The sequence below is a fragment of the Trachypithecus francoisi genome, unplaced genomic scaffold (genome assembly GCF_009764315.1).
Source record: "Trachypithecus francoisi isolate TF-2019V2 unplaced genomic scaffold, Tfra_2.0 Lachesis_group7, whole genome shotgun sequence".
Taxonomy (NCBI): domain Eukaryota; kingdom Metazoa; phylum Chordata; class Mammalia; order Primates; family Cercopithecidae; genus Trachypithecus; species Trachypithecus francoisi.
This window is the reverse complement of record NW_022681472.1, coordinates 64,566,767-64,710,945: the sequence shown is the minus strand read 5'-3', so window position 1 is coordinate 64,710,945 and position 144,179 is coordinate 64,566,767. Positions and strand designations below refer to the sequence as shown.

The window sequence follows — 144,179 nt, the reverse complement described above, 5'->3', positions numbered from 1 at the left end:
AACCACAACAACCCTGTGCAGTATGTATTATCATTATTATCCCATTATAACCAATGAGGACCTGAAGCTCAGAGATAAAATGCCATGCTAATCATCGTGAAGTGAGAAGCCACAGCCAGCACCTTCACCAGTCCCTGTCTTCACCAGTTGTGCTCTTCTCCCTGTAAAATGCCTGAAAGATTCAATGGAGCAGTTGACACAAAAATAAAATCACTTCTCCATTAGAAGTAAATTGTAATTACAGATTTCAAGTCCTGATTTTTGATAGACAGTGGAATGATGTAAATGTCCTTAAGGCAGTAGTGGTCCTTAATTGTACTCACTAATACAATGAGAAGATTGGCCTAGAAAATGTCTAACTTTTTTTATATCTAACCCATTTTGTGGTGTTCCCTTCCCAAAGGATATTCTCCTTTCCTACTGTCATCTAGGACATCTCAGGCTGGGTGACTTCCCAGTACCCAGCCTTTAGAGGGTGTCTTGTTCAGTAACAGACCTTGCTTTGTTTCAGAACCAAATAAAACAACCCCCTACTGCCTTTACCTTACCAGGAAATCTTCCCCAAACTGCCTGGTTTAATTTACTTCATGGTTTCTGAAATGTCTCCAACTATTGATTTTTTTGGGTAATAATGAAGACATTCTGGAAGTAATAAGAAGGCTTATTCATACTTAAGTGTGAATTAGTTCAGACAACACGCTGTTCTCTTAAAACCCATGTGAAATTGCTCTGTGAGGAGAAAGTAGGGGTAGCATTATTAAAAGGGAAGAGATACTATTTGAGAATATTGTGAAAGTAGAAGCCAGCATAACCGGGATATTATGCAGCTGAAGAGCAATTTAAAGTGCTATCCCTCTAGAATTGGAATGGAGACGATGTCAGAAGATGAAAAAATAGAGTAACAAACAAGTAGATGAGAGGTGCAAAGGCAGAAGGTATGTTTTACCTCCACGCCAACTCTACCTATCCAACCATCTAAGAACTTGGGATTCTCCATGCAGATGTTCAGAGTTCGATTGCCTGCTTCTCACAAGTCAGCCCTTTGCAGAGTCATATCTGCAAACCAAAACACAATTCCTAGCCTCTTCCTGCCTAGCTAAGTGGAATTCTGTGCACTCATAGTGTAAAGTAACTGTTTCAGAGAACTGTGGCTTCTATGCTATCTCATGAGAAAATGAAAGAAATTGCACTCAAATTGCAGCACATTTGAAGCAGGTAAGCTGTAAGAAAGAATTATTGATGACTAGATCTTCACTTCTGTGGTTCTGTATCTCTAGTTTGTGTGGTTGGGTGGAGAGGTTTCTGTTTCGTATATTTTACTAGAAGCATATTATTAAAGGGAGTTTTCATATGATTGTGGATTCAGAGTTGAGTTTTTATGTTATGTGTGTGTGTAAATGAAAGAGAAGAAAAATAAGAAAAAGAGATGGAGTAAGTGTTTCCCCAAACTACTGAAGTCTTTGCAAATTCTTCCAGAGTCTTTGCAAGTGGGTAACAGTTTAATCCTTACCTTTTCCCTCTCTGGTTACTAAGAAGTAACAGAAGATGGAAACCTATTTGAATGTGGAGACTGTGCAGTGGTGTGTTCATTAGCATTCTCATGTAAGTTTCTAATAAATGTGTGTGGTTACACAGAGATGATATAATCAGTTTGTGGGGAGTGCTGCTCTGCACACATTGCACCTGGCTTACTCCCAGCAGTGTACTATGCTACCTCTAAGAAGTATCAGGCTCCGAATAGCCTGAGGATTTTTAACCCTCATGAGTCTGCTGGCACAAAGGAAAAGAGCAAGACTTTGCCTCAGAATTTTTTTGGTTTTGGTAGTGCTTATACCCCAAAGAGAGATAAAAGCACATAGGATGATAGTGGTAAAAACAATATCCTAGGGATTTTTATATCAAAATTAAATAAATGAGTTTACTTTAGAGAAGTAGACAGAATGTTTGCAATATCTGGGAAGAAAATGCTACAAAACTCAGACCTTGATCATTGTGACAGCCAGAGGCAAAACCAAGTACAATTTCCAGTTTTTTTTTCTTTAAACAAAACAAAACACAACAAACTTTTATTTTAGATTCAGAGGTATATGTGCGGTTTGTTACGTAGGTAAACTGCGTGTCATGGGGGTTTGGTGTACACATAATTTTGTCACGTAGTATACCATAGTTACTTTTTTCTGATCCTCTCCCTCCTCCTAACCTTCACCCTCTGAGAGGCCCCAGTGTCTGTTGTTCCCCAGTTCATGTTCATGAGTTCTCATCATTTAGCTCCCACTTACAAGTGAGAACATGTGGTATCTGGCTTTCTGTTCCTGCATTAGCTTGTTAACGATAATGACCTCCAACTCGATCCATGTTGCTGCAAAGGACATGATTTCATTCTTTTCTTATGGCTACATAGTATTCCATGGTGTATATGTACCATATTTTCATTATTCAGTCTACCGTTGATGGGCATTTAGGCCTTTGTTATTGTGAATAGTGCTGCAATAAACGTATGTGTGCATGTGTCTTTATGATGGAAGAATTTATATTGCTTTGATTATATAACCAGTAATGGGATTGCTGGGTCAAACAGTAGTTCTGTTTTTAGCTCTTTGAGGAATCACCACACTGCTTTCTACAATGACTGAACTAATTCATACTCCCACCAACAATGTATAAGTGTTCCTTTTTCTCTGTAATCTCACCAACATCTGTTATTTTTTGACTTTTTAACAGTAGCCATTTTTACTTGTGTGAGATGGTATCTCATTGTGGTTTTGATTTGCATTTCTCTACTGATCAGATATTGAGTTTTCTTTTTATACGGTCTTTGGCTACATGTGTGTATTACTTTGAAAAATGTCTGTTCATGTCTTTTTCTCCTTTTTTGAGAAGGTTATTTGTTTTTTCTTGTAAATCTGTTTAAGTTTCTTATAGATGCTGGATATTAGGTCTTTGTCAGATATATAGTTTGCAAATACTTTCTGTCATTATACAGGATTTCTGTTTACTCTGTTGATACTTTCTTTTGCTTGGCAGAAGCTCTTTAGTTTAATTATATCCCATTTGCCAATTTTTTCTTTCGTTGCAATTGCTTTTTATGTCTGCCTCATGAAATCTTTGCCAATTCCTATATCCAGAATGGTATTGCCCAGGTTGTCTTCCAGGGTTTTTTATAGTTTTGGGTTTTACATTTAAGTCTTTAATCCATCTTGAATTGATTTTTGTATATGGTATAAGGAAGAGGTCCAATTTCGATCTTCTGCATATTGCTAACCAGCTATCCCAGGACCATTAATTAAATGGGGAATCCTTTCTCCATTGCTTGTTTTTGTCAGCTTAGTCAAAAATCAGTTGGCTATAGGTGTGAAGCCTTGTTTCTAGGCTCTCTGTTCTGTTTCATTGATTTATGTGGCTGTTTTTGTACCAATACCATGCGGTTTTGGTTACTGTAGCACTGAGTATAGTTTGAAGTCAGGTAGTATGATACCTCCAGCTTTGTTCTTTTTGCTTGGCTATTTGGGCTCTGTTTTGGTTCAATATGAATTTTAAAATAGTTTTTTGTCTAATTCTGTAAAGAATATCATTGTTAGTTTGATAGGAATAGCATTGGATCTATAAATTGCTTTGGGCAGTATGGCCGTTTTAATGATATTGATTCTTCTGATCCATGAGCATGGAATGTTTTTTCCATGCTTGTGTCTTCTTTGATTTCTTTGAGCAGTGTTTTATAATTCTCATTATAATCTTTCACCTCCCTGGTTAGGTACATTCCTAGGTATTTTGTTCTTTCTGTAGCAATTGTGAATGGGATTGCCTTCCTGATTTGGCTCCTGGCTTGACTGTTGGTGGCATATAGGAAAGCTAGTGATTTTTGTACATTGATTTTGTGTCCTAAAACTTTGCCGATGTTGTTCATCAGCCGAAGGATCTTTTGGGCTGAAATTATAGGGTTTTCTAGAAACACAATCACATTGTCTGCAAACCGGGATAGTTTGACTTCCTCTTTTCCTATTTGGATGTACTTTCTTTCTTTCTCTTTCCTGATGACCATGGCAGCACTTCCAATACTATGCTGCACTGGAGTGGCAAGAGAGGGCATCTTTGACTTGTATCAGTTTTCAAGGGGAATGCTTCCATCTTTTGCTCATTCAGTATGATGTTGGCTGTGGGCTTGTCATGGATGGGTGTTATTGTTTTGAGGTATCTTCCTTGAATACTTAGTTTATTGAGAGTTTTTAACATGAAGTTTTAACATGTTGAATTTCACCAAAAGCCTTTTCTGCATCTGTTGAGGTAATTGTGTTGTTTTTGTCTTTAGTTCTGTTTATGTGACGAACCACGTTTATTGATTTGCATGTTAAACCAACATTGCATCTCAGGAATAAAGCCTACTTGATCATAGTGGATTAGTTTTTTGATGTGCTGCTAGATTTAGTTTGTTGGTATTTTATTGAAGATTTTTACATCAATGTTCATCAGGGATATTGGCCTGAATTTTTCTCTTGTTGTGTCTCTGCCAGGTTTTAATATCAGTACGATGCTGGCCTCACAGAATTAGTTGGAGGAGTCTCTTCTCCATTTTTTGAAACAGTTTCAGTAGAAATGGCACCAGCTCTTCTTTGTATATGCGGTAGAATTCAACTGTGAATTCATCTGGTCCTGGGTTTTTTTTTTTTTTACAATTTCCATTTCACATTCAAAGCAAACTAAATAGTTTGCCTTCTGTTTGTGGAGACCAAGTAACCGTGAGATTTTACTTCAGAAGCAAAGGTCCAGAATAGCTCTTCACATGTTTGTAACAGAGTTTGGATGCCTTATTACTAAGGCTTAGACTGTGCCCTCTTTGGGATTCAATGCTTCATGTGTTTGCTGGAATGTAACAGCTCTGTCATGAGTCCTACTCTTTTTTCTTCTGCCTACTTTTTTGGAAATCCACACAGAAGCCGTGTTTGTTTGCAGAATCTGCAAATGAGAGGATTAGCAGGAAGCAGATAATTTGTGGGATGGGCAATAGAAACAACTCACTCAATGAGATCCAAACAATCTTCCAGTCTCTGCTACTGTGATACAATTTAGGAGGGATATTGTAGCTGTGCAGAGCCAAACCTTTAGGAGGGACTCTTCCAGGAAATCTGGGTCTCATGCATAAGAATAAAACCTCAGGACACTCTGTCTTCATTGCTAAAAATCTCCTTTACTTTCATACTTCAGCAGGGTGGTCTTCTTGGCCTCATTTATGCCTCGTTTTTACCTCACTGTTGAGGAAACAGTTCTTGTCATGCAGTTATTACATTTACTGAATTGTAGATTACTATGAGATGTAAACTCTTCCAACTTGTACGAAGTTCCAGTGAGTTGAACAATAGTTGTAATTCCTATAAAAGAAAACAGAGAGGCGTGGCACAGAATTAGTTAATTATGGAAAACAGAGCCCAAGAACCTCTTATGGCCTCCAATTGGCATTGAAAAACTTTTAGTAAACATAGACTAAACCCTCTGTATTTCAGAGTTAATGAAGTAAAATAGCATTTCTGCTACTCATTCCAGGATGAAAATAACACCCTAGTAACAGCTGCAGATATACAAATCCCAGACTTCCATAAAGCCTTAAGCCATGCTTATGAAAGCTTGGCTAAACTTGATGGAATAAATCTATTGCATCTTTATATTCAAAGTATCTCATCTATAAACTTCCAGAAATATCAGTCCTGATTCACAACTAACAAAGTATCTGCAGAAATCTAGGCTTAGAGTCACACATTTGAATCACTCATGTATAATGAATAAACAAATAAATGCTTAGTGAACTCACATAACATATTCAGTAGTGTGGGCCAGGGGAAAAAAGAATCAGTGATGCATTATATGCACTCACCTAGTTGGAAAGACATATAGAACTACTATAAAGGGTACCATACTTGTATAGAAGGAGCCATGGATACTATAAAGATCAACACTGTAGCAAGTTTCCCAGGAAAAGAGAAAGGAACTGAGTTGAGCCTTGAAGAATACACAGAAGAAGACCCTATGTTATCAGTGAGAGGAAAAATAAAGGCAAGTACAGGCAAAACTGAATTGAATTCAATTATTATAAAATATGTACTGACCACCATTATGGCCAAGCATTATGGGAGTATGAAGCAGGGAGAACAATCTATTCTTTTTTAATCCTAAGAGTTTGTCAGAGGAAGCCAATGCTCAATCCCTTCTTGATGACTTTCACATTTAAACATGCAACTCTTATTTAAACTATGTGTTCTACTATACCATCTTGGTATACAAAAAGAGTGCATAGCTGAAATGCTGATTATTAGATTCAATGGCAAGAATAAAAAGTTAATTCAAAATATTCAGAAAGATTTTGTTTTAACTCTTCCATCTGAGCCAACAGTCTCATTGGAATAAGATAAATATCCTGATTCTGGAGTAGGCAGTGAAATGTTACTAAATTTTGTACATGAATCTCTCCTATATATAGGGAAAGGGGAAGACAGCAAAAATAACTCATGATTTTTAAGCTGAGTTTTTAAGAAATCCAAGAGTCCATGGGCAGATTTCCCAGTTTCTGTAAATGTTTAAATAGAACTTAATTTCATAAATATAATTTAAATAACTTTTTAAATTATAGTAAAAATCCATTGATTGTATGCCAGATTTTGAAACACCAGAGTCCAGCAATCCTAAACATGTTGGACCAAATGTTATCCAAGGTAGAATTCTTTCATAGGCCTTTTTTTTTTTCTCATGGAAAGAGTTTTTACTCAATGATTTATTCTATACAATCTTTCATTGTAGCAGCTAACATTTATGGTATGTTTAGTGAGTGCAAGATTCTTGAGCTAAGCATTTTACATGAGATGATTTAATGCTCACAACAAATCAATAAAATAGACACTAATAGCCCCATTTTGTGATGGGGTACATGAAGCTGAAGAGAAAACAGGCAATGGCCTAAAGCAAATGGTGAAGCCAGGGTTGGCACCTAGAGAGGCTAACAGTGGGGGTTAGGACCTTATCCACTACCCCAGGATGCACTAAAAATATCTACATGACAAAATTTAGCACAGACTAAATGACTATGATACATTCTTGCAGTTAGTAATAATAGTACAATGTCCTTTCTCCCTAACAATCTACCTGTACCTAGATTGGCTAAAGAACTTTGGTATTTTTCACATAACAAATCACTTTTTATCCTCAGAGATGCTCAGAGCACTTTGCCTCTCATACATAATGCATGATTATGAAGAGAGTACAGGAATTATTTTAAGGTGTAATTCTTCATTCTTTAGTTAAAAATCATTAACGTTCATGATATTTATGCTCAAGGTTATTTTCTCCTCATTGCTGAAAACATGAGCCATTTTAAAATTATACCCAACTGCAAGTTCTCCAATAAGAAATATTCATGATGTAATTACAAGGTGGAAATTATATTTTTAAAAATAAAATAACACTATGTCTTTTAGGCTGCCTAGGCTAATGAAAAATGCCTTGATTTTAGTCCAGCCAGGATATATCACTGGCAGCTCCAGAATTAGTTTACCTTTTTCCTTAGAAGCTTTAACTTATCACCTTCTGCAATCTACTGTCTGGGAAGTCAAGAATGCAAACTGCATTTCATATCCTTTACACCTCGAGTTTATCTCTCCCCCCATTTAGATGATGTGATATTCTGCCAAAATTGCAGGATTTAAATGCAGTCAGCAGCCTCAGTTCAAGTAGCTAATTTTCTCTAAGAAGTTTTTTTTTTTTCTTTTTCTTTTACATCAGGCATCAGCAGGATATCACTGTATAAACATAAACTGTTAAAGAGAGTTTTCAGATTTCAATGACATCATTTTTATGCCCCACTTAGGAGGTTTTATTTATTTTAAAAAATCATTTTATTTTTATTCTAATAACCAATCACATGGTTTTAAGTGCCCATTTCGGAGTCTAAAATGGACAATACTTATTAAAGATTTTAGTCACATAAAACTAAATCTTTGAAGTATTTATTTGTCTATGAATAGAATTCCTTTGTGTCCTTACCTTGAAAAGGTGGTAAGAACATATCTAAAAGTCCTGGTTTTCATTTACTTTGATTCCACAAACCTTCCAGAAACCAGAAACATCAAAATATGATCTTTCAATAATATTAACCTGTAGTAGAAAGAAATATGGTTTGAATAGACAAAAGGCCTATCAAAGTGAAGCCATTGTAGAACTAGGAATTTATGTCCCCTAAAAACTGAACACAACTAAAAATTACATGAACCTAACTTTAGGGCTGGTGGTGGTGTTTTAACTTCAACATCAGGTCATCACATCAAGACCAATACTTATTAGATGCCCTAACCATTTCTTTCCTGTACTCCTCTCTCTCTCTCTCTCTCTCTCTCTCTCTTCTCCCTGTTTTCTGATTCCTCATCTGGCAGTGGATTTCAGATCTCTTCTTCTGCAAAGAATTCCCTTAGTATATGGTACTTACCTCAGACAGCTGGTCCCACCATGTGTTTCTGATGCTTGGTAACAGATAAAGTATAGTCCTTTGATTCAAATGAGAAAGGTGTAAGCTTTCAGCAAATGACTTTCCCTTCCAAACTCATTTCAAGAAGTTTAAAAATAATATAATGTTAACAAGAAAATGTGTTTTAATGCTCAGTGAGTAAGGAAACTCAGATTCAGTTAGGGTGGGATGAAACCCCATTGACCTTTTCTCTATCTCTCCCCCCACCAAGGGGTCCTATTGTAGGTGCATTTATGACAAGTGGGAAGCAAAGCAGGTTAAATAAAGTTCCATCATCCTAGCCAGAAGACCAACTGTGGGAACATCAGGAAACTAGAAAGTGCTAGGAACAGGAAGGATCTTGGGAAAGTAACCTCATAACATTATCTGTGAACTCCTAGGCTTTCTCTCAAGTTGTATATGCATTGATTAGATCCGAAACAGCTTAACAAACACTATGAGAACTGAACTAAGAGATAGGTCCCAGAACGGCCATCGGGTGGTGTGTACATTGGACAGATCAGAAAAGCACTTACAAAGGGCTTTGAGAATGAAGCTTACATTGGAACTGCAAGGGCCGATTGCCTGCTAAAACAAAAAATATTAACATTCTCCATAGGATTTAAACAAAACCGAGAGTTGCATAATGTAACATTCAAAATATCCAGGGTATAATACAAAATTATTTGTCATATAAAGAACTAGGCAATCTCAATCTGTATGGAAAAAGACCACCAATAGACAGCAACACTGAAGTGACACAGATGTTGAAATTATCTTACAAAGACCTTATAATAAATAAAGGAGTGCACTCTAGGAATGAAAAAAAATGGGAGAAAGATAACAGAGCCTCATTTTATAGTAATATGTCAAAAGATCTAATACTTGTGCCATTAGAATACCAAAGAAGAAAAAGAGTCCAGTGCTAAATTTTTTTTGTAGGCATGATGGCTGTAACTTTGGAAATATGGTGAAATATGTAGATGTACACATTCAAGAAGCTCAGGAATCCCAAACAAGAGAAACTCAAAGAAATCTATCATAATTAAACCGCTAAAAATTAAGACAAAAATTTGAAAGTAAGCAGAGTAAATGACATATTATACATAAGAAAACACTTCAGATTAATTGTAAACCATGGAGGTCAGACGCAGTTGAATACATTTTAAAGAACTGAAAAGCACTGTTAACCCAGAATGCTCTACTGTGTGCAGTGAAATAGCCTTCAGAAATAAAGGTGAAGAAAATACTTTCCCAACAGAAGAAAAATTAAGAGAATACATTATCAGCATATCTGTTCTGAAATAATTGATAACAGATATTTCGCTGACAGAAAGTGAAATGATAGCAGAAGGAAATTTTGAACATCAGGAATAAAGGAAGAGCAACAGAAATGATAACTATGTATGCAAATATATTATTATATGTGAATATGTTATTTTTTTCCTCTCATGTTCTTTACATTATTATTGTAGGCAGCCTTCTTAAGTGGCTCCCAATGTGATCCATCCTTCCTGGTATTCATGCCCTTGTGTAGATCCCTTTCCTTGAGTGTGGACTAAACCTAATAACTTGATTCTAACCAACACAGCTAGAGCATCCCTAATCTGAAAATTCAAAATCTGAAATGTTTCAAAATTTGAAATTTTGAGTGCCAACATGATGCCACAAGTGGAAAATTCCACACCTGATGTGATAGGTTGCAGTCAAAACTTTGTTTCATGAACAAAATTATTTCGTGTTTAGACTCGGGTGCCATCTCCATAATATCTCATTATGTATAGGCAAATATTCCAAAATCAAAAAATATACTGAAATTTGAAACACTTCTGATCCCAAACATTTTAGATAAGGGATGCTCAACTTGTAGAGCATGGCAAAATGAAGAAATTCACTTCCATGATTAAGTTAACAAAGATTGTAACTCTGGGAGTGGTGGTGCATGCTTGCCATCCCAGATACTTGGAAGGATAAGGTGGGAGGATTGCTTGAGCCCAGTAATTTGAAACCAGCCTGAGCAACATAGCAAGACCTTGTCTCAAAAAGAATTTTAAAGGCTGGAGGCAGTGGCTCATGCCTGTAATTCCATCGCTTTGAGAGGTTGAGGCAGGAGGATCACTTGAGTCCAAGAGTTTGAGGCTTCAGTGATCTATGATTGCACCACTGCACTCCAGCCTGAGCAACCGAGCAAGACCTTGTCTCCATAATTAATTGAATTGAGATTCCCTTTTTTTTCACCCAGCTGTGTCATTTTGTATTCTCACAATATATGAGAGTTCTGGTTGCTCCACATCTTTGTCAACACTTGAAATTGTCAGCATTTTAATTGTAGCCATTATCATATCAATGTATATCTCATTTTAATTTTAAAACAAAGATACAAAGTATAGCTGCTCAGGAAAAGTTGACAGTATTTTATAAAATTAAACACACACTTAGAATAAGGTCTGGAAATTCTACTCCTATTTGCTTTAGAGAAAGGAAACTTATGTTCATGCAAAAACCTGTACACAAATGTTTATAGTTGCTAAAATTGGAAACAACTGTGGTCCTTGAACAAGTGAATGGGTAAACAAATTGTGGTACATTTATAAAGTGGAATATTATTCAGCAATAAAAGGAATGAATTATTTATATATGCAATGACATGAATGAATGTTAAAGGTGCTAGTCTCAGTAAAAGAAGCCAGTCTCTTTAAAAAGTTACATACTCTATGATTCCACTTTCTAAAATTTTTAATTATTGTGGGTACCTACTAGTTATATATACTTAGGGAGTACTGGTGATATTTTGATACAGGCATACAATGTGTAATGATCAAATCAGGATAATTGAGGTATCCATCACCTTAAGCCTTTATCACTTCTTTGTGTTAGGAATATTCCAATTCTACTCTTTTGGTTATTAAAAAATATACAGAGAATTAATATTAGCTATAGTCACTTTAGTGTGCTACCAAATACTAGATCTTATTCATTCATCTAACTGTGTTTTTGTACTCATTAACCACACCACCATATCCCTCTCTCCCTGCCACCTTTCTCAGTTTCTGGCAACCATCATTCCACTATCTCCACAAGTTTAGTTTCTTTAGTTCCCACATATGAATCAGAACATGCAATATCTGTCTTTCTGCACCTGGTTAATTTCATTTAACATAATGTCCTCCGGTTCCATCCATGTTATTGCAAATGACAGAATTTTATTCTTTTTTATGGCCAAATAGTACTCCATTATGTACATGTACCACATTTTCTTTACCCATTCATCTGTTGATGGATACTTAAGTTGCTTTCCCATCCTAGCTATTGTGAATCCTTCTGTAATAAACATAAGAGTGCAGTTATCTCTTTGATATACTGACTTCCTTTCTTTTGGACATATACCCAGCAGTAGGATTTCTAGATCTTATGGTAGTTTTTTTGTTTTTTTGAGGAATCTCCATACTGTTCTCCATAGTAGCTGAGGCAATCTCAAAAGGATAAAACTATAGTGTCAGAGAATAGATCAATAGTTACGATGGTGGGAAGAGGTTACAACTGGCTTGAGGAAGATTTTTGGGATTATAGAATGATTTTGTACTCTGGTTGCAGTGATAGCTTAAGAATCTATGCATGTGTTAAACCTCATAGACTTACATACCAAAAGAAAGCCAACATTACTGTATGTTAAGTTTCAAAATATAATTTTTAAGAATTGAGAATAAAATTATGGGCAGGCAAGGTGGTTCATGCCTGTAATCTCAGCATTTTGGGAGGCTGAGGTGAACAGATCACTTGAGTCCAGGAATTTGAGACTAGCCCGGGCAACATAGCAAGACCTACATCTCTACAAATAAAAAATTAGCCAGGTGTGGTGGTACATGCCTGTGGTCCCAGCTACTCAGGAGGCTGAGGTAGGAGGATCACCTGAGCCTCGGAGTTTGAGATTGAAATGAGCCATGATAGCTCAAGCCTGTAATCCCAGCACTTTGGGAGGCCGAGACGGGCGGATCACGAGGTCAGGAGATCGAGTCCATCCTGGCTAATACGGTGAAACCCCGTCTCTACTAAAAAAAAAAAAAATACAAAAAACTAGCCGGGCGATGTGGCGGGCGCCTGTAGTCCCAGCTACGTGGGAGGCTGAGGCAGGAGAATGGCGTGAACCCAGGAGGCGGAGCTTGCAGTGAGCTGAGATCCGGCCACTACACTCCAGCCTGGGTGACAGAGCGAGACTCCGTCTCAAAAAAAAAAAAAAAAAAAAAAAAAAAGAAATGAGCCATGATCATACCACTGCACTCATCCTGGGAGACACAGTGACATTCTGTATCCAAAGGGAAAAAAAAAGAATAAGCTCTTTCACCTCAAAAAGCTTATGGGCAGAAATATGTTGAAGAGTAACCAAAACACTGGTAACATGCTTTCTACCAAGTTGGTACTCAAAAACTAATCAAGGAGAAACATATTATACATGTATTTGACTCAAACAAAATTACTTATTCTCACTCTGCTAAGAAATAGAATTTTTATGCTGCTCTGTTTTGTACCAGGGATTTTTCTCCTCTGGTTTGGGAACATCAAGAACTCAAGCTCTGACAATGAGGGAATTTCTAGGGTAGTTTAGCTAAACTGGATTTTTATCTCATCCAACTAGAATACCCACCACCAGCATAACTGTGCCCTGTTGCCTGTCTGCCCCTCCTCAAGTAAGAAGGTTCCTCTGTATTGGCCTGGAATAGATCCACATTCCACACTTTAGTTCCCAATCTCTAGGTGGAAGAATCAGCCTACTTTAAAAAGTTATGAATATTTTCCCTTGGCTTGAAATTTCTCTCTCTCTCTCTTTTTCCTTTTCCTTTTTTTTTTTTTTTTTTTTTTTAGGGTACAAGAAAGAAGTTGACCTAAGAAAAAGAAAGCCTTTCCTGGGTTCTAAGAGCCCAACTAAACTTCTCAAAATGTTTTTTGTTTGGTTGGTTGGTTGGGTTTTTTCTGTACATCGTTTCAAATCTTTATCTACTGTTTACTCCTCTAACCTCTAAAATTCCTTCATCACTTCACCAAAAGAGCTTTTGCTAAGGTCACTAATTCATTCCATGTTACAAAATCTATGAACATGTTCCAGTCCTCATCTACTGTCACATGTCTTAATCATCTCTTTTGCAGTACTTCTCACCCCAGTCACTTGGTTTTTGCTTCTCTATCTCTGATCCTCTGTTTCCTCTGCAGATTCATCCTCATCCAACCAACATCACAGGATTGGACTTCCACAAGCCTAGTTGATAGAAAATCTTTCTGTCTCATGCTCTATGCTTTTTTGAGAAAATAACATCCATGTCTGTAGCTTCCGTCACCATACATACACTATGGTCACCCTCCCAAAGGCACGTCTCTAGCCAGAACTATTCTCTGAGCTTTACATCTTTATTTTCAATGTCCTATCCTACATCTTCATTTGGAAGTCTCAAACTCAGCGTATGCAAACTCAGCCTATTCAAATTGATCATATGCAAAAACTAGTGTATTGATCTATCCCCTAAAATGTGATTCTACTTCCATTTCCCCTATCTCAGTAAACCTTGCAGAACCTTCCTAACTTCACCATGCGTACTCAGTACATCACAAAGTCTCACTAATTAACCTTTAACTCAAATCCATTAACTTCTCATCCTCTTATTTCTGGTCTACTCTAAGAATAACAATTCTTTACCTGGACTATGACAATAGCCTCCTAATCTATCTCCCCATGTTCATCTTTCTGGCCTTTCTCTAATCTGTTCTTTGTGCTGCAGTTTATGTGATTTTTTTCAAAATGCAAATGTAATTCTTTCCAATCCACCATTCCCAGCTACCTTCATCCCATCTAGATGAGCCCAAGATTGCCAATAGACACAAACTGGTCTAGGTGACTGTGACTGCATGCCTATGTGGGAGGGAGGACAAAGGAGAGACCTACATGCACTAGTCTGAGAACGTGTCTGATTATGTGTCTCTATTATGTTCCAAAGCCCCTTACAAAGTTTCTAGCCTTGTTCACTATTTGAAATCATCTTTGCCTTTTCACAGAAAATGTCATTTGTATGATAGAAATCTCATCACTTCCCATTCTTATTTTTATCTCTGTATAGTCCACAGAAGTCATGAACTACAGGGGACTTCACCTTTTGAGAACAGTATGGTAGAGCAAGAAGAGCTCAGATTAAGGAGTCATACCAATGTGTAATGAAATCACAGGCCTGCAATTAATATTATTATTGTTTTAGTCTCACTTTATTTTAAAATGAAGACATCTCATAAATTTATTTTGAGAATTTAATGAACTTTATGCAGAGTCTAGCATATCATCTGACATACAGCAAGTAGCCAATGAATGTTTTTTTTCTTCCTACCTATATGGGGATGCCAAAGTATTCTATACCAAAGAAAACCCCAAGATCATTTGTAAATTTAGCCATGTTTAAGTTTGTTTCACAGACACTTCGAAGTGAGTGTTGAGTGAAAATTTTATTTTGTTGCTTCTTCTTAGCTAACATGTAGGTAGCAATTCCTATCCATTAGCTTCATGCTATGAATTTACATTCATTATTTAATCACTGCAAATTCTCTATTATACTATCCCATTTTACAGCTAAATACTGCTAGAGCTCAGGTTTTGAACACAGGTCAACTGACTCCAGAGCTTGTAATTTTATCTATAGATTTTGATCTCTCTCATTTGAGAGACCCAATCCAGAAAGTGCACATGAGAAATGCTGCCTTTGATCATCTAAATTTCGTCAGGAGCCTATAGAACACTACTTCAGTTTGCTAAAATCCAGAGCCGGGAAACTTGACAATATGAACTTCTTTTCACATTACATGGCAATTCTAATTTTAGGGACCCAAAATGTACTTATTTTTTCAGTTTGATATTGTCCAAATAATCTTTCTGAAATTACAGCATTTTATACCTCTTTCTAACAGTATTAAATACCATTACCCTAAAGGATTATTCATGCAGTGTTAAAGATTGGGAATTTGGCAAGAAGAAAGGCTTTTAGCTGTGGTCTTTATAAAATCAAGTATAGTTTAGGGACTGGATTTTGACCACATTATATAAGAAAGTATGTAAACCTCTATCTCTGACAAAACTGAATAGAGTTTCAAACAAACTATCTCTGAATGGAAAGTCTGAACCTGTGAGAATATTCAAAATATACAGGCACTGTGCACCCAGAATAGTTATGCAATGTGATATGCACTGATTTCATATACTGGGAAACATTTATTTTTCTCCAAGGCTAAGGGCTGAAATTTATCCCATAAGGGAGTTCTACGGCAGTACCCAAAGAAAAACACACGTTTGTCTGACATCCCACAAAGAAATTCATCTGAAATTATGAAAGATGTGTCTGGAACATCAGTTTACAAATCTGACTGCAGTTTATAGTATCAGTAAATGTTTGGATTCACGAATCAATATAAAAACTACAGGATAGCTATAGTTAAATAGAGCCACTGCTTCGCTTTGTTGGTCCTTGCTAACCCTGGCCTGCAGCTCTGTGAAATCTAAGAATATGGGCGGAATCTACTAATGTTTTGTGTAAGCATATCCTAGAGTAATCTGAAGGCAGTGATTTTGCTGGCTGACAAGTCTCAACTTTCCTTTAACCATATCATTTTATCATTTAAAATAGGAGGATGTACTAAAATACACTTAATAAGCTTGTACAATGCTGAATATATGGCAGGTCCTTAATGAAATTGAGTCAATTGACCAACATCTCTTGGAGGGCTAATGATGCTTTTAAGAGGGCAGAGTTTAGCTAATAAACTTCTCTGTTTCTCTGCTTTATATTTTCAAATGATCAGCTAACTTTCATATTTAAAACAACCTACAGCTAATATATCATCAAATCAATTTTTTAAAAGACAAGAGCACAATTAAATGTCAAGATAGATATCTTGATAAATGTCAAGACCTTGAAGAACAGAGCAATCATTTAAGAAGATAACAGTTATGCTGAAACTTTTTAATAAACAAATACCTCTGTATATAACTTTGAAATAACTTGAGATTGTGAAGGGAATTAGATAGAGCTGCTGAATTCCTACACAATAAAGAGGACCACTTTCATAGGATAAAACACTATAACCTTGCATTGTTGTGGCAGACATATCCTAAGGTGATCCCCAGTCAGTCCTTTCCCCTATAGGGTGGAAGGAACCTGTGACTTGCTTCCCATGGACAGAATATGACAAATTCTCTCTTGATTTGGTTACTGTTTTCTGTGAAAGGTAATAGAATGTTATTCTCATGATTGCATTACATTATTACATCAGGTTCCTCAGGCTGCTGAAACAAAGTTAACACAGATTTAGCCTCTTAAAACAATACAAATTTACTCTCTCACAGTTCTGGAGCACAAAACCTCAAGTCAAAGTGCATATAGGCCCTACGCTCTTCCTGAAGGGTCTAGGGAAAGAATCCTTCCTTGCCTCTTCCAGCTTTTGGTGGTTGCCAACAATCCTTAGTGTTCCTTGGTTTATACCAGTGTAACTCCAATCTCTGCCTCCATTGTCATATGGCCATCTTCCCTCTGTGTGTCTGTGTGTATCTGTTTTCTTTTATAAGGACATCAGTCACTGGATCAAGCCTATGTACTCCAGTATAACCTCATCTTACCTTAACCAATTATATCTGCAAAGACCTTATTTCCAAATATAATCACATTGTGAGGTTCCAGGTGGACATGAATTTGGGGAGACAGTATTAAACCCAGGACAGTTATATAAGGCTCTATCTTAACAGACAGAGGAAGAGACTATCTATTGTTGAGCTTGAAAAAGTAAATATCTTGACTTTGAGAGAAGGTCTGTGAGGGGGCTACACAGCAAGAAATTGCAGGCAACCCCTAAGAGCTGAACACTGTCTGCTGACAGCTAACAGTGTCATGACAGCTAACAACAACAACAACAAAAAAAAAAAAAAAAAAAAAAAAAAAACAGGGACCTCCATTCTACAACCACAAAACGATGCATTCTGCCATTGACCTGAGCTTGGAAAAAACCAAGCTCCAGAAATAAATTCAGTCCACTGACACCTTGTGTACTAGTCTGTTCTCATGCTGCTAATAAAAACATACCCAAGACTGGGTAATTTATAAAGGAAAGAGGTTTAATTGACTCACAGTTCCACATCGCTGGGGAGGCCTCACAATCGTGGTGGAATGAGGAGCAAAGTCACATCTTACATGGCAACAGGCAACAGAGCTTGTGCAGGAGAACTCGCATTTATAAAACCATCAGATCTTATAAGACGTATTCACTACCACAGGAACAGTATGGGGGAACCACCCCCCATGATTCAATTATCTCCACCTGGCCCTGCCCTTGACATGTGGGGTTATTACAAGTCAAGGTGAGATTTGGGTAGGGACATAGCCAAGTCATATCACTTTCATTGTACCCTTGCAAGACCCTGAATAGAGGACCAATCTAAACCACGGATGGGAGATAACAAAGGTGTAATGTTTTAAGATACAAAATGAGTGGTAATTTGCTCTAAGCAGTAAAAAACTAATATAATAGGTATCGTGTTTTAGAAGTTTCATTCCCTGTACTTCATTTATACTTTCCAACGCCAAATCTGAAGGCATTTCGTCAGCTCTGAATTATATACACCCCCAGCATTTCAGTTTACTCATATGGATTTTGGGGAATGAAAAAGTTGAGTGTGTTTAGTAAAATCATAGAATTGTAGTACTCAGAAGAATCTCAGAGGTTGTATATTCCAAGTCCTTTCATTATACAAATAAAGAAACTGAGCCACAGATATAGAAACTGACTCTTTTGACCACAGAGATAGCAAGTGGAAGAGGCAAACACAGGTCTCCTGGGATCTGGTCCAACATTTTTTCAATATTGCAGATCCTCACCAACACACTGGGATTTTCTGAGATCCTTAATGAAAAATTACAGAAAGGCTGAAAATAAATCACTGACTTTTAGAAAATACAAATATACAGCTTTAATAAATGTCAATAATCATAATTTACATTAATTCATTCCTATAAATGTGCTGGTCACATTTTATTTACCAAATAAACATTTGATCAATAAAAAATTAATACCATGTTTTCACATATAATCACCGTTACAAAATATAAATGATCTGAAGGCAGTGCAGTCCTGTAGGTAAAAGCCATGGCTGTGAAGTGAGACCCACCTGACTTTGAATGCAAGCACTAACATTTATTCACTTGTAAACTTGGAAGATCTCCTAAAACTCTCAACCTTCAGTTTCCTCCTCTGCAAACTGAAGGGCATAAAATTGAGCTCCCAGTGTTATATTTAGGTTCAAACAAAGTAATAGATGTAAAATGCCTGGCATTTACATGGTGCTTAATAAATGTTAGTCTATTTCCATTTGATGATGAATTTGTTTTTAAGTAGAGAACAGTTTTTCGACTATTCAGGTGTTTCTCTGAATTATAACCTGTGTTAGGGGCATTTAATGCAAATATACATTTAGTTCTATGTAAAGTGAAATTTCTTTGAAAACGAATTTCTTTTGCAAGGATTTACTCTTCCTTGGTTCCAGCTACTTATCCTTTATCCCCTCAACAAGCTTGGGAGAAAATAAAGGCCTAAAAAGTCTAGGGAAGAAAAAAAAAGTGTGTTTTACTAGGGCTGAATTTATTAACACTTAAGAACCACACACACACACACACACACACACACAAACCAGCAGCTCTAAGACTCTTAAATTAATCATTGATTAGGAGTTTACATAATTTAGAGGTAGTAATCCAAAACCTGTTTCAAATCAGATGAGAGCAGAAAAGTGATGTGGAAGTAGTTACTGTTAAGCTGAAATTCTTCTGATTGCACTATTTATCAGGTAGTATTTCAGATAATTAAATAGAACTATGAGTAACAAGAAAGATTATAGTTATGGTTCACTTTTGCATGGGTCTGCTGAGACTTAGCAATAATGTTCAGGCAGAGTTGGAAAAATTCCAACATGGACCATACTGAATTAGGCAACAGCTGGTGAAGAAGGTTTAGTTTATAGGAACTGTCCTGACAGCTGGAGAAAAGTGATATGTGGTTCTTACTAAATGTCACATTAAAAATTAGCAGTAAAATAATTACAAGTTAATTAGAAATTTGCTGTCTTGATTTCAGATCTTAAACAATCTTTCTTGGCCATTTTAAGGCCATTGTAAAGTTATTTAATCTCTGCTCAGGAAAATTTATTTTCTAGCAGGTGTGCCTTAAAGCTAAAAAGTAGACATGACTTAAAATCATTTCCATGAGTTTCAAGCATTTCCACATGTTTTAGAAAATAGTAATTTCAATATTGCTCGAAACCAGGGAAAGGTCATGAGGAGAGGAAGCTGTGAAAACCTTAATCCTGCAAATCTCATGACACATGGCATGATGCAATAGGGTCTAAAGCCAGAAGGTTTGGGTTCAAGCCTCTGCTCTGCTAATTACTAACTACGAGGTTTAGGGTAGAACGCATGCCCCCTTTCAAACTTTAGTTTCCACGTCCAACTTGAAAATCGTAGCACCTACCTTCCAAACTGTTGTTAAGAAGTAGGTGATTTATATATAGTACCTAGGCCAACAGATGTATGCTTCCCAAACCATGCACTGAAGCACCCGAAGGCACTGCAGCATGCTTACATGGGAGCCATGGGATATTTCACAGTGTTGAGGAAAATACTGCAATACTCAAATCCTGTCAGCCACTGTGTGAACTACTAGCTCAAGGTAGTGTACAGTTTCAACATTAGATCATACTACATTTCTTTCATTGATGTCATATCTCTGCTGAGCTAAGTTGTGATGGTGGCTGGATAAAAAGCCAGTAAACATGAAAATCAATTCGGAACAGGAAATGAAGGTGGTGGGATCTAGTATGATTCCAAGGTCTGAGAGGTGCACAGTGTCCAAGAAACCCACACATCTCATTAGTGAATAAGTATCTGTGGTTAAGGCTGAAATAAAAATTATTATCTTTCTTTCAATGTATGTGTATTATTTTCAAATGGCTACTAAGTTAGTGTATAAATACATTTTAAGTTGTTTGGACCTAATCATTCAATCCATGGCACTGTTAGTTATTTCAGCCGAGGAATCAATTCAAAAACATACTGAGATATTTAATGCCTTAAATAAAAAAGGGTTGGGAACTTCTGCAGTAAGCTACCCAATAAATGTTAGTTTCCTCTTAGAGTTCGCGTTCTTTCTCATGATTAACCCTCCTCCTCAAAATTTAGACAAATCTAGCTATGTTCTCACTGGCAATACTGACTACTATTCTTAGCCTTTGCAATTTGGTGGGGACTTATAAGCTCTGACCAGTAGGATTTGAAGGTTATGAACCCTCCATTCACTCTATTCTTCTACCAAGGTGTCTTACTGTTGTGAAGAGACAGTGAAACCACAGGACCCAAGTAGCCTCAATGGTCAAGTTAATATATGGAAGAAACTTTCCTAGAGAGTCACCTGGGCCCACTGAGTTAAGCCAAAGAGATCTGGAGGTTTGTTTGCTGTGAAGCATAGGCTTGTTCTATCTTGAGTAATACTCAAACTTGTTTCTGTCTTCTCCACCACTCCCCTAAATATGGTTTTCTTACTCTTTTTATGTCTAGCTCTAAAAGGTAATTGGATAATAGCTGGTATTGTAGAGAAGTTGATCTGAATAATAAAGCCTGAATGGTGGAAAGCTCAAAGAACAGTTAACAGCATCAACTAAACCAGTCCAATCAATAATTATTAACAGCATCAACTAAAACATAGTGTGATTCTCCATATCACAAATTAGACAAGAACACATTCATTCAGTCAATGCCAAGCTGGGGTTTATATCTTAAGTGTTTAAAAGACAATTACAAATGTTTTAACAGTACAATTTCATTTAGGTACAAGGATATGTACAATATGATAAAGCCACTTTTATATAAAATGTTATAACTACAGATGTTCAATAACAAAATATTTTCTATATTCATGAAAATTTTGCCATACATCAAAAATAAGAAAGCAATACAAACAGGCACACATTTCCATGGTGGGGACATTTCTGACTAGGCTAGAGCAAGTAGAGGAAGTCATCTCTTCCATTGGTTATAGAGTGAGACTACAATGAGGACGGTTTTTAACAGTAGATGTGCTTTAAAAGGGAAATTTTTAAAAATTCCTTTACACTTCAGATATTAGAAAGAAGATGAGGCTGACTGGAAGGAAGTCAGGAAAAGGAAAACTGCATTCATTAAGTTCTCAATGTTAACTGAATACTGTCACGTGCATTCTAGAAATGCTACCAGGTAATTGGAAACTGGTATGTGTTGAGCAAGTGGCATCTGTTGCCTATTATCAAGAGTAGAAATCCAAGCACTTCTGCCCACTGTGTCTTGGTATTGCAGTTGCCAAGCACTGGATGGAATACTACTTTCCTTCCACAGAGATGAAACAGAGCAAGATCAGCTTTAGTAGTGGGTGTCAGTGTCCTATGGCCAGCTGGTCCTTCCTAGCAGCTGATGCAAAGCAATTGGCCTGATGCACCCCTCTTGTGCTATTGCAGAAGGACCTCATCCCCTTCCCACAGTGGACAGATACATACTTGTGGGGTTGGCGAGGTGCCATACGACACACATACTTAAGCAGAACAAAGGAATGCACATGAAGTCTGAAACAGGAAGGTTATTCCTCCACAAGATGACAAGACCAGCACAGGTTGTGAAAACTCTTTATCTCTTGGTAAAATAGTGTTCTAGGTCCAAGATCTGTTCTTATTGAAGCAAGAAGGGGTTGAAAGATTGCCCTCAGGATGGTAGAGCATATCTTAGCAGAATGTATAATACATCTGAATAGTTGAAGTAAAGAATACCTTTTAAAGAATGAAGTAGTGTGAGGTGGAGGCAGTGAGGACGGGTATGGAGAAGGGGTATCATAGAATTAAGTTGGAATTAGATCATTGAATAAACAAAACAATATAGAGTATTAGTCATTGTTCACCAATATTTACCCAACCTCAGCCTTTTGGTAGGTATTCATTATTTTAATTGAATGAATGAAAGAAGGAAAGATTTGCTTGTAAGCATAGGAAGCTATCATAATTTTCAATAAAGAGGCGTTTAACGAACATATCCAGCAGCAGTGACAAAACTCTACTGTTGAAAGAGAACAATGTAGGTACTCTGCCTACGGTTAGTAGACTCTTATAGTAAGACAGGTTAGGGGAAGTGAAAGTCTAAAAAACTAAAAGATGAGCACTGAAGATTGAGAGAAACTGTTAAACAAATTTAGAAGGACCAACAAAATAATCTAGTGGTCAACTGGATGTAGAAGTGGGAGTTCAAGGATAAATATGAATTATCTAGCAGTTTTGGGAGAGTTGTTGAACAAATGGTGATGCCACCAATTGAGTTAGAATATGCAAAAGAAGACAAAAATAGGAGATAATGAGCTTGATGCTGAGTTTGTTTCATTTACATCTTAAAAGGATACAAATGGCAATGTTCAGGAGCTCCAGGGAGAGGGTAGGCTATCAGCAAGTAGTGGGCATTGAGAGAAGAGCTAAAGACAAGAGAGTGAAAGAAATCACTCAAGGAGAAACTCTAGGACAAAATGAGAAGAGACTTGCCAATATATGGGAAGTACCCACATGCCATGTGGGAAGAAGAGAAAAAGTTAATGAACGTGCTTGGAAACAAATAAATTGGAAGAGGGGGAAAGGGAACTAAGAGAATGATATGCTGAAATGAAAAAAAAATTCAAAAGGGAAAGTCATTAGCAAGGAGTTGTTAAACTGGATGGGAACTAAAAAGTACCCATTGGATTTGGCCTTTGGGACATCACAAATCTCAAGAAAACAGTGTGATCAGAAGGCAGATCACAGAAAAAAAGCCAGCTTCTTCTTTATTTAGGAGAGAAAGGAGAATAGTAGATACAAAAGGCAGATTATGAAAAAAAAAAAAACTTTTAAAATTTTGAAAAAAAGGACAGACAATGTCAATCAACTTGACATCAGCTTATCAGGTATGATTTGAGAAATGCTGGAAAAACACTGCCAGCGGTAAAAAGAACTTTCCACATGGCACCCATAGTTTATTATCTAAAATTCCTCCTGCTATATACAATGCTATTTTAAGTCATAAAGTTATTTGTTTCTTTTCAAGGATCTTCTTAATAAAATGCAATTATTCCTGAAAATAGTAATATCTTAAACTCTCCCTCTGAAGTGTTAGTTGACAATGATTTAACACAGAAAATGTTGTCTAATGAGACACCAAAGGCGTCTTGGTGCTTGGCAAGTAGGAAAAAGGAAAGGGCCTATTAAATGAGGATCTCTGAAGCCTCAAAGAAATAAGCCTCCAGGTGGGCGCAGTAACTCAAACCTGTAATCCCAGAACCTACTATATATCTAGTATTTAACAGAATAGTGTTTGAAGTTAGAAAAAAGAAGAATCAGAGTTAGGTATTATTTTAATTGAAAAGTAAGTTTGTGGCATGTAAACATGTAACAAGTAATTGTATTAAACACAAATTATTTTCTTTCGAGTCTGCCATATGTTCATCTTATTAGAAACATAAATGCCACAGTGAGAATAAAAATTCTCTAGTAGCCAATACACTGAAAATCTTTTCTCCATCAGGGCAAATTCTCATGAATATTGACTAGGGAAAAGAAAGAAAAGTGTAATAAACATATCATCTGTTTTGCTTATGGTTTCTTTTTTTTGTTTTGTTTTGTTTTGTTTCGTTTTGTTTTGTTTTGTTTTTTGAGATGGAATCTCACTGTATTGCCCAGGCTGGAGTGCAGTGGCACAATCTCGGCTCACCGCAACCTCTGCCCCCCAGGCTCAAGCAATTCTTCTGCCTCAGCCTCCCAAGTAGCTGGGACTACCGGCGCCCACCACCACGCCTGGCTAACTTTTGTATTTTTAGTAGAGATGGGGCTTTACCATGTTGGCCAGGCTGGTCCCAAACTCTTGACCTCAGGTGATCCGCCTGCCTCAGCCTCCCAAAATGCTGGGATTACAGACGTGAGCCACTGCGTCCAGCCGCTTATGTTTTATCTTAAATTTGTCATTGGACCTAAATAAGTTCATCTACCTTCACCATGTTTGTGGCTACTACAAAATAATAGTTCCTTATTGTAGATACTTCCAATTATTAACCAATTATAATATTACCTTATCAAAAGTTTAAAGAAAAATATTTTTTCACTTCAAAAGTACGTATCTATTTATGTCCCTGATTTTTTTTTATAATTATAAAATGCCTGCATTATGCTATGAAACCAAAACTGCTCTTTAAAAGTCTATTTTTTTAATGCTTACAGGCAGGGATTATATTTATTCATAGCTAGAAAATGTATTTGTTGGAGATGGATAGATAAACTTTTACCTATTCTATCACATTATTAATTAGTTGGAGAATCTGATAAGTCTAGATCTACCACTGATTTAAAAAATAGGTTTTTAATTCAAATTTTACAATTCGTTTCCAATTCCAAATTTTAACTTTAATATCTGGTACAAGAGAATTAACTGGTGTATTGAATATTTAAAGGGTACATCACATAATAAGAATCACAACTAACACATGCAGTGTGGAGATCTTGCATACAACTCACATGCAGCCTCTTGGGTATCAGCTCTTGGGTACAACTCACACGCAGCCTCTTGGGTACTGCCAAAGGAACTTGAATTGCTGCCATGTGTTATACAATGTGGCAATGCCCAGCAAATTTAAGACTTTTGATTGCTCTTTGTCCCAGAAATTTTATTTCTAGAAGTTATTCCAATGAAATAATCATGAATATAGGCAAGATATATTTACAATGATAGTCATTACAGTGGTGTCTATTGAAAAATTAAAAATTTCAATATCCATCAATAGGGGATGATTCAATAAATTATGATGCTCTCGCATGAGGAAATAATATTTCTACATCATAACATAGAAAAAAATGATGAAAATGTTCAAAAAAATTGTTAAGTTAAAAAATTCAAAGTTTAATATATATGGTATAACAAATTTTCTTTTAAAAATATAGCTTAGAAAAGAGTAGATATAGATAATGAGTAGAACAAAGACTTGAAGGAGCAACCCATTCAAAGTTTTCATTCATCTGAAGTATGTAATTTCCTCCTAACTGTGTTAACCTCCTAACTAGTCTTCATCTACTCCTGACGGATTGTTTGTGTGTTTGTTGGTTTGTTTGTTTGAGATAGGATCTCGCTCTCTGCCCAGGCTGGATGGAGGGAAGTGGCGTCATCTCAGCTCACTGCAACCTCAACCTCCTGGGCTCAAGCAATCTTCCCACCTCAGTGTCCTGAGTAGCTGGGACCACAGGTGCACACCATCACACCTGGCTTACTTTTGTATTTTTTGGTAGAGACAGGGTTGTGCCATGCTGGCCAGACTGGTCTTGAACTCCTGTGTTCAAGTGATCCACCCGCCTCAGCCTCCCAAAGTGCTGGGATTACAGGCATGAGTCACCATACCCAACCTACTCTTGAAGAATCCTTCTTCTAGACTGCAGCCACATAGTTCCAAAATGTAAATCCTATCATGTATTTGTTCCTAGTTAGAAGTGCTTAAAAACGTTTCTTCTACTTTTATGATAAAGAACAATCTCCTTCTTGTGGTACTTTTTCCCTGTCTGGTTCTCTCTCTCTCTACCCCCCGACTCCCACCCCTTCTTGTCACTCTTCTCCAGATCTCTTAACTTCATTATCTGCATTCCTAACAACTGCATCCTAAAATTCAGTTCAAGTAGACCAGGTGAGGTATTCTTATCCTCTTGGAAATAGGCATTGTTTTTGTCCTCCCTAACTCTGTACAGTGCAAGAGGTTCCAAAACTCCATCCCTAAAGAGGAATTTGTATTTCCTATCACATCTAGAAGCAGGAAAAAGGCTTTTCAATCAACCCTGAAGCAAGGTCTTGGCTAAAGAATAAACAGAAATGCACAGAGGTAGCTGGTCTCACTGAATGGTTTCTTTGGTAGGCTGTTTGGCTTACCAGAACAAAAGCAGGGTTGCCACCATTTGGGTATAGAAAGTAGAGGATCTACCTTTTCCTATCTGTCTCCGAATCATGGTCATAAAAGAATGCTGATATATTAGCAACATTCACAGCCTTTTCCCAACACCTCTACCACTCACATCATCTGTGTGTTTTGGGGAAAATCCTTTAACCTCTCAGTACCTCAGTTTTCTATACTGTAAAATAGAAGTTGAACTCAGTCATATGTCGATTTCAACATTTCTTTCTGATAGTTGTACTCTAAAACTTGCTGCCCTTTAGTGTTCACCTTGACTTGCTTTCACCTTTGTACAAAATTGGAAATGCTGGACACACCCTAGTTTTTCCTGGTCCTATAAAAGCGGTGGGAATTGATTTGACCAAGAGATGCCAAGAGAAAAAAAATTTGTGAGAAGTAGACAGCACATGGCATTGACAGATCAAGCAAAGCAGTTAGCCAGTTACATACAAATCCACAGGCCAGATCTAGGCAGCTCAAATGTTTCATGAATTTCAGAGGCTGGATGAAACTCTGAACTTGTAAGGGCTGTGTGTATGTACGTGTGTGCATAAACTTGCGAAGGAAACCTCCGAAAATGCAGACAATCCCTCTTGTCCCAAGGCCTAGACTGATCATGGCTACAGTAAGAGAAATTCGACAAGCTGTGGGACAGGGCACCTCCGGAGGGTGATAGACTAATAGACCCTAATCCTCACAATAACCCACATTAAAATTCCATTGAATAGACACTCATAAAAGGGAAATGACACGTCCTGCAGGGAAAAACCAAGGTAGACAGTGCACTCTTTCCCTGATAAGTTTTCTTACCAGTCTTTCTGATTTTACAACATGATATGTTCTGAGCCTTTTAGAGAAATGGAGGTTTCTTATTTCAGGCTAACTGCTGCTAATCTGTTCCAAATGTTAACGTCACAAGTAAGATCTGGTAACCATCGCTGTATTGAATAGATAATAGGAAGAGAGCTGACCACCATCTGGTTTGGTTCACAATACAACTTGCTGCCTAATATTGCAGAATTTGAGTTGGAAGTCCCCTGCATTTCATGAATACCACCAAAAAAGAATTTAAACAAACAGTGCTCCCCAATAGGCATGTGTCCTTATTTATAGTGCTCTATAAGTTTGCGAAATATCAGATTACTAATTTTGGCAAAGTCCAGGGTACATAAACAGGCCAAAACCTCTTAACATAAATTATGCCAGAGCTGCCTAATAATGATTTTGAAAATTCATGGTGCTGGTTTTCCAGAGTTATGACAGAAAACCATTCTGGAAATCAGAAACAAAATTTGAAATTGGGTTTAGTTGCATACCTCCCTTACCAAAGCTGCTGTTGTAGATCTATGAAAATATACTATATTCTACCACATTATGAATAACTTGGAAAATCTGATTTATCTAGAATTACCAGTCATTTTAAAATGTATTTTTGACTCAAAAGGAAACATTCACTGGTCCTTTCCAATTCCCAAATTTTCTATTGTGTTACAATAATTCTGAAAACAGTTTAGCTTTTTACAGAGGGAACTTCTTCTAATTATGTTAAATTATTACTGGATTGTCTAAAGAGCTTAGGAGTTCAGATAATAAATATTTAGTGACAAGGACAATGTCTATCATATTCTCATAGTATTCTTTTTTTTTTTTTTCAAGATGGAGTTTCGTGCTTGTTGCCCAAGCACCACAACCTTTGCCTCCCCGATTCAAGCAATTCTCCTACCTCAGACTCCTGAGTAGCTGGTATTACAGGTGTGAGGCACCGTGCCCGGCCTTCTCATTGTATTCTTAATACTTTGAATTATGACTGGCACATACTAGGTGTTTACTTAATGAATGGAACCCAAGAGACCCATATGGAAGTAACAATTTCCTATTTGCTTGCACTTTAACCAGGGGCATTTAGAAACCATAACCAGAGAATGTAAAGGCTTCATAAACATTGTAGTAGCATGCAATGCCTCTTTAAGTATAACATCTATACTTATGTATAACATCTATACTTGGCAGAAGACCCAAGTTTCGTGAAGATTAGTTGCTCATTTATTTAGGGATGCGAGCCCAAAATACAAAAGCAAGGCAGAGGCATAATAAGGAACATAGCCCTCATTGGCAGACTTTTTTCTTTATATGTAGGTGTCAAGTACAGAATATCTCAAGGTACCCCCTCTACTGCAAAGAAATAAGATTATTTAGGTATGCTTATATCAATTAACAAACCCTTCACGAATTTCTTTCTAAAACTTCCATCCTAGGAATCCAATTTTTAAACATGTTAATAATTGTGAAATTTTATTTTACAAGGCAGACTTTCTAATGTTTTTCCACTAAATATTTGTAAATATCTAAAGGCCAGTTCCTTTGGGCTAAAACGAGCTTGTCCAACCTTTGGCCTATGGACCACATGTGGATCAGCATGGTTTTGAATGCAGCCCAACACAAATTTGTAAACTTTCTTAAAACACATTATATTTTATTGCAATTTTATTTTTAGCTCATCAGTTATCGATAGTGTTAGTGTAATTTATTTGTGGCCTAAGACAACTCTTCTTTCAGTGTGGTCCAGGGAAGCCAAAAGATTAGACACCCCTAGGCTAAACGATATGAATGTAAGCATAGATTTGCAGAGCTGGAGTATAAGTTATCTAATCTAGTTCTCTGCATCCATTTGTAGGCAGAAACATGTGAAAAAGTGTCAAAGAATATACAAATTTATCACTCCTATTTTTAAAGGCCTCCCAAATAGATTTTAAGGACATTTACTGAAGGAACTTCCAAGAATCCTCTTAGAATCAAGCAGTTCTTGAAGCTTCATTTTCTATACCTTATGGCCTACCTGTCTGCTAAAAGAGCAGCCCTCATCTCCTAGCCAAAAAGCTAATGTCTATGAACTATAAACTGCTTTTTCTTTTTTACAATATGATTTCATTATAAGAGCATGACTGAGGTAAAAGAGCAAATTTATCTCCCTTCTTTTTCAGGCTCTGTACATCGTATCTCAGAAGCCTATTGTGTGTTTGCCCTGTCACCTATCCTACAGAACTCTGCAAAGAGAAGAAAGGTGCCTCTGTGGCACACTGTAACTTGTGCCGGCAAATCCCCACAGTATCAAGAACATTTCTTTGTACTGTGATGAAGGCGCCTTCCCACAGCCAAGAAAGGAAACACCAATCCACATGTGTGTACCTTAAAAGAAACTTCATACTTTTTCCTTTCCTTCTGACAGCCCTGCAATCTGGAAAGCTAAGCAGAATTGGATCTGCTTCATGCTTGGACAGGAGACAGTTTGAGAATACCCAGTACTCTAGGCTTTCTCTCCTCCCACCCTCATTACCCTCACCTCACCTGCCCAGAGCAGTGGGGTAGTAGAGAAAGCATATTGGATTCCAGAACTTTCTATCAATTGCATACCCTCACTGTGCCCAAATTCTCAGGACAGAGTTTTTTTTAAGTCTCTAAAAATCTAAAATAAATTTTCATAATAAAATCTTTTTGTTCATAATGGTTGGAAGTGGGTTACTAAATTTGAAGATGTTAAATATATGCAACATTGAAAATACTCTGCTTACCATTCTGCTTTTTATCCCTACATTATTTTGCTCTGCTACTCCATGACCAAGTATTTTCTCTCTACTTTGTCTATGAAATTTCCTCAGGACCTAACTCAAATTTAACATTCTGCTTGAAGTCTACTTACTAGTACCTCCATTAAACTATCCTCTGAATATTATACCCATAGTCTCTACTGTACCATTTTGGGTTTAATTATTCTCTATTTTTAAAATGTATTAGTCATCCTCCCACCCAGATTGTCAACTCCTTGAAAAACGTCAAACTGTGAGAAAAAAAAAAAAATTACTTTTATTTTCCAAACTTTCTAAACTTTCCAAACTGTGGTACAACTACTTCCTTCATCTTTTACTACTTGTGTGATCTTGAGCATGTTCTTGAAATGTACTGCACCAGCGTTCTCTCCTCTCTAAAACAGAGCTAAACATACCAAGTTTACTTGGTTGTTGGGACATCATAGATGATCAATAAGTACTTGCTAGTAGCTCATTCTTTTCTTAGTGATTTGGAAAGTATTTTCTAAGTACTTCAAGAATGTCATTACAAAAATAAGTTTCCACCAGAAATATATGTCAGTCTTCTCTCCCAGACTTGGAGCTCCCTGAACTTCAATACTGTATCTCTGGTGACTAACACAGGATTTTCTGAATGAATTCTCTGAACCCTGCAATATGTTTGGTTGTTCTTTCTATGTGTTTCTTAATAAGTGGATGTACTTACACTCATTGAAGTCTTTACTTCTGTATAGTCTAGTTGCCTGTTTACATGTCTGTTCCTCCCAGTCAACTGTAAGCTTTTTGAGAGCTGGCTTTATCCTTTTGCATATGCCCAGCACTTAAAGTACTCAATAAATAAATTGTAAATAAATATTAATAAATAAACATTGCTTTTTTACAAGAGGAGATAGCAAAAAAATGTAAGGCAGAGTATCTTTTCTTAAAGAATATATAATTTTATTGAAAATATATTTCCCTCCTCATCCTTCCACCCCAATATATTCCAATTTCATTAATGGCCTGTTTAAATACTGTAGTTACAATCTTAGCATGGCATATAACTGAAGTGAATCATTTTTAAACCATTAATCTCACTTTGAGAAATGTATATCAGATAATTAATCCACCATATACAAAATGCTACTGTCATACAATTTTTTACTACAGCATTATGTACACTAGAAAAAGAGGAAAAATGGTAGACGGGAATATACAACAATAAATTTCAAATTGTTCAATACTCACGTGAAGATGTAAGTAGCTTTTTAAAACAATGGCTATAAATGCTCCATAAAAGCATATGAAGTACTTAAAACATAATGGTTTTTTAAAAAAGCATAACAAAAAATTAAATATGTACTGGAACTATAGCTATGCAAATGTACAGTTAAACTATTAAAAGAAAAACACCAAAAAATAATAGAAATTCTGTGCCGACTGCATGATTGTGGGTGAATTTTTACTTTTATTTTCCAAACTTTCTAAGGTACTGCTAAATTAGTAATGTGCTGTCAATTTACTATTTTTTAAATTATCCTTGAGAAAGACCTTCAGCTGTCTATATTTTCAGGTAACTAGTTCAAGGTGAACAGAGCTTAAAACTAGGATAGAAATGGAAGTATTTACATTTTCTTTCATTCAACACTTTGTTAGGTACTGAGGATATAAGGATGGACCAGATATGGTCTCAACCTTTGAGGGTGTATACAATGTATAAGGGAAAGAGCCTTTTCAAACATACAGCTATGTTACAGTGTTATGAACCCAATTGTTAGTATGAATATGCAAGGGGAAATTCAGAAGAAACAGTGATTAAGTAAGTCAGTTCAGCCAAGGAAACCTTCACTGAAAAAGTGGCATTTAAGTAGGACTTTGAAAACAAGTAAACAAGTGTATCAGATAGAGAAAGGGAAACACAGGAAGACTGATGAAATATGGAAAACTCATAGCATGTTAGGCAATAGGAATGGTGGATGAAATGGTAGAAAACAAAAATGAAAGCTAACTTATTAAGTGTATGCTACATGTTGAGCACTTTAAGTGGATTATAGCTCCTTTAATCCCTAAGTAAATTCTAGGAAATGGAAATTTTTATTGCTCTCATCATTACCACTTTGTGGATATGGAAACTAGTCTTACTAAAGTTAGGAAATCTGCCTAAGTTACACAGGAAGTCCCGAAAATGGAATTTTCATCCAGGTTTGTGTGCTTTAAAGCCCTACCCTTGGCCACCAACAATATCAATACTGAGGCTAGAAAGAACATTAATTGCTCTATTAATAGAGTTAATGCCATAACAAGTGCAAAATAATCAAAGTTCTTAATGCAAAATAATCAAAGTTACTGCAAGGCACATTGAGAAGCTAGAGAGAGTAGAAGACCAATTAGGAGCATAATACAATAGGCTAGTAAAGCTCTGAATCAAGAAAATGAAAAATGAATGGAGAAAGGAAATTCAAGAGGCTTTTCAGAGAGAGAATTGTAGAACTCATGACCATGAAGGAGATAAAATAGTCCAAGGTTTATACTTTGGTGACTAAAAGACTAGTAAATCAATTAACCAAGAAACAGAACACAGATATGACGGAAAAAAATGATGAATTTAATCAGGAAGCTGGAATGGCTAAACTTGTATCAGACAAAACAGACTTTCAGTCAAAAACTTTTACAAGAGAAAAAGAAGGACGTTATATTATGGTAAAAGGATCAATTCATCAGGATTATATATAAATTATAAATATATATGCACCAATATTGGAGTACATAAATGTATGAGGCCAACACTGACATAACTGAAGGAGAAATAGACAGCAATACAATAATAGTAGGAGGCTTCAAAACCCTACTGTCAATAACAGGTAGAACAGCCAGACAGCAAATCAATAAGCAAATAACGGACCTGAATAATACTATAGACCAAATGGATATAAAGGGCATGTACATAGTATTTCAGCCAACAGCAGCAGAATACACATGCTTATCAGACGCACATGGAACATGTTCCAGGATAGATCACATGTTAGATTAGGAAACAAGTCTGAACAAATTTTTTAAAGTGAAATCATATCATGTATCTTTTCCAACCACAAAGTAATGAACTAGAAAAAGAAGAACAAACTAAGCCCAAAGTTAGCAAGTTAGCAGAGCAAGAAAATAATAGATTAGAGCAGAAATAAGTTAGAGAATATTTTTAAAAACTAATAAAACTGAGTTTGTTTTTTGAAAAGATAAGCAAAACTGATAAACCTTCAGCTAGGTTAACCAAAAAAGGAGATAAGACTCATATAAATAAAATTAGAAATGAAGGGGAAAATTATAACTAAAGCCAAGAAATACAAAGAACCGTAAGAGACTATTACGAGCCATTATATGCCAACAAATTGTAAAACCTACAAGAAACGAAGAAATTCCTAGAAATATACAACCTACCAAGACTGAATCATGAAGAAATAGAAAATTTGAACAAATAACAACTAAGGAAATTAAATCAGTGATCACAAATCTCCCAAAAAAGAAAAGTCCAGAACCAAATGGCTTCACTGGTGAAGTCTGCCAAATATATAAAGAATGAATGCCAATCCTTCTCAAACTCTTACCAAAAACTGAAGAGAAAGGAACAGTTTCAACTCATTTATGAAGTCAGCATTACCCTGATACCAAAGTTAAAGACATTACAACTAAAAAAAACACAGTCCAATACTCTTGATGCACATAGATTCAAAAATTCTCAGTAAAATACCAGAAAACTGAATTCAACGGGATGTTAAAAGGATCATACACCATGAACAAATGGGATTTATCTTTGATATGTCAAGGATGACTCAGTATATGCAAATCAATAAATGTGATAGACCACATTAAAAGAAATTAGGGTAAAAATCACATATTAATCTCAGTAGTTAGAAAATGAAATGAATAAAATTCAACAGCCTTTCATGATTTAAAAAAAAACACTCTCAAAGAACTAGGTATAGAAGGAATTTACTTCAAAATAATAAAAGCTGCATATGATAAGTTTACAGCTTCATATTCAAAAGTGAAAAACTGAAAGCTTTTCTTGTAAGATCAGGAATAAGACAAAGGTGCTCTTTCTTACCACTTCTATTGAATATAGTACTGGAAGTCCTAGCCAGAGCAATTAGGCAAGAAAAAGAAATAAAAGGCATTCAAATCAGGAAAGATGAAGTAAAACTATCTCTGTTTGCCAATGACATGATCTTATATGTAGAAAACCGTAAAAACTACACACATACACACACACACACACACACACACACACACACACGAGAATCACCAAACTGCTAAAACTAATAAGTGAATTCAGTAAAGTTGCCGGACATAAAATCAACACGTAAAAATTGTTACTTTTTTTTTTTTTTTTGGAGACAAGGTCTCACTCCGTCACTCAGGCTGGAGTGGCATGATCATGGCTCACTGCAGCCTTGACCTTCAGGCTCAAGCGACCTTCCCAACTCAGCCTCCCAAGTAGCTGAGACCACAAGCATGTGCAAGCATGCCTGGCTAGTTTTTAAACTTTTTTTGAGACAAGGTCTCCCTATGTTGCCCAGGCTGGTCTTGATTTCCTAGGCTCAATTGATCCTCTCACCGCAGCCTCCCAAAGTGTTGGGATTACAAATGTGAACCACTGCACCCGACCCTAGTTGCATTTTTATATGTGAACAACAAACTATGTAAAAAGGAAATTAAGAAACAATATCCCATTTATAATAGTATCAAAAAGAATTATTTGCTTAGGAATTAAACCTAACCAAGGAGGTAAAAGACTTGCACACCGAAAACCACAAAGCATTGATGAAATAAATTAAAGAAGACATAAATAAACGGAAAGACACCCCACATTAATGAATTGGAAGTTTTAATGTTGTTAAAATGTCTATACTACCCCCAAATGATCTATGAATTCAATGCTATCCCAATCAAAATTCCAAAGACTTTTTTTTCCAGAAATAGGATAAACAATCCTAAAATTCATATGGAACTACAAAAGACCTTGATAGTCAAAGTCTTGAGAAAGCAGAACAAAGTTGAAGGCATCACATGTTTTGATTTCAAAGTATATTACAAAGCTACAATAATTAAAACGGTATAGTACCAGCATAAAGACAGATGTACAGACCAGTGGGACATAATGGAGAGTGATGAAATAAACTCATACGTATATGGTCAACTAATCTTTGACAATGGTGCCAAGAATACACAATGGGGAAACAATAACTTCTTCAACAAATGGTGGTGAGAAAACTGGATATCTAAATGCAAAGGAATGATTTGGACCTACTTTTTACACCACACACACAAATAAACTAATAAACTCAAAATGGATTTAAAGGCTTAAATCTAAGACCCAAAACTGTAAAACCCCTAGAAGAAAACATAAAGGAAAAGCTTCTTGACATTGGTCTTGGAAATGACATCTTGGATATGACACCTAAAGCACAGGCAACAAAAGGAAAAATAGACAAGTGGGACTACATCAAATGAAAAAGCTTTCTGTGCAGCAAATAAAGCAACAGAATAAAAAGGCTCCCTATGGAATGAAGAAAGTATTTGGAAACCATATATCAGATAGAGAGTTAATATCCAAAATACATAAGGAACTCACAAAAACAAATCAAATTTAAAAACAATTATCCCAATTAACAACTGGGCAAAGGACTTGAATAATCATTTATTTAAAGAAGACATACAAATTACCGATAGGCATGCTCAACATCACTAATCATCAGGGAAAAATCAAAACCCTTTTACACTGTTGGTGGGAATATAAAACAGTGTAGCTACTATGGAAAACAATATGGAAATGCCTCAAAAAATTAAAAATTGAACTGCTATATGATCCAGAAATTTCCACTACTAGTTATATGCACATACAAAGTCAGGATCTCAGATTATCTGCACTCCTATGTTCACTACATCATTATTCACAATAGCATACATGTGGAAACAACCTAAATGTAAATTGATAGATGAATGGATAAAGAAAATATGGCATATAAAATACCATGTGTTCTCACTTGTAAGTGGCAGCTAAATGATGAGAATATATGGACACATAGAGGAGAACAACGCACATTGAGGCCCACCAGAGGGTGGAGGTTGGGAGGAGGGGGAGGATCAGGAAAAATAACTAATGTTTACTAGGCTTAATACCTGGGTGATGAAATAATCTGTAAACAAACCCCCATGACACAAGTTTATCTATGTAACAAACCTGCACATGTACTGCTGAACTTAAAACATTTAAAAAATATTAAAAAAGAAATTGTGGTATATATTTAATATATACAATGGAATACAATTCAGCCTTTAAAAAGAAGGAAATCTGCCACATGCAACAAATTTAGATAACTTTGAGGACACTATGATAAGTGAAAGAAGTCAGCCATGGAAGGACAAATACTATCTGATTCCACTTATGTAAGGTTTCTAAAATAATCAATCTCAAAGAAAAAGAGTAGAATGGTAGTTGACAGGGGATGGGGTAAGGGGGAATTTGGGAGTTGTCAATGGGTATGAAGTTTCAGTTATGCAAGATGAATAAGTTATAGAGATGTGCTCTACAACATAGTGCCTACGACTAACAATACTGTGTTGTGCACGTAAAAATTTTGTTAACAGGGTAGATCACAGGTTATGTGTGCTTACTACACAAACAAACAAGAGCATAGGGAAACTTTTGGAGGTGATGGGTATGATAATTACTTTGACTGTGGTGATGGTTTCAAGCATTTGTCCAAACTCATTAAATTGTGTACATTAAATATGTGCAGTTTTTTTGTGTATCACTTATATCTCAATAAAGTAGTTTAAAAACAGGCAGTTGTAACCACAGCCTATGAACAGAATTTTATTCCAGAGTGTTTTCTGATGTTTTCATCCATCAGTTAAAATTCTACATTTTAGCAGAATCTCTTCCTTTTTTATCTTGAATGTGGGTACAGTTAATACTTTAAAAATAAATATTTTTAAATACTGAAATTTCACTGTGTTGATACATTATTTTAATTAGCAAAACTTTTAAATAATCCATATTTAAAGTAATTGTTTTAAATTTTAAAATAAACACATAATGCTAATTTTAAAATAAACACATATTTCCCCAATTATATCTGAATTTGAAACAACAACAATAAAAATTAGCTAAACTAGGAAAGGGAGAGATTTAGTTTTACTCCATGTGCCATGATGGTACTTTTTCACTTGAGATTTCCAAGAAGTCTAAAGTAATAGAAACATCTTTTATCTGACTTTAAATTCCTTCTGAGCATGTGAAGGAAATGAAAATGACAAATGATTCACCAGAAATCCCTGCATGTAAAGCACTATTAGTGGTAAGAACAGCCTCATTAAGTGTTGTTCATTTGTAACTATTTGGGACTCCAATTCTGCCGAGGGAGGTTTTGTTGTTGTTGTTGTTGTTGCTGGCTAAAGGTTTCTTTTCTACCACCCCTGCATCTACCTGCTTTATTTTATTTTTTCCAAAACTCCCATAAAGCAAAATTTTGAAAAAGACTTCTTGGAGAAAACGTGCTGAGAAGGGAAGAAGGGATGAGTAGAAAAATAGCATCATCACCATGTAGCATTTAAGAATAAAAACTATTTATTTCCAAAAACCATATATATTACTGGAAGATTGAGTTTCTGCCTTTATGTATTCACCTAAAATGTAGACCAATTAATATGTTATTTAAGTGTCTGTAATTCATAGTACTGGATTAACCCATGTTGCTGGACATGAAAAAAATATTCAGAAAGAAAATTTTGAAAGCAGTTACTTCAGATGGCATTTTATAGGCCTGGGAAGTCACTGAAGAGATAATAATAATAAATATGAAATAGTTTAATAAAGCCAAGTATGTAATAAATTAAGTCATATAGTTATATGCTTTGATATAAAGTATTATCAAAACTAATTACATAGGACTTAAGTTGTCTCTGAGGCAGAACAGAGAAGACGAGGAAAGGCATCCTAAGTCTTTCAAATAGTAGGCCAAGATAAACAGACAAGGGAATTCTCATGCAAAATTTTAAAATGGACATTGAAAATCTTTACCTCTTTCGTTTGATCAGAAGTCACTGGAAACCCCTAAGGAAATTCATTATGAGAACCCAAATGGTTATAGCAGTAGTAATAGTAGTGGCAGTGATTATTTAAGCCATGTGTATGCATAATTTGATAAAACTGAAAAATGAACAGTCATAATTTATAGACCATGGTGATTTTTTTTTTTTTTTTTTTTTTTTTTTTTTTTTTTTGAGATGGAGTCTCGCTCTGTTTCCCAGGCTAGAGTGCAGTGGTGCGATCTCAGCTCACAGCAAGCTTCGGCTCACTGCAAGCTCCACCTGCCGTGTTCACCCCATTCTCCTGCCTCAGCCTCCTGAGTAGCTGAGACTACAGGCGCCCGCCACCACGGCCGGCTAATTTTTTGCATTTTTCAGTAGAGACGGGGTTTCACTGTGTTAGGCAGGATGGTCTCGATCTCCTGACCTCGTGATTCGCCCGCCTCGGCCTCCTAGAGTACTGGGATTACAGGCTTGAGCCACCGCGCCCGGCCCATGGTGAATTTTTGAATAGAAGAATGCTTGCTCCAACTGTGTTAAAAAACAAAAGCTTTCTGTTGGCACTGCAAAAAGAACAAATAATGAAGGAAGGAGAGGGAAATCAATTAGAACTGTATTTCCCTAGGCTAAAGGGAGTATGTATCCTGAAGATTTGAACCAAGTTAGTGTCAGTGGAACTAGAAGAAAAAGGGACAATTGAGAAAACATTTCAGATACAGAATCACCAAAACATGGAGATGAATGGCTATAGGCATGCAAAGGAAGATGTTTAAGAGAATTTAGAAGGATGTTTAAGATAATTTGGAGGTTTTTTTCACCTGAGTTAGTAGGTGGAGCTGCTCTCTGGAAGAAGATAAGAAGTTCAGTTTGAAATAAGTTGAATTTGTCCATTTTTCTGTTTTAATTCATAACAAAAAGCATGTTACATATGATTATATAACATTTTTATGAATTATATATATTATGTGCATATATACATTATATATATCAAATATGTATATATTCATTGTGGAGAGACACTAATACCTTGGTTATATATATTGCAAGTTATATATATTACATTTATGTATAATTATAGATTTTATGTATGTATATATTATATACATTATATATATATTCTAGAGAGATACTAATTACTTGTTGGTTATATAGATTGCAAGTATCATCTCCCAGTGGTTTTTCACTTTATGGTGATTTTTGATGAAGGGAATTTCTTAATCTTAGAGTTTATTTGGCTTTCTTTTTCTTTTTTTTTTGGATACAGGGTCTTGTTCTCTCACCTAGGCTGGAGTGCAGTGGCACAATCATAGCTCACTGTAACCTTGAACTCCCAAGCTCCAGGAATCCTCCTGCCTCAGCTTCCCATATAGCTAGAACTACAGGTGCATGTCACCACACCTGGCCATTATTTAGCTTTCTTGATCTGAAGACTAATGTTTTTCAACAATTTAGGGGGTTCTTTCTGAATTCTACTCCCTCTTCCCTATTGGTTCTATAGTTTCCTTTTAGAACTCTAACTAGAAGTATTTTAGACCTTCTCCCACCATTCTCCACAACTATTAACTTCTGTATCATAGTCTTCATTTGTTTCTCTGGACTGTGTTTTTTACATTTTCTTCAGAAATTACTTCACCACTTCTGTCTTCTGCCACATCTAGTCTTCTGGTTAATCTTCCCATAGAGTTTTGAATTTTAATTATTAAATTAATAGTTTCTATAAGTTCTACTTAGAATAGTTATTTTTAAAATCATTAACTGTGTTTTCAAGGTCCTATTTTATTCCTTTAATCACATTAAATATGGTTGTATATTCTGTCTGATAATCCCAATGTTTATGGTTTTGGGGTCTACTGCTTTCTTACACCTTGGGTGTTCTTTGATTTTTGACTGCAAATGTTCATCTTCCTTGGAATTATATCTGTAGATAGAATGTGGTTGAGGCCTAGATGGAAACTAAATTCCTTGTTTCTGCCAGTTGCTGGGGTGTTCAATTAGCCAGGAACATTCTAGGCTAAATTCTCAAGTGTTTTTCAGACCCACTGAGGGCCAACTTGTGCTTATATATTTTCAAGGAAGTTTTTACTTTTTTCTGCCACTTATCTAGCTTTACTGTTACATTTTCAAGGAAGTTTTTACCTTCTTCCACCACTTATCTAGCATTGCTGCTATTTTTTAAATTTTTATTTATTTAGAGACAGGCTGTCTGTCACCCAGGCTGTAGTGCAGTGGCACAATCACAGCAGCCTTGACCTCCCTGGCTCAAGTCATCCTCCCGCCTCAGCAGGCCTCCTTCCAAGTAGCTGGGACTATAGGTGCACACCACCATGCCCTGCTAATTTTTGCATTTTTTGTAGAGGTAAGGTTACACCATATTGCCCAGGCTGGCCTAACACTCCTGGGTTTAATTGATCAGCTCACCTTGGCCTCCCAAAGTGCTGGAATTACAGACATGAGCCACTGTACCCGGCCTTATCTAGCATTATTGTTAATGCAGGTAAATTTCCCCGGTGTTGCCTTCTTTGTTTCACCCTTACACATTCTCAGCTTTGCGTGGGGGTATCCTGTTAGGCTTCCTACCATGGATGGACCCTGAGTTTTCATTAGTATTCTCCATGTCCCAAGAAGCTGTCAAAATGCAAACCCAGTATTTCAGGATTCAGCAGAAATTCTCAGAACAAAAAGTACATATGACATTATCTTTTATGGTTCCTCCTTTCTTTTTAGAATGGCTCCTTTTTTTTTTCCAACTCATCAATGCCATTTAAAAATATGTAAATGTTTTATTTTATGTAGCATATTTAAAATCCATTTTAAAGGATAACTTTGGGTACCTAATCTCCAAAAATATACATCCCGATGTCCACCTTTCTTTAGTTGTCAACTCAATTTTCTTTCTTCCCATATTGTACAATACCTCCTTGTTTTAACTCTGTTATACTGCTCACGGGTCTCTGATGTAGAGTCTCCAGTTCTCTACTGTGCTTCTTTTCTACAGTGAAAGGAAAAACTTATTTCATTAAATACATATAGCTAAACTAGACCTACATGGCTAATCTGACTTTTCATGTGTACAGGAGTATTGTTTCAGGTTTCTGGAAAAAGAATTCAGTAAAAATACAGTAAAAAACCTCTAAGAAACCAAGCGTTGCTATATCTAGTGTGGAACAAAAGAACTTTCAGGAACCTTTGAATTATACAATGCCTTTCATTATTTCCTGAGACAGCGTTTATTCAGATGCTCGATGTTGTTAGAAGGCTGGTTTGGGATTAAAAAAAACAACATTGCACATAAATAATTTCAAAAACTGGGGTTCTGTATATAGTTATCCTAAAATAGCTTCTTTATTTGAAAACAGTTGCATCAGTTTAATAATAACTGATGTTCGTCAGTAAATACACCTATATATGTCCAAAGGGATGTGTCAATTTCTGATGACTGTTATTTCACTAAAGGAACTAAGTTCAGTCAACAAACATATTTTTAATTCTTATAATTAAGGCAAGGTTACAGATTAGGAGGGATATACATCTGGAAGGGAATTAAAAATTGGAAAGAGGAAAAGTAAGAGACACCTGCCACTTGAGAAGAGAAATATGATGTGGTTCTTCACACCAAAAGCAGCAGTAATTCACCTAGAGTGTGGTAATAACTCTATCAACATGGGTATGGAGAAGCTTTATTTTTCACACAGAGTAAGGTGGGACGATTTTCCCAGATATGGAGTAAAGAATTACTTTAAAAATCCAGCTAGCTAATAAATAGGTCTCCTCACTCATACTGTGAGATAAATAAAATAGTAGTGTGGAATTAGGGAATAACTTTTTTTTATGTTCAATCTACAGAAACATGAGCTAACAGCTCTGATCAACTGCCTGAGAAGTAAAAGAATACACTTTTGTTGAGTAGCTGAGGTTTTACAAAGGAAAACTTACTACTACTTATATACCACATTCACAGTAAAATTAGATTTGACACAAGCTAGTAAATTCATGGGTGTTAAAGAAATGAAGTAGCAATGCAATTGAAGCAAGAACTCAGCCTCTACTGAAAATATTGGAGAGACTGATGGATTTACTACACTCAAATTTCTCTACTTTCTGAACATAATAAGATACTATTATTTTGCTCATCTTAGAGCTACACAAACACAGACTTGTGCACCGTAGTACCACTAAGCTTTATCTTCTGCAAAAACTTTGGATTAGGCCGTAACTTTCTTCCCCCTGAATAAATTTTTCTCCCTGAGTTAATATTAAAAAGAAAATGTAGAGCTAGCTAGATGCTTCAATAATGAAGAAAATTGTTTTGGTGTTATCCAAAGAGGAAAAAAGCCAGGAGATTTGGAAACCTCAGGTCATTTTAGACCACACCCAGTCTGCTGCACATAGGCTGTGTGACCCCTTTTTGGTAACTTCCCAATCAGCTATATGCACTACGCAGGTTCAGCACTTCAGTCTTAAACATGTGCGGCCTGAGTTGGCTTCCACCAGCTGACTATCTTATTTCATGCAATCCAAATCATCCCTAACATTAAACATCCTTCTAACTAAATCATACTCAGTACTAAACTGCCAGGCAAGCAAGTGGCAGAAGAACAGGATTTTTAGCTTCACAGATGCAAGAACTAGTTACTGACTCATTTCAAAGAAAAAACTGACTGGATTTGTAACAAGGCTCCACTTGATTAAAGGGAAGCTGAATAATACTAAGAATTCAGTAAACACCATAGCTAATCGGAGATGTACTTAGTGATTTAGGAAGAGGAAATGATCAGTAACACTTAAAACACTTGGTAAGCTAAGGAGGTCATCTTTCACCATAGGTACAAATCAGATTCTACTTCATATCTCAGGTTGAAAGAATTTTGGAACCCTGAAGAATTTTAGGAGGAAAAGAATTTTGGAATTCCTTTTCTACTAATATCTTTGTTCATTGGGAATTAACATTATTAAAATTATAATGCTTTGTGGTATAGAATATTTTCTATAAGCACTACAATTTCTGTTACAGAACAATATATTTTATTTTGCCATATGGGAAAGTGAGGTTGTGCATAATTTCAGTGTTTTACTTTATTTCATTTACTCTGCTATTCTAACTTACAAAAGTTTTCTGCCCTGTTGCTTATGAAAAACATGAGGCTCTTGGTTTACGTAAAAGTGGAAGGCAAGTATTTTGGAACATCTAATATGTAACTCGGGTCCTAAAAGACATTTATCTGTTCCAGACTCCCTTAGATGCAATTTGTTCCTTTAGTCTACCTGTATTTTAATGTGAAAAGAATCAGTCTAAAGTATTAAGAGAAGACACATGCAAAGGGGGCACTAGCTCCTACTCCCACTCTATAAAAATACAGATCTTATGTTATCCTTTGTTCTTTAGAAATGACGGTCTCATAATATTTTATATAGTAATATATTGACTCCTTTTATTCATTTTCAAAAGCAAGGCTCTGATTAAACAAAGTGTTTCTAATTTTTTTCCTTACCCTGCATATAATCAGCTTTGTATTTTCCAAATTATATTTCGTTTCAGAGTTTTGTTGCAATGCTAATAATCTTATTCATTTCCTTGTTACCAGGATTCAATAATTTACTTTGGCCATATTAAGTATTGCATCTAAAAGCTAAAATGAAATGAAACTGTTTATTAAGCTTGTAATAGAATGTCATCATTTACAGATATGACACTGGTATTGCACATTGGTGTTGTTGCCTACCTTTTATTCAGTCTAATCTATTTGATAGTATTCTAAATGAAGTTAAATGGGAATATTCACAGATAGAATTTCTATCAATTACCTTCCTATCGACTCTGAGTAAGCAGCAGTGCCAAAGTAGAAGACATCAATCACTTTTCAGCATATATTTTCATGTTATTAAATGGAGTTTTCAAAATGTTTTACATAGTTTTCTGAAAGAGCATTTCCATATGCCACAAAAACTAAATGTTAGAACGTTTTTACATAGGATAACATTTACATATCTGAAATGAGCTTCTTTATTAGAATCTCTAAATTTAAAACTGTGTTTACTAATACAAAATGGAAATGTTCAATGGGATATGTACCCCTTCTAAGTTATCTAAGTAAAATATAAATAAATATTTTTCTTATTTTAGACACCAATTGGAACTTAATACAATGGCTAGAGCCATACAATAACTGTATTTTTTAACCACATTTAAGGAAAATATTTTACCATGTCTATTATTCCTATAGATAATTAATCAACGCTCACTCTCTCGAGCTATTTTTTACATTGTCTCCAAATTTTATTTTGTGATTTCAGTTTGGAGGATGGATGACATTCCATATACAACTAATTGACTAATACAAAACTTCTTAACTCCACGTAGCACCAATTTGAAAAACAAATACATTTTCACTTTTTTTTTTTTTTTTTTAAATCAAGTGCAGTGGCTCACACCTGTAATCCCAGCACTTTGGGAGTCTGAGTTAGATGGACCACTTGAGCTCAGGAGTTGAGACCAAGACTAGCCCGGGCAACATGGCAAAACTCCACACACACACGCACACACACACACACGCACACACGCACGCGCGCGCGCGCCAGGCATGGTGGCACTGCGCTACTCAGGAGGCCAAGGTGGGAGGACTGCTTGAGCCTGGGAGGACGAGGCTGCAGCGAACTATGACTGTGCCCCTGCACTCCAGCCTGTGTGACAGAAAGAGACATGATCATAGCTCACTGCAGCCTCAACCTCCAAAGTCAAGTGATCCTCCTATCCGAGCCGCCACACCTGGCTCATTTTTTATTTTTATTTTTTGTAGAGATGGAGGTCTCACTGTGTTGCCCAGGCTGGTATCAAACTCCTAGGCTCAAGTTCTCTCACCTTGGCCTCCCAAAGTGCTGGGATTACAGGCATGAGCCACCACACCTGGCCCAGAATTTATTTTTTAAAGTAGTTTTTGAAGCTCAATTTCAAAAACTTGTAGTAGATCCATGTGCTATCTCATGTTTATTTCCTATCAAACTTTGTGTCATCGAGGCAGTCACATGAGAGAGAAAAACAAAATTTTTACTAGACTCCATGCTCTCTCTTATCTAACACATCTAGTTCATCATCAAGTCTTAGTCCTAATATTTCTTAAATCTGCTCCTTTTCTTTTCTCTTCTCTCTTTATCCTCACCATAGTTTCATTTTTTTCTCCCTTGGGCAAGTCTGTTTTAGGTACATCAACTACAATGCTAGTAAGATAATGGGTTCAATGTAGACAGCACTTTAGCAGACTTCCCTCATCTATGGAATAAAATCCTAGCTCTATAGTGTAATATACAAAGTTGTTGGTAACCTGGCTACGTTCTGTTTCTCCATTTCAATTCTTACCACAGGCTAATTATTATTTAAAAAAATATTTATTGAACTGCATTTGCCAGATATCTTCTTCTATGGATTATGCATTCATATACTTTGCCCATTTTTATTGATCTTTTGAAATTCATAAATGTGCACTGAATTACCTTAAAAGACTTTTTCTTCATTGAAAAAAATGCCGGAATAAGCACATTTTATACAATAAATTCTTTAAGATTAATAAGATGTCATCAATTTAAGATAAACCAAAATTTCTGTGACCCCACTTAGTCTAAAATTGTGTTTTTCAATGGCATTACTGACCCACATGGCTACAATAGGAAGAGCCAGAGTAAGGGAGAGGTAGAAGGAATAATATTCTTCTTGGACTCCAGAGGCCAATCCAAATGGTTTATTTTCCATCCAACTTTATTTTTCATTATTTAACATCCATGTTGTCTTTAGTTACTAACATCTTCAAATCATCTATCCTTCTGTGAATCACTCCCAGAGTTCCATCATCCTTTGAATGTTCAATACCCATCAAGATCTTAAACTGGTCATTTCAAGTCTTTTTTGATCTGTAATCATCAATAGTCATGTACCACCAAGACCACAGTCTGGTGCCTGCTATAGGAAAAACTCTGTGCTTAGCATACAAGGAAAAGTAATACACAACATTTACCCCATAATGCACCAGTACAGTGAGAAAGAGGTAAACACATCTACTTACCTTCAAAGAATGTGGCTTTACCTCTCCTGTATGCTAGACTCTGCCCTTCAAGGCCTCTGCCAATTCCAGTGATCTTCTCTGAAATATCTTTTTGCTTGTTCTCCCTGTCACATCTAATGCAGAGCTCTCAATTATTATATTTATTTAGTTCTCATTTGTTTACCATGTTTTTTACTTCTGCTTCCAACTTTCTTTTTTTTTTTTTTTTTTTTGAGACAGAATCTTGCTGTCGCCCAGACTGGAGTGCAGTGGCACAATCTTGGCTCGCTGCAACCTCCACCTCCTGGGTTCAAGAGATTCTCCTGCCTCAGCCTACCGAGTAGCTGGGATTACAGGCGCTGGCCACCATGTCCGGCTAATTTTTGTAGTTTTAGCAGAGATGGGGTTTCACCATGTTGGTCAGGTTGGTCTCGAACTCCTGACCTCAGGTGATCCACCAGCCTCGGCCTCCCAAAATCCTGGGATAAGAAGCCTGATACTTTAGCCCCTTAACCTGCTCTTCTCTCTCTACATTCCCTCTTTTCCTTAAGAATTACATGGAACCCGATGCTTTCATCAGCTCCTATTTAGACATTTTTCAAACAGTAATCCTTAAGGGCTCACGAAGTTCTCCTAGGGGATCACGATGTTAAAGTTAATAATAGTATCTGTTTCAGTACTTACTTTTTAATGTAAATAAAAATTATTTTTAAAATACTCATCTCAAATGGAACATTTCGAGAGCCTGGGAGTGGAAGCACAGTGAAAATAACAGTAATCATCAGAAATCAAAGGAAGGTGCTCCAGGTGCAGTCACTGCCAGACTCAACAGAGCACTGCTGGTCACAACGATGGCATTCATCATTACTTCGTTTTAAATCATCTATTTCTGGTCCCTTAAGACATAATTTATATCCATAAGCAGTCAATGACTGAAGAAATACAAGAAAATGTTGAAATATATGATAATGAGGGGTAGAAATAGGATAAATGTACAAATTTGCCTCAAAATGATCTTCCTTGGATCCATTAGCTTAATTTGTCCAATTATAATTCTTTAAAAGTGTATCAATATTTCCTGTACTCCTCCCGGAAAACAATATTAATAAGATAAACTGTAGTGACAATAATATCCAATATGATCTAATTTTAATTGGGAGTAAAAGCTACTAATATCTACTGTGTGTTATTTGTGAAGATATACTAATAAGTAGCAACCTTCTCTCATATGTCATCATATGAGAGTAAAGTATAATAAGTATAAAAACTTTTTTTCCTAAATCACTTTATTACATGCCATATAAAAATTGGAAAATAATTTTTATTTGGCAAGGTCATACATTATTGAGAAAGAGATCATTCATCCAAAAAGGTTGGAAAATAATGATAAATAGCAGTGGTCCCCAAAGTATATTCCTTAGAACATCAGTTGCATGAAGTTCTTATTTTAAGAATAATGCCTTTATTATTTTAGGAAAAGCTGATGCACATTCAGGTTAGAAAGTACACTAAAAAGTGTCAAGAAAAAAACTCTAACAATCTACAAATATCCCATCACCTAAATATAGCCATTGCCAACTTTTATTAAGCATCCTTACAAATACATAGTTTGTAAAAGGAAACCTCAGATGAGCAGATAAAATTTAAGAAAAATTGAATAATCATGATTATTGTAAAAATAAAATTTAAAAATAAATGGAAAGCAATACTGAAATTCAGATAAAGTTTCACCTCCACAGGAGATATGGTTGCTAAATAAAGCATCTCTCTAAGGCTAAGAAAAAAATGTTAAGAGTCTTTGATGTCACTTTTGAAACCATGTGTTTTAATTTTAATCAAGATTATCACACTCTACCTTGTACCTACCCTCTACTCCACCCTAACTTTTGTTATATTTTTCTCTTTAGCTCATCAGAGGTTAAATTTATGTTTTGCTCATTTATATTTTATAACAATAGTTTCCTATTGTCAGCGCTATATTTATTTTTTACATAGGAGTAATAAAAATACTAGATTACAGGTATTTCGATTAAATGGGAATTATATAGAAATCTCTTATAAATTGTAAAGTGCTAGATAAATATTTGTTCTAATATAGTAATACCTCCCACCCTTCTTTCTCTCTACTTGCTTTTTAAAATTCTCCATCCTAGTAAGAAAAATCTACTCAGTGTGCCTCTAAAAATTACTGTTTTCTCATCTTTAAGATTGATGCATAAGTTGCTCCCTCCACTGAGAATGCCAACACTATCTGACTTTTGGTCGGGTGCAGTGGCTCACGCCTGTAATCCTAGCACTCTGTGAGGCTGAGAAGGGAAGACTGCTTGAGCTCAGGAGTTCGAGACCAGCCAGGGCAACATGGTGAAACTCCGTCTCTATTAAAATACAAAAAATTAGCCTGGCGTGGTGGCGCGTGCCTGTAGTCCCAGCTACTTGGGAGGCTGAGACAGGAGAATCGCTTGGACCCAGGAGGTGGAGGTTGCAGTTAAGGGAGATCGGGCCACTGCACTCTAGCCTGGGTGACACAGCGAGACCCTGTCTCAATAAATAAATAAATACTATCCAACTTTCAATATCAAGACCAAGCCCCTTCTCCTCCCTTGTCTTTACAGAATCCTCCAATCTTTAGTGGCATCTTCATCTGAAGATAAATATCACAAACATATTAATTCACTAGGCAATTAAAAGTCACTCTTCCAGCCTGGGTGAATGGCAAAATCCCGTTTCTACAAAAAATACAAAAATTAGCTGGGCATGGTAGCACGCACCTGTAGTTCCAGCTACTCAGGAGGCTGAGATGGGAGGATCGCGTGAGCCCAGGAGGCAGAGGTTGCAGTAAGCTGAGACTGCGCCACTTCACTCCAGCCTGGCTGGACCCCATCTCAAAAAAAAGGGAGTTTAAGACCCCATCTCAAAACAACAACAACAACAACAAAAATCACTTTTATATTGACCTACTTACTGGAAAGCTATAGGCTGATTATACTGAAATAATTTTCATTCTTATGCCTTGTCTACAAACTAAATTACAAGGTCCTTGAAGGCAATCTCTAAGTATTAGATTTTTGTTTCCATGCAGCCTTCTGTTTTATACATACCAGGACCACTGGTATATTCATTTTAGAAGCTTCCAGAAGCCAGGGAATATAATTGTGTACCATAGTTAGAGCATATACAGTGCTCTACATTAAGTTAGTAGATATTTAACTAAACTTTGCCTCTGAGACTGCCATTGTTCAAAAGATAAAAAGAAATACACAAATTACAATGAACATAATCTGCAAATCTATAAATTATGGAGAATATAATTTAATATGTGAGCATTTGGGAGTTCATTCCTCATATTTAGAACCAATACTAAGAAGGTGCTTCTATGTTATTAAAAAGGCACTTCTTAGGATGACTGAAGATAATCTTTATGAACATCATCAAGCATTATAGGTCAATGTAGTAGATGCAGATTAATTTACATGACGGGCTTGAGCTAAATGTGTAGTAAAACGAAATCTAAAACATATACTGAAAAAATTTTTAAGAAGAAATACCAGATACTTATGAGTTTACTTTTTATTCTGTTTCTGTCATAAAAGTTGAAGGGAAACCATTTTTAAATTAGTTCATTTAGATTTTCACTTGTTCTAATAAAACTTATATGATGGCATAGGTGATGATAGTTTTTCTTTAACTAAAAAGAAAACAAAAAACATCATTCTACATAGTTTAATTTCTCATATTAAAATTCCACTTGAAAAAATGCCATGTAAACTGACAAAGCATAATACTCTTTTTAACTTTTGGGTTTTAATATTATTATAAAATTTCATTATACTGCAAATGTAGTCAGTTATATGTAGAGTAAGTATGGCACACAACTGCAGTTGCATTTGGTGTTCTTGGAATATAATGATGCAAGTAACAAGAAGCTACTGCTTCGTTACCAAGAAGTCAAGTTTAATTTGCTTTCTTTTCCCCTCTCTCTTCAACTGGCCAAAATACAAGTTCCACCGCAAATGCAACAACCAGAAAACACAGATGCCATCATAAATATATAATGCTGCCAAGTAGGAAACCCTACATTGACAACAGAACTCCCCATAGCAACTGGAAGACATTCTAGGCAGCATATTCAGTCTTGAGGCTATACTATAAATAAAATTTATGCATTCCTTATAACTGAAAACAACATTTTTTGTTTTTTGTTTAACACCGACATTTACTGTTACCCAATGGGTAATTTTTCTGTCTGGTTCATATTCTTAATGGATTGAGAAATTTCCTACGTCTTTCATTCTGAACTGCTGCGATAACTGCTATCACAAAGTTCCTGCTGAGCCTTAAATAAAATTGGCCACATTCAATTTAAAAAAAAAAACCACAAACAACTTTCCAACTTTACTAAACAAATTCAGAGTTTGATAACCTAATTTGAGTGTTAACGTTTAGCAATTGAATGACACTCCTCACCATTAGCTGGCTTGGAGACAAAATATGAAATCAACAAATATTCATAAGCATTCACTGTGGGCTCAATATATGTTAGATGTTGTAGGGGAAAGGAAATTGAAGACAAGTTCCCCTCGTGTACAGGAATTTTTCCTCTAGCTTTTAGAAATTACTAACTCAGGACACTAATAAATCAAAGCAGTACTTCCTTAGAGAATATGATCTCTTGCGGCCCATCTTGCAGGAAACAACATTTGCCTATAACTGTTCTAAAGTCTGAACATCTAAAAGTAAAAATTTCAAGCATTACATATCAACAGATATAAAAACCAGAAGAGAACAGAATCTTTTAAAGCAGGAACAAGATAAAGGCTGTTTACCTCTGAAAATAGCTTTGGTTTTAAATCCAAACAAAGTTTCACAATTTTTAAAATATCTTTCTCCATCATAATCACTATAACATCTCAATACTTTTTGACACTGCCTAGTTGAAGAAGCCTATAGGCTTCAACATCTTACGCATTATCTTCTCAATAAAGATATTTAGGTCTATGGATAAATTATAAAACTAGTTCTTTCTAGATTTTTTCCTAAGAAATACGCATGTATCATGTCCACCTGAAAACCGTAAGAAGCCGAACAAAAAGTTATTTTCATCCACAATTTATTAGCATTTGAAAAACGTTACTGGTATTTTCAGATCTCCAGCATTAAAGTTTACTCAATGGCTATGTCATCCGCAATTAAACTTTTTAAAAATCCATCAAAAACAACAAGGTTAACATACACTGTGATTGTATTTATATATATACATATATATACACACATACAATGCACTATTTATATCTTTCAAGTATTTATATTTTAATTGGTACAGACAACATATTAAAATTAGTCCCAATGGCCGAGACAGGCGGATCACGAGGTCAGGAAATCGAGACCATCCTGGTGAACACAGTGAAACCCAGACTCTATTAATAAAAATACAAAAAACTAGCTGGGCAAGGTGGCGGGCGCCTGTAGTCCCAGCTACTCGGGAGGCTGAGGCAGGAGAATGGCGTAAACCCGGGAGGCAGAGTTTGCAGTGAGCTGAGATCCCACCACTGCACTCCAGCCTGGGCGACAGAGCGAGACTCTGTCTCAAAAAAAAAAAAAAAAAAAAGTCCCAATATCATTGAATCAGACTTTACAAATTATAATTCCTGAGCATGATTTATTGTCTATCTTATGTGGGCATATAGGTGAATTGTTTAATCTGGAAGTATTAAACAAAAATATTCTATCCCCTATATAGCAATCTCGAGAAAGTTACATGTAAAAACCAAGAATACATTTATAAGATCCCACGATTATTATAATATTTGGCTTGATTTTGATTAAAATATGCCTACTTCTAGTTTAAAATAACCAAAAAAAAAAAACCCAAAAAACAAAAAACAAAAAAAAAAAACCAGCCTGCAGTTTCTATAATTAAAAAAATTTAAAGCTCTAGGTGGCGTACTTCTACAAGCTAGTAGGAGGAAAATTATCCAATTGAAAAATCAAACTTTTTTATTATTTCTAATCAATGACTGTTAAAACTATGAATTGAAAACTTGTCCACTGACATTTGAAGTTTGTTAATAGAAAAAATTAAGTACAAATTCATGGCCGGGCATAGTGGCTCACACCTGTAAACCCAGCACTTTGGGAGGCTGAGGCAAGCAGATTACCTGAGGTCAGGAGTTTGAGACCAGCCTGGCCAACATGGTGAAACCCCATCTCTACTAAAAATTTAAAAATTAGCCAGGTGTGGTAGTGCACGCCTGTAAGCCCAGCTACTACTTGGGAGGCTGAGACGGGAGAATCACTTGAACCTGGGAGGCGGAGTTTGCAGTGAGCCGAGATCGCACCACTGCACTCCAGCTTGGGCGATAGAGCAAGACTCAAAAAAAAAAAAAAAGACAAAAAGAAAATATTAAGTACAGATTCAAAGTCATTAAACAAAATCAGGCCATAATTTAAGCCACAAAATACCTAATTATGAGTCTTTTTAGACGAGTAAATATTTCCTTCTGGGGAAATCGTTATTATTTAGAGAATAATAAAGTAAAACAATGAAATACTTAGCAGTATACACCCCCAAGTTAAAAGAAACAATATTGTTTTAAACTATTTTTACATCTTTAATGTATTTTCAGAAATTCCTTCTCTAATATTTGAAAGACTGCATTTGTGTACGCATTGAAGTCCTTTCCAAATACATGTATTTCATTGCCCTTAATATTTGAGAATAATTCTGCTTACCTGAAAAGATAGCAACAAGAGCCAGCTGATACCACAGGGCCTGTTTCTAAGTACAGCTGTGATTCCTGGGTATTACTTAAGAGGTAACCATTTGTTTTGTACCACGTCTATGTCCCAACTGCTGCAACTTCTCTTAAATCATCATATCAGTGGTGCTATCTTAAGTTCGTTTTAGTAAGACATTCTTATACAGTCTTTCCGAATGCTTTTTATTTGGAACTACCCAACTTTTATTCCTCTCAGAAGAACTATAGACATATTTATCCGTGCAGTTTGGTTTTGATCAGAGTAGGTGGGTCATTAGAAAATTACCAGCCAATGGGGCTGTGTTGTCTCCTATGTTCTCTGGCATACTACATATGACAGGTCGATCAGTATAGTGAAACTAAATCCAAAATCAGCTGTCATTTGAGTCCAACTCTTGAAATCACTGGCTACTGTTACCACTCTGGAGACCTCTAATTTCATTTCAAACAGATAAGATGCTGATCGTACACATTTTTACCTAGGGTTTTCAAAAGATGATACACATACGTTTTCACATAATTCTTACCCATGTTTTCATGTAATATTTAAGTTGCCTAAAAGGGAACTGAATTCACAATTAAAAGAAATTCTTAGTATTGTATCTCTCAAATTAGTTAGGCATGAACTCAGATTTCTTCAGTTATGAATCCATTCTGTCTGTTTGGAAATACTCACTATTACTTGGTCTACTGCAGGTAGATGTTTCCCCAGTAGTGACTTATTTGCAAGATTAATGTCTCCAAGTTTATTGCTGGTGGCAGCAGTCTGTTGAGCTGGAAACATTTTTCAGGGTTCTCATGATTTGAATATAAATTGTATTACTTATAATATTTACACATTCTTATAAGGAGTAGGAGAGATGTAACGATCCTACTGGAATTCACCTATTTATTTGTGGCTGCAAGTGGTTTATAGCAATATGCTTCTAATTTAACTTTTATTGGCATCCAAATCTAATTATTAATCGGTTTTTTAATGAAAAAACAATTTGTATAAAAGTCTTTATATTAAGACACATGCACACGTATGTTTATTGCAGCACTATTCACAATAGCAAAGACTTGGAATCAACCCAAATGTCCATCAGTGATAGACTGGATTAAGAAAATGTGGCACATATACACCATGGAATACTATGCAGCCATAAAAAAAGATGAGTTCATGTCCTTTATAGGGGCATGGATGAAGCTGGAAACCATCATTTTGAGCAAACTATTGCAAGGACAGAAAACCAAACACCGCATGTTCTCATTCATAGGTGGGAATTAAACAATGAGAACACTTGGACACAGGGCAGGGAACATCACACACCCGGGCCTGTCATGGGGTGGTGGGTTGGGGGAGGGAGGAGGGATAGCATTAAGAGAAATACCTAATGTAAATGACAAGTTAATGCGTGCAGCACACCAACATGCACATGTATACATATGTAACAAACTTGCACGTTGTGCACATGTACCCTAGGACTTAAAGTATAATAAAAAAAATAAGCAAATAAAAGTCTTTATATTATTCTTGTCTTCTACTATGCTCACTATAATACAAAGTTCATACTTTCTGTTTCCACTGTGGTTATTACAATTGGGCTCTAAAATACATACAAATATGCATATATGCATAGAGAGATGCATACATCAACATATATGTATAGATAAATAAATGATTTCTTTTTCTAAAGACCACAGGCCTGGCAGGGTGCAGTGCCTCACACCTGTAATCCCAGCACTTTGAGAGGCCAAGGCAGGTGGATCACGTGAGGTCAGGTGTTCAAGACCAGCCTGATCAACATGGTGAAACCTCATCGCTACTAAAAATACAAAAATTAGCTGGGTGTGGTGGCGGGTGCCTGTAGTTCCAGCTACTTAGGAGGCTGAGGCAGGAGAATCACTTGAACCTGGGAGGCAGAGGTTGCAGTGAGCTGAGATCACACCAATTGCACTCCAGCCTGGATGACAAAGCTAGATTCAGTCTCCCCCCCAACCAAAAGAAAAAAGAAAACCACTGGCTCACCTTCACTCCCTTCTCTTAAGAATTGTAAGTTTTTTTTAAAAAGCTGTTGAAAGCAGTCAATACAAATCAAGTGAATTCAGCTTGGCTTCTGAGAAAAAAAAAATAGTAATTCTGTGTACTAATTTTAGAATTATTAAGAGAAAGATATTCCATTCAATATACAAAACAAACATGTGTAACTCAGTTCTTTAGCATCTAGGGAGAATATGGCTGCCTCCCCCACCCCCACAAAAAAAACAGAATAGGAGATGGGGAAAAACATATAAATAAGAAGAGGGGATAACTTAAAAAATGCCACACACAATCATAATGTAAGAAGCAAAGTAACATGCAGATCTCCATGAAATCATTTGCTTCTTTCAATCATTGTTTTCAAAATACAGTCTATTTGACACCAATGGCTCTCAAATTTTAGCGGGCTTCAGAAACATATGACAGGCTTGTTAAAACACAAAGTGGACCCCACTCAAGTTTCTCATTCAGTAGATATGGGGTGGGATTCAACAGTTTTCATTTCTAACAAGTTTCCAAGTGACCAGACTTTGAGAACCACTAACTAGACCTTTCTATAGTCCATCAACTTCTCTCAGCATTCACATAATCTTTAGAGTTGGGCAAAATTGGAGGCTAAGAATGCCTCCAGTTTGCATTTTTCAAACTAAACAAATTTCTAAGAATTATTTTTTCCTATTCTTTCTGTTTTATATATATGATCATCTTAGTTGTATTACTGTGTTGTTCATGATATGCAGATTAGATTTTGTTTTGTTTTGTTTTGAGACAGATTCTTGCTCTGCCACCCAGGCTGGAGTGCAGTGGCACGATTTCGGCTCAAAGAAATCTCCGTCTCCCGGGTTCAAGCAATTCTCCAGCCTCAGCCTCCTGAGTAGCTGGGATTACAGGCATGGGCCACCTTGTATTTTTAGTAGAGACAGGTTTTCACCATATTGGCCAGGCTGGTCTCAAACTCGTGACCTCAGGCAATCCATCCACTTCGCCTCCAAAAGTGCTGAGATTACAAGCTTGAGCCACCACACCAGGCCAGCAGATTAGATTTCTGAAGTGCCTTCCTGATTGCAGTTTCTTTTACTAGAGAACTAAGTGCAGACGTAGAATTAAGCTACTTCTGCAAGTAAGATTTGTTAAAACTATACCTAAATGTGCTTAGTATTTTTAATTCATTCAAATACATACCATATGCAAGCACCATGGTAGAAACTGATAAGGTAAACATGACCAAAAACATATAGGGTCTCTGCCCTCATGCAACTTAAGAATCTACTGAGGGAGACAGATAATCACCTGAAAATATAATTAAAGTGATAAATGCTCCAAATGAAAGATGCATGATAGTTGTAACATAAAAGTGTATGATAAACTGATTTCCAGGGTAGCTAAACCTGTGTAATAAGTAATTCAGTAATTCTTATAGCTGTCTGCCTTAGTTTCTCTTTTTTTTTTTTTGAGACAGTCTCATTCTGTCACCCAGGCTGGAGTGCAGTGGTGTGATCTCAGCTCACTGCAACCTCCACCTCCCAGGTAGCTAAACCTGTGGTGGAAATTTTACATTCTTTAGAATCAGAATTATTCAACAAAGAAACCTTCTGGGATTTTTATAGGAATTGTATTAAAGCCATAAATCAACTTGGGGGCAACTTAGTTAATACATTGTCTTCCAATTCATATAAATGGTTATGTTTCAGACTCTTTAAAGTCTAGACATTTACAATCTATTATCTCTCTGAATCTATTCTCTCTCTGAAGCATGTTATCTGGAGGATTCATCTGCATAAAACCTTGGTCTCTACAACCCGTTATCATATCCCAGACATCCCTTTCTACTGATAATAACCGACTGCCAATCAGAAAATATTTGGATTTGTCTATGACCTGGAAGCCCCCGCTTTCAGTTGTCCCACCCTACTAAACTAAATCAGTGTACATCTTACCTGTATTGACTGATGCCTTACATCTCTTTAAAATGTATAAAGCCAAGTTGTAACCCAATCACCTTGGGCACATGTTTTCAGGATCTCCTGTGGGCTGTGTCACAGCCCATTAGTCACTCATATTTGGCTCAAAATAAATCTCTTCAAATATTTTAGAGTTTGACTCTTCATCAACAAGGTCCTGTAGGTGTTTTGTTGGATTTATACTTAGTATTACATTTCAAAATTGTAAATGGTGTTAGCATACAGAAACACAATTTTTGTGTGGTCGATCTTGTATTCTGTGATCTTATTAAATTCACTACTTCTTGTAAGTTCTTGGAGATTTCTGAGGAATTTGTATGTAGAAAATAATGTTAAATGCAAATATAAAGTTTAGTTTTTCATTTCCAATCTCTGTGCCTTTTATCCCCTTTTCTTACGTTATTGCACTGGATGCCAAGTACTACATTGAATAGGAGTGGTGAGTGTGCATATCCTTATCTTGTTCCTAATCTTAAGAGGAATGCATTTAGTCTTTCGTCACATTATTTTGTAGATGTTGAATCTTTGTGGAAGAAGGAAGTATAACAACTTCATGCACTTTAAGCGTAGCTGAATTCAAAGTGTGGGAAAGTGGAAGGACATCGTTTACAATTAAAGAAATCTGAATTCTCCCCTTGATTCTGATACTATACAGATCCTGGAAGGCCAATAAATGGAAAACAACAAGAGTTTTAATGGTGGGGGCAGAGAGCAAAATGGCATTATATTATATTCTAAATATTTTGAAATAGTTCTCATATTGACTGTAAATGAAATAACATCTTAAATAATTTAAACACAATTTAAATTAAAATATAATTTACCTTTTTATTCCATTAAAAATTGTTTTACAAATCAGAACATCCGAATTATAATCCCCGATCTGCTAACAAGTTATGACCCTTGCATATAACTGGCTCTCATTTTTGTCACTCTAAAATGAGAACATCACAAGATAGCCAGATGCAGCAGAGGATACCAGAAAAAATGCTGACTTGTAAACCCCTGACATCCTGGGTCTAGTCCACGCTCTGTAACACAAGAGGTTAATTTATCTGAACCTCAGATCTCCTAATCTTAAAATGAAGTACAACACAATCATCTCCAAAGTCCTGTCTAAAATCCTATGGTTCTATGAAATGAATTAAAATGAAGTTACTTTGACGATAAGTGGGCTACAGTATATAAGACAGAAAGATTATTTGAAATATTTGTCAATAAAAAGTTGGAAGTATATGCTTGCAGCATATTAAAATACTGTTCTTCCCTTTACATTTTTCTCTACATCCTCTTGTGCCCCCAGATCAGTATTATTTTTATGGTTAAAGCTGTGTAAACATGTCCCTTTTTCACCTCTGTTAGCTCAGAATGCTAGGTGCTGAGCTGCAATAAGACATTACTTCTTTTGTTATATGCAATTATCTGCTTGCTTTAAATGATTAAATTCTGAAATAGTATTCCTGACATGTCTAAAATAAGAATTTTACACGTTAAAAAAAGTTGAAGAGTGGATAAGCAGATATATTAGTTAAAAACATACATGGCTGAAGTAACAGGAAATCAAACAGTGTCTTAAACAATCAGGAGTTTATTATTTCTCATGTAATAATTGGGGAGTCTGGCAATTGCTCATCTTGGTTTGGGTGTTCAACAATTCCATCAGGGACCCAGCGGAGTTTGGCAATTGCTCATCTTGGTTTGGGTGTTCAACAATGCCTTATCAGGGATCCAGGATCCCCTTAATCCTCCTTCAGTTCCTTCTCTGAAATGTCACTTTCATTCTCATATTTGCTGTTTCATGGTTATTTAAGATGGCAGCTGCACCTTTAGGCATGTTGTTGGCCAGAAAGAGGAGAAAGAGGCAAAGACTGTTTTCACACAAAGCTCTGATTTTTTAATTTGAAAGGAAAGCCCTTCTCAGTAGGGTTCTGTTCATTTCATTCAATTTCTCTATTGCACTGGCCACATATCAAGTACTCAATATCACATATGGTTAGTAGCTACCACAACAGACAGACAGAACAGATGGTTGATTTCCTTCATTGCAAAAAGTAATCAGACTATACGGAATAAAACTACCACTTCTGTTTCAGATCAATGAAGGTGCAGCCTCTGGAGTTGGGATAAGGTCCTAATGTCTTTGAGGAAAAGGGATCCTTGCCACTATTGGATCAAATAAGGGTACTGTTAAACAAAGAAGAAATAAAGGTAATAGCTGTAGGCAACTGCCTACTGTAATGGGATTATCAGTACATTTAAGTTGAAGTTTATAAATTACTACGGAATGACAATGTGCTTAACAAATATAAAATCTTGGCAAGAAGTTATTAAAATTCTGAAAAAATAAAGTGATACTGGCCAGGCTCAGTGGCTCATGCCTGTAATCCCAGCACTTCGGGAAGCTAAGGCGGGTAGATCGCTTGAGGCCATGAGTTCGAGACCAGCCTGGCCAATATAGTGAAACCCCGTCTCTACTAAAAATACAAAAATTAGCCAGGCATGGTGGCGCATGCCTGTAGTCCCAGCTACTCAGGCTGAGGCACAAGAATCGCTTGAACCTGGGAGGTGGAGGTTGCAGTGAGCCAAGATCACGTCACTGCATTCCAGCCTGGGCGACAGAACGAGACTGTCTCAAAAAAAAAAAAAAAAAAAAAAAGTGAAACTAAGGCAGACAGCTATAAGAGGCACTGAATTACTTATTACACAAATTTAATTGCTAGAGTAAACACTAATCCAGTGACTGATGGCGAGGAGGTTTGAAGGGGAAAAGGCAGTGAGACAACGTGCAGGCACTATTTTCTTTACAGAAAATGTAAATTTCAAATGGTTCATCATGTTGAAAATGTAGTTACTAATTTCATGTGTACAAAGAGTAGATCTTTGTCGTAACAAAGATTAGTAGAAAATTACCTTCATATGAAAAGAGTTCTTTCGTGGAAGATATTAATTAGTTGCCTATTACTCATGGCAGAATAAAACAAAAATGACTGTAATATGAAAAATTAGACTAGATATGGAGAATAATTTATTAGCAGAACTATTCAAAAGGTTAAAAGAAGCTGATATTGACAATACTTTTCTTTCTAAACACTTCTAGATTGTCAATTCCTCCACAATCCCCACTTGCCCAAAGCAGTAATGGCAAGTCTGCAGATGCCTCTGTATATTTTTAATAAAAATAAATTTAAATATATTTATTATAAATACCACAAATATTTGCTATGAACGGTTGCTGTTTTAAAACCTGATTTGTGTCTAAATGAAATTTAACTTTCAAAGTCTCTTCTATTTTACTGAAACATGTCAAATATTGTTGAAGGTAACCTAATGGTTGTTTATTATGAAAAGAGAAAAATAAAAAATTCTAACTAAGGTAATGATAGAACAGGAAAATTTTAATATTTTCATTTCTAAGGATAGTTTTAATTTTCTTATTTTTTTCAAAATTAAAAATAACTCAGCCACTAAAATCCCTTAATCCCTACTCTATATGATTCTTGAATATTCTTTCATGTAATTTACTATTAAAGGATTCAATAAATATAACTTGCATAAAAGTTAAATTTAAGTGTCATAACATATTTACCTTAAGGCATTTTATATGTATAAATCTCAATTATGTCCTATATCAAAACAAAGATTTTACAAAGAAATATTGCTGAACTTTGGAGAATGACATGTTTTAAGCAAGATTCATCAAAAGGATATTACAGCAGATAAAATAATTCAAATAGTCTACCGGAATGTACAGCAAAATCCAATTCGATAATATAAACAAAGTCTAAATAATCTGCTTCTGTCAGCTACATATGCTGTGTCTTTGCTATCACCAGTAAGGAGTTAACTAGAAACTGAGTTCCTAAACAATATATCCACTGTGAGTATAACAAAATGAAGTTAGAAACTTCATACGCAAGTTTAATAAAACATCATGGTTTATTTAACAAGGTTATTCTACATTAGAGTTTTTATATATATATATATTATATATATATATATGTGATATGAAGAGACTGATGTACAATCAATAAGTCTTAAATCTCTCTTCCATGGATTTCCCCCATCTTCCCACTTAGCAGTAAAAGGCATTTTTAGGTTTATATAAACACATTCTTTACAACTGCCTTCTTAACAGAAAATTACTGTAGTATATAAACAGCACTGGGCATTTAGTAAATAAGTTACAGGCCAATAAGTTCAATTGTGCAGTTGTGAAATCTAATGTCAAAGAGTTTTTGAAACCTTAAGACTGGGTGATCTGCAATGTTTCCAACATGTCTTCGACAGCCTTAAGAGAATATTTGGTTTCCTTCTTACTTCGACCTGCAAACTAATTAAAAAAAAAAAAGCTCAATTAGGCTCAATTTCAGTGGCAGGTTCAAAATGACAATCTTACCTTCACATTGCTAATGAAACTTAACATTGACTATTTTATAACTAGTAGGAAATCAAATATATTCTTTGTTTTTTCAATAAGAATAAAATTTGGGTATTAAGGACATTTTCCTTTAAGGTCTTACCTTCAGTAGAAGTGTACAGAGATTTCACTGCACACTTGGCCAGTTTAAATGTTTTAAATGTTTACGTAGTGTAACAACCTATGAAATCATAGATTTGAAACTATCCTACTCAGACCAAAAAAATATGAAATAAAAAGTATAATTTTAAAATGCAATTTAGCTTATATTTATGTAGGAGTGTGAACCATTTCTACTCATCTGATGTCTAAACAGATTTTTACAATTTCAAACGAAGGTGTAATATAAATACAAGTTATTTCACTAAACATTTTAAAAGTACTCTCTAAAATTATTTAAAGTAGCTCATAATTTAAGTTTCCAGATGTATTAGTTAACTAAATGATACGGTTCTGCAAACAGCTGTCAAGTAAAAACCTACGCTACACATTAAAACAATGTAAAAATGTTTTAAAGTATGCATTTCTACTTTATTAATTGTAATTTATTTATATTATAAAACTAATTGGGATTGGATTTTACTATGAAAACAAAATAGAATATATCAATACATACACAAAATATACCCTATATTTGTGTATTTAAAAGCAAATTCATGGCATATTAAATTCAATATCGTACACATAATCGCTGGAGGGAAACACTGTTGAAAACCACATGCTGATTTCAAAATGAGTTTGTTAACTGCACTGACAATTCCCATCATTTATTAGTCTGATTTAAAACAAAAGCTTTACTAGATAAGCAAGTGTTCCTTGTTGGAGATGGGAGAAAGTTTGTTTTATATACATATACTTTACCCATTTTCCCCCGGTTAAATATGATTAAAATACTTGGTATTAGCAACATCTAGTGTTTTCAAGTTAACATCAAACCACTCAATACATTTTCAAGTGACTGATCATTTCTTCAAATAACAATGCTGTCTTAAGCACTTAGTACTTGATTTACGATGTGTTCCTTGTCTTTTGTAATTACCTTAATTTGGAAAACTTCTCATGACCTGTTCAGAAAGATTAAGTGATCAAGCACAGGTAACATCATAGAAGCAACAGGCTTCAGGAACTGGTAACCTGTCTCTGACCCCTCTGGCTACAGCTTAACGTTATGATTCCCTCACTTCCTACACTCTAAACCATTAGATTAGTTTTTGTAGTTGAATCCTGATTTGAAAAAGTAAATAAAGGATGTTTCTAGTGGAAATGCCAGAGGAAAAAAAAAAAGCTTCTCAAAAAAATCAGTATCACCTTGCCTTTCAAAAGGCATCACGAATTTAAGGAATTCATATGTTAAATAAGGTAACAGCAACATCACATTTAAAACTTTGTTTTTTTATAATTTCCCCTGAGGACTAAAGGCTGTGGGGCATGCTTATTACTTTTGCTACCCAGTTAATAAATTACACAATACACAAGGATTTACCAGAAATAGAAAGCTTTTCCTTTTACCACCATTTATGAAACATAAATAGGAATGGTCCTAATCAGATATTTAAAGGTCTAATTCTGAGAAAATTAGGGGTACAGAATAGGACATCACATAGTAACATTACCACATAACATTTATTCTAATTGCTTTTAAATAGCAAAGTAAAAATAAAAAAAAATCTGTAGAGCTAAAACCATAACATGTATTTTTAAATACAGTATTTTTCTTGGTTTATACTTAAACATAAAAATAATACAGTGTGATCTTTTAAAATTAGCTAATTTTAAAGAGTCACCTAAAATGGTGTCAACATGACTCACAACCAGTGCAATTTGGAAAAAACCAAATGAATTTACTTGTGTCAGAACAAATAAAAGAAAGTTGGAAATATAAATCTATCACTTCAAATTTAATGTGACATGCAATTATTCTGTCTATTCCAGAATTGTATGGCAATTTAACTGATTAAGTCAGAATCATTTTTTCTCTCAAATCATGATTTAATTTTCTATTTCCCAAAAGGACAGTAACAGAATCACTGCTGCAATCATAAATAACATATAAATCACTAGCACAGATTTAACTGTGCACCAAAGAAGCATTTATCTGGAAAATCATTGTGAGTAAGTTCACATTAAAGTTTTTCATGTGCATTAATTAAATATGTCTGCTTCTACTGAACATGCTAAATCAATTACCTAATTCAAGAACAAATAGCAGCCATATTCTGTTTCATCATTAAGTGGAAACAAAGAAAGAAAAGCAGTTCTTGAAACCTAATATTCCCTAATTTATAAGTATCTAGAAAAATCACATATTAAATATTATATACTCTATACTGGTTATACATGCTTAGATACGATTAAGAAATTCTCACTGAGATCCCAAAGATTTACCTAGTTATCAAGAATGTCATTCTCTGACAGTTATACTCTTCTACATGATTCACAAATTCTGTATTTTTGTTTTCATACAGTTAGATTTTGCTTAAGTAAATCTTTCAAAATTCTCTGTAAGATCTGTAAGAAAACTCATTAGAAAAAACCACAAAAACAATCAAACAATAAAAATTTGTTTATCAAATTCAGAGGTCAGTGATTCATGCATTGTAATAACTGAGATACCTTGCTTGGTATCTTTATATAATTTGTGGAAAATACACGGGTAGACAAAGTAATAGGAAAAATGAAATGGATTGTAAATGAATGAATCTCAAAAACATGCTGAGTGAAAGAAGTCAGACACAGAAGATCATATAGCCTATGAACTCATTTATACAAAGTTATAGTACAGGCAAAACTAATGTTTGGTGATAAAAATCAAATCAGTGCTTGTCTGTCTCCCAGTGGGGGATGAGGTTGACTGCAAAATGGCAGAAGGAAGCTTTCTTGGGTGATGAAAATGCTATTTTGAGTGGGGGTGTGGTAAGGGGGTGTACATATTTGTTAAAACTCAGACTGTATACTTAAAATATATGCATTTGATTACATGTAAATTATACCTCAACACACCTCAAGGGAGTCTTGCCACACTGAAGAGACAGGGAGAAGGAAAAACATAATAACTTATGTTTTAACTTCTTTAATTTTCAGAATATTTTATTACGCCTATCTTGCAGAAGAAAAGATAAGTCAAGAGATGTTAGGTAATTTACCCAAGTTTGCATAGCTAATAATTATATCAGAGTCAAAATCTGAACCCAGACAACATGCGTCCAGCATCTGTAATCTTCTCTTTAACTACACTGAACTAGCTTCCATGGACAGGACTCATGATAGAATACAAGATGGACAGAAACACTGGATATCCATATGGGGAGCAACTGACCCCCTATTTCACATCATACATAAAAATCAATTCCAGGCCAGATGCAGTGATTCATACCTATAATCCTGGCACTCCACCGGGAGACTGAGACAGGAGGATTACTTGAGGCCAGGAGTTTGAGACCAGCCTGTGCAATACAGCTGGACCTCATCTCTACAAAAAATTTAAAAATTAGCTGAGTACAGTGACACGCGCCTACAGTCCCAGTGAGTTGGGAGGCTGAGGCAGGAGGATAACTCAACCTGGGTGGTTGAGGGCAAAGTGAGCCATGATCATGCCACTGCACTCCAGCCTGGGCGACAGAACCAGATTCTGTCTCAAAAAAATAAAAATTAAAAATTAAAATAAATCAATTCCAAATGGGTTGTGGATTAAATATGAAAAGTAAAATAGAAATTCTGAAGACACACAGAATTCTTTATGACCATGAATAGCAAAAGATTTCTTAAACAGAACACAAAAAACACAAATGACTGAGGCATTTGAACACATTTCATTTCAGAACTTCTATTCCTCAAGATCATATGAGCAAAAAAGTAAAAAGTTATATATATTTGCTTATACATAAAACTAGAAAAGCACTCAAAGCAAAAAACTAAAGAAATAAGTCATGCAAATACTAATGAGAAAAATATTTCATGAAAGAGGATATCCAAATGGAACTGATCATCAGGGACATGCAAAATAAAACCATAAAGTACCACTCTACACATGTACCAGAATGGCTATAATTACAAAGACTGACAGAACCAAGTGTTGGTGAAGATGTGGGACTATTAGAACTCTTACCGCTGGTGGGAGCAAACTAATTTGGAAAACTGCCTTTAACTACTAAAGTTAAATATACATATATTCTATGACCCAGTATTTTCACTCAGATATACAGAACTGCACATACAGTAAGAACTGCATATACATGTCCACCAAAAGATCTGTATAGCAATATTCAGTATATTCAAAATAGCCCAAACAGAAAATATTCCAAATGCATAGCAATAACTGACTAGACGAACTGTAACATTCATACAATGAACTACAGTAGAGGAAAATGAATGAACTACAGACATAAACAAGGATAAATCCCATAAACTGAATAATGATAGAAATATGCAAGACAAAAAAGAATACATACTGGCTGATTCCATAAACTACAGGGTTATAAATGAGTACTCTTAAGGAATACAAGAGGAGAAATTAAGAGGACTTATCAAGAAGGCTTTGGGATGCTACAATGTTTATATTTATTAGCCTGGATACATTTACCTTATATTAGTCACTGAAAGGCACATTTATTACTTGCATCCTTTTTTTTCTGTTATAATTCTTATTTCTATACTGTAATTTAGCAAAAACTGATTTTAAAATAGTTATGTCAAAAAAGCACTCTGAAGAGCTGTTTCTCATAAATGTCTTAAAAACGATTATGTAGTATGCATAGCATTACTTTTATATTATACAAATCTTACCTTTAAATCACACACTTCCACATACTCCCAAGCCTACTCTGTGTGGAACTCCATTACAGATCTGAGCTATCCCAAACCACATTTGAAGAAGCAGTCTCGCTAATGTTTACAAATACTCTGACTTACAATATGCCAACAAAACTAACATGCTCTGTAACAGACAATAAAAATACACAAAGGTGACTTTCGATGATGTGATTATGGAGGCATTACATTTTTTAAATCTCCTCAATTTTCTCCAACCAGAAGGGCAAAAACGAACAACAAAAAGCCAGCACCAAAACCAACATAATAGAACTCAAGCCCACAGATGACATTTTCAAAAAAACTAGGTAACAGTCAATTTTCTAAACCCTAGAATGTGACTATGTCATCAAGAGCAGCATGACCTACAAAAGATTAACAACTGTGTGGTAGGAGAAATAGAAATAGAGGACAACCTACTACTCTACAAGAAACCAAAAACCAAACAAATTATGAATTCTTAACCCACGAAACAAGAAAACCTGAGATGATGCATCTGCCAAGGGCCTAGAAGTCTTCATAAGCTCCGAAACAAATATAAGTGTAAAAAACTATTCACAAATATGAGATTAGACAAGTCTAACCATCTACTATCTTAAAATCTCTAAAATATCTAGCAAACATCCTCTTCCAGAAGGACAAAACTTCACACCCTGAAGAAAAACAATTAAAAACTGAAACCAAACCAGGGCAGAAACACCAGGGCAAGAAGGAGAGATGGTTCAGATAAGGAGGGGTGAGAAAAGGAATGATGCCCAGAGGCAGCAATCCCAGAAGAAAACAAAGCAAAAATGAAGAAACACAAACTGTAACAACAATACGTAACATTTAAAGCTGACAGCAACACTTCAGAATTCAAGATCTTGAAGGCTCTAGAAATAGAACAGTGGGCTGAAGCCAGAAAATCTTCCTGGGTTACAACTCAGTTCTAAGACAGACTCTACATTCACACTCAGTTCTAAGAAAGACTGGCTACACAAAGAGGTCGTATTTGAGTTCTCTTTAGCAAAAAAGAGGTAGAAATAGAATAGCCAAGCTGGGAAAGCTACCCTAACCTATCTCCAACTTCCTGCCATTCCATAAACATCTCCTCCTAATAGTCCAGGAAAACTACCTCATTTAAACATGGAGGACAAGAAAAATATGAATCAACTTCATAAAAAATTATGGAGAAAACATAAAATACAGAAAATGACAAAATAATTTGAAGGAAAATGAATAATCAAGGACACAGAAAAATGATGTACTAAATGGGTGTACTGTGTATTTGGGAAAACTGACCCAAGAAGAATCAATAAAACAAATCGTAGTAAGACTACTGGATTTTAAAGATAAAGAAAAAATTCCTTTGGGTAACCAAAGAGTCACTTATGATAAAAAGCAAGTCAAGATGGCATCATACTTCTTGACGGCAACATTTTATTCTGAAACAGAATGAAACAGTGGGGCATGGTGATGCCTGCACCTGTAGTCCCAGCTACTTAGGAGGCTGAGGTAAAAGGATCACATGAAACCAGGAGTTCTCTGCCAGTCTGGGCAATATAGCAAGATCTCATCTATATTTAAAAAAAAACAAAAAAAACAAAAAAAAAAACCAACTGAACAATATGCTTAAGACACTTAGGTAAAGGATCAACGGGTATATAAAAAGCCAAACTGCCCTTAAAATATAAAGGCTATAGACAAATAAGGCTAAAGACATAAGAAGATGTGTTTTCCCATGAGTAAATTTCTCATGAAAAATAATTTCCCAAAAATCTGCTAAGGATGAGCTTTAGAAAACGAAGATACAAATGGAGAAGTTTCAGTAAAAGATTTGAAGTATAAGCAGACTGCACAAACTTTGTTACGCAGTTTGATTAGTTTACTTTAAGGCTTTTCTTCCTTCTTTTCTATTTCTTGAGATACCTATGATTAAAAATATACTCACATACCCAATCTGCTTCTGAAATGCGACATGATTTATTTATCCTGAGTTTTCAGAATTAGTCTGTGTTTGCCAAACGCAGAACCACTGAGATTTCTAGATTGTAAGGTAAATTATGAAATAATAATACTAATAGATTCCTCTTGAGGGGATAAAAAGGTAGTCTTAAAACCGCACATTAATCCCAGCACTTAGGGAGACTGAGGCGGGTGGATCACGAGGTCAGGTGTTCAAGATCAGCCTGGCCAACATAGTGAAACCCCGTCTCTACTAAAAATAAAAATAAAAATAATTAGCTGATCATGGTGGCAGGCGCCTGTAATCCCAGCTATTTGGGAGGCTGAGGCAGGAGAATCACTTGAACCTGGGAGGTGGAGGTTGCAGTGAACCGAGATTGCACCACTCCACTCCAGCCCGGGGAACAGCGTGAGACTCTGTCTCAGAAAAAAGAAAAAAAAAACAAAAAAAAAAACCACAAATTAATTCTACACAAAACACATTTCATAAAGCCCTAAAGGCATATAAGTCCAATGCTAGACATCTGACTTTGTAGTTCGTAGAAACAAAACTAAGAAATACATTAACTGACCTACATAGCAAAATGATCAATAAATACTAACCTGATAAGCTCTGTTTATTTGACTAGCTGCCCAACTAGCATATTTCATGTTGTCCTTTTTCGTTTTTGCACTTGCTTTTGGATTAGAAGCAATATGACTTGCCGACTAAAAACAAACAAACAATAACATCAAAAGCAAAATTCCTTTTTTGCTAGTCAAGATAATCAAAAACATAAGGGACATGGTTGCAATGGGATGATAATAAAGAATTTTTAAAAACTGTACCAAAATAATTTTTAATATAAACATAAAATTGAATATTAGTGCTTAAAAATGAAAATACATTTTAAAATACAGTATAAATCCAAAATAGTGGGAAGGGAAAATATATTTTAAATAATACCTAAAATTATTTAATTATGTATCTGTAACAGCTCTTAAAGGTAAAACTCCGTATTGTTTAAATAAAGAAGCTATAGAAGAACACTTTATAAACCAAAAGCACTTTACCACTGTAGGATATTACTGGTGTTATTTCTTGTTATTGAATTACATAAGCTTGCCTATGTCAGAATCACATAATCACTGAATATTTACAGAAAAAGGAAACTCAAAAATAATTTAGCCTGACATCCTACATTAATAGATAAAAGAAATTTAAGTCCAATAGGAGAGATTTAACTTGACCAAAGCAAAATAATGGGTCTTTGAAATAAAGAAGATCTTTATCTCTAATCCATTTCTCTTTTCACTATACCATGAGTTTTCAAACTGTGTTTCAGAGAACCAATTAGTCCCTGCAATTTGATCCACCCTCTCCTTTTTAAAAATGTATTTAAATGAGCAGTTCTTAATCTGGGATCTGTGAAAGAATCCATAAAACCCCAAAATCATATGCTAATTATTAAATGTATATATTACTGTGAAGAGTAAGATATAATTTTAATCCTATTCTTAAATATATTTTACTCTTAAAATAATCTGACCATGTGATTCAAAAAAAAGGTTAAGCCTTTGTTTTATGCCAGCCTGTGCTATACCCTCTCTCACCTATGTCTCCGTCTCTGCCAGTGAAGAATCTATATCCCCAAATCTGACTTTTATACCTCTATGACTTTAATGTTACCTTCTTCTTATGAATTTATTAGATGCAGTGGTTACGAGAAAAACTATGGAGTTAACTTCCTGGGCTGGAAACCCAACTCAATCATTTAGGAGCTCTGTGCCCATCTTTGGGCAAATTAATTAAATCCGTGTCTCAGTTTCACCACCTGAGAATAGTATTGAGAGCCCCTACTCAAATACTTGATGTGAGGATGTATTGATTTAAAATAAAAACTACAGGTCAGAACAATGCCCAGCACATAAAGTGCTATGTATAAACTATTATTGATAATATGTTGTATATTATATAGTTTTTAAAATTAGTATTTATTTGATAAAGAGATACTTCTACTATAGTATATTTTCAAGCCATTGCAATTAGCTTTGCTAGAATCCAGGAAAATTTTCTTGAAATACATTTGAACCATTTTCCAATCATATTTTGCCATTCCTTTTTAAAAATTATTTCATTTTTATTTCTTCCTATCTCCATTTCTTCAATTAGTTCTTTTTCATTGAGCTGCAACTAGAAGACATTTATCAAGAAGTCTGTCAAAAGAACAGGATAAATAAAAAATTCAAAGAACTAACTGACACATTAAAGTTTATTTTTCCCAGCCTTTCTTACTGTAGAGAGGTGCTCACTTTATATACATGTCTTAAAGGTCAGCAAATTATTCCTCCATTTCCCATACTCTTATTAATTGACTTTTCTAAACTCTGCATTTGGCATACCTAAACAAGAGATCATTACATACTTGCCACAATTTCCAAACTGTTTTTCTACACCATAAAAAATGTTTTAATTTGATATATTAGGGATTTTATTTCTAATGTCTTTTATTGGCATAGTTTAAAAATACGTCATACAACTATAATTTAGGAAAGAAATACAATAATGTTGGGCATAAACCCAAGAATATCAAAACAAGAAATCATATGTTTTTTTTCCTGTTACTATTTAATTTTATAAGGGCAGATTTCAATTCTGATACGATAAAAGATAGTTTACAAAAAAAAAAAGTCAAACAGCTAGGCTGTATTAACATTCAAAAATAAAACTAGCTTACAAGCTATTGCTCAGAATTAATTACAGAAAAAAATCATATGCTTATTAATAAAATACAAAAAACAGGAGAGGAGTGATGGGAGGGGATAGTTGAATGGATTTTAAGTGACAGATTTTTAAAAATAACATTAAACATGCACCTCCACTCACCATATAAAGCCCAAACAAAGCTCTCATATTTCTGTTGTTCAGTTTCAATGCCTGTGCAAAATACTTTCTTGCAAGTTCAAGGTTTTCAAGTCCACCTTGGGTATATTTAACCTGTTAAAAATTGCAAAGTGCTGAAAACTGTTTATTTTACTACTTTGAAATATAGCATGGTTTCATCATACCACAGGCATTAAGTAATCGAAACAGATATTCTCTCTAAAAACAAATACAAGATGTTAAAAGAATTCACCTAAAGGTTTTTAAAGCTAATCTAAAATTTCAAACATAACCTTCCCCCAAAAAGCTATTCTGTTCTACGAACATTGAGATGACTGAGTAGTTTTTAAAACAAAAATGCTGCCACAATAAAAAGCCAGAATAATTTCTATTTCAGCTGCCTCACAAATGCTTCACTTCACATTGTATTTTCTATTACTGGCATTATAAATGTGGACTTAAATATTGAATTGTCCTTTCATAATCTGTACGGACATTCTTTAATAATGAATCTCTTCTAGCCTTATAGCATTCAATTGTACTGCTATTCTTAACAGTATGCAAATTAAATACATACTTCCTATGTCCCAACTGGCTTTAATACAAATTTCCCAGAATATGGATTTAACAATCATAATCACTATAAATGTCTCAGAAGCCATTAAGTGGTGGCAAATGTGATATAACTTATAATTAGGAAAGAAAATAGTACACAAATATAAAAATGCAAGGAATTTCACTGTTTTAAGTATGTCTTAATTGAAGTCAGTATTACCACTGCAATGTTAAAAATTTTTAACTTTTATTCCCACAATGTAATGTTCATCAGATGTTTTAAATATATACTTGCTTAACATGAAGGAAATATTCTTAGTTCCATAATAATACCGAATAGTAACCAAAATAAAATTACATGCCATTGTTCTGAAAACACTTACTTCAGCATACTGCTGACAGTATAAGTGGTTGTGTGGATTAGTCATCATTAGTTCCTCTAAACAAAAGGCTGCTTTTGCATAGCTAAAAACACATCAAGAGGAGAAATTAATTTTAAAAGTCACAAATTCTTATTTTAGTTAAATCTTGAAATAATTTAAAAACAACTTTAGTGATATTAAACAATTTATTCACAAATAATTTACATAGCTTTATTAATAAAGTATTTGTCATCTGAAATTCATATCAATGACATTAAATTTTATCATGAAATTAATAAACACAGGCATCTTAAAGCAGCCTCTAAACAATCAATAGATACTGCATTTTAAAAATTGGTTCACTCCTACTACATCTCATCATTACTAATAAGAAAGGCTTCAAGACCTTGGATCAAGTTGTATACAGAACAACTTATGGAAGCTGACTGATCATTTTAAAAAATATTCAAACAGCTAATGTGTAAGGAGAAAATAAATACTTTATTATTCTCTACTCACTAAAAATTCTTCACAGGCATGTATTTACCAACATATTCTATTACAAAGATTTCTCTCATTACTTAAGTTTACTGTCAAATATCAAATTATAATGAAGTTATAAATTTCTAAGCCCATGAAAAATAGATCAAGTTGGTTTTGATATACACTGTACTACCATTTAATCTTGTGGTAGAATAAACAAAAATCTTGCTGAAAACCTAAGGAAAGAGAACTGCCAGAAAGAGCTCTGGAAAAACATTTTAAAGCATGTGACTATAATTCACTAAATATATTTTAAATGTTTAATGCCATGTGCCTATCCTCACTATCTACAGGAAATTCTAATGAACACAGGTGTTACAAGATTTTTTCCCAGTGAGGAAGTGATGACACTACCCAACAAAAAGAGGTTACCTAAAGTTATTTTTGGCATTTGTTACCAACATACAAAAGTATCTACCTTTACACTAATGCCTGATATACTTTTAAAAATTATTTTCCTGTTTCACACAAGTATAAGCTAACTTTTAGTAATTGCTTATTAGGTGTCATGCATTTTCTACATGTGTTACATATATTAACTCATTTAATCCTACCAAAATCCTAGGAAGAAGGAAATTATTATCACCATGCTAGAGCTGAGATTACTGAGGCACAGAGCTATAAACTGAATCCCAGGCTGTGCCACTCCAGACAGCTTGTACTCTTTAACCACTACATATGCTGTTTATATGCATTACACATAACATTGAAAAACTGAAGATGTCAATGGTAACATGAAAATGTGTACAGCAGTCACACCCAAATGGACTGAGGAAAAAAATACACCCTGCAGATTACCTAATAATTACAGCATTTTAGATTTATGAAGGACCATATATATATACTCTCATCTAAGATCATGCAGCTGTTTAGCCCTTTCCATTTTTAAATTCAAAACCTAGCATTGGTTCTTGACACATGATAGGTATTTAGTAAGACTGAACAAATGACTAAATAAATGTCTAAAACAAATGTATTATGATTACCTACTTAATATCTATTTATCACTCTAAAAGAAAAGGGAAAATTTGTCTCTACCTTAAAACACTTTATCAAAAGACAGTTCTCTTCTAAACGTGTTCCTTTAATTATAAAGTATGATACCAAAAATTCATATTGAGACTAAGAATAAAAGTTCTTAGAGATTTAAATGGGCTAAGCACAACTGTGACACTGGTGCATAAAGCAAGATAAAATGGGCAGGTAGTAGTAGTTCTTAGGGTAAAATGAATACCAAGATATTTTATCAAAAATCAATTAGTATCACATACGAGAAAAGGATTCCTTCCCCCAATTTTACAAAGTATGGTATCAAACTAATTTTGTGGATAAAATATAGAATTAAATAAAATTAGAGCTAGAAGGAGCTCAAGAGATGGTCTAGTCCAGCTTTTCTAGGCCATTGTTAGGCCACACAAAAAGTGACTATTTCCTCAATCTTGTCAGGGATAATACATAGCCAGTACTATTCTAGGTGCATAGAGAAGTTAATTCATTATATACAGTGACTCAACAAGACAATAGAGAAGTGAAAATAATTTGAATCTACTTAAAACAGAATAACAATTGTTATTACAATGTTAAAGTCAGTACTAGAATTAAATAAAGTTTCCTCTCTTCCTTACAAAAGTATATATAACTAAAGGTTACAGTATTTGGTACTGTGTGTTACTTTACCAACATCATGATTTTTCCTTATAGAATTGTGGTAATTCCCTTTGATATGGAATTTTAAAAGGCTGGACCTATGAAAAGGAACTATAATCACAATCATAATTAATGTATTATACTAAACTGTTCCTTGCTGTATAGTATCTAGTGTCAATTACAAATCGAGTAAAAAAATTTTGTCTTTCATAATGTGAATGTATTTTTGCTCACAAAGGTTGAGTATCCCTTAACCAAAATGCTTGGGACCAGAAATGTTTCAGATTTCAGAATTTTTCCGATTTTAAAATATCTGCATTATCTTACTGGTTGAACATCCCTAACTCAAAAATTCCAAATCCAAAATGCTCCAATGAGCATTTCCTTTGAGCATCATGTTGGCACTCAGAAAGTTTCAGATTTTGGAGTATTGTTGATTTCAGATTTTCAGGTTATGGATACTTAACCTATAATACATATTGGTAGTGCTGACACAAAAAAAATTAACTGTAGTTTTAAAACTTTAGAACAAGAGTCTCAATATGGTCAATGGGTGTAACATATACCCCTGGAATAACTAAAAACAAACTATAATTTGTAAATCAGAAACGCACTTATAAAAGTAACTTAAAAATATAAAACGGTTATATGGCATAATTCTATATCTCTTTTTCTCTCTATAAAAACATTAAATAGGGCTATATGAAAATTATACTACAGATATTTATTTGGAGCTAAAAATTCCAGAGCTGGGCATAGTGACACACCTGTAGTGCCAGTTACACAAGAGGCTGAGATGGGAAGAGCACTTGAGCCCAGGAGCTCAAGTCTAGTCTGGGAAATGTTGTAAGGCTCTGTCTCTTAAAGAAAAAAAATAGTTCAAGATCTAGGCTACCAAAGCTGCCTGTGACCTATTATACTTAAGAAAGCCTATAACTGTTCATACGCAGAAAAGAATATCAAATGTTGCATATATCTAACATTTTCAAAACTGCTACATTTTTGCCACTGTGTCCAGGAGACTGGTGCTAAAACTGATATCCTACGATTATTTAACATTCCACCAAAAACTCCTCCTATAATGACTTACTCAAACATGTCAAATGAATCATGTGAACTGACTGTAATTTTCAGTTTCAAAAAATCTGTAGATATGTATTTCCACTCACCTAAACATAAATATTCCTTCTACGTATTCAATTAGAAAAAATAAATGGTCATTTTGTAACTACCTTCAAGACCAAAAAGACTTTCGTGATACTAGATAAAAGAGTAGGCTGACCATAATTATCATTTCCTCTAAAAAAATTTTTTCAGGTGCTCCTACATCTTCGTATTTCTTGATTTTTTGAGATTTCTCAGTTCATTTCTCTTAAGTGTACATTCACCTCTATTTCAATAAACTCTTTAGATTCAAAACAAAGCAAAACTGAACGTGGTGCCACATGGTGAAACAAATAAATAAATTTAATGGTAGGTTAAAAATAAGGTATAACCTAAATTTGATGATGAAATAAATATTAGAAATACATGCAAAAAAATAAAATTGCAAACGAAGTAGGGGAAAAAAGGTGATATATATTTTAAGCTATTAAAGGATAGCAGACATGATAATGTTAAAAACTGATGAATCTGATTTTCTAAAAATGTAGTTTCTATAATTTTAAGAAGTCAGTATTTAAAAAGCATATAACAAGGATATACTTTTGACATATGGTTACTCTCCTTTACAAAAAGAGCTCTTAAAAATGAACTAAAAAGGTAGAACCAATTTCACCTATCAAACTTGTAAAGATTAAAAAAGAATCACAGTATCCAATATTGTTAAGGGACTCTAGTAAATGCTGGTGTGCTAGTAAACTGATGTTAACATTCTAGGGAACAATCAGGAACTATATATCAAAACCACAGAAAATGTACCTCTTATTTAATCAAGCAATTTTAGTTCAAAGAATTTAACTCAAGGAAACAAAATAAACATGATCACTACAGCATTACACATAAAAATATAAAACAACCTTTATATCTCCTTAGGAAACTGGTTAAAAATACTAGGGTAAACTGGTAAGATGAAATAATATAAAACCATTCAAAACACACTGTAGATTGTTATAGTGACAAGAAATTTTTGACAAAATATAAGGGAAAGCATAAACTACGAAAGATAGTTTTATTTTGGGCTTTTGTTTTAAAAGGCAAGGAAGGACAAAAATCAAACTATAGTTAACTTAGGATGCTGGAATTACATGTAATTTTTGTCTTGGTCTTTATGCTTTATTGTGTTTCTCAAATTTTCTGCATTAGGTATTCCTTTAACTTGAAAAAAAGATCCTTGTTAATTTGAAATGTTTAAAAATGCTTTCAGTCAGAAAAGTTTTAAAAAGTACAAAAAAATGTTAAATGACTATCAACTGTTTTAGAAACAAAATAAAATTAATGCTAATTATTTTTACTATATTCTAAAAATTCAATTTCATGTATTTAAATATAAGTATTTATACACTGTCTCACATGCATAAGAAATCATAAGTATGTTTACATATGTGTACAAACAAGCATATCATCTATACTGAATGTGATTCAGGAAATAATTCCTAATCAAAATCAGAGTATCTGTTTCAGACTATAGCAGAGAACTTCAAAAATAGTTCCCAGAATACAGTACACATTCATTAAATCATGGCTATTACTTTTATTTTAGTTCCCACTTTTCTTAGACTTATGCAAATAGACTACTTCAATCCTCTCTATCACATTATATATATAGACCACAGACAACAGACAAATGTCTTCATTCTATTTCTCATCAGTTGTTTGTAGTATGAGAACAAGGTTAAATATTCATGCACAAGAAAACGTGCATAACAATCTGATTCTATTCTGTCAAAAAAGAAAGAAAAGAAGCAATGTCATATACTTCAGATTCAGAAGCACTAAGAAAAAAATAAAAAACACGCCTCTAGATGGAGGTTAGCATTAATGCTGTAATATTAGCAAACTTGCACTAAGACTCTGGACTAATCCTCTCACGCTGGGATTTCCTCCTGTCACTACAGCAATAAAAAAGCTGACAAAAACATTAAACATCCAATAAGCAAGATCCTACAGCATTCAACATTCTTGATTATTCTCAGTTTTTTACCCAGGCAACAGAATGCTTCTACTTTGGAAGAGTTGATTCTCTTAGTACTACGGCTAATACATGCATACAATTGACAGAATTTTCAAACAGCAGGGAGTATAATACTCTTTGTATTATCAGAACAATCTGAACTCTAAAAATTCACAATTTTGATGCACCAAAAATAAACTTAGCTTAGCAAATGCAGGCCTTTTTACTTCCAAAGAATGCCATCTATATTTGAAAGAAAAACTTATTTCCTAAACATAAACAATATGGCAAAACACAAATGACCTAGTTAAAGCTATTCACATATTATGACCAGCAAATTATTGGTTTTCATTTAATTGTTGATTTGTTTTGTTTTTCATTTCAAACTACATGATTCACACCTTCTCACCAATCCTCTGGAAACCACAGTGCTTTCTGAACTTATAGTGATGAAAACTGCACTCAACAAAATGTTAAGTGTGTTTAATAACTTACTCATGTTCATTGATGTAAAGTTCTGCAAGTTCATGCCAGGCTTCTTGGTCTCCAACAAATCTGGTGAGAGGAAAAGAAAAAAAAAGTAAGTGTGTAGATATTCTGCAAATGAACAGCATGAAGACAAACAGGAAAATCAAATGCAAATTCCATTTTAATTAAAAAAGATTTATCAGAATAACAAAACACGATCCTCTTGTAAAACACTCACTGTTCCAGATACTCATTCAGTTCCCGAATGGCCTCCACATTTTTCCCCTGGGCTTTTCGAATGGCAATCTTACGCTTTCTTGCAGCCTGTGGGTTGACATTAATAAAGGATTAGGCCCTCATGATTCCTTGGGGTTTTGTAAAGAAGGTAATTTGACTGTGCAAATTATTATCTCAATGCCAGAGAAATTCCATTGTAGAACTACTGCTTAGTGCGAGTTTATAAACATACCCTATGACATCCCACTGGGGAATTCAAACATTCCTCTAACAATCACATATGCTTTACTTTTGATGCACACAAGGTATGCACCGTTTCATCCAAATAAATAACCATCCAGATTCTGATAATTACTAGCCAGCAGGGAATCCTAATCTTTATCCAACTTAAAGTCCTTTACTCTGTCTCATTCATAAGATCTGTATCCTAAGAGGTGGAGGAATGGTGGAGATTAGGGGGAAAAAAATCTCACCATGGCATGGCCTTTGAATATCATTATATAAATATGGCTTCTGACAACTTTTTCACAATTTTAAGAGAATATCTACCCATGAGTCTTTCACAAGAATAATACAGTCCTGAAATATTGTATAATAAGTAAAACAATTAAAAGTTGTATTCTAAAGTTTTTAAAATCATAAACATAAAAATCAATGCCGTTTATTGTGCATTCATCAAATATGTACCAGACTTCTACTGTTCGCTAATATTGTGCTACACAATGAAAATATAAAGATAAAAAAGAAATGATAATTCCTTGCAGAAGCTCATTCTCATGACAAAAACATATCAAATAAAAAATTTAATGCAGTAAGAGCAATGACAGAGATATCTAGAGTGTCATGAAAATAAGGAAGAGATCCTGACACACACTGTGGCAGAGTGGACAAAATGGAAAGACAGAAAGCAAAGACAGTCCCACACGTGATACCCGTACTGAAACAAAGAGTAAGTAGACATTAAAAAACAAAATAGGAAGTTATTTACGGAAACTGCATAGTGGGAAGAACACACGAGCAAAGGCCTTGGAGAAAGCAGTACTGTATGTAATCCAAGACTACAAGTTTGAGGCTGAGGTAAACAGTCAGGGACGGGAGCACACTGTATAAATTATTAAATTTACATCCCCTCTATGTTTGCTTCAAATACAGAAGGATAAACAATGAAACACACTATAACTGAGGACAAGCTAAACTTATTAATTATGAATAAAATTTCTTACTGTTTTATATAATATTCCACAAGATGCAGACAGAAGTAAAATGGATACGGCCTCTTTAGAGTATCAAGAGCTACTCATTATGGGGTGGTGAGTGAGTGATTTGGCTCTGAAGAAATGAAAGTGAAAGTTTAGAGAAATCAAGAGACTAATAAACAAGGGTCAGAGCAATGTTTATAATAATTGTGGTAATATTTGGGTAATTAAAAATGATGTCTTAAGAATATATATCCTTAAGCATATCCTGAGAGTAAAAAAATAAAATAAAAAATAAAAAAAGAATCTATATCCTTAATCAGGTCATGCCAAAGGCCTTAGCGCAATGCCTGTCACAGAGTAGGCACAGGCAAATATTTTTAATTTTTTAATTTATTTATTTTAATTATTTATTTATTTAATATTTTAAATAATGTATTTTAACTTTTAAAATAAGTTTACTAAGTAAAACAAAAATGTACCACAATAAATGCAAAGTTTTAAAAGTCTCAAGAACTCAGAAGTTAAAGTAAAGCTCTGAAAGTAACTCAAACCCTAAAGCCATTAAGAATTTTAGACTTAAAATGGGAGCATTGTCCCTAGTCCTCCCAATAGATGAGGGATAAATTAACATGTAATCAAGAAACTTTCTTTTGGCCATATCTGATTTCACCAAAATTTGAAACATTAATTTAATCTTTCATTTTTCATGACACTACTTCTTCCACAGACAATATGCAGGGCAAGACGTCTCTTTTGAAATCAAAAGGACAAGAAACTGAATCCCAACTCTTATCACTTACTAGCTTTTTTAACCTCTGCAAACCTCAGTAATACCATCTACCTTCAAGCATCAATATAAAGCAACTAACACAGTATTTAATATTAAATAAATGTTATCTTTCTTTTTTAACATTTGGTTCCAGGCTTAATGTTTATGTGTTAAATCTTGCCACAAAATTCTAGCTAAGCAATATTTAAAGGAATGCAATAGACTTGCTTTATTTGATATTTGTATCTTGTCCCAATCCTTACAGGATTTGTAACAGCAGAGATGAGATGCAGTGAAAACTTGTTGAAAACAATTGGATTCACCTGGGAGCAGTGGTGCATGCCTGTCATCTCAGCACTTTGGGAGGCTGAGGTGGGAAGATCACTTGAGCCCAGGGGTGAGAGACCAGTCTGGGCAACATAGTGAGACCCTGTCTCTACAAAAATAAAAAATAAACAAACACTTTTTTAAAATGAAAACATTGCATACAAATGCCACAAATCAAACAAAAAAATCAAAGTATAAATATGATAGCAAGTAACACATCTATAGTAATAAGAGGCATGAACACTGTCCTGGACACTTAGGCACAATGAGTTTCATGAAGGTGGACTGAAAACACCTTTGACTCACTGTTTCAGTTATTTGACCACAGAATCACTCCTCTACTGTTGAACACATACTAATGTTTTCAGGTCAGCAGCTTTCTGCAGAATACAGCTTGTAAAGCAGTATTTTAGACTGTTTCAAAGCTCATTAATCTTTAAAAATAACTTTTAAAAGAGAATTATTTTGAAAATGATGGAAAACAGATGTGTATCCAACTGAAATGTGTCAAGAGGGAGAACTACAGTATATGAAATTTCTGATTCTCATCCTAGATTCTTCTATAAGATTTCCTAAAAGAGGCTGGGCACAGTGGGTCATGCCTGTAATCCCAGCACTTTGCAAGGCTGAGGCAGGTGGATCACCTGAGGTCAGGAGTTCGAGACCACCCTGGCCAACATGATGAAACGTGGTCTCTATTAAAAATACAAAAATTAGCCAGGTGTTGTGGTGCACATCGATAATCCCAGCTACTCGGGTGGCTGAGGCAAAAGAATCATGGAACCCGGGAGGTAGAGGCTGCAGTGAGCAGAGATCGCACGGCTGTACTCCTGTCTGGGCGACAGAGCAATACTCTGTCTCAAAAAAAAGACTTCTTAAAAGAAAGAAGCAGATTTCTTACAAAGTAAATAATTCATTATTATTTTGAATTAAGTCCATTTGTGGTGGCTAGCATAACTTTGTAAGAATTATGCAAAAAAGAAATTTAGTATTAATTTTGTAATAACCAATTCCATCTGACAAAAACTTCAGGAAGATAGAAGACTTTACTAGGCTTGGCCAGACATGGTAACTCACGTCTGTAATCCCAGCACTTTGGGACACTGAGGCAGGAGGATCAATTGAGGTCAGAGGTTCGAGACTAGCGTGGCCAACATGGCAAAACTCCATCTCTACTAAAAATACAAAACTTAACCGGGAATGGTGGTGGGTGCCTGTAATCCCAGCCCCTCGGGAGGCTGAGGCAGGAGAATCGCTTGAACCTGGGAAGCGGAGGTTGCAGTGAGCCGAGATTGTGCCACTGCACTCCAACCTGGGCGACAGAGTGAGACTCCGTCTCGAAAACAAAGATAAAATAAAATAAAAATAAAAATAAAAATAAACAAATACTATGCTTTATTAATTAGAGAAGCATGTCCCCAAATCCCTAGTGTATGAGCAATACATTTCTCAATCATGTAAAACCTAAGATATAGCGTTTTATCTCCTACTATTCTAAAATTTTAAACAAACGTTTAAGTGGTAACCATTCAGCTATGCAAAGCCAGTCTTCCTAATTAAAATATATATGGTAGCTTAAAAAAAAAACCCCTACTAAACTATCATTACCATATGAGCAAAGGTATATTATTAAGTCACAAACTTTACTAAATAACAGCCTTTTACAGGTCAGTTCTTCTAAAGAAAATCATACTATCCTGACATAAGAACCAATCTTTATCATAATTGTATTAAATTAAGCAGATAATTTAATCCTGGCCAAAAAGACATAACAGGACCAGATTTACTCCTCCTGCCTTAAGATATGGGACATTAGGCAAGGAAGGACAGTGACCCCTGACAGATGGGGAAGCAAACCAGGTGAGTCCCATTTTTATTACCCTGGCTCACTGCTTTGACAGTTTCAAGGGTGCTGTGCAGGAAGGGGAAAACCAGGTTGAGCCAAGTTCAGGAGTTCAGGAGAAAGAGCTGAAAGTCCACAATGATCAAAGAGGCTGGACTTCATAGGACAGAGTGCCAAAGAAAGAAAAATATAGAATAAGGACTCTGGGGCTCTGCAGTGTTCCCCTTGAGTACTTAGTTTTGTACTGATCAGTGCATGCGGGTGAGGAAACTGCCCAAGGCCAGGGAAAGAAACACCAGAAAGGGTTAAGGGGAACAGTGCACACCACTGATACAGGGCTGGAAACAGTCTCTTCTACCAGTCAGCCTGGAAAATGTCATGATTCATGGGCACTGAATAGAGTATCCAGAAGGATCTTGCTTCAGTAATGGGGTATAATGAGCCCTGGTCTAAACACTGTTCTGGATCAGGTCTAGCAAACACTCAAAGGTTCAAACTATTTGCAAGTAACTTAACTGCAGCCCAGAAGAAAGCTCAAGAACATAGGAATACAAACATGGAAAGAGAGGCAAAAGGAAATCTTTAAGCATGGCTCTGTTCACTATCTTGATTGTGGTGATGGTGTCATAGGTGTACACAAACATCAAAACTTACTAAATTGTACACTTTAAATATGTGCCATTTATTCTATGTCAATTACACGTCAAAGCAGTTAAAAACTAGTGCTAACAAGACTACATGTTAATAGTCTTGAATATTTAACAACTTTGATTTTGCATTTCTTTTTTCTTTTCTTTTTTTTTTTTTTTTTTTTGAGACAAAGCCTCGCTTTTGTCCCAATGCAATGGTGCTATCTCGGCTCACTGCAACCTCTGCCTTCCGGTTCAAGCGATTCTCCTGCCTCGGCCCCCCAAGTAGCTGGGATTACAGGCGCCTGCCACCAAGCCTGGATAATTTTTGTATTTTTTTAGTTAAGATGGGGTTCCACCATGTTGGCCAGGCTGCTCGAGAACTCTGACCTCAGGTGATATACCCGCCTCAGCCTCCCAAGGTGCTGGGGTTACAGGCATGAGCCACCACGCCAGGCCGATTTTGCATTTCTTTCTTTTACTTTTTCTCCTGCCAAAGTTCTCATTTTCTCTAAATATTTTGTTTAGATCTATCTTTACAAAAGTGAATTAAAACCTTAAAAATGAAAACTTCTGCATAAATGATTCTAATATTTGGAGTTAAAATCTTTATTATAAAGTACAAAACTTCAAAAAGTACTCATTATGATATAGGATAAATTATTTTTTAAAAGCCATTTAAGGCTGGACGTGGTGCTTATGCCTGTACGACTGTAATCCCAGCACTCTGGGAGGCCAAGGCGGGCAGATCACCTGAGGTCAGGAGTTTGAGATCAGTCTGGCCAACATGGTGAATCCCCATCTCTACTAAAAACACAAAAATTAGCTGGGTGTGGTGGTGTGCACCTGTAATCCCAGCTACTTGGGAGGCTAAGGCAGGGGAATCACCTGAACCCGGGAGGTAGAGGTTGCAGTGAGCCGAGATTGCACCACTGCACTCTAGCCTGGGCAACAGAGTGAGACTCGGTCTCAAAAAAAAAAAAAAAAAAAAGTCATTTAAAGTCTTAAAGTTTTGTCACATAATTCAAAGCTTATGTAAAATTTTAAACAACAATATACAATGTATCATACATAAAAAATCAATTATAATAACAAAAACACTGGTTCAAAAAACTAAGATAAAAATCGAAACACACATCTTAGTTTCTGTGCATTCATACAGAGCAGCAATGGGCATTGAAGGAAGTATATAATGCAGTTTGGTAGCCATCTGCAGAATAAATGAATACATCACAAATTTTACAGCTGGAAAGAAATGAGGAGCAGGCAGTGATAATTACATCTCTTCATTTTATGTAGACAAAAACCAAAGCCCAGTCTTACACCGTAAATCCTGGGGCTCCTGAATCTGTTCATGTCTCTTTTTTGCCATAGTCTCTTGCTCTCTGGACACTTACTACTCAGTTGTCCAACTCCCTATTCATATAATGTCTAACTGTGACTAGAGTCAATTAGCCTATCTCCCAAAAGCCACACAAAACCCTAGATTTTGAATGATTATCAAGCAACTAGAATGAGCCTCAACAAGGCTTCTTGTGGCTGTTGAGTCTCATTTAGAGCACACAAAAAATGATCTTAACAAATACCAATTTTGGCCAGGTACAGTGGTTCATGCTTGTAATCCCAACACTCTGAGAAGGCCAAGGCGGGAGGATCACCTGAACCCAGGAGTTTCAGAACAGCCTGGACAACACAGCAAAATGTTGTCTCTACGAAAAGTTTTAAAAGATTACTAGGCCGGGCACGGTGGCTCAAGCCTGTAATCCCAGCACTTTGGGAGGCCGAGACGGGCGGATCACGAGGTCAGGAGATCGAGACCATCCTGGCCAACACGGTGAAACCCCGTCTCTACTAAAAAAAAAAAACATACAAAAACTAGCCGGGCGAGGTGGCAGGCGCCTGTAGTCCCAGCTACTCGGGAGGCTGAGGCAGGAGAATGGCGTAAACCCGGGAGGCAGAGCTTGCAGTGAGCTGAGATCCGGCCACTGCACTCCAGTCCGGGAGACAGAGCGAGACTCCGCCTCAAAAAAAAAAAAGATTACTTGGGTATGGCGGTATATGCCTGTAGTACTAGCTAATCAGGAAGCTGAAGTGGGAAGACTGCTTGAGCCCAGGAGTCAGTGGTTATAGTTAGCTATAATCGCCTCACTGCAATCCAGCCTGGGCAACAGAGCGAGATCCTGTCTCAAGAAAAAAAAAAAAATTCTATCATAGCTTCCTTAGCATAATATTCTATACAATAAAAATTATGCTTAGATTTTTAAAAATAAAAACAAGTTATTCATCTTCACATACTCTTCAATAGTGGCAAGTACAGTCTTGTTAAATGACTAAATTTAAATAATAAAATTTCTGTAGGAGTAACAGCTGGTTGTCATGTGTTAACTACCTACTGTCAATTCCATTTATTACCATTGCTTCTTTCCTCATGATAAAGAGCCTTAATTTCTGAAATCAAAGTACCTATCTAGAGTTTCTTACTAACTGTACAATCTTGGGCAAGTCACTTAACTTTTCTATGATCTTGTGTACCTATAGAATAAAGACAATATCTGAAAGGACTATGATAATGAGATAATAAATGTAAAGTGTTTAGCTCAGTGATGGCCCATAGTAAATATCTTATAAACATTATCTTTCTTCATTATCACGTCATCATCATTTTCTTCAATTCTATCACTCCTCCTTTCACCACTTTCCTCGTGTTTATACTCTGCTTTGTAGAAAGCTGCAGCTTTTTCTCAGTTGTAAAGTAGAAAAGAAATCTGGATGATCATATAAGCTGTTCTTTTAACTGAACATACTTTAATGTTTTCAAAAATTCACAAAATCAGAGCTCGCTAAACAAATTATATCATCGCTTAATCGATGCTAATAATTACATTTTTTGACCTCACAAAGTTTAGAAGATTTTTAGCCAACACTAATTCAAATAATTTGTCTGCAGCCCTAATCGATGTTCTGAATAAACAATCTTGAGGTATTAAGAAACACAGCAATAGTTCTGAAGAACCCATGTATGATAGTGAAAAACATGCTACTAAAAGAATACCATGAATCACAAGCAATGTACTCCATTATTCAAAAGTAAATCAACTGGCCAACTACATAGATCCTATTCTATTTTCTTCAAAGAGCATTGAATACATAAGGTTCAATCCCTGGCTTCAGAGAATTCACATTCTTTTAATTGAAATATGTGCTAAATATAACATAAATAAAGCTGAGAAGGAACTAAAAAGTACTGTATTGTTTAAACTTTGGAGTGAGCATAAAGGTTATTGTGATGTTTACTAAAACAATCAAAGGGGATGTGGCTACAGGACAGCTAGACCCTGAATAAAGACTAGAATTGGAAGAGTCATGCTCCTGTTAAGATTTTTCCAACTTAAGATACATATATATACACTAACACCAAACCATAAATGGAAACCTATATAATTTGTTTCAAACTTTTAAAGACCACGAATAAATCTTCATCCAATTGGCTACATGCCTTCTATAATGTTACACAGAATAGGGCTAGTTAGCAATTTTTTTTTATTTTATTTTAAATAGGCTACCTGGTGGAAGAGATATTACCTAGAAAAGGATTAAAGGATTAAGGCAAAATACAATCTAGAATCTCCCTCTTGCCTCACTCCAGACTCAGGGACCCAGAAGGAACTGGACAGTTGACCAGCAAAAGGAAAGCAGAATCCAGGTTCCCTGCCTCCAAGGTTTATACCTAGAAGCCTGAAAAATGTGGCATTTTAAAAGCATCTTCCAGAGCAAGATACCCTCTCAAGGTAACTGGTCTTACACACTTACTGTTTATGGAACAAATGTCTGACTGTGTACTCGGGTGTATTCAGCAGCATTGTTGCCTGCAGTTCCTTGTGTTCACCAGAGATACTGAGCTCAAAGAAGAGGTTTTACTCTACTCATCACTGCAACCTGCACATTGATCCACAGTCACACAGAGGCCTGTGTTCTGTTCCCTGTAAAGGGAAACATGTTCTGAGCCTGTCTGCCTCCCGTGGCTGCACCTGGTCCTCCATACCAACCCCTGGGGGTGTCCACAACCACTTGGGACAGAAGAAGGTGGAATTTCAGACAAGAGCTTGATTGGATCTTCAATGACAGACTTGGACTAGCTGTGGCCCACACATTGGCCCCGCTCAGAATTGCCAGGAGAAAGCTTTGCTGGCCCTGGAGGTAGCGCAGGGCCTGCCTCCCTCCACTGAGTCCAATAGGCACAAGCAGGCTGGCTTATGGCCAGAGTGTGTCAAAGCCCTCTGATGCCTTTCCTTTACCTTCTTTAAAGAATCCCAAATAACTCATTGAAATGACTCAAAGGCGAAAAACTTTTACCAAAATGAACCCTTTTTCAGTTAACTACTAATCAAATGGATGTATTTGGACCCTCTCAAGTTTCTTTCCCTAGTTACAGTGGGGAACTGGCTGAGTGTTAACTGTGGGATTTACTGCACCATCTTACCCTCAAGACACGAGAAGACGAAAAAGATGAAAATGCAACCTGCAGAGCTGGGCTTAATTCCCACGTCACAGTGTGGTTCCTGCTACAGGAGGCTACCTTTCTCAGACAGAGATTTAATAGGGAATTGAAGGAATAGTTAGGGGGCCAGGGAGATGTGACTGACACTGGTTTTCAAGGTGAATGAGGGGTTGGTGGAGGGTTTGGTGCTACAGCCAGTCAGGACATTTGCAAATTCAAATACATTCCTGTGTGAGGCATGTTACCATTTATCAGTTTTTGTGAATATGTGTATTTTAAGCAATAAGATTTAGCTGGTCAAACTTTTCTAGGCAGTCTCAGTGATGCATTTCCTGTGTTGTGACTGTTCTGAAGACAGAGTGGCTCTAACCACTGTGATAGCCTGAATAAAAACCAACCCCCTCCCCCACTTCCCCTCACTAAAAAAAAAAAAAAAAAAAAAAAATCTTTACCCTTGGCACAGAGAAAATTACATCTAATTCATAAATAAAACTACAAATATTTGATATATCACAATAGGCAGAGTTCACAATTCAGAACAAAATCTGATGTTTCTGAAGTATGAAATCAACTAAAAAACAATAATTACTCTGCTTTCTGAAAGGCATTCCTTCAACAGTATTCACTGGAAGCCTACCAAATGCTGGGCACTCTCCCACTCGATGGATATAATTTTTTCCCCTTAAGGAAGATTCAAAGTATGAAAAGTTAATCATTTTCAAAACGCAAGCCGAAAAAAAAAAGTGCAAAACTGGTACTGGAGTAATATAAATAACAAAAGCTGTCAGTAGCCCAGTCCCCTCCAATTCCACCTGTCTTAGTTTTAGATTCCCATAATCTCTAGCCTAAGAACAGCCTCCAAATTACTTATCTCTTCTCATCTCCTTCAAAATATATCCTATTTCGATGACACACTGTCTCTAAAACTAACTGATGGTATTTACCTAATCAAAATTTGACTTCATACTCCATTCTCTAAGAATAAAAATTAAAAAATTACCCAGTTGTTCACAAATATAGACCTTCTTTTTGTACTTCTAGCTACTCTGTACAATGAATCAACTCAGAGGTATAAAATACTGTTTTCCTCAGAAGTAAATTAGTGGAGGAGAAGAAGGTTAACCAGGCAGAGTACCGGAACCTTGCCCTATCTTTATCAGAAGAGAAACGAAATTTGAAAAAAGTGTAAAAGGAGACAGCTCAGAAGGAAAAATACAAATGGTGGTTTAAGAATATTAAAAGATGTTCTCACTCCTGTAATCCCATGGTTGTTTAAGAATACTAAAAGATGTTCTCACTCCTGCAATCCCAGCACTTTGGGAGGCCGAGGTGGATGGATCATGAGGTCAGGAGATCGAGATCATCCCGGCTAACACGGTGAAGCCCTGTCTCTACTAAAAAAATACAAAAAAATTAGCCTGGCATGGTGGCAGGCACTAGTAGTCCCAGCTACTTGGGAGGCTGAGGCAGGAGAATGACGTGAACCTGGGAGGTGGAGCTTGCAGTGAGCCAAGACCGTGCCACTGCACTCCAGCCCGGGAGACAGAGCAAGACTCTGTCCAAAAAAATAAAAGAATATTAAAAGATGTTCAGCAGTACTCATAATGCAAATTAAAACAAAATAACATTTTTAACCAATTAGACAGGCGACTATTAAAAGAAAAAAGCTGATAATATACCACGTGACAGGATATGGGGAAAGTGGCACTCTCATATGCCACAGAAAGTGGGTACAGATGAATAAAAAGCCTTTTCAGAAGGAAATTTGGTAACATCAATCAAAATTTAAAATCCATGGACCTCCTGACCCAGACATTTCACCTCTAAAGATTCATCCCACCAATGACATCCATGGAAAAACTGTTTCTGAGAGGAAATACCAGAATCATCCTAAGGGTTCACCAAGGGGACTTAGTTAAAGAAACTTTTTCATTAAGACAATGCAATCCTACTCAACAGGATAATGTAAAGGATGTGATGACATGCCATGATCTTTAAACTATACTGTTACATAGACTATACCACATTTGCAGTTCTAGCCATTCTCCTCGTCAGAGGAATACACACACACACACACACACACAAGCACACCTATTTGTCTGTGCATGAAAAAATATATCTGAAAGATCACATAGAAAAATCATTAACAGTGCTTGCCTGGCTGGGCGTGGTGGCTCACGTTTGTAATCCCAGCATTTTGGGAGGCTAAAGCGGGCAGATTACTAGGTCAAGAGATCAAGACCATCCTGGCCAACATGGTGAAACCCCATCTCTACTAAAAATACAAAAACTAGCTGGGCGTGGTGGCACGCACCTGTAATCACAACTACTCGGGAGGTTGCATTAAGCCGCAGCCTGGAGACAGAGCAAGACTCCATCCCAAAAAAAACAAAACAAACAAACAAAAAAAAACGGGGGCTTCCCTAAGAGAAGGAGTACCTGAGCTCAGGGATAGAGGAAACCTGAACTCAGGGATAGAGGAACAGACTTATTTTTTTTTTACCATATCATTTTATATTGTCCGCAATTTTAAAAATGCGTATGACTTTCTCAATAGAGTATTTCAGAGATTTCAAAAAGATGGGGAGAAGGTATGCCATTCCACCATTCTCTCAAATAAAAAATTTTGGAACTTCTATTCTAATTACCTTATTCTTTTTTTCCTAAGCAGGCCTTGTACTTTAATAATGCTAAGGTTTATTCATGCATTCACTTGGGATACAATGTCTTTCTATCATTTAAGTCACACTCATTCCTTTAAGGCCTTCCAGACTCAAAACTCATGCAAGTCACCAAAGAAAGAGAATAAATCAGTTTCAAAGTCTACAGCATGTTCATCATATCATGCTACCTCACCAGAAGCATAGAAAAGGCTAATTCATCCTTGTGTTTGTTCCCACTACCATGCACACTGCAAGCATAACAAATGTTCTCTGAAAGAATAACGAATGCATGTGAATAGGAAGTACAGCTGCTTAAAGCTTCAATGAACAACTTCATTTCTATACTGGATATCCAGAAACACAGAGGCATAAGACAAATAAAAGGTCATGTGATCACTTTTTGACAATGCAGAGAACAGTAAATGAGAATAAAACTGGACTTTCCCACCTTTGGGATACTAAGTTGCTTTGGAAAAAGAAACGGTGATGCCTTCTACACAGTAACTTTAACCGTTGCATATTAGTGAGCCTACTTATAGACTTTTTTAGTTCTAGGTCTTTTATGGCTATGTTTTCTCCTTCAATGTCTAGCACAGTGTTTCCCAAGGATGTAGGAACAAAAACAGTATCTCTACTCTTAGTAAGGGCAACTCTTTGATGGTCCATGAGAGGTATTCAATACATGTTTACAGAAGGAAAGAAGGGACTGAGAAAAGACTAGATCATGTTTGATAAAAAAAAAAAATAATACATTTAGCAAAGCTGAATTAAGTCGCCTTGCTCTCAAATGTTTACCTACTGGTAGGGGATTTAGTTACTATAGGGAGTATCCCTTATACAAAATGCTTGAAACTAGAAGTGCTCCACATCTCAGATATTTTCAAATTTTGGAATATTTCTGTATACATGAGATATCACAAAATTGGTTTACATTTCCTATACACCTTATACACATAGCCTGAAGGTAACAATTTTATACAGTATTTTAAATAATTTTGTGCAGAACACAAAGTTTTCATTGTGTTTTGACTGCGACTTATCACATACGATCAGGGGTGAAATTTTCCACCTGTGACATTATTTCATTCTTCAAAAAGTGCTGAATTTTGAAGCATTTTGGATTACAAATTTTCAGCGTAAGGATGTTCAATCTGTACCACTTCACACATATTCTATGAGAGGAAACATTTGGATTTCTCTTTTAGCCAGTTTTAAAAGTCACAAAAAGCAGTAAAATATGAAAGGTGCTACAAAGACAGAGCAACAATTATATATTATCTTATATTCTGAAGAAGTGAAATAACTTATTAAAAATTTCCAATGTAAACTGAGACAGAATTAAAATATTGTATTCCTAATTCCAAAATTAAATTATATTGATTTTTAACCTGGGATGAGAAAAAATAAAATTCAGAAGCTGTTTTCAAAAACGTGATTTCAGTTTTTTCAATCTATGGCTAAGTGAAAAATGAGTATCTTTGAAACCACAATGAAGTCTTACAAATGAAAAATAAGTACATGAGAAAATCTTCAGGAAAAAAAAATGGGTGCTTTTTCTAAGAAACTGTTGAACTAAGACAGATGGTAAGCTATTAGAATTGTAAGATTAGAAAATTATTCAGAAACTTTCCAATTTTAACTTTTTATTCTCAGTATCTACATAAGCTTATAGAAGCTATTTCTTATTTTTATTTTTTATTAGATAGGTTTGCAGCTGTCAAAACTTTTCCTTGAACCTTCTATATTCTGTGAATCTTCACAAAATAATGAAAGTTCTCAGCAACAAAACAAACACATCAAACAACAAAACAAACACATCACACACATACACATTCTCACACACACACACACACAGAGACACACACACTCACATGGTTTGGCTGTGTCCCCAATCAAATCTCATCTTGAATTGGAAATCCCACAATTCCCATGGATCATGGGAAGAACCCAGCGAGGTAACTGAATTATGGGGGCATCTCTTTCCTGTACTGTTCTCATGATAGTGAATGAGTCTCACAACATCTGATAGTTTTTAAATGGGAGTTCCCCTGCACAAGCTCTCTTTGCCTGTTGTCATCCATGTAAGATGTGACTTGCTCCTCCTTGCCTTCTGCCATGGTGAGGCCTCCCCAGCCATGTGGAACTGTAAGTCACCTTTTTCTTTGTAAATTGCCCAGTCTTCTAGGGTATGTCTTTATCAGTAGAATGAAAACAGACTAACACAGTAAACTGGTACCAGTAGAGTGGGGCATTACTGAAGATACCCGAAAATGTGGAAGTAACTTTGGAACTGGGTACTGGCAGAGGCTGAAACAGTTCGGAGGGCTCAGAAGATGGGAAAATGTGGGAAAGTTTGTAACTCCCTAGAGACTTGTTGAATGCCTTTGCCCAAAATGCTGATGACACAAACAATGAAATTCAGGCTGAGGTGGTCTCAGATGGAGATGAGGAACTTGTTGGAAACTGGAGCAAAAGTGACTCTTGTTATGTTTTAGCAAACAGACTGGTGGCATTTTGCCCCTGCCCTAGAGATGTGTGGAACTCTGAACTTGAGAAGGATGATTTAGGGTATCTGGTGGAAGAAATTTCTAAGAAGCAAAGCATTCAAGAGATGACTTGGGTGCTGTTAAAGGCATTCAGTTTTAAAAGGGAAACAGGGCATAAAAGTTCAGAAAATTTGCAGCCTGACAATGCAATAGAAAAGAAAATCCCATTTTCTGAAAAGAAATTCAAGCCAGCTGCACAAATTTGCATAAGTAACAAGCAGCTGAATGTTAATTCCACAGACAATATGGAAAATGTCTCCAGGGCATGTCAGAGGTCTTCATGGCAGTCCCTCCCATCACAGGCCTGGAGTCCTAGAAGGAAAAGGCAGTTTCATGAGCCAGGTCCAAGGTTCTGTGCTGTGTGCAACCTAGGGACTTGGTGCCTTGCATCCCAGCCACTGCAGTTGTGGCTGAAACGGGCCAACATAGAGCTCAAGCCATGTCTTCAGACGGTGCAAGCCTCAGGTCTTGGCAGTTTCCACGTGGTGTTGAGCCTATGAGTGCACAGAAGTCAAGACTAAGGTTTAGGAATCCCTGTCTAGATTTCAGAGGGTATATGGAAATGCCTGGATGTTCAGACAGAAGTTTGCTGCAGGGGCGGGGCTCCCATGGAGAACCTCTGTTAGGGCAGTGTGGAAGGGAAATGTGGGGCAGGAGCCCCCACACAGAACCCCTACTGGGGCACTGCCTAGTGGAGCTATGAGAAGAGGGCCACCATCCTCCAGATCCCAGAATGGTAGATCCATCGACAGCTTGTACTGTGCACCTGGAAAATCTACACTCAATGCTAGCCTGTGAAAGCAGCCAGAGGATGTACCCTGTAAAGCCACAGGGGTGGAATAGAAGACCATAGGAATCCACCTCTTGCATCAGCATTACCTGGATGTGAGACATGGAGTCAAAGGAGATCATTCTGGAACTTTTAAGATTTGACTGCCCCACTGGATTTCGGACTTGCACGGGGCCTGTAGCCCCTTTGTTTTGGCCAATTTCTCCCATTTGGAATGGCTGTATTTATCCAATGCCTGTACCCCCATTATATCTAGGAAATAACTAACTTGCCTTTGATTTTACAGGCTCATAGGTGGAAGAGACTTGCCTTATCTCAGATGAGATGTTGGACTGTGGACTTCTGAATTAATGCTGAAATGAGTTAAGACTTTAGGGGACTGTTGGGAAGGCATGATTGGTTTTGAAATGTGACATGAAATTTGGGAGGGGTCGGGGCAGAATGATATGGTTTGACTGTGTCCCCACCCAAATCTCATCTTGAATTGTAACTTCCACAATTCGCATATGTCATAGGAGGAACCCAGTGGGAGGTGACGGAATTATGGGCGTGGGTGCTTCCTGCACTGCTCTTGTGATGGTGAGTGAGTCTCTGATAGTGAGAGTTGATGGTTTTAAAAATGGGAGTTTCCCTGCACAAGCTCTCTTTGCCTGCTGTCATCTACAGAAGATGTAACTTGTTTCTCTTCACCTTTTGCTATGATTGTGAGGTCTCCCCAGCCATGAGAAACTGTAAGTCCAATAAACCTTACACACACAAACACACACACAGACACACAAATCCCTACACACCCACTCAAAACCCTAAGAAATTTCCATAGAAAATCTCCCTGGGGTGGGAAAAGATTAAAAGTAAGCAACTATCATTTAAGAAACATACCAACTACTATAATACATAAGTATTATTACAGAATATCAAAGGAAATAAGCAGAGATAGGGGATTTATGATCAATGCCTGAGATAAATGTGCTCTAGAAACTACAGACATCGAGTTACTGCTGTTCAATTACTAAGCATTTTACATTTTAAAATCTACAGTCAGACATTATATAAGTTTTTTTATGTCTATTTTTAAAGAAATACTTGCCAAATAAGAGAAAAACTTCATGCATCTTTATTGTGTTAATATAACAATTTCTCCTTCTATAAAAGAAAAAAAAAACTCAACCTGGTTTTTGTTTAAAAATTTTAAAAATACTTATTTTCTTTTAGCAAGGCATATGTATGCATGGAAATAATGACATAAAACATTAAAATGACTGACATATTATCTAAAGTCTCTCTGTAACTTTTTAGTTAAAAGGTTAAGTCTGAGGGAAGCTATTATGGCAATAAACTATAATGTTCTCAACATTAAAAACAGAATTCACTAGGGTATTTTTCAAACAAATACTACTATATAGGTATCTTTAGAACAAATAATCTATCCAATAAACTAATATACTTGTTCAAAAGTACACTAAATTAAAAGGGTATGTTTCTTCTTATTCATGTATAAGACAGCAAAAAGCAAAAACAAAATAAAATGCCTTCATTAATTCCATATACTAATTACTGAAATGGCTTTATTTTTCATTAAGACAACTAAAAAGTAACTGCACAAATTAAACAATTTAGTATTTCATAAACTTCAAAATATTTTATGCAAACACATAGTCTACTCTTTCCAAATCACAACTAGGCCCTTTTCTAATAAGATATCTTCTAGAAGTCTTTTTTTTTTTTTTTTTGAGGTGAAGTCTTGCTCTGTCGCCCCCGGGCTAGAGTGTAGTGGCGCAATCTCAGCTCACTGCAACCTCCACCTCCCAGGTTCAAGGGATTCTCCTGCCTCAGCCTCCTGAGTAGGTGGGATTACAGGCGCGTGCCACCACGCCTGGCTAATTTTTGTATTTTTAGTAGAGATGGGGTTTCACCATGTTGGTCAGGCTGAGAAGTCAAATTTTATTGGAGAGTCTTAAATCTATTTAAAATAAAATGTGGCCCATGACGTACTATTTAAAATTAAAAATAAAAATATCTTTCAATTAAAAATTAAAAATATAAAACTTAGTTCCTTAGGTATCTTTCTATTATTTTCTCAATTAATTTTATCTTTTAAATTAAACTTTAAATTTTTTTCAAGACAATCTGCCAACTTACAGTGTTAGTTGGATCTTCTTGTAAAATCCTATCATATAGTTGTACAGCATCATCATATCTATTTAAAACAAAAAAGAAACATCTACAATTATTACCTTAAAAATATACTGATAAATAGTAAACACAGAAAAAAATTAAACTGGCTTTAATCTTTTAATTTAAATGCATTTATAATTGCTTTAAATGTATTTATAATTGTTACCAAAGTCTTCCATCTTCATGTAACAGTAAACGTTCACTACAGTTTTATTTTGTTAAGTAAAGCAGATCGTGTATGTAGTACTTAGAGAAAATTTCCCTTAAACAAATACTGATTCAATGTCCAGAGTACAAAAGTAAAAACTAGCCACACATAGCCAAACTATGAAGAGACATAACAAGCATCAGGAGACCACATGTAGATATGGTAGAAGTATTGGCATAAACAGACTAGGAATTTAAACAATGATATGTATTTTCACGACTCTAATGCAAAAAGTAAACAAGATGCAAAAACAGATGGGTAATGTAAACAGAGATGGAAACTCTAAAAAAGAATTAAAAGATAATACTGGAAATCAAAAACAATGCAAAAGAAATGATGAATGCCTTTGATGGGCTTGGGCTTATCAGTAGATTGGGCATAACCCAAAAGAGTCAGGAGGTTGAAGAATTATCAATACAAACTTTCAAAACTGAAATAAAAAGAGAAAAATAATAGAACACAATATCCAAGAAGTGTGTACGATTACAAAAGATGTAACATATATGTAATGGAATATTAGAAGGAAAAAAGGAAGAAATATAGAAAACATTTGAAAACTTTCCCAAACTTATGATAGACACAAAACTACAGATCCAGTAAGCTCTAAGATCATCAAGCAGAATACCAAAAAATCTACACCTACACATATAATATTCAAATTACAGAAAATCAAAAACAAAGAGAAAATCTTAAAAGATGCCAGAAGAAAAAAACACATTACTTATACAGGTACAAATATAAGAACTGTATCAGACTTCTCTTCAGAAACCATGCAAACAAGAAAAGAGTAAAGGGAAATATTTAAAGTGTTTTGAGGGAAAACCAACTTAGAATTCTGTATCCTGAGAAACTGTCCATTAAATGTGACAGAGAAATATACTCCAGACAAATAAAAATTAAAGCAATTTGCTGTCAGCAGACCTGCCTTTCAAGAAATGTTAAAAGCAGCTCTTCAGAGAAAAGGAAAATAATATTGGTTAGAACCTTTGGAAGTTTCTAATATATAAAAAAAGATAGATCATTAGAAAATGAATAAATAAAGGTAAAATAAAATATTTCTCTTATTCTTAATTGATCAGCTAAGTTTGCTCAAAATAGTAACAGCAACAAACTGTGAATCAGTATAGTGTTACTTAAAAGTGGACTTGGATAGTTCTAAATACACATTGCAATCTCTCAGACAGCTATTTAAAAAATATAAAAAGAAGTATAACTGATATACTGAGAGAGAAAATATGAAATTCTATAAATGCTCAATTAAATCAGAGAAGGCAGAAAACAAATGATAAAAGAAAAAATAATAAGAGCAATCAACAGAAAATAGTTATGAATATGGCAGATAATGAAACAACTATATTAATAATCACTTTAAATGTAAATGGTCTAAGTATACCAATGAAAAGACAGAGACTATCAAAGTGGATTTAAAAACATGATCCAACTAAATGCTGTCTACACAAAATCCTCAAAATATAAAGATACAACAGAATAAAAATAAAGGGAAGGAGAAAGATATGCTGTAACACTAATCAAAAGAAAGTTCAGGAGCTATATTAATTTCACACAAAGCAGACTTCAGAACAAGGAAAATTAGTAGGGATATAAGAGGGGCATTACATAATATAAAGGGCTCATTCTCACGAAAAATGCAACAACTCTTAATATTATGTGACGAACAACAGAACATCAAAATACGTGAGGCAAAAACTAATAGAACTGCAAGGAGAAATAGATGAATCCACTATTAAAGTTGGAGACTTCCATACTCCTTTGTTAGTAATAGACGTAATAGGCAGAATATGAGGACACAGTTGAACTGTACAGCACAATCATCCAAAAGTACTGAAAATAAAATTTTAAAAGACGGCAAAAAGAAAAATAGTCTGAAAGCACTCTTATGAACTAAAAATAATCATAATTTAACTGTTCCTACTGTCTAGAAAACACTACCGAATATTGTTGAGATATTAGAAAACAATTATTGGACAGGACAAAAGAATCACTAACGATTAAAAATACATGATAAACTAAACTTCATCGGAATTAAAAACTTCTCTACTTCACAAGGCACCATTTAGAAAATAAAATATTCAAGCAGGAGAATAGGGAGAAATATTCACAGCACACATATCTGACAAAGTTTTTATCCAGAATATATAAAGACCTCCCACAAATCAGCAGTAATAAAGGTGAAACAACCCAATTTTTTAAATGGGTAAAGACTAAAGAAGATACTTCAAAAAGAAGTTATTTGAATATCTAAGCAGACATGACAAGGTTTTCAACGACATTAGTCATCAAAAAATGTAAATTAAAGCCATAATGAGACAGTATTTCACACACTCTAGAATGTTTGAAATAAAAAAAAAAAATTAACACCACCATGATTAACAAGCTCCATGCCTGCCAGTTTTAATAGGAGTGATCCTATTAAACTGTTGACAAGATTTGGTTACCTTTCCATGGCTTCAAATCTCATGCCTGTTAATCGCTTGACTCTGTGACTGCCAGGGAACTGTCTTCTTAGCTCTTGAAGACAAAACTGAAAAAAATAAGAGTTTAGTAGTAATTACATTATTTATACTAAATGGGCTATAATGAATGGCCTATATAGTCTTCAATGTGTTTTCTTGAATAATTTCATTAGTGTCATCTAATAACATGAAGTGAAATTAATCAGTAACAATGGATTGAAAGAAGAACAACGACATTACAGTGAAGGCAACAATCAGTTTAGAAACTGATCATGCTCTTAACCAGGAAAATAAGCAGATTATGAGAACCGCTAATAACGCTTCAAGTACTAATATCATATTATTCCTCCTTAAAAACTACTTTTATGTGTCAGGCTCCTACTTAAATGATAACAGCGCTTGGCGTTTTCTTCCTAATTGCAGCATAAGCACTCTCCTGGTAAGAACTAAGTTTTTTAGTAGTCATCTCAAGTTCCTAGCAAATAACAGTAAGTGTTTAATTTTGCCCTGTTGAAATTTTATATTAATCCATCAACCTTCCTTTTTTTGTTGTTTTTTTGGTTTTTTTTTTTTTTGAGATGGAGTCTCACTCTGTCACCCAGGCTAGAGTGCAGTGGCACAATCCTGGCTTACTGCAAACTCCACCTCCCAGATTCAAGTGAATCTCCTGCCTCAGCCTCCCAAGTAGCTTGGACTACAGGCGCCTGCCACCATGTCCAGCTCATTTTTGTATTTTTAGTAGAGACGGGGTTTCAACATGTTGGCCAGTCTGGTCACGAACTCCTGGCTTCAGGTGATCCACCTGCGGTGGCCACCTGCGGTAGCCTCCTAAAGTGCTAGGATTACAGGCGTGAGCCACTGCACCCAGTCAATCAATCATCCTTTCAATCAACATATCCTGATTTGGGGGTCAGAAAATGCAGACATTAAACGAATGGAATACCAATTTTTTTGAACAAGAATCCACAACTGACTCATCAACTTGACTAAATAAATAATCAAATATTTACTGAGTAACTACATTCTCTGCAACATATGAAGGATTATAAGTTTTGGAAGTCCTAGAAATGTTAAAGAGTAAACAAGTGGTCCACTGAAGCATATTAATGCATGTGTGACCAAAACAATGCCATTAACTACTGATGAAACTATTAACTGGTAATAAAATAAGTTTTAATACGAGTTGGAAATACAGCTTCAAAGTTTGTGGCTGAAATTTGCCACAGTAAGAAAAATATTCAAGTTAGTCAAAAGTGAAGATATGTTCATTTATTTTTTTGATATCAAGCAAAATCATATTACTTGGTCAGTCAAGCAAGCTAACTGTATAATCTTAACCATTAAACAGTTACTATTTAACTGGATATACTGCTTTATTAATCAACAGTGTTATCTAATTTGACTTCCTACTTTATCAAGTGATATTTGGCTACTTCAAGAAAATAAAAATAAAAACTTCTCTCAAGATATAAAACTGCCACCTCTGTGAATATTCAAAAGACTATGTCTCATAGGTTCTGAAGGTAATCCAACAAAGGTTTTGTGGAATGTTTTCACCACTAACAGCTCCACTAGATTTACATGTATAGCCAACCCAACCTTGAAAAGGATAATACTAATTCAGGTGTGAATTTTTTTCAGGTATTTCAATTTTTTGTTTTTGTATATTTTCTTTCAGTTTAAATACAGAGGCTGCATGAAGTGGTACTTAAGAATTCAAGATGATAGAAACAACAGAACAGATACCTCTGCTTTCTGATTTATAAAATAAATATAACAACAACATGAAACACAAATCAAATCAATAAATAATTATGAAGGCTCAATAAAAGCATGATGTAAAGCATTTAGCTTCATTCCTAGCACAAGTCCAAAAACACAGCTATCATTACAGTGTTATTTTAAAAACAGTATTAGGTTTGTTTGTTTTGAGACGGAGTCTTGCTCTGTTGCCCAGGCTGGAGTGCAGTGGCACAATCTCAGCTCACTGCAATCTCTGCCTTCCAGGTTCAAGCGATTCTCCTGCCTCAGGCCCCAGAGTAGCTGGGACTAGAGGCACGTTCCACCACACCTAGCTAATTTTTTGTATTTTTAGTAGATATGGGGTTTCACCACATTGGTCAGGCTGGTCTTGAACTCCTGACCTCAGGTGGTCCGCCTGCCTCAGCCTCCCAAAGTGCTGGGATTACAGGCGTGAGCCACCTCACCTGGCCAAACATTATTAGTATTTTAAGTTATGTTCTATACATCAGGATTTTCTTATGTCAGATATGTTTATAATATTGTGTAACAGTATTGAACGTTACATTCTATGAACGTCACATTCTATGAACGTCATTCATATTTTACACAAAAGATAAAATTGTTTTAAACTTTCTTACTTTAAACTCTATAAAATAGGATAAGTTACCTAATAAGCAGATAAATTTCAGTAACTAAATCTTTTCAGTAAAACTAGGATACTGAACAGCTATTTCTCAGGACTAATAAAAAGATTTAAGATACTTTGTCCTAAAATATCCAGTTAGTTCCACTTACTGTTCAGAGTAGCACTCAAAACCAGCTATAGAAAGCATTCCATATAAGCCATACATTAAGTCTTAACTACGGTATACAATTCATTAAGCAAATTAAATATATACTTCATTTAAATACCTACCAATGCCAAGTCATCCCGACCATAGTCTAGTGCTGCAATCATCACCTGTTCATATATGATCCAAACTAGAAACATACAGAGGTGGAAAAAAACTAAATTTAATATTAAAAAATAAAACAAATGGAAAGTAATGAATTCTAGTTTCTGATATTTCTAGAAAATATTACTTATAACTGAAAATTGATTTATTGCATTATCTCTGAAACTAAGGAAAGAATGCATTCTTACATGTTTCAGCAGTGTAAAATATGTTAATATAAGTTTAAAATCTCCAATTATTTAATACTTTTACTGTTCTACAAGAGTCCTTAGACAATACATTTTGGCCAGACATTTGGCAGACCTTTGAGCTTTAAAACAAAATGACTATTTGATAGCTTACTACTACCAAGCAATTATAAATCCTTCTCAAAATAAACTATCATTAAAAGTCTTGGGATGAAAAGTCACAAAGAAGATTAACATGACAAGTAGAAAAATCATAAATTAAAGAACCGTTAAAAAAAAAAGGCCCATAAATGAGACATGTACTGAGCCTGAATGTAATAAAAGAACTTACTATCATCTCCCAGCTTAGAAGCATATTCATTAATTAATTCTTCTCCAACTTCCACAATTTGCTCACTATTTCGTGAGTTTTCTTCTCTCCATTTTCTCATTTTATCTCGCATTTCTGAAAAAAATAACATGACATTTAAGTGTATATGTACCCAGACACACGCATACACACCAGATAGATGTCAAAAACCAGACAAGACAAAATCAACTTTTTAGGTAAGGAAAATAAACTCACAATCATGTAGAAGTCTGTGGTAGCTCAAATTTGATAAAGTAGAAAATTAACTGAACAAAGGCAACAGATCCTTTAGAAGGCTGAAACAGCATTACAACTGGTATTACGACTATCTTTAGAAGTGATGAGGCCGGGCGCGGTGGCTCAAGCCTGTAATTCCACACTTTGGGAGGCTGAGGCGGGCAGATCATGAGGTCGGGAAATCGAGACCATCCTGGCTAACATGGCTATCATTACAGTGTTATTTTAAAAACAGTATTAGGTTTGTTTGTTTTGAGACGGAGTCTCAAACCCCGTCTCTACTAAAAAATACAAAAAACTAGCCGGGCGAGGTGGCGGGCGCCTGTAGTCCCAGCTCCTCGGGAGGCTGAGGCAGGAGAATGGTGTGAATCCGGGAGGCGGAGCTTGCAGTGAGCTGAGATCCGGCTACTGCACTCCAGCCCCGGCAGAGAGCGAGACTCCGCCTCAAAAAAAAAAAAAAAAAAAAGAAGTGATGAATGGGCCAGGCATGGTGGCTTATGCCAGTAATGCCAGGACTTTCGGAGCCCAAGGCAGAAGAATCACTTGATCCAGGAGTTCAAGACCAGCCTGGCCAACATGGCAAAACCTTGTCTCTACTAAATATATTAAAATTAGCCGGCTGTGGTGGCACGCACCTGTAATCTCAGCTACTCAGGAGGCTGAGGCAGAATAGCTTGAACCCAGGAGGTGGAGGTTGCATGGGCCGAGATCGCTGCACTCCATCTTGAGCCACAAAGCAAGACTTTGTTTCAAAAACAAAAACAAAAAAAAAAGAGGCATGATGGCACCTGCCTGTGGTCCCAGCTACTCAGGAGACAGATGTGAGAGGATCACTTGAGCCTGGAGGTTGAGACTGCAGTGAGCTGTGATTGCACCACTGCACTCCATTCTGAGCAACAGAGCAAGACCCCTGTCTCTTAAAAGTTGAAAAATGACAACAGGCAAATAACAAAGTAAGTTATCCTATACAGAAAGAACTACTGGTAGTTCAGAATTAAATAAACACACTAGGATAGGGAAATGAGTGTACAAGACGTAAGGTGAGTGAGTTTCTTGGAAGACATTTATTTTATACTAAAGAACTTCTAAGTTTGTTTTTTTTTTTTTTTTTTTTTTTTTGAGACAGAGTCTGGCTCTGTCGCCCAGGCTGGAGTGCAGTGGCCGGATCTCAGCTCACTGCAAGCTCCGCCTCCCAGGTTTACGCCATTCTCCTGCCTCAGCCTCCCGAGTAGCTGGGACTACAGGCGCCTGCCACCTCGCCCGGCTAGTTTTTTGTAGTTTTTAGTAGAGACGGGGTTTCACTGTGTTAGCCAGGATGGTCTCGATCTCCTGACCTCGTGATCCGCCCGTCTCGGCCTCCCAAAGTGCTGGGATTACAGGCTTGAGCCACCGCGCCCGGCCCTAAGTTTGTTTTTAAAGGTACAGAACAACTAAAAAATACTAAGCAAAAGAAAAGCAACACAATCATAGCTGTCTGACAGGAAAATCATTCTGACGCAAAAAAAAAAACAAAAAAACTAGAATTTTATATTTTATATGTCAATTTAAAAAATAAATAAATTTGAACCAAAAGCAAAAACAAAAAGCCCCAGAAGATAAACTGGAAAGGAGTAAACAGTTCAAAGAAAAGAAACCGGTTGTATTAGTCCGTTTTCACATTGCCGATAAAGACATACCTGAGACTGGGCAATTTACAAAAGAAAGAAGTTTAACTGGACTTGCAGTTCCATGTGGCTGGGGAGGTCTCACAATGATGGCGGAAGGCAAGAAGGAAAAAGTCATATCCTACGTGGAAGGCAGCAGGCAAAGAAAGAGAGCTTGTGTAGAGAAACTCCCGTTTCTAAAACCATCAGTTCTTGTGAGACCCATTCACTATAATGAGAACAGCATGGGAAAGACCTGTCCCCACGATTCAATCATCTCACAGTGGGTCTCCTCCACAACACATGGGAATTATGGGTGCTACAAGATGAGATTTGGGTGGGGACACAGAGCCAAACCATATCACCAGTCATGGAGGACGCAGAGCCTACTGGAAAGAACATGGACTTGATACACTTGGTTGGAATCTAAACTCCATCTTTTACACGACCTTACATAACTTACCGAATCTGTACTTAGTTTCCAATAACAATGAATAGATAGTATTACGTTTAGCTCAGGGATGAGCAGTTAAGATTACATAAAATATACATATATAAAGTTGCTTGGTTAGTACAACAGTTTGGATATTTTTGTTTTTAAGTTGATTTTGATTACCCTTAGATAAGGGTATATATACACTTACTAGTTCTTCATAGGCATCACTACTGTCTTTCACCCAACTACATGTATTTTCCTCATCTGCTTGGCCTTTGAGTTTAGGAAACCAAATATTAGAAAATTCATGTAAAGCATTTTATAAAATGTGAAGTCCTACAAAAATTCTAGTCATCTTTATTTAAAAAAAAAAAAATCTGATAACTCTTTCAGTCTCTCACAAGAAATAAAGGCTCTTCCCTCACTCTTTCCTCAAAGGTGGCTTAAAATTTTCATTTTACCCTTTCACCCTCCGGCAAAAGGACCGCTCCTCAAAGCCAAGGTCATTTTATTACATACTATGTAAGTAAGCTGCTCACTGCTTGCTTGTACATTTTATCAACTACTGTGCAACCCTGTGGGATGAGCTAAAGGTCAAAGGTTAAGAGAGTGGCTATGATTGTTCTGTTTATTCCTTCCATGACAACTTGCATGAGGTGCCACTGCAGTGAGGTGGCCTCTGAAAGATGGAAAAATATGTCTGCTACTTAATTCTGCTGACTTCTTTAGTCCAAAACTACTTCCGCCAATCCTGTATCTTTTCCACTTCATTTTGTTATATATTCAGAAATACCACTTACAGATTTGTTTACATAAACCAGTATATTCTTTTAAAAGGTTGATAACTACAGGATAATAAATTCTAAATTATTCATAGTCCCATAAAAGTATCTAGTCAGATTGGCTGCAGGCTGTTGGGAACAGCTATTCTAAAAGAAAAGGCAATCTGATCTGAAAAAGGAAAGCATTATTTTAATGCACACAGAGGTCCAGAAGTATTTACAAACTGTGTATTACAATCCATTAATAAGGTATAAAATCAATTTAGTGGATTTCTTCCAGAATATATTGGTAGGGGAGGGGGTGCAGGGGAGAATGAAACAAAATGAACAGAATGCAATACTCACAAGAATAGTTTGTAAAAGAAACTTTGCTTTCAGTTTATACATACACTCAAAGATTCATGTATATGTATACTTAATTGAGTACGAGTTAATCTGTAAAAGGTATTTCTCATTGTGGAAAAACACTCTTGGAGGAAAGAGAACACTTTTTTAAAGCATAACTTCTAAAAATAACAGTCTGATACACAGTCATAAACATATTAAAATAGCTGAACACAAAACAAGAAACACTGTTTGTGTATGAAAATATAACTTTCACAAAACAAGCAACATTTTACCTATAAACACCTTAAGCTATATATCTTACTTAGCTGACCCTGCCACACTCTTGAGTGCTGCTATAATACATACATTTGTTGCACTATTAGTCACACACTATTTTTAGAAATGACTTAAATACATTTATCTAAAAAGCTATTCATAAAAATAAAACTGTCTTGAAGAAACCACGTTTTCACCTTTGATAGTTCATTACCTCAAAATCACAGCATCCGAAAATCAAGTCATCTTCAATTCCTAAAAATATGGCTTCCCTTCCCAATGTTCACATTTCTGTTAATTCCACCTTCTGTTAATACTACCTGACATTCCACTTTTGAATGCTGTTTCTGACTCCTACTTTGGTTATCTAAGTCCTGTGGACTCTTTTGAAGTATTTCTAAGATTTACATCTTCTACTCTATTTCCACTGCTATTATCCATGCCCAGGCTTTCATCACCCCATGCTAAAACTGCTAGGATAGCTTCCAAACTGATCTCTCCACCCGAATTCAATCTGTAAATTACTACCAGATATTTCTAAAGATTTACTTCATTACAATTTAAATTCTTAAGATACCCAACGATTTCTACCTTCTTTGAGGCAGTATAGTGTATGACTAGAACTTTACTTCATTATTCAACTAACACTTACTTCTTGGGGTAAATATTGTTCTTCTTCATTCAACTAATATTTACTAAATGCCTACTACGTGTCAGGCCTGATCTGGGCATTGAGGATAAAGAAAGAAAGAAAAAGATACCCTATATACTCATAATGCTTAGAGTCTAATAGGTAAAAAGATGAAAATCCACATAATTTCAGATAGTGAAATTACACAAATAAAACTAAAAGACCATATGAAAAAGTTAGGAGACTGGGAGAAAGGAGGAGCTTTTGGAAAGGGTGGTCAGGGAAGGTTTTCTCTAAGAAGGTCATTTTCAAGCTAAGAGAGGAATGAGAAGGAGCCAACCATAAATAGCAAATCTAAATTCTGGAGAAAGAAACTAATTTGGCATATTCCAGGAATAACAGAATGACAGCCTAGGTGGAAGAACTTAATTAGTTAATAACTCAGTGGGGGAAAAGTGTATAAGAGCAGCTCAAATCACAGGACTCCCTTTTACTAGCTGTGGGATATTAGACAAGTCATTTCACCTCTCGCTTGCTTCCTTATCTATAAACCGGAAATAAAGCCTATTTCATAAGATATGTGTGAGGATTAAAAGAGATAATGTACACAAAATGTTTCATATACTATTTTCATTATTATTACCATTACTACATACACTAGTGGATCAAACTTCAAAAACAAGCTTCATGTCCTACCATTCACCTACTGAACAAACGAGCATTTACTGAGAGAGCTTGTTTTTTGATTCTCACCACTATGGCTGGTCAACGGAAGGACTGAGAAGATCTCTGTGTGTAAAGAATGTAAACAAGTAATTAAAATATGATGGAGAGATTAATGAGGTTCAGTAAAAATTCTCTTAATCATCTTCCGGTTAGAATCAACTCAAAGAATTGCTTTCTGCAAAACTTAATAATCGTGGCCACCAAGATTTTAGAAGCTCTTAGCTAATAAGTCATATCACCTAGCTCTTAGTTAACTGTTTCCAACAGTTATTACATTTTAAAAATTTAGCTACCTGTATCCAAACCAGTTCATGCCAGTTAAATTTAATGTAATTATATAGTATAATGAAATATTATAAGCCAAAGAAAACTTAAGTGCGAAAAGAGACTGGTTTCTAAAAAACAAAGTTGGATGCTTTGAAAAGACTCCATAAAAATAAATAGTTCTGAAAAACTGCTGTCATATTAAATATGGAGACTTAATTTAAAATATTATGAGAAAAACAACAAAAATCTAAAAGATCTGTGCACTGAAGCTTCTATATTAGGGACTTTATGTTCCTGCTCCACATTAAAGAAAGCAAAACCAAACATGGTTTATTAAACATAACAAGGAATTTCATTCAGCAGATCTCTACCAAAGAAAAGGCCCTGTTCTATATCAACATGCAAAAGTTTAATGAAAGGAGCCATTGATTTTTTCTTTTTGAATTTAGGACCTTGCCTCCCATCTATATACAAAAAGAATTCTGAACTCCTTAGTCTACCATTCAAGACACCAACCTACCTTTCTAGTTTTTACCTTTCATAAGTTACGTTGGCAAAGCATATACTTCATTCCCATACATATCTGTACTTTCCAGGCTTTGAAGTCTCATAGATCTGTATCTTAAAAGGTGAGCAGAAGTTGTTTTATGAATGAGGGGAGGTACACAGTGCTATCTACTTTTCTAGGGAAAATGCAGAAAAGAATAAGTGGTGACAGCAGTGATGCTGGAGGCAGAAAGCAAAAGGAAGATGATGAGTTCAGTTTTGAGTTTTATTAATTGTGAAAAATCCATTACATGTGCCCTGTAGAACACTGGAAATATGGATCTTCAGTTTACAAGTGAAATTTCAGGGTATGTCCCTTGAAATCTGAGGCCTTGCCTGTCCTACTTAGCACTATACCCTCAAGAACTACAACAGTGCCTGGTGCAAAGTACTCAAATATATGTTTAATGTGTTATTTACTATATCGGCCAATTGATAGCTAAAATTGGATGTGGATAAGATTGCCCACAGATGTCATTTAATCTATTTTAGGTATCTTCAAAGCTAATGAGAACTTTGAACCATCTATTCCCAGAAATATGTGTTTACACATGCACTAAATTTTGCACGATTTCATCAGACCATATGACACTTATGCTTGCATCAATTTAAAGTCTATTGATCTCAAACGTAAAAACCACCAATAACAGATTAAGACGGTGACTAAGAAACACTGAAACACCAAAAAATGAGCAAATGGATGTAGAGAACTCAATAAAGGAAAGGCCCAAAAAGAAAGGAGAAAATAAGAATGTCATTAAGAAAGCAAAGAAAGAGTTTTCCACAGAGGAGTGATCTACAATAGCAAAAGTAGTAGAAGCATACAAAATATATGTTATTATTAGGTCTCCTAGAGATCTTAGTGGAATGGTAGGGCATGGAAACCAAATTGAAGTTGAAAGTCTGAATAAAAAGAGAGGTAGTAGGGGCAGTGAACATAAACAACTAAATTGCTCTCAAATATTTCTCACACATTTTTTGTTTTCAACAAATACTCATTTAATGCCCATTATATGCCTGGCATTGTTTTAGGCATCCTATTCATCTCCTGCCCAAATATCATATTCTCAAGAAACTTGAATATACTCTCCTTACAAGTCTAAATTCTCTTTCCCACCTCCAAATGTCTAATAACTTCCCTACGTAATAAGTATCAATCACTTTCAATTGGCTGAAGAAACAAACCAAATAGTCTATTAGTAGAGTCTAACACAGATGTGGAAGTGTTAAACTTACTACATAGGTCTTTTATAAACAAATGATAAATTTTCCTAACACAAGAATTATAGCACTCTGAACTAACCAATTCACGACACTGTTCAGTGGAATTCCTAAGGACACACCTCTGACACACACGCCCCAAAAAAATCTGAAAACACTATCCCTGAGAATCTTCCCATCACCCTTCATTCTAAAAATTTGTTATCATAAGTCTCTGAAATAAAAATCTAGAATACTCTTTTCTTAAAAGTCCCTTAAATTAGAATTTTAATTCTGGAAAGGTCTAAACCTTCACTTTACTAGTGAGCACACTGTATCCTATTACTTAAGGAAGTTGCCTAATTTCATCTAAGATACTGAAACCTTTATCTAAGATACTAAAGAAATTATTTCAACGCTAGAAAAATGGTTTATAATCTTTTCTGACAATGTGTTAGTGTTTATTATTAATCCCATTAACAATTCATTTAGTCAACAAATAATTACTGAGCTCCGTCCCCATGTGTCAGGCTCTAGGGAAGTGACAGTGAAGAAACAGGCCTAGTCCCTTTCATCTTAGAAGAGACAAAATTTTAAAACAAAATACAAGTGGGTAAGTGCTTCAATAGTATGAGAACAGAATATATAATCGAAGGATTACAGGTGTGTTTTGTTGCTTGATTTTGCTGTTTGGGTTTTTTCTTTTTCCAATTTTGGTGGGGGATGAGGAAAGGGAAGTGGGTGGTAGAGTGTTCAACTAAAGCTTTTTGGTACTAGGTGAGCTTTGTGGGGAACTGATAAATGATAAAGCTTAATGGGGGCAAGAGTGAGGCAAGGAGGGAATAACACTGCCAGTGGAAGGACTAGCATGTGCCAGCTTTAAGAAGCAGCATAGCAATTTAGGGTATTCAACAAAGGCCAGCATAGGCAGCTCATAGAGTGAGAGGGAGAATGGCTCAACATAAAGCTGCAGACATGGGCAATGACCAGATCATAGAGGAGGGACATAATCATATTAGTACTAGCTAATAATAACACTTCCTTTTATATAGTACTTAACAGTTTACGAAACACTTTAAAATGTTTCTCTTTTATTCCTGCAAATTTGTGTAGTAATTATTTATTCCAAATTAATTACATCAATCCTCTTTAGAATGACCACAGGGTAAGGCCCAAGTCACTCAGTTAAATCACTTTGTCTGTTGGTAGTATACAGCTACTCGCCCCTCAGGATTTTATATATGCTTCCATCATCTAGGAAAGCTATAATGAACATACCTTCATAACAGCAGTTTCTAAAAATTATGTAATATTTAGAAGTTTTTTAAAAGCATTAAAAATAACAGCCATTTATCTACCATCCAGCTTACGGAAGATACCCTGACACAAGCCTTTTAAAACTGTGTGTTTATAGGTTTGTTTTCTCCATTAGATTGTGAATTCCTTGGAAGTATGGACTGTGTGTTGATAGATCCAAGATTTTGCACTAAGAAATCAACACTGTTGTTTAATATAACGGAATCTCTCAATTCAGGTATAAATACTGAGATTCACAACGTGCTAGAGGCCACAAAGCCAACATATCATTTAATTCAGTTCAAGTACAAAGGAATGTTGCTTTATTCGTAATGGATTTACAACTTTATAATACCTGATACATTTATTCACGATAAAACAGAAAATATAACTTTCACGTTTTCAGGTCATTATTAAAACATCCCAAGAAGGCATTCGTTGAACAAACTAGCTACTGAAGTCTCCTGTATTATGCTAAATGCTAGAAATATGAATTCCAATTACACAAATTCCACGCCTTAATGAAACTCAAGTTTCTTAAGCACACAGAATTGATCCAAGGTTTGGCTGTTTCCAGATTCAAAGAATATATCCCACTCTCGATCAACTGAGAGGGGAAAGTGACCATCACACGTAAGCACGTAAGTAGACCAGAGTTAATCAGTTATTTTTCCCTTCAGAAAAAAATCTACTAGTAGGGAGTAAGAAGGAAGTTGTGTTGTGTGTGCAAACGCGTTTTGAGATGGAGTGGGACAGAGACTAGACTAAAAGGAAAAGAAACTGGAAACCCAGGTTTAAGGAGAAAACTAAACGTAGAGTGGCATATGAGAATCACATTTGTTCACGCATCTTCTACACAGCTTTTCTGCACAGAGCTGTAATCCTTACATAGATAGCACTTAGTAAAAGGCCTTAGAGGCCCTGTGTTTCTTGGCTCCAAAGAAGCTTCAGTAACCACCTATTCCGCCTCTTCCGCACCGCCTAGCAACCACGGTTAGAGTGTGACAACCCCAGCCCCAAGTCCTTCCCGCCCGCCTCATAAATAAAAGCGGCCCTGGGCCGCTGGACTGGCGCGGAGGAGGGCAGGTCAACCGATGAGCAGACACCGCGGGAAACGCCGCGGAGTACGCGCCCGGGCCAAGGAAGGGGTCAGCCTCAGCTTCCACCTCAGCTTGGCCCGTCCAGTGAGGGCTCTGGTACCAAAAAGAGACAGGCGAATCCAGCTCTCCGAAGGCACCGGGTACTCCTGAACGGCTTCCCAGCGCTTTTAGTCTTTCCGCACCCGTCCCCACCCGAAGTTACCTTCCCAAGTGACATCGTAAAGCTCTGAGACCTTCGCCATCTTCCCAGAACCTAGAAGCAGCGGGGTGAGAGGGCGGGGAGACGCAGTCACGTGGCGCTCCACCGGGCGGTGGCGAGCTACGTAGCTTTTTCTCATTGGCCAAGAGAGCAGAGGGGGCGGTATCCGCCACACACGTGCACGCGGCTCTGCGGAGGGGCTTTCGGGGAAGGGGGAGGAACAAGATGGGCGGAGCGAGGTGGGCTGTGCGCGGTGCTCCCGGAACCTGAGGATACTCTGGCTGCCGGCAGGGCGATGGTGCTGGCTCGGGGTGAGGAGTAGGGGTATGTGTGTGTGAGTGTTTTGTTGTGCGTGTGTATTTTGTTTTTGTTTGTTTGTGTTTTTTGCCGTGGATTTTTAACAAATGCTGGGTTTTTAGTGTTCGCCAATCCTGGCTTTTCAGGTTTTTCTACCTAGGCGTGTTCATTCTCTTCACACTCCCTTAAGTACTCTTATTCCCTTCATGGCCGGCCGCAGTGCAGCCTTCTGCACGAATTCCTTATTTGTCCCCAACTTTCCTCCTTCCCTAATGGGATTTGCTTTCCGTTCACTTTTTAATCGACTAAACGGATAAACTCCAAAGTTTTGAGGGAGTAAGTGGGATTCTTCCTTTGCGCTTTGAAGTTCCCTTGAATGCCCTCGTGCTGGCTTGTACCCTTCATTAAGGCTCCTCGTGCCTGTAATTGCTTCATCCATGTCTGCATGCCACACTAGGTTTGAAACTGTCGCGAGTATGTGAGAATGAGACCTTCACAGTTCCTAAACTTCTCTCCTCATTACTCTTGGGTGTGTGGGGGAGCCTCCTTTCCCACCAGACTAATTGCTTTTAGGAAACTTTGAACGTCATCTCCTAGACTTAAGGAGAAGTGTTTGGACAAGAGGCAAAAATTTGAGGATGATAAGCATATATTTAGTATTTGAAGCAAGGGGGACATGAGATTGTAGAGGAAGAATATGTAAGCTGAGGAAAAACTAAAAATCACTGCAATGCAGCCATGAGTTATGGGTCAGTGAAGAAGGGGCAATTGATTTGAGAAGTAGAAATAATCGTATCCCACAAGTCAAAAGAGTGGAGGGTTTTTTTTTTTTATCAGCTTTATTGAGGTATAATGGACAGAAATTGTGCATATTTAAGGTATACAAAGTAATGATTAGATGTAAATATACATTGTGAAATGATTACCACAAGCAAGCTAATTAACACATCCGTCACCGTACATATTTCCTGTACTTGTGTGTGTGGTGAGAACACTTAAAAATCTCTCAGCAAACTTCAAAGTATACAATACAGAATTATAACTATAGTCACCATGCTGTACCTTCGATCTCCAGAACATATTCATCTTAAAATCAAAAGTGTGTACTAGTTGACCAACGTCTCTCCATTCCTCACCTGTCGGCTCCTGTCAACAACAGAAGTTTTTTTGTTTGTTTGAAAAAAAAAAAAAAAAAAACATCAGGCCATCTACCCCAGAGAAGTCACTTAACAACAGAAAAGACTAGTGAATTTATACACTTGGATTGAATTCTGAATGAGCTGGCATTCTTTCTAAACAGACTTTTTAAAAATCTTTCATTCAAAAAGTTAAAAAATACTCAGAAATTCACATGTTTTAACACTCCAATAAAGCAACCTGGTGCAACAGGAAGAACAAGAACTCCCAGATCTGAATCCAGGCTCTACCTTTTAGTAGCTGGGTGACTTTCAGCTTGTATTTCTCTCTGAACATCAAAAAGGTTCATATGTAAAAATCTAATAATATCTGTATAAAAAGAAAATAACGACCTTGTGTTGTTAAGATGAAAACAGATGCTGCAGCTAAAGCCCCTGTGTGGCACTCTAATGGAAGTACCATCCTATGTCTAGAAATACTGTTTATATGCTGATCAGTCACAAACTGATAAACCTTCCCAAAACCTAGTCTGGTTGCTTCACATACACAGATGGCTAGCTGATATGCATCTCAAAGTTAACATAGCCCACACAGAACTCTGGATTCCTGCTGTTACCTGCCACATTCCCACTTTGCTTCTCCCCGTCATAGGTGAGGAAACCATTTACCTAGTTGCACAAGTTAAAATTATTGGAAGTACCTTTGATTCCTTTTTTTGACACCACTCCCCATATCTAGTCTATCAGCAAATTCTATATTGCACTTCCCAAAGTTCATCTACTTTTCATATCTATTGCTACTACCTTAATCTAAGTCACAACCATATCTCTCCTGAATGATTGTGATAGTTTCCTGGCCACCTTTGTTTCATTCTTGCTGTGTAAAATCTGTTTTTTTAATACAACAACCCTACTGGTCTTAAAAAAAAAAATAAATAAAAATCAGACTACAGAAGTCCCTTGGCAATAGGTGTCAAATGGCTCCCCATGGCAATAAACGTATACTTCAAACACTTTACCATGGTTTACAAGGCTTTACTCAGCCAGGTGACATTTGTCAACCTCTCCTACCTCATCTCTTACTGTTCTATCGCTCCTCACTAGCTGGCAGCCATTCTCATCTACTTCCTATTCCTCAAACAGACCAAGATTCTATCTGCCTTGTATCTGGCATTTACCCAGCTGTTTCCTTTTCCTAGAAACCATCTTCCTTTTGTCATTCATATCTCAGTTTTCAATGTATGTACTCATAGACCTCTCTTGACCATCCAATAAAAAGTAGCCCTTAGGTAATGCCTGTCCATCATCATGACACTTATCACTATTGGATTTTTTGTTTGTTTAATTGCTTGCTTTCTGTATTTTGCACCACTTTAAGCTGCTTCAGAGTACCAACTTTGTTATTTTAACCTTGGAACATCAAGCCTAGAAAAACACCTGGAGACAGTAAAAATGTTTATTGAATGAATGAATCAGATTAAAAATGATAGCTTGTATTAATGATTATTAAGAATAACATTTCTTAATAGTACACATATGAACTCTTGTTTAGTTAAGCATAGGATGTTTTCTTTTTATAGCCAATACTTTCCTAAAAATTATAAATTCAATGAATTCAGCGACCATACCAGTTCATTTTTATATCTCTCAGCCCTTACTACAATATGTTGCATACAAGAGCCACTTAATATTTTCACAAAATTATTGACACTTAACATTTTGGTGATTTGTTTAAGGGGTCTAAAGCCTCTAGGAAAGCCCATGGAGGTCTTTTTTAAAGCCTTGCAATGGTTTTTAAAGGTTACAACTAATTGAAGGAATACGTATTTTCTAATCACTTCAACTAAATATGCCATAGCTAGCTACTATTGTCTGTCAAGCGGTAAGCCATATGACAGTGAGTTAAAAGTCATCATTTTCAGAATTTCTAAGCTGGAAAATAGAGTAATTTCATTTTTGAGTTAGAATGGGCTGATGATTCTTGAGAACAATATTTTTCAAACTTCTTTTTCCTGCAACTCATTCTAAAGGAGTATGTTTTGCATTGTCACATAGTATGTGTACTTGTGTTTAAAACTGAAACAAAATTTACAAATTAGCTTTGTCATGTGTCTTGTCCTCTACATTTTGTATTCTTATTATGTCAGCTACATTTTATTTTATAAAACTACTGGTGTGGCACAGGAATGAGGTCATGACTCATGGTTTAAAAAACACCAATGGATATCGTCTTTCCTAACCTAAGGCCCTAACGTGAAATGATTTGCCCAAGTTTCTGCCACTAGCAGGTAACAAAGATAGGTGATTCATATGGAGATCAGTTGTTTAGATCATAGATGAAAGATACAATATTGAGAAAAATATATTTAGGAGAAATTTTGTCACCAACAGTACTCTGAAGTGGGGAAAATGATTGCTTATAGATTGCAACATTTTAGATGTCTAATAAAACTTGCCTTCCTCAGGCACACTTAGGAAAAAACTGGTATGTCAGTGACAAGAATTCTATATTCTTCTTTAACATTGTATAGCATGTAATTATAACTAAATGAAAAAAATACCTTCTATAAATAAAGCTGTAACACTGAAAACATAAACATCAATCTTACCTTCTGTAACTCCTCCTTTACAAGATGTCTTCAAAGTTTTGCCTCTCACCCTCTCACTCATTGGAAAAATTTTCATTCACATGTGTTTAAAATATTTAATCCAGTTTTTCTTACTGAACATTGCCCAATATTGGTGACAAATACCAAGGAAATGTCCAGGCATCCAAATATGAATAAGATGTGTCAGACAGCACGGGAAGCATTATCTCACTTAGTGATATCAACAGCACAATGAAAATGTCTATAATTTTTTTGTGTGAAGCTAAATTGTGATTTGGTTTTTTTTCCTGCAAGATTATGGTTGAAGAGTTGGAATGACAATAAATCAGGATGAACCAGAGTGATACAGGAAAAACTTCGAATAAGCCCACATTTTCTTTGAGGTAGGATAAAAGCCAAATTAGTCCACAGAGTACTTTAGAGAACATCTTTTTGTGGTTTACTTAAATCAATTAATATCTTCAGAAATTGTGAAGGACTAAAGCAACCTCTTAAATTTAATAAACTTTGTGGCATTTATACAATGTACATTATTTCACAGGATATAAGCCAAATTAGTCCACAGAGTACTTTAGAGTACATCTTTCTGTGATTTACTTAAATCAATTAATATCTTCAGACATTGTGAAGGACTAAAGCAACCTCTTAAATTTAATAAACTTTGTGGCATTTATACAATATACATTATTTCACAGGATACAAGCCAAATTAGTCCACAGAGCATTTTAGAGTACATATTTTTTATGGTTTACTTAATTCAATTAATATTTTCAGACATTGTGAAGGACTAAAGCAACCTCTTAAATTTAATAAACTTTATGGCATTTATACAATGTACATTATTTCACAGGATGGAACATAATACTATTCTAGTTGATTTTGCAATATTCAGCATCTTCATCAAACCATTTGTTTAGAATCTTCTGTCTGCTTTGTCCTAGTCTTATTCATAGTGAATTAGTGTCCCACATTATGTAACACAGCTTGTAACTCCTATTTACTATGGTAGTTACCCATCAGAGTAAATTGGTCTCACTACAACTCTCCTATAAAATTTACCAAAGCTTTTAAATTATGTCCTTGTTTCTAATTAGGGGATCATAACCATAATCCCCTTTTATTTAAGTGGAAATATTATTCATTCCATGCCATCAGAAAATAATTTTCATTCCATGTCACCAGACTTTCATTGTGATGCATCTTGTTCAGAATGAAATTTTTCTTAGAATTTTATTTACCAAAAACCAGATTAATATGGAATTGTTTTAGGAATCTACTGAACATTGTTTTTATTACATTTTTAAAAGATTGTATAATTAATATGTTTCCCCCAAAATCAATACCCAGTCCCCCCTTTGCTGGCACAACTGTAGCATTTAGGCAGGTCTTTTTTTTTAAAGTTTGTTGTCATTTGTAATATATATGTTTTTAAATGTACCAGCCATCATTTCATACCCAGTTATATTATTTTAGACAAGAAAGGGGAGTCTGTGGAAAACATTTCCAGTGAGATTGCTTTGATCCTTTCACAGTAGATTTCGCAAACTGATAATTACCCCTCTGTGCCATAGTTGTAACAGTGAAAAGGAAAGTACATCCAGAAAGAGTACACCCAGAATTCCCCCACATGGGCAATAAATTAGATCTGTTACTTTTTGAGATTTATAACCATACATAAGAGTCTACTTTTTCAAATGGTATTTATTTAATTTCCCCAAAGTGTATATTCTATTCTGATACACACATAAATCTGTGTAAATGTAACTCCTTGTGCAAAAATGTATTTTCATAAACATCTCTTTTGGTTATCAAATATCCAGGAGTCCCTAAATACTATTAATGTGACCTGTTGGTCCCTGAAGACCATCTAGACTCTACTTTCTATAGTAGGACTATAACTGAATCCTTTACTTGAAAAAAATGTTCAAAAAGGTGTTTATTCACAATAAATAAATTACATTATGGCAAACTCACACAGATATACTGAATGTCACATTATGCATGTTAGTCTATTATTGATGTAATTTTTTATTTTTGAATAGTCCCTCTCTTTGGTAGTTTGGTAGCATTACTCTAGTTACAAGTGGCTAAGTCATTTGTTCAGACCTGTAGTTCTCAGCTATCTTACTCTGGTCACCAGACCAGAATGTCATTTTCTTTACTGGCCATCTTTTTCTACGGTCATACTGACTACTTGGCTAAAATTGGCCTAAAGGACAATGGCCACATTGAGCATAATGTGGTCATCTTCTTTTCCAGATCATAAATCACACTCTCTTTTGTACCTAAGAGGGCCTATTTGGTCAACTCCACGGTTTTATTTGGAAAAAAAAACTAGTTTCCCAGCAGAATGTCTAACAAAACTGCCCACCCCCAAATCCATTCTATTAGACCTATGCATCATCATCTCACTCCTGAGAAAATAGCATGATCTCTATTTTTCAAAATTTTATGTAACATAATTTTTAAAATTTTATTAAAATTGTTTATCTTAAAACTTTGAAGTAAGGAACAATAGAGACATGCTTCAAAAGCCACCACTTAAATTGCTGCCACCTCTCTAGAAATTCTTTCACCAATAGAATATTTTAATTTCCTTCTGTTCATTATGTTTCTATTACACATTTCTTTTGGATCTTTAAATAATAAATTTGAATGTGTGTTCAGTGGGGATGGAGGTGCGATGGGGGGTGGTTTCAGTTGATAAAATTTTTCTAGCAATATGCAAGATTATTTTAAGTAGAACCTCAATCGAGTTATTAGAAAACATCAGACAAACACAATTTGAGAGCCATTCTACAAAAATAACTGGTACTCATCATGGGGTAGCAGTGCCATTCTATGTTCCTCTTAACTAAGTTTTAGACAAGTGCTTAGCCTTAAGCATCCATTGATAGGTTCTAAGTTCATATATTTGATGAAATTAGAAGAATAGACTTAAATTTATGAAAGAATCTCCAAAATAGTTTATGTTAATTACATTATACATACCATGCCAGAGAGGGTGTGGAGCACCTTTACATTCTAGGTGACAGCAATGGATTCTTTGCCTACATACGTGTACATTCCTCTCATCTGTGGAGATTAATGGGTTTTAATCTAAGGTTACACATTCTAGCAATGTACATTAAGTAACTTGAGCAAGCTGACTTCACTGAATGCTAGTTTCCTATGTAAAACAAGCATGATAATAGTTGCCAATTATAAAAAGGATTACAAGTAACAAACACAAAATTTCTCAGAGTCTGGCATAATAATATTTTCAACGTACATATCAGTTATTGAGTACTTACTGTATACCAGGAACTGTACAAATTCCTCTTTCTAGATTATTTTGTTTAATTCTTAAACAACCCCACTTTACAGATGAGGGAACAGTTAGGAGAGGTTAAATAACCTCCCCAAATATCTTGTGATATATTCTGTCACATTGTAGGTTCTTAGTAAACAGTAGCTGTGTCATTTTGGTCCATTGGGAAGCAGACTTTGAGATGGAGTTAGAAATGCAAGAGATTTATTGGGAGCACTCTATATGAAATATAAGAGAAAGAGGAAGCAAAATTGGTTATAGAGAGCTTTTACACCATGACGCATATATAATGCCTGTGTAAGACAAGTGGGTAGGAAGAAAGATTGAGCAAGAAGAGCCGTAGACCATGATTTAGATTTGACAGAGTATCAGCCAACTCATTGAGAAGCTTCTGAACAAAGATTGCCCATTAGAGGAGACCCACAATTGACAGAAATTGCCAGGCCTTGTGTCGTGACATGCTCATTTATTGGCTGGGGACTACCCAGAAGGGCATGGCACCCACTTAGAAGCTGAGATTAATCCTGAAGGTTTTAATAGCTGGAGGCTGTCAACTTCCTGTACTACTTCAGCAGACTCTTTTTTGAAGGGAGATTCAAACAGTATACCTCATGGCTGCCATAGTAGCCATTATTATTATCTTTCTGTTCTAGATGTGCACTACCTCAACACTATTAGATAAAGAATTGTTGATGAGAGGTAGGGGTCTGTGTTCTTCAGAAGTCACTAGTAATTTGACATATGGAAATTACCCATTTTTACTGCACAGAATGTCTTTTTCTAGTATATAATAAATAACTCAGCAATGGTTGCCTTGTGTTGAAGAAAAGACATGGTAGAATACCTATAATCCACAGAGGCTTGTTTCTATGAGATATAAATCAGGAATCATTCATTATTCTTATAGGTGGAGACTAATACTACTACCATTGGTAAATTACCTAGAACTTCATATTTCTTCCTCCTTTTTTTCTCAGATGCCAAATATATCCAAGTAATTCAGAATTTTAGAAATGTCTTTCCAGGAATAACTATAACTCTGAAAAATGGCAACATTTCTAAAATTCTAGAACTCAAGCTCTCCATGAAATACTAGAAAATTCCAAAGACACTGCACTCAGAATGCCCCCTAGATAGTTCAATTGCTAGCTGCCATAATATCATTGATGGTTGCTTGTTAATAAACTTAAGCAAGGCTAAATTTTATCAGTATTTTCTAACAGTAGATAATTGATTACAGGTGTGAAATATGAATGCTGCGTAAATATGCAGCCCCCCAATGTCATCTTGATGTTCTCTCTTTTGAATGCCAGGGCAGACTTAGTTAGCATCTGCTGTGCTGCACAGATGCTCTTCTGGAAAGGTAATTAATAGTGGTCTGTACTCTGGACTGCCAGAAGGAATAATATAATGAAATCAGTGCCTAATGGGCGGAGACAGAGTGCTTCCTAGACTTCACATGACTACTAAAGTTGAGTTTCAAAGAGAAGGATTGTCTCTTTTTAAAATATTTAGCAACAGAAGAGGGCTGCTGATTGTCTCTTTTAAAGAATTAAAGCAGCAGAACAAAACTTTGGCAGTTCTTTTCAGGGAGCAGTTACATGGAACACAGTAGTTATGAATCTCAGTACACAAACTCAGGTGTGCAAGAACAAAATTTGCACTTTTATAAAACAATTTGTTTTCAACTTCTATTTTAGAATCGGGGTACATGTGCAGGTTTGTTACATAGGTTTGAAGTATAAATGAATCCAGCCACGACGTGGTAAGCATAGTACCCAGTAGGTAATTTGAGGTTTTGTGGTGGTGGTGGTTGTTTTTTTTGTTTGTTTTTGTTTCTGTTTATTTTTGAGACAGGTTCTCACTCTGTCACCCAGGCTGGAGTGCAGTGGCACGATCAAGACTCACCGCAGCCTCGACCTCCCGAGCTTGGGCTCAAGCAACCCTCCTGCCTTATACTCTCTCCAACCAGTAGCTGGGACTACAGGTGGATGCCACCATGCTTGCTAATTTTTTGTATTTTTTGTAGAGATGGGTTTTCACCATGTTGCCCAGGGTGGTCTCAAACTCCTGAGCTCAAGCAATCCGCCTGCCTCAGCTTCCCAAAGTACTGGGATTATAGATGTGAACCACTGCACCCGGCCCAATACGTAGTTTCTGTTTGTTTGTTTGTTTCAAGTCTTACCTCCCTCCCTCCCTGTCCCCTTTTTCCCCTTATTCTCTTTATTTCCCCTTATTCCCCAGTGTCTGTTCCCATTTTTATGACCACATATACCCCATGTTTAGCTCCCACTTATGAGAACATACAGAATTTGGTTTTCTGTTTCTGCATTAGTTTGTTTAGGACGATGATTTCCAGCTACATCCATGTCACTGCAAAGGACGTGATTTTATCCTTTTTTATGGCTGTCTAGTATTCCATGGTATATATGTACCACATTTTCTTTATCCAGTTCACCATTGATGGGTACCTGTGTTGATTCCATGTCTTTGCTATTGCGAATGCTATTGCAATGAACATAGGGGTGCAGGTATGTTTTTGGCAAAATGGTTTATTTTCCTTTGGATATATACTCAGTAGTGGGATCTCCAAACTGCTCTCCATAGTGGCTGAATTAATTTACATTTCCACTAATGGTGTATAAGTGTTCCCTTTTCTCCACAGCCTTGTCAACATCTGTTTTTTTGTTTTTGTTTGTTTGACTGGTGAGAGACGGTATCTCTTTGGTTTTGATTTGCATTTCTCTAGTGGTTGGTAATGATGACCTTTTTTTCATATGTTTGTTGGCTGCTTGTATGTCTTCTTTTGAGAAGTGTCTGTTCATCTCCTTTGCCCACTTTTTAATGGGGTTGCTTGTTTTTTGCTTGTTCAACTGTTTTAAGTTTCTTATAGATTCTGAATATTAGACCTTTGTCAGATGCATGCTTTGTAAATATTTTCTCACATTCCTTTCGTTGTCTGTAAAGCTCAATTTTTATTTGAGGTACCATTCTTTGGGGAAGACAAAAATTTAATCTCAGTTTGGGGTTTGCCTTATCCTGCTGCCTTCACCTCTTTCCAGGCTACTCTGACTCATGTGTGAAAGTGATATTCAAAATATTTAACAAGCTATAGGCAAGGTCGCCAACTGTCATAGGAGCCTTCAAGATGGTTCCCAGCTTAGCTGGGTGATTCTGGCTTAAGGTATATCAATGGAGATAGATTGTCATCTGAGTCTATAGTCTTGACTGGGGCTAGAGGACCAACCCTAAATACCTAAATTCTCGGCAAACTATTGCAAGAACAGAAAACCAAACACCACATGTTCTCACTCATAGGTGGGAATTGAACAATGAGATCATTTGGACACAGGAAGGAGAACATCACACACCGGGGCCTATTGTGGGGAAGGGGGAGGAGGGAGGGATAGCATTAGGAGATGTACCTAATGTAAATGAGGAGTTAATGGGTCATGAGGACAACATACCCCTATTTACATTTTTTATCTCTTTCCTAGAAATCCTTACCTGACTTCCCCAGATTGGGATTATGTGCCCTTCTCCTATGCTCAGCTTCCCTCACTCCAAAAACACCCATCTTATCAATTATAATTATTACGCATGTCAGTCACTAAACTCTCAGTTCTGTTTGACACCTGTATGTCATGCTGACGATCTTTGCCAGATTATTTCAATAAGTATTTGTGTAAAGACAAAGAAGAACCATTAAATCAGTGGTCACTTATTAGGGGGCTTTGTGAACCAGTAAAATTTTAAGGAAAAGTGTGGAGAGAAAAAAATAAAGGTTGCCAATTTTTTATTTTGCTAAGCGAGGACATTAAAAGTAACAGCTACAATTTAGTTCACATCATTTCATCTTAAAAGTGACAGACTGGATTAAGAAAATGTGGCACATATACACCATGGAATACTATGCAGCCATAAAAAAGTATGAGTTTGTGTCCTTTCTAGGGACATGGATGCAGCTGGAAACCATCATTCTCAGCAAACTATCACAAGAACAGAAAACCAAACACTGCATGTTCTCACTCATAGGTGGGTACTGAACAGTGAGATCACTTGGACACAGGAACGGGAACATCACACACCAGGTCCTGTTGTGGGGAGGGGGGAGTGGGGAGGGGGAAGTGGGGAGGGATAGCATTAGGAGATATACCTAATGTAAATGACGAGTTAATGAGTGCAACACACCAACATGCCACATGTATACGTATATAACAAACCTGCACGTTGTGCACATGTACCCTAGATCTTAAAGTATAATAATAAAAAATTATAATTTAACACCAAAGGAGTTGTAAGGATTCACTACACAACAGTCCCTGCAATAGAGGAAATTTAACTTTTTTTACCAGAGACCAGTGACAACTTCCACCTAGATTGGCACCACATGGCTTGGAGAATGGCTGATAACTTCTTAAATCCCTTCCACTAGATAAATTAGGGAAATTTGAAATGGTAGCTCATCTGTTTTCAAGGTGGCAACTTCTAGATGTTAAATTTCTTTTTAAAGAAACACTTCCAACTAACTAAAACTTGTTTCCTATCCTCATTATCTATGTCTTTAAAGAAAAAGAGTCACTGAGCAGCTTGGCACATGATTCTCAGCTGGGACTCATTATCCTCTTCAAGAATTTTTTCTCTTTCCTAGTAAATCTCTGAAGAAGTGAACATATTAGGAAGTACAGACTACTGTAATTTTTTTATTTTTAAAACGTTTGGGGAAGGCTTGCTACAGTCTGATCTAAGAAGAAAAATAAAATTATACTTGAAGTATCTCATGATGCAAACCATTTCTGGCAAATTTATTTTGGATATGGCTCTTATCTCATGCATTCAGCAAAATCCATTTGGTTAAGTTTTACACTAAAGCACAGTACATGTGTTATTGGTTTTTAATTTTACAAATTGCAAAAATTCTTCTTGATCTCAGTGACAAAATAGTGAATATATAAAAAGCATTTTCATTGGAACTGGAGCAGAAGATACTGTTACCTCTATAAATAGGTGTGGTTTTAACAAATGGCAAAGACAATAAAGATAACACAGAAGCAATGTTTCTATTTTAAATTTTACTTATTTTGAGAACTCATGGGATAAATTACAACAGCCTTTGGGAAAGCAAAACCATCAAAATTAGGGAACGGAAAAGATTAAATCAATGATGATGTAATCTAGACCCTTGATGATACAGGAGACTCTCTTAAAATTCTGCCTGCGTGCAGTATCTGTTGTAATGCTTTAGGCTAGGAGAAATTTCTGAATCTGACTTGTCCTTTCACAAATCTATGCTTTCTCCATATTTTTATTTTACTTTATATCGTAACTTCTTTACTTTCTTTAGGAAAAAAGAGGAAAGAGGCCTTAACAGTCTAGTTTCAGTCAATTTTTTTACAATAATGTTGAAAAAAAAGCATGCTATTTTCTGTTATAAAATAATTTTGCTGGCAAATTTCCCAGCTAAAGTTCTCAGTAGAATAGTAAATCAAACAACATCCATACACAGGAAGAAAAGTCACAAATCTTATGAATTATAGAGCTCCATACACTGCAGACTTTCAAGAAGAATTATGCCTTATCTTAACCTAGTGTTTTTTGCCTCATCAGAATTCTTAGAAAATAAAAGAATATAGCACTTTTGAAATATACAACATGTTCAATCAAACTTGTGAAAATAATCCATTTTAATATATTGGTTGCCCTAATTAAGGCAATACCTAGTTTGTTAATTTAAGGAATAACTTTTTTATTTTTTTTTTGAGATGGAATCTTGCACTGTTGCCCAGACTGGAGTGCAGTGGCATGATCTCGTCTCACTGCAAGCTCTGCCTCCTGGGTTCACACCATTCTCCTGCCTCAGCCTCCCGAGTAGCTGGGACTACTGGCATAAGCCACCACGCCCTGCTAATTTTTTGTACTTTTAGTAGAGACGGGGCTTCACCGTGTTAGCCAGGGTGGTGTCGATCTCCTGACCTCGTGATCCACCTGCCTCGGCCTCCCAAAGTGCTGGGATTACAGGTGTGAGCCACTGCGCCTGACCAATTTAAGGAATAATTTAATAGTCAGAAATGGTATTTATGATTGCTATTAAATCTAGCCTGTTTCAACATGAGCATAGAATATGAAGACTCAGATTATATATTTTTAAAATATAAAGTGGTCTTGCACGTTGTCATTTAGTTCATAAACAGACAAGTAACATCTTAAACCATTAATTTTGAGCATGAATTTTCTCATTCTAAAAATGCTAGGAAATGAAAAACAAAAATGATGTTGGTATCATTTTTTGAGAAGTGTTAATGATAGTAGTTAAATAGTTTGGAACTATCAGGAGCTAAATTTGGTTTATCACTTATGAAAATAGTTATAACTGGCAGCATAATATCAATGAGTAGATATTTGAGTGTCAACACAGACAAGATTATCAACTTGAGCTGCACACTAAGCACAATTAACTGAAAAACAAAAGTTCAACCAGAGTGCACTGGTCTGATGTTGAGAGTTGTTCTGTAAAGCTTCAAATTATGATCATTTAAGATTACTTACATGAAACTAACTTAAATAGGCAGGTTTTTTAAGTGAGAAGATAGAAAGAAATGATTAATTTGAGGAAGAAAAATTACAATATTAATCAGTAAAATATAAAAGTATTTTGCTGAAAGACTCATGTAGCTGAGCTTCTGAAATATATCTTTGAATTACCAGTGGACAAGCCTATAAGGAGACAGTTGTCTTTGAAGAAATTGTCATTAAGGAATAGACACCCAAATGAAATTGTAGGCATGCAAATAATGATGTGAATGAATACATAACAAAAATAAGGACACGCCATTTCTCACAGTTACTGCCAAAGAGAAACTGTGTTGAATTAGTTATTTTTTCAATTGTAGCCAACATACTAAAACACTGATATTCTTAGAATCCTGAAACTTTGACTTGATTTCTGGCTACATCAGTTATTAACAATGTAATTTTGCATAAATCCTTGACTGTCACATTTGATAGAAGGTAATAATACCTATCTCAGAAGGTTCATAAGAAGATTAAATGTGAAAATATCTGAAAGCACATATTAGCTGAGTAAAATAAATTTTAAGTGGCTAAAAATAAACATGAATGTTTTAACCATTTAAAATAAATTTTAAGTCGTTAAAAATAATCACTGCAATGAAGTCATCACTTCATGAATGATTTCTATTTTCTTTTCCATTCATCAGTCACCTGTAGTACAAGATGATCTAGCAAATTGTGTAATATTTTATTGGTGACTGTTAAATAGAAGTCTCTCGTATATTTGAAATAATATTTCAGAAGAAGCAAAGGTAATTTTTATTAGTTACATTTTTATCCACACTTTAATCCACCTACTTTATATTTGTAAAATCTAAAGACAGTTGTCTTGAATTTTCAGCCAGATATCCAGGAAGCCCAGATGGTTTCCTACCCTTATAAAATAACCATTTACCTACTCTAGACTATCTTTTCTATGAATACTTGAAATGAAATGAAATTGTAAACACACTGTTTCATGTCTTTTGCCACATATAACCTAAAATGAAACCTCTTTAACCAATAAAAACACTGCTGATAAACCCTGCTAAGACACAGGGGTTTTCCTCTCACTCTTCTTTTTGGAATTTTTCCCTTAATATCTTTAGGTGGGAAAGCCAAGATATGAGTGTCATTTAACATAATTGTAATTTAAAATTGTTTTCAACTTTAGAAGGAAATGACAATTTTCAAGAAATGAATATTTATGATATTTTAAAGGGGCTAACATGCTAGTTCAAGTATCTTGCATTTTAGAATCTAATATATTTCTTCCAGCCCATCAATCATTATCTTAACCGTGTTCCTTATTGTTTGCCTACATACAGTATAAAATGGATAGAGATGTAAGAATTGGTTTTGTATAGCAGGAAATATATGTGTAATTTTTATATTCTATAATAACAGGCAAAGCAACAAACTCATGAATAATAACTTCTGGAAACCTTTTCCATGGCACAGGCTCTTTTCTCATACCACTGGTAGCCACAGTGAAAATTAAGTAACAATTCACAGCACCAGGGAATCATTTTTGCCTAAAATGCTGGTCAATTTTGGGAATATCTCTAGGAAATAAAAAAATAGAATGGGACCAGGAGGTTCCTGTTATACCCCCGATTTAGTATTCCCGGGCATACATGTGAAAAAACGTTACTCAAAAATGAGAAGAGAAACATACATTCTTCTTTACACTTTTCACATTTCCACCTCATTTGAAATCTTTATCAATCACTCCGTATTTATTGAGTGTCCACTTTGTTGGGAAATGGGGCTAGGGATAGAAAGAAACCTTTTGAGTCCTTATCAAGAGAGCTGAGTAGGTAGAGCATATGGTTAGGTCATATGACATCCTCCCCCAATGTGTGCGCGACACACACACACACACACACACCCTCTCACACAGCTGATTGGCTCAAGCTGAGCCAATTGGGTTCTCCCTTGCAAGCATTTGGAATTGGAATTTAGAAATCCTAGTCAGCAATTTTGAATTATTTAGGGAGATCACTTAAGTTGCCTTTGGAATGGCTAGGTTTGGGTTTGATTAAGTAACACAGAGACATCTATTCTGTAGAGAAAGAGAGTAATGAATCAGGCACGTAGAAAGTTGAAGAGATGAGAGTCCCTGTGGGCCCTGCAGAAAGAGAATAGAATAAAGTAGGGTGGTCCCCCGACTTCCCATGGTTTCCCTTTGCACAGTTTCAGTTATCCATGGTCTACCCCACAAATATTCCATGGAAAATTCTAGAAATAATAAGTTTTACATTGCACAGCATTCTGAGTAGCATGATTAAGTATCATGCTATCCAACTCTCTCCCACCAGGCACACAAATCATCCCCTTGTCCACTGTAGCTACACTGCACGTACTATCCACCTGTTAATCACTTAGTAGCCCTCTTTGCTATCAAATCGGCTCTCTCAGTATTGCAGTGCTTGTGTAGTAACCCTTATTTTACTTAACAATTGTCCCAAAGAGCAAGCATAATGATGCTGGCCATTCAGATATGCCAAAGAGAAACCTTTAAATGTGTCCCTTAGGTGAAAAGGTGAAAGTTCTCGACTCAATAAGGAAAGAAAATTGTATGCTGAGGTTGCTAGGATCTACAGTAAGAATGAACCCTCTGTCTGTGAAATTGTAAACAGTATGTTGTTATAATTGTTGTTGTTAATAGATCTTTTCTTTAGCAGTCATTTGGTTCCTCAGAGAAGAATTCTCTTCTTCTCTGTATTAGTCAGGGTTTTCTAGAGGGACAGAACTAATAGGATAGATATATGTAAAAAGGAGAGTTTATTACATATTAACTCACAGGATCATAAGGTCCCACAATAGGCTGTCTGCAAGCTGAGGAACAAGGAGAGCCAGTTTGAGTCCCAAACTGAAAAACTTGGAGTCTGATGTTTGCAGACGGGAAGCATCAAGCACGGGAGAAAGACGTAGACTAGGAGACTAGTCTTTTCACGTTTTTCTGCCTGCTTATATTCTAGCTGCACTGGCAGCTGATTAGATGGTGCCCACCCAGATTAAGGAGAGTGTATCTGCCTTTACCAGCCCACTCACTCAAATGTTCATCTCCTTTGGCAACATTCTCAGACACACCTGGGATCAGTACTTTGCGTCCTTCAATCCAATCAAGTTGACACCTCAGTATTAACCATTACATTCTCTCTTAGTGCTTGTGTTCCAGGAGCAATGTAGAGGAATGGGGCTGGTGTTCCAATAATCACTATGAAAACTTGGACTTAATCCCTTTGGCTTCAGTCCCTTTTCCCTGCTCATACTTCACTCTGACCAGTGCCCCTGTTCCAGAGCTTCTCATATCTAATAATTCAACTAGAGGTTAAGACATTGGTATCCTGCAGAGTGAAAAGTCAGGAGAAAACAGGGAAAAAAATAGTTAGCTTAGGGTTGTAAGACAGGAGACAAAATCTGGAAACCTAGCCACTTTCAAACATTCTCGTTGTTTTCAGCAAACCTCACTACCAACATTCCAGCACCTTGTGCCTCCATGTCTTAAACCTTTCTGGGTGTCTGGAGGGCAAATAAAACTAAAAAGAAAACAGAAGAAAAAGGAAAGAAAGGATGTTTCTTGTAGATAACTTTCTATATAGGTACTGGGTTATAGCTTCCTTTACTGGGCACTACTCTCCATCAGCTTTCTATCTCCAGAATTTTGTTGAAATTTCTCATCGTCTTTCTTTTACTTCATTTTTGTTATATTTTTTGTTCTTTTTTTTTTAAAAAAAAAAAAATCATGTTTCTAGTGTTCAGAGTTGGGAGAAAATGAATTTCTTCCATTTAATCCATCTGGTGTGTGGCATTTTGTTTTATCTGCCCAAACAAATACACTATATAAGACCAAAAAAAAACAAAGGGAGTGGAGGAAGAAAAATATGATTAAGTCAGTGGCACATGTTGTCCCAAGATAAAATGCATTTTTTCTTAAAAATTAATTTTACCAATATTGATGGGTTATTTTCTAGAAATAGTAAAAGATTGGTGAATTTATTAATTTAATTTTTTGAGGGGGTGACTTCAGGAGGATGAGGAAATAGAGGCAGGTTTAACCAGAAGTTTCTTCCTTACTTCATGAAGTATAAATTTAGATTCCCTTCTTCAAGATGCTTCTGCTCATTATTCTTGCCAGGTCATGAGTTTATCCCCAAGGTATAGTACTTTAGGGATTTCAACATGAAAAAATCAGCATGAAGAATTTTCCTAAATTGAAGAGAAACTCAATTATAATCTTATGGTTTTGCTCACTGAAAAGCATGGTATTAGCCAACAGGAAAAAACACACCAGAATAGTGGTAGCCACAGCTGGCACAGTTATGAATTTTTAGGCAATGAACACACTGGCTCAATGAGTGGAACAATGATTCAGTTAATTTGATCAAGCTGAGTGATGGATCTCTGGGGATATCCCCTGAAGAGGAGAAGGAATGTCATATGTTTGCCACTGATCCTATGAAATGTGGCTTTGTCCTTAATTGCAGTATTAAGAATGAATACAGAATTTTAGTTGACCATAGTCACTGTCCTCCTGGGAGTCATCTGAAGTTTTATACATTGTGAAAAGCTTTGAAATAACTTTATTGGAGTCTGAGGAAAGTCTGATTATAAACTACGTGCTAATGTAAGTAGTCAGAAAGGTAGCTTAGTCCTATTTACAAAATAAGCCTATCCTTTTTCCTTAATTTCACCATGCTTCTACCTTTTATAGATGCAGGCAGCCATGCTTACAGTACTTGAAAAAGCACTGTGCAGTGATGAGCTCAGGCCTAAGTCAGTCTTCTAGAAAATCCCTTACGATTTATGCTGATTTTTTGAGTCTTCCAAATTCTCATGCACGTAAACTTCCATCTGCTATTCTCTTTTTTACATATAGCATAATTTAAAATGAAAATTTAAACTAAAGCAGTCACAATTAGGGATAAAGTAAAATAAAACATTAAATTAGGCTGGATGTGGTGGCTCATGCCTGTGATCCCAGCACTTTGGGAAGCCAAAGCAGAGGGATCACTTGAGCTCAGGAGTTCAAGACCAGCCTGGACATCACGGTGAGACCTTTTAAATGGCCATTTGAGTGAAAAATAGGAAGACAAAAGTTTTAGACCTAGCCATATTTTTCTAAATTTTTATGAGTACCAATTTCAAAGGGTGCTAGACTCAGAAAAGAATAAGTATAGGAAAGCTCCTTGTAAATTATAAAGCAGTGTGTAATCTATCCCACCATTTTTGGTTTTTCAAAGAACACAGAGTGATGATTCTGTTTAAAATGATAAAGAATGAACATTCTAATTATTGTAATAAACTGAATTCCAAAGGATTAATTTGATGGAGCTACTATTTAATTAAAATATGATGACTACATAAAGAAAAGTATCTTAAGGCCTTTTCCAAGTATAGTACCTATTACTGACTATACTGTCTTATTTATGGGCTGAACTGTGTCCCCTCAGAACTCTAATATGTTAAAGTCCTAACCCTCAGCACCTCACAATATGTCTATATTTAGACATAAGGCCTTTAAAGAGATGGTTAAGTTGAAATGAGTTGGTTCATGTTGGCCCTAATCCAGTATGATTGGTGTCCTTTCCAGAAGAGCAGATTAGAATACAGACAGCACAGACAGAGGGAACACCATATGAAAATACAGAACAGGGCCATCAACAAGCCAGGGAGAGAGGCCTCAAAATAAACAACCCTACAGACACCTTGATCTTGGACTTCTAGTATTCAGAATTGGGAGAAAATAAATTTCTTCTGTTTAAGCCATCCAGTGTGTGGTATTTTGTTACATCTGCCTAAACAAACTAACACTATTTAAGACCAGGGGAAAAAAAAAAAAAAAAAACAAAGAAGGGGAAAGAAAAATACACTTAAGTCAGAAGCACATGCTGTCCCAACATAAAATTCATTTTTTTTAAAAAGTAATTTTACTGATATCCATGGATTATTTTCTAGAAATAGAAAAAGATTGGTAATTTTATTAATTTAATGTGTGTGTGTGTTTTTTTTTTAGAGAAGGGCTCACTCTGTCGTCCAGGCTGGATCAGTGGCATGATCATGGCTCACAGTAGCCTCAGCCTCCTGGGCCCAAGCAATCCTCCTGCCTCAGGCCCCCAAGTATCTGGAACTACAGGCATGTGTCACCACACCTGGCTAATTAAAAAAAAAAAATAATGTAGAGGCAGCGTCTCACTGTATTGCCCAGTTTCATCTCGAACTCCTGAGCTCAAGTGATCCTCCTGCTTTGGCCTCCCAGAGTACTGGGTAATTTTAGGCATGAGCCACAGCACCCAGCCTAATTTAATGTTTTATTTTACTTTATTTTTAGTTGTGTTTGTTTTTGTTTAAATTTCAATAAAAGATAAGGTGGTGATGTTTTTTATCTCATCAATAAAACTGATACCTAGTCATACATTCAGTAGTACCATCAATAGCATATGTGGGATTTGCTTTGTTTTTTGTTTTAGTAAATTTACCAGACTAAAAGCTTAAATTCAGCTACTATGCAAAGTAGTTGAATAGTAACTGACTATATATACATGTATGTATATATATATGTGTGTATATATATACATTACAGTATATACAGAGAGTACATTACAAATAGAATTATATAAAGCAACTATTTTTGAAAGATAATGTTTCCCATTAATATTTAACATGTAACTTGAATTTATGAGACCAGATGCTAGTTCTGGCATTTTAGATTATTTAGGTTATTAATAATATTTAGGGCCAGGTATGGTGGCTGACTCCTGTTCCTAGCACATTGGGATGCTGAGGCAGGAGGATCACTTAAAGCCAGGAGTTCCAGACCAGTCCGGACACCAAAGCAAGACCCTGTCTTTACACATTTTTGCTTAAGAAATTAGTCAGGTGTGCTGGCATGTACCTGTAGTCCCGTGTACTTGGGAGGCTGAGGCAGGAGGATCATTTGAGCCGAGTTCAAGGATCCAGTGAGCTATGATCATGCCCCTGCACTCCAGCCGGGGCAACAGAGTGAGACCTCATCTAATAATAATAATATTTAGATTACTGATGAATCACTGAAAATATTTGAAAAGTATGCATAATTTACTGATATCACCTTACTTGCTCCAAATTATGAATCATAGGAAAGAAAACCAGTGTATTTTATGTAGCCTAAATATAAAAAATGCCAAATATTATCTCCCTGTATATTATTTACTCTAGAGTATTATATTACCCTGGGGTATATTATTACTTGGGATAAATAATATAGACTAAAAATAGTACAGTCCTTCACATACCCCTGCATATCCCTGTTCATGGAATACCCTTATGAGGTATATTGGTTACGTTTTTCATGGTTAAGGAAAAACAGTAAAGACTCTTGGAATGTCTTCTGTGAATTCAAGTTGTTTCTGCCATTTGAAGTAGTGTTACACCACACTAGAATTGCTTGAGATCAGAAAGGTTTTTTGGAGTGAAAGTAAGAAACCCACAAAGCCATTTTTTTAAATTACATATAAAAAATAAAATATATACAGTAATAAAACAGAAAGAAGTTAATTTACTTTTAAAATAATAAATATATATCAAAGAAAATATAAATATAAGGAAAATAGTAGTAATAAATGAGCATAAGCTGTTTTCTCTAAACATATATTCTGCCTTTATTCTTATTTGTGAGTTGTTTGTGTGCGTACGTAGGGTCAACCCCTGCATTTGTTCACTAGACTTCAAGCCTTTTCATCAGCTCAGGCCATTCCAGCAGTTCTCTCTCCTGCTTCATTTCCTTTTCTCTTGGTTAGTAAGCATAAAACATGTTGTTGTCACTCCCATCAAAATTTTGTTCCCTCTGTTCCCCAGATATGTTGTATCAAGGACAGAAATTACCTTCGTCTTTCTAAATCCACTGGTTCATTTCCAGTCTTCATCTTAGTTGATCTACGAGCAGCATTTTAAACAGTGGCTTCCAAGACATTCTCTTGGTTTTCTTCCTGGCCTGCTGGTCACTTTTTCTCAAACTCCTTTATTTGTTCCTTTGGCCTGGTGATATTAGAATGCCCCAAAGCTGAGGCACTGAACATCTTCTGTCTGTTTACTCTCAATAATCTCATCCTGTCCCATAACTTTTTTTTTTTTTTTTAAATAGAGACGAGGTCTCCCTAGGTTGCCCCTGCTAGTCTTGAATTTCTGGGTTCAAGCATTCTTCCTGTATTGGCCTCCCAAAGGGCTGGGATTACAGGTGTGAGTCACTACACCCAACCCAGTTCCATAGCTTTATATGCCATCTTTTGGCTAGTGATTTCTAAGTTTGTATCTCTAGCATAGACCTCTCCTCTGACTTCAGACTCTTGTATCCAACTTCCTACTTAACACCCCCAATTGGATGTCTAATAAACATTTCATAGTTAACATGATTAAAATTGAACTCCTGATACTCCATTCTTCCAGCCTCCTCTAAGCCAGCTGCTCCCATATTCCCCCCTTCCTCATTGTTGGCAACTCCATCCTTTCAGGTGTTCAGGCCAGAAACCTTATTGTCTTTCTTTCACACCCCACATCCACTCTGTCAACAAATCCTATTGGCTCTGCCTTTAAAACAGATCCAGAATTTAACCTGTTGGGAATAGGCCCCCAAAATCTGGCCATAAACTGGCCCCAAAACTGGCCATAAACAAAATCTCTTCAGCACTGTGACATGTTCATGATGGCCATGATGCCCATGCTAGAAGGTTGTGGGTTTACCAGAATGAGGGCAAGGAACACCTGGCCCACCCAGGGCAGAAAACCGCTTAAAGCCGTTCTTAAACCACAAACAATAGCATGAGCGATCTGTGTCTTAAGGACATGCTCCTGCTGCAGATAACTAGCCAGACCCGCCCCTTAATATGGCCCATCCCTTTGTTTCCTGTAAGGAATACTTTTAGTTAATCTATAATCTATAGAAACAATGCTTATCACTGGCTTGCTGTCAATAAATATGTGGGTAAATCTCTGTTTGAGGCTGTCAGCTCTGAAGGCTATGAGACCCCTGATTTCCCACTCCACACCTCTGTATTTCTATGTGTGTGTCTTTAATTCCTCTAGTGCTGCTGGGTTAGGGTCTCCCCGACTGAGCTGGTCTCAGCATTAACCACTTCCTACCACATCTGTGTCAGGCCTCTGAGCCCAAGCTAAGCCATCATAGCCCCTGTGACCTGCACGTATAAACCCAGATGGCTTGAAGCAACTGAAGATCCACAAAAGAAGTGAAAATAACCTTAACTGATGACATTCCACCATTGTGATTTCTTCCTGCCCCACCCTAACTGATAGGATATATTCTCCCCAGCCGTTAAGAAGGTACTTTGTAATATTCTCCCCCACCCTCAAGAATGTACTTTGTACGCCTATCCCAAACCTATAAGAACTAATGATAATCCCACCACCCTTTGCTGACTCCTTTTTCAGACTCAGCCCACCTGCACCCCCAGGGGAAATAAACAGCCTTGTTGCTCACACAAAGCCTGTTGGTGGTCTCTTCACACGGACGTGCGTGACATTCTGTCTCTCACCTAGATTATTGCAACTGCCTCTTTACTGATTCCTGCTTCACCTTGTCCTCTAATAGTCAATATAAAAGCTAGAATGGGACCTTTAAAAGATAAGTTAGATTACATTATTTCTTTACTCAAAAATCCTCCAACAGCTTCTATATCAGGCCTGAATATAAGGCTGTACAGCAAACTGCTAATAACTTGCTATTCTTATTGCCTATTAATTTCCCCTCCTTCCCTCTGCTCCAACCTCACTGGTTTCTTTGTTCTAGCCTCTTGTTCATGAAACATGCTAGAAATGGTTCTACCTCAAACCTTTTTCACTGCCTAAAAGGTAACTTTCCTGTGTCCTCCCATCTTCCCATCCTCCTCACCAGCCTACCCCCACCAATCATTCTGTAATTTGTTCCGTCTCATGTTTCAGGCCTTTGCTCCAAAGTCAGCTTCTTAATGAGAGCTTCCCTGACAACACCATTTAGAATACTCTGATTATCCCTTCACCCCACTTTTTTTTTTTTTTAAGAGACAGGGTCTTGCTATGTTACTCAGGCTGATCTCGAACTCCTGACCTCGAGCAGTCCTCCCACCTCAGCTTCATAGACTGCACCCTACTCCTGACCAATTACTATGTCCCTTTCTGCTTTGTTCTTCCATGACACTTCTCACTCTTTGATATAATACACAGTTTATTTAGTTGTATGTTCTGCATCACCACTCACTAGAACATAAACCCAAAAGGAGGATTATTATTTGTTCACTATTGTGTCCCCACAGCCCAGAACAGTTGCTGGCACACAAAAGGCCCTCAGTAAGTATTTTCTGAATAAGTTAACATACACACTAATATGTTTATTTATTTTTAACCTATTCATAGCTAGGTTTTAAATAACCCTAGTCTACTTTTAATTGATAAATCGTGGCCAATTTATTTAATCTTTGTCTTTCTCTTGCCATAATCTATTCATAGACTTTCTGTTTAATCATAGGACAATATATTTTTAGAGCTTGGAGGGACATTTTTTAAAAAGACTACCTTTTTAGAGCGGTTTTTGGTTCAAAGCAAAATTAAGAGGAAGGTATAGAGAGTTCCTATATACCCCCTACCCCCACATATGCATGGCCTCCCTCATCAACATCCCTCACCTAAGTGGTACATTTCTTACAATCAACGAACCTGGAGGTATCTTTTAAAGTAAACAAAAGCTCTTGGTCACACTGACTGTTTATTTAACTTCTTTGGACTTCAGTTTCCTCACTATAATTGAATCAGTCAAAGTCAGGTTGTATGTCCAGCTCATCTTTTATGTTCCACATTGAATTTGTGTATTACAGTATCAGGAAGGTATATGTTTATTTGTCTGATATACCCCAAAATCAATCACTTTCTCTGGAACTACTGAAATAAACTTCTGTTAAGGAAAATCTCCTTCCAGTCATTTGGGAGGCACAGAGAAGGCAAATGAGGGAGTTCAGGCTAGATGACTTTATATTTTAGTAAACTGAGAAGTGAGGTCTTTGACTGAAAATGAGAGGGATAAGAATAGTAATGGGCATCTGGGGAAGAATGGAAAAGATTTAAAATAATTTGAACAGTACGTGGAGAATTTACCATGAGTTAGTTTTATTAAATGTATACAAATTATGCAAATGCTTTTTTCAGGATAAGATCTATTAAAATAGGAGTGGGAAATTCTAACAGTTCTTTGTAAGAGAAATGCAAATAAAAATATTTTGAAAAGATTTAAAGAAATGATACATCTAAGTAACTTGATAGTACTTAAAGAGCCTCTTTTTTTTTTTTTTTTTGAGACTAAGTTTTGCTCTTGTCACCCAGGCTGGAGTGCAATGGCACGATCTTGGCTCACTGCTCACTGCAACCTCTGTCTCCCGGGTTCAAGCAATTCTCCTGCCTCAACCTCCCGAGTAGCTGGGATTATAGGCACCCACCACCACACCCAGCTAGTTTTTGTATTTTCAGTAGAGACGGGTTTCACCATGTTGGCCAGGCTGGTCTCAAACTCCTGACCTCAGGTGATCCCCGTCTTGGCCTCCCAAAGTGCTGGGATTGCAGGTGCGAGCCACCGCACCCAGTGGCTTCTTTTTTGTTATTACTATCTTCAGCTTTATATCATACTGTAATCTCAAAACCTATTGAGGGCCTGGGGGCCAAGGTAGGAGGATTGCTTGAGTCCAGGAGTTCAAGACCAGCCTGTGCAACAAAGCAAGACCCCAGTCTCTACAGAAAAAAAAAAAAATTAGCCAGGCATAGCAGTGAATGCCTATAATCACATCTTCTCTGGAGGCTGAAGCAGGATGATAACTTGAGCCCAGGAGCTGGAGGCTGCAGTGAGCTATGATTGCACTGCTGCACTCCAGCCTGAGCAACAGAGCAAGATCCTGACTCAAAACAAAAACAAAAACATACTAAGTCTTTACTCTTATAAAGTGTTTCATATGATTTGACTCTTAGGGCTTTGAAGTAAATTAAATTTTCGGAGACTTAGAAACAATTGTAGTTTCTTGAAGTTCTATTTAAAAATTCTCTCTTGTCTGCCTATTCCTAGAATCTGAAACTATTAACATTTAGTTCTCCACTATTCTAGTTTGTTCATTTGTTCATTCATCCAACAAACAGTTTTTAAGAATCTCCTGCTTGTTGAACATTGTAAGAGAATTGCAGGGAATAAAAATTGTGAGGAATAAAAGTTATAAGGAATAAAGATTGTAAGGAATAAAAATATATAAATATTGTTTTATGGATAGTGCTTGTAATTTGAGAAGGATCCTTATCTGGAATTGCACTTTTGTGTTTTCTTCACAGGACCCAGAAAGAACCCCTTGTTCTCCTTCATTCGGAATATTCACTCAGTGTTCAACTAGTATCATATCTAGCTTCTAAATATTTCTCTCATATGTCTCCTCTTTTACGTGTTCATTAATAGCCACCCATAGTACCTTTCCATCTCAAACAGCATAGCAGGCTTCCTAGCTGGCTTCTGTGTTTTAGTCTTACCATTCCAAACATCTCTACATTGCAATTAGAATTGCCTTTTTAAATCCAAATTTAAGTCACGCCCTCATTAAAATCTCCACAAAAATCATGATATTCCAACAGTGGAGAATCACTTGAGTTTTCTCTCAAGGGTAATATCGCCTGTGTTGTACGTGTTTTTTCTTCTGCTGCAGTGTTCCTGTCTCCCTTCCCCTGCTTTCTGTAGCTACCTAAAGTCAACCCGTGCCAACAGACCTCACTCAGGCACCACCTCAAGGAACCTTTCTTTGAGTCATTCCTTGCCTGCTCCTCTGAGTTAGAACTGTGGGTACTTCTTGAGTGCTTCCATGTAACTATGTAAACACCTCTAGTACTCATTCATTATGCTTAGTTTTCAATATCAGTTGACTTGCCTCTCTCCCACATTTATTGCTGAGCAACCTGAAGGCAAGAAATGTGTCTTTTAGCTCTGTGTTCTCAACAGCTCCTGTGGTATCTAATAAATAGTAGACATTCCTTAGATGTGAATACTTTCTCTATAGGTAGTACTCAAACATATGGAATATTATGCTTCTATTGTATCCATAATCCTAAAAATTAATTTAAGAAACTGTCTTATCTATAATCCTAAAATTAATTTAAGAAACTTTCTTTCTTTTTATAATTATTAACTTATTATATTGCCTATTTGTGTGTACTGTAGCAGTAAATATCTTTTGGATTAACATTCCAGAATTAATATAGTTAAGCATGATAGAGACTTCTACAGGATGATAAAAGAAGTAGCAAATAAACTTTAAATAACAAATAATCTTCAAAAACTGTGAGTTAGGCTAGTTTCTTAATGAAGCATTTCTGAGCCTTTTTTTTCTCATTAGGTTTTTTGAGATACAATCTACCTGGAGTAAAATTGCCCATTTAAAATGTACAATTCTTTTGAGTTTTGACAAATGTATACCGTTGTATAACCACTCCCACAGTCAAGAGATAGAACATTTTCGTAATTCCAAAAAGTTATCTCCATCTTCTTTGTAGACATTAACCTATCCCCATCCCCAGCCCAGGGCAAATACCGGATCTGATTTCTGACCCTATAATTGGGCCTTTTCCAGACTGTCATACAAGGGTTTGGTTTGTAGCTTTTGTATCTGATTTCTCCTACTTACCATAATGTTTCTAGATTCATCTTGATGTTGCATGTATCAGTAATTAATTACTTTTTATTGCTAAGTGGTATTAAGTTGCTTGAATGTACTACAACTTATCTATCAGCAGTTGGCGGGCTGTTGGGTTGTTTTCAGTTTATGACTATTATGAATAAAGCTGCTATAATACTCGTTAAACAGAGTTCTGTGTGAACATAATATTTTTATTGGCTTTGGAAAACACCTAGGAGTGGGATTCCTGGGTTATATGGTAATTATTTGAAAAAATTATATTCCCATTGAATTTTCTTGGCACTTTTGTGAAAGAGGTTTAAAAAAAAAAAATATATATATATATATATATATGTTTATCTTTAGGCCACTGCCCCACACTGATTACCATAGCTTTACAGCATTATGATCTTGAAATCAGGTAGTGTGAGTTCTCCAACTTTATTCTTTTCCAAAATGGCTTTGGCTTCTCAAGGTCCTTTGCACTTTTATACAAAAATAATTTCTACAGAAAAGTCTTCTGGGATTTTAATTGAGATTTTGTTGAATCCAAAGGTGAATTTGGGGTGAAATTACATCTTAATGATGTTGACATTCCAATTCATGAACTTGGTATATGTCTCCACTTATTTAGGTCTTTAATTTCTCTAACTTGTATCTTGTAGTTTTCAACCTATAAACCTCCCTCTACTTTCAAAATACATATCCTAAGTGTTTCATGTTTTTTTATGCTATTGTAAATGGTTTCTTTTAATTTTTTGAAAGAAAGCATGCTTACATTTACCTTTTATTGCTGTATTTCTCTGGTTAACTTAATAGGACCCAGTGGAGAAAGAAACATGTTGTAATAACATATACTAAATGTTAGCTTGCAAAGGTGTTTCTTTGTCATACATTTCCATTCACTGATAGGAAAACAACCTATCATTAATCTTTTTTAAAAAAAAAAATGGAGTTAGAAGTTACAAGTGCAGATTTGTTACATGGATATATTGTGAAGTGATGAAGTCTGGGCTTTTAGTGTACTCATCACCCAAATAGTGTACATTATACTCTATAGGTAATTTTTTTATCCCTCTCTACCCTCCACCCTCCCATCTGTTGAAGTCTCCAATGTTTATTATTTCCCTTTGTACGTCCATGTGTATCCATTGCTTAGTCCCCACTTATAAGTAAGAACATGCAATATTTGACTTTTTGTTTCTGAGTTATATAAATGGTTTCCTTTACATTTTAATTTCCAATTGTTTGTTGCTGTATTTAGAAATACAGTTGATTTTTGTATAGTTGATATTCTATCTTGCAATCTGACTAAACTCACTTCTGAGTTCTAGTAGATTTTTTTTTAAGATACTGTAGGATTTTGTATATTGGTGATCATGGCATTTGCAAATAAAATTTTACTTCTTCCTTTCTGATTTTGAGTAACTGTACATCTTTTTCTTGCTTAATTTCACTGGCTAGAATCTCCAGGACAATGCTGAACAGAAGTAGTAAAGGGAACATCTTTGCCTTGTTTTAAATGTCTAAGAGGAGATAACAGATTTGACCACAGGGCTCTCATTTTCATTGGATGTTTTTTAAAACTGATAATCTAGGGAACATATTAGGGAATGCTAATGTAGCAAATATATGTGTAACATAGGCAATCCTTTTTTCCTTAATTCATGATTATTAATGAGGGGTAACCAATGTAATGTAGATAAAGCATTTAGCTTACTGTAAAGCGCATAATAAATGCCCAAAAGAGATTGAAACATTAAAAGCTAATTCAGGCCACACACAGTGGCTCATGCCTGTAATCCTGACACTTTGGGAGGTGGAACTGGAGGATCACTTGCCTCCAGGAGTTTGAGACCAGCCTGGGTAACATGGCGAAACCCTGTCTCTACAAAAAATACCCAAAATTTAGCTGGGTATGGTAGTGAGCACCTGTAGACCCAGCTACTCGGTAGACTGAGGTGGGAGGGTCGCTTGAGCCAGGGAAGTCTAGTCTGCAGTGAGCAGAGATCAAGTCACTGCACTACAGCCTAGGCATCACAGTGAGACCCTGTCTCAAAAACAAAAAGCTAATTCAAATTTGAACATTAATTCTACATTTGTTGCATGCTTACTCTTTTGATAACTGTTAGTGGTATTACAAATCTAATGAATATGAAAATTAAAATAACTTATTAAGGATGGGATTAAGTAAATTTAGGGTTTCTCTACCCTGTAAAGAAAATAAATGTATATTCTCTCAGAATTATAAAGAATGGTTGTCTTCACAGCTCAAACTTGCCAGATTGCAACCTTACCCTGCAGAGACAGGCCTGGCCAAATCAAATGTTCCTCACCACCAACATGACTGTTACTATTTTAAAGGTTGGAATGGCCTTTGTGAAATTTTCTCCACATAGATAGGAAACGGGTAAACATGCCTGCATTGTGACCTAGCCTCATCCCTGAGAAATAAGAAGACAGTTGACCCTTTCAAGTTCTTATATGTGCCATCATACGTGTAAGAAGGTTTTAACTATGTGGGAAGTCTTGGAAATCATTATCTGGTCTTTAACCATTACTTCTTCAAGAGGAAATGAAAACATTTCTGTGGACGCCATGGAAAGCAAGGATGTAATTTGACAACCACAAAGAAAAACACAGAAAGTACATACAGCTTTACCTTGCATTTCATTTTTGATCCAGAGAGTCCCAAACTAATTGTCTGTGCTGGTGTTGTAAAACCATAGATAAGTTTATCGATCAATTTTATCCTGAATTTTCATTTGCCTGGTATAGTTGGTTTGTTCCTTTTGGTGTAAGAATTTTCAAGAACAGAGGAGAACCAGCTAATTGCAGGTGACATGCCAAATATCTCTTTCCTGTTACACATTTTTGCTTTAAAACTAATTAATTATGTGGCTCTAATGAATCACTGTCCCTGGGACAATAGTTTCCTGACATTTCAGAACAGCAGTTTATAATAATGCTTACATATGGGTTTGATACTGTATGCTGTTAAAAGAATCAGCAGGTCTAGACTGGAGTTTATTTTTTAAGTTTATGTTAATGATCTGCTGTATTCCAAACAGAGGGGCATGTGATTGAGTGCATACCTTGAAGCAAGAATAATTGGGTACCAGGAAGTAGTCACACTGCCTATGCAATTGTTGAGGGGATGAGGGGAAAAAAGATGCATCAGGCCTTCATTTCCTAACTCTGGTAATGTATGAAGAAAAGGTACCTGGATCAACAGATAAGTACTTAGTATGATACTGCCTCAGAATGGTCATAAAAGGCCAAAAGACTTTAGTTTCAAGCGTTACCAATATTACCTACTTTAGATACATTTACTAATTTATCTTGGTTTTCTCATTTTAATCTTTATCTCCTACTTTTATGATAAAAAGGCAAAACTATAAAACTGACATGCAAAATAACCTATTTGTCTGAAGTATTTATCAATATTTTCTGAGTTATATAGTTGATGTTATGAATCTATAATTTCTAACATTGTTATTTTCCTTCCTTGTGGTTATAAACACTTACAACTACTCACCCATTGACAACTGGCCAGTACCCCCAGGTCTTGAAAATAATTATTAGTGGCTTATGATGACTTCAGCTAATTCCTTACGAAACCTAAGAGGAAAGAAATGGAATTCACAAATTGGAAAACTTTGAGTTTAGAAAAGTATCTATTTTCTCATATATTTTAGTGCAGTCCTTTGGTCTTTCATGCATTTGTAGCCACATACAAGAATCAGATCACAAATGAGTTTTTCTAAGGCAGATATTAAAATAATAACACTTGAAAATGATCATTAGGAGAGTTGAGATATTTTTCTTAGTTTCTGTCTCTTCATATATTTGTATTTTTATTTCTTTATTTATTTATTGTTTTTGAGACGGTGTCTCGCTCTGTCGCCCAGGCTGGAGTGCAGTGGCAGGATCTCAGCTCACTGCAAGCTCCCCCTGCCGGGTTCCCGCCATTCTCCTGCCTCAGTCTCCCAAGTAGCTGGGACTACAGGCGCCCGCCACCACGCCCGGCTAATTTTTTGTATTTTTAGTAGAGACAGGGTTTCACCGTGTTAGCCAGGATGGTCTCGATGTCCTGACCTCGTGATCTGCCCGCCTCGGCCTCCCAAAGTGCTGGGATTACAGGCATGAGCCACCGCACCCGGCCTCATATATTTAATAAATATCTATTTTTTCTGCATAATTATAGGTCATTTCTTTTGGCTTCTTATTTGAATACTACAGAAATATTCTAAGACACACTCAGTAAGCAGTCTTTTAAAACATTATTCCCTATGGACCTTTTAAAGAAAAATAAAACGGAAAATTGAAGACAGAGCTTTTTGAGTTTCTTTAAATCTCAGCTTCCAAGTTCCATTATATTCTATGCATGATTTAATTTTAAGTATAAAATTCGTAATTTTGTGTTCGTCTGACATGATGGTAAGTCAATACTTTTAAAGTTTTTTTTTTTCCTTTTTTTTTTAAGTACTGCTATGAGGGCATTTGTGTTGACCTCATGAAGCAATAGCCCTTTTCATTGAATTAAGAACTCTTTGACCAGGGTTCTTCTAAATTTACAAAATATTATCTTAAGAAGATTCTTTACCAGCCTTTTAAAACAGAGAACTGCCTTTCAACTGTTGTGTTATTATATACTGGTCATACAAAATGCCATATTATTATTACACAGTCATGTGGATTTTAAAATTTAATTAGTGAAATTTAATTAAATCAGAGTGCATGACTTCTATTAATGTTTTGGATAACTCATCTAATCAGTGAGATATTCTTAAATGTTTTTGTTTTTATTATGTCTTATTAAGATGGTTAATAGTTATCTATAAGACACAAGCCAAAAGTTTCATTCACATTAATAACTCTGCCTCAAGTGATTTCATTTGCTTTTGGTAAATGTGCCCACTCTTATTTTCTTCTATGCAATCTTTCAGTTTTCATTTTCTATTTTATAAACATCATAATTATAAGTTGATTTCAATATCTCACATTTCTTTTTTCTCTGTTCTTTCCTTTTCCACATGGAAATTCTAAGATAATGCTTTTTATTCTTAACTTTCCCTAAATGAAGTCATCGGCCACAAACATTAGATAATTTAATAAAAAGCATCATGAAATGATAATATCATGAGAAGTGTTGCAGGTATTACATAGGCTTAAAAACTGTAAGTAAAAATTAATATAGTAAATAAACGGCTGACCCAGTGCTCAAATCCAGGTCTTCAGACTACTAGACCTATGCTCAAATTTCCCCCCCAAACACCCCAAAAAGGATCCCTTATTCTTATCATGTATGTAATACATATTCATTTGTAAACCTTAAAAATTAAATATACAAAAAGAAAAAATAAACAATAGTAAATCATAACCAGTGTTAACATAATGGCATATACCCTTCTTAATCTGTGCTGTCCAGTATGGAAGTCACTAGCCCTATGTGGTATTTAAATGAAAAGTAACTAAAATTAAATAAAATTAAAAACTCAGTTTCTTAGTTTCACTAACCACACTTCAAGTGCTCCACAGCCATAAGAATGGCTAGAGACCACCATATTGGAGTACTTCATGATGGAAGATTCTTTTTTTTTTTTTTTTGAGACGGAGTCTCGCTCTGTCGCCCGGGCTGGAGTGCAGTGGCCGGATCTCAGCTCACTGCAAGCTCCGCCTCCCGGGTTTACGCCATTCTCCTGCCTCAGCCTCCC

At 35.8% G+C, this 144,179-nt stretch overlaps 1 protein-coding gene across 2 annotated transcripts; it reads right to left on the bottom strand.

The window, feature by feature from the left end:
- Positions 1-57,722: 57,722 nt before the first annotated feature.
- Positions 57,723-111,010, bottom strand: EMC2 (ER membrane protein complex subunit 2). Of its 2 annotated transcripts, XR_004435168.1 has the most exons (12): positions 110,901-111,010; positions 101,214-101,327; positions 100,655-100,719; positions 97,978-98,063; positions 95,278-95,335; positions 77,876-77,961; positions 77,665-77,724; positions 71,889-71,970; positions 70,954-71,064; positions 68,691-68,795; positions 63,723-63,845; positions 57,723-61,250 (listed from the first exon to the last, which is right to left on the bottom strand). XR_004435168.1 is itself a non-coding variant. In XM_033202295.1 (11 exons), the coding sequence occupies exons 1-11, from the start codon at positions 110,938-110,940 to the stop codon at positions 61,164-61,166; spliced, it is 894 nt and encodes a 297-aa protein (XP_033058186.1). In that variant the 5' UTR covers positions 110,941-111,010; the 3' UTR covers positions 58,195-61,163. The 2 variants fall into 2 exon arrangements, 1 of the variants encoding a protein (XP_033058186.1); XM_033202295.1 differs by lacking the exon at positions 63,723-63,845 and having other exon boundaries at positions 58,195-61,250.
- Positions 111,011-144,179: the final 33,169 nt, after the last annotated feature.

Coding starts and splice junctions, on each gene's coding strand:
- EMC2 (XM_033202295.1), bottom strand. CDS start 110,940: ATGGCGAAGGTCTCAGAGCTTTACGATGTCACTTGGGAAG. Junction 100,720..101,213: donor TTCTAAGCTGGGAGATGATA/GTAAGTTCTTTT, acceptor GTATGTTTCTAG/TTTGGATCATATATGAACAG. Junction 77,962..95,277: donor AAGAAGATCCAACTAACACT/GTAAGTTGGCAG, acceptor GTCAACCCACAG/GCTGCAAGAAAGCGTAAGAT.